Genomic DNA, 121,895 nt, shown 5'->3' with positions numbered 1-121,895 from the left:
ATTTAATATATAATTAATATTCAGTATGCAGTGCAAAAAAATACATTACATTCTTTAACTTTAATAATGATTTTGAGTGCATGAGAAAGTGGAAAGGGAAGCATAGCCCTCTTCGACAACATGGTCATGCTCATGATTAACATTATTTTTGTAATATTTTTAATATTTTTCTTAAATGTATTTCTTAATTATTGTTTATAGTAATGCCGTACTCTTGCTACAATGTGGTGTGACCATCGCTGCCTCACTCTATTGTGAATGATTGTTGTTTTGTGGTTGAATGCAACCTGTTAATAGTAAAAAAAATAGTAATAAGTAAAAAAATAAGTAATAAAAAAATGCATATTTAAGCAAATTGCACTTATTCTTGGCCTAAATTATGTATTTCATGTATAAATAAACAAAATGACTTAAAATACAAACACAAGGCAGAAGAAGCATTGGAATTGTGAATGTAGTACTCTGCATTGGCCACTAGCTGTCAGTAATTGACACCTAGACTCATCAATAAGGTTCCCAAGGGAACACATTTATTTTTTTATGTTTTATTTACCTTTTTTCATCTTCAATGAAAAGAAATGCATAGCTCTCTCTGCGAACAAGTAATGTTGGCACGACGGTGGTCGTCGAGAGTGCGACACACCAGCGTTTTAAAGCGCAAGCAGAAGACGCAGGAGTTTTCCAATGCTTACATTAGCTGTGATGCTTCCTCTGTGCTGAATTTCTTCCCCCTTAGCTAATTAGCGCTGTACCTTAAGGCAGCATCACATTGAGGCAGAGGGTCTCCACACCTAATCAATACATCAATTTATACCTCTAGGTGCTCTCTCATTAAAAACTACTTAGGGCATTAATCAAGTGAGTTTCTAATGAGCCTTGTTGGCCGTTGACAAGCAATGAGGAGCTGAAGGCCAGGAACTTGGGGATCGTACAAGTGGGAAGTTATTCCGTCTCAGATTTGTCTAAAAAAAAAAATCTACTTTAAAACTGCTCAAGCAACGAGCATATTCCTGTCAAACTGCAACCTGTTGTCTTGTTCGAATGGGAATTTTTTTCTCTTTTTATCTTCGAAAAATGACAGCCATTTTTGTAATGGTAATGGTAATGGTTTTATTTGATTTGAACATGCATCAGATTACAATTGAGTGCATCCCATAATCAGTTCACAGTTCCACATGTCTAAAAGGAGTAGGAAGAAGCAAAGCTTATTAAATCCTACCCCTCCATCTGGTACTTTTACAATCAGTAACTGTTACATTTGTTCACTTCCTGCTTTCCATAATACAGTTTAAGGTTTATATATATATATATATATATATTAAATAATGTACCTCGTACTGAAGTACGAGGTGATATGACCATACAATGACATAATAATCATTTTTTCCGTTTTATTTATTCATTTTCTTTGCAACTCTTTTAAATTCCTTCTTGTCCTTCTCCTTTGACTTTATTTCCCAAATATTGTAACTTTTTCCCCAACCAAAAACTACAACTTTACAGAGTTTTGTTTATTTCTCACAATATAAAAAAAATAATAATAAAAATAGATAAATAAATGTGAAATCATTCATTAAAAATTACATTATTTACAATTTTTAAAAAGGCGGTCGAGTGGTTAGCGCGCAGACCTCACAGCTAGGAGACCAGGGTTCAATTCCACCCTTGGCCATCTCTGTGTGGAGTTTGCATGTTCTCCCCGTGCATGCGTGGGTTTTCTCCAGGTACTCCGGTTTCCTCCCACATTCCAAAAAACATGCTAGGTTAATTAGCGACTCCAAATTGTCCATAAGTATGAATGTGAGTGTGAATGGTTGTTTGTCTATATGTGCCCTGTGATTGGCTGGCGACCAGTTCAGGGTGTACCCCGCCTATCGCCCGAAGACCGCTGGGATAGGCTCCAGCACCCCCGTGACCCTCGTGAGGAAAAAGCGGTAGAAAATGAATGAATGAACAATTTTTAAAAACATATTTACCTTTAATATTTGAACAATTATTTATCCAATAGTGCCAGTAATAATCAATTTCAATACCATTATCCAGATCTTCACCACAATGTTATGGTGAGTGGTATGAAAAACTTAGTTTGATAGAAATGTAGCGAGGGACTTGGCGGTGTTCTTGTGAGTGTCTGGCTGTGGTGCACTGACACTCCATTATTTATCACTCTTACAGCTTCTAGTAGAGGTACTTGCATCATCTGTGTGACATTCCAGCTTCTTGTAAAACCATGCAATAAAGTCATTCTTACTTCTTTTTTTTTCTTTTTCACAGTTCACCTTGTCTTTGATTCAAGTTCATGTCGGTTAGTCCACATTTGTTTTAAGAAAGGCCTTAAAAGCAGCATGTATTCATTTATGAAAGTGACATGGAGACAAGGCAGGCACTAGGACCTAGCGGGAAAATGGACACTCAAGTTGGAGCCTTTTCCTGATTGGCTGTCTCCAGCTGTCACTCAACCAGCCCGGACATCCTCACCGGTGCTTTACTGGCCAAGAGTCCGTGTTCATCTGCCGCTGAAAGTTCTTCATAATGGGAACACTCGGCACAGTAGTGGGCCAGTTTGGACCAGTCCACCCTAGTCCAGCTTGGACATCTTGAATGTCAACTTCCTGCTTATTTTGTTTATTCTTTATAGATAGCTATTCATTGTAGCTACCAAGCTAGCTAGCTTGTTATCTACTTACAGTATCGTAGCGAGCAATATCTTAGCAAGCAACCTCCTAGCTAACTATCTACGTACAGTATCTTATCTAGTACCCTCCTAGCTAGCTATCTACGTAAAGTATCTTAGCTAGTAACCTCCTAGCTAGCTATCTACGTAAAGTATCTTAGCTAGTAACATCCTACCTAGCTATCTACGTAAAGTATCTTAGCTAGTAACATCCTACCTAGCTGTCTACGTACAGTATCTTAGCTACTAACCTCCTAGCTATCTATCTACGTACAGTATCTTAGCTAGTAAAAGCCTAGCTAGCTATCTATGTAAAGTATCTCAGCTAGTAACCTCCTAGCTAGCTATCAACGTAAAGTATCTTAGCTAGTAATATCCTCGCTAGCTATCTATGTACAGTATCTTAGCTAGTAACCTAGCTATCTATCTACGTACAGTATCTTAGCTAGTAATCTCCTAGCTAGCTATCTAGGTACAGTATCTTAGCTAGTAACCTCCTAGCTAGCTATCTATGTAAAGTATCTCAGCTAGTAACCTCCTAGCTAGCTATCAACGTAAAGTATCTTAGCTAGTAATATCCTCGCTAGCTATCTATGTACAGTATCTTAGCTAGTAACCTAGCTATCTATCTACGTACAGTATCTTAGCTAGTAATCTCCTAGCTAGCTATCTAGGTACAGTATCTTAGCTAGTAACCTCCTAGCTAGCTATCTACGTACAGTATCGTAGCTAGTAACCTCCTAGCTAGCTATCTACATACAGTATCTTAGCTAGTAATATCCTCGCTAGCTATCTACGTACAGTATCTTAGCTTGTAACCTCCTAGCTAGCTATCTCCGTACAGTATCTTAGCTAGTAACCTCCTAGCTAGCTATCTCCGTACAGTATCTTAGCTAGTAACCTCCTAGCTAGCTATCTACGTACAGTATCTTAGCTAGTAACCTCCTAGCTAGTTATCTACGTACAGTATCTTAGCTAGTAACCTCCTACCTAGCTATCTAGCTACAGTATCTTAGCGAGCATACTCGTGACTAGCTATTTAGCTAGCAAGCTACTAGCCAGCCAGCTAAACTGTCAATAATTGATCTCTATACCTTTTGCTATGCCTCGCCTATTTCCGCCACCGAAAGAACAGATAAAAAGTCCAAATTATAAGATAACATTTTGAATGTATGAGATAAGAAAGTCGTAATTATGACAAAAAAGTCATAATTATCAGATAAAAAGTGATTTTTTTTCAATGTTGTTCTTGCCTTAGTATTTACACAATACATAAATAAGATCAATCAGATGACTTCAATGTTGATGTATAACGCTGATGTGTTCAAAACTAGCTAACACGCCGCTAATGCCATTTACATCCATTCTGGTCTTCAGTCATGCTAAGCTATGGTGCATGCGTAACAATCCTTTGGCCGGCAGCCCAGACTCTGGCGTTGTTTAAGAGATGGACTGTCAAGCGGTTGCTAGTCTTGCGATACGTGGTGCATGTCTCTCCAATCCATTCATCTAAGGATTTATGGCTGATTCTTATCCATTCAGGAGGCCGGGGCATCTCTAGCTTGTCAAAGCGGATAACCAATCACATCGGTTTATGCTTTGTCGCTTTATTTTTGCAATGCTAGCTAGCTAGTTATCCTATTTACAGTACATGCATAGTACTTTGCTGTACATGAGAGACAAACTGGAGTTGTGGGCATCTTTCCAGCATCCTGGGGGTGCAATAATATGCCTTGCTCCAGGGAATGCTGAGGGCCCAGTATCCTTCCAGGGCTTAATTCAAACATGTGTTGAGTCATTAGTTTGTCATGAGGGACAATTAGCCGTGCAGAAGGTGCCATGGTGGGACAGTGAGCTAGAAGTAACAGTTCCTGAGGCGTACACGCTCAATACACAAAATCTAATTCAGGGATTTATGAACGCCCTGCCACGGCCACTTGCACCCAAGCGGAGTTAAAGAAAGAAAATGCTGAGGTGGATTTTTTTTCCGTATCATATCAGAAATGCCCTTTGGACACAATCTAAAGTCTAAGCGTATCCAACACGATATTCATTCATCTCTCCCGAGCCTTCACACAACACACACATGCTAATTCACTGCACGCCATCCTGAGCTCCGAGTCCGCCATATCTGGCACTCCGCTAACCTTCACTGATACGCATCTACAGGCCAGACATCATAACGCCGCATGAGATTTTATTCAGTCTTAGGTTGAGTCATGAGTCATGAGTCTGTACCGGGCACCCTGTAATTCTTTAGCAACGTTCACAGCATAAGAAGCTGTTGCTTGCCTTGTTGCTTTTACACACTCCCATAATGCATCACGTAGCGCTTGGTTGGCTAGCCAGCTACTCTATCACACATACGGTATTATAGCGTTCATTTACCAGGGGTGTTTGTTGTTCTCCTTGGGTATGTTGGTTGGATAAACACATGCATGTATGTGTATGCTAAATATCTGACGTATTAGCTGTTGTTGACTTAATATTCATTCTTTTTCAACCGCTTTTCCTCACGAGGGTAGTAAGAAATAACTAGTAACTACATATAACTAATGACTTTTTTAAAGTAATGTGCCTAACACTGTGAATTACTCTTTTGAACGCATATTGTTTTGAGAAGCAAAACAGAGACTATGTTCTTCATCAACAAAATCCGACCAGAGTCGCGCGAGGGGTGCTGGAGCCTATCCCAGCTGTCTTCAGGCGAGAGGCGGGGTACACCCTGGACTGGTCGTCAGCCAATCACAGGGCACATATAGACAAACAACCATTCACACTCACATCCATACCTATGGACAATTTGGAGTTGCTAATTAACCTAGCATGTTTTTGGAATGTGGGAGGAAACTGGAGTACCTGGAGTGAACATGCAAACTCCACACAAAGATGCCCGAGGGTGGAATTGAACTCTGGTCTCCTAACTGTGAGGCCTGTGTGCTAACCACTATCCACTGTGCAGCCCCATACGCACATTATTAATGATAACTAACGTTAGTGACGTTAGTACCCGGAGAAAACCCACACATGCACGGGACGATGGAATCGAACTTGGGTTTCCTAGCTGTGAGGCCTCCATGGTAACCACTCGAACACCATTTAGCCTAGTCTAGCCAGTCTGGACCTCATAGAAATCCCATAGAAAACCCTTGCGACCAATCACAGGGCACATATAGACAAACAACCATTCACACTCACATTCATACCTATGGACAATTTGGAGTCGCTAATTAACCTAGCATGTTTTTGGAATGTGGGAGGAAACCGGAGTACTCGGAGAAAACCCACGCATGCACGGGGAGAACATGGAAACTCCACACAGAGATGGCAGAGGGTGGAATTGAACCCTGGTCTCCTAGCTGTGAGGTCTGCACGCTAACCACTCGACCGCCGTGCCGCCCTACCAGTCTAAATTATGTCTGATTTTCTGTTCTTATGTCTAATATGTTGGTTGATAGGAGTGTAACGGTGACTATAGGGGTGTTAGTTCATGTCTACAGGGCTCTAATTTATAGAAAATGATTGTATGGAAAAATGTTTCTAATCCTAAACCTTCATGAAAGTTGATAGCAAGACATGTTTGTTTAGATTCTTTGATGTCATCTTCATCAAATACTATTTATTGTCTTTGGGAAGTACTTGGCAAAGTCACGAGTGGATCATGAGCAGAATAGCGAACGTTCAGCTCAACAATGATCCCTTAATGTCACACAAAGACAGCAGGCGGAACACTTTGTTACAAAGCAAAACCGTAGCCGGGTTCATGTTAGACGGGGGAGGGGGGGGGGGGGGCAGCCGAAGCAGTCAATCTAAGCTAATGAAGTTGTTGATGCAGCTTTATCTTGACAAACCACCACAGCTCAGCCTCAAGAATGTCACGGGTCTTAGTTTCTCCGAGGAACGCGCCACCGAATCTTGCAAATGTCAACAGGTAAGCGCATTAAAAGGTCACGCTTCATCACCCGCGTGCACGCTGGCAGGTGCACGACGCACCCTCAAAAAATCAACACACACACACACTAGCAAAAAACACTCTTCAAGCTTCCAAAGGATGATGTTCCACTCCGGTCCTGTAGGTGGCAGTGATGCAATGTCATTGACCAGCATGACTGGAGCACAAAGATTGATCAGTAGTAGATTGTAGTAGATTGTTCGTAGTAAAGGCATATCTGTTTTTGGCAGACACACCACATAGTGGTGCCGTATGTAAACCTTGGCATGGGGGGGGTGCATCGATGGATGGAAGGGTTGTAGGGTGGATGACTTGATGGATGGATGAATGCTCAATGGGTGAATTGATGGATGGGTAGATGGATGGATGGATGCTAAATGGGTCAATTGATGGATGGTAGATGGATGGATGGATGCTAAATGGGGGAATTGATGGATGGGTAGATGGATGGATGCTAAATGGGGGAATTGATGGATGGGTAGATGGATGGATGCTAAATGGGGGAATTGATGGATGGGTAGATGGATGGATGGATGCTAAATGGGTCAATTGATGGATGGTAGATGGATGGATGGATGCTAAATGGGTGAATTGATGGATGGGAAGATGGATGCTAAATGGAGGAATTGATGGATGGGTAGATGGGTGGATGCTAAATGGGGGAATTGATGGATGGGTAGATGGATGGATGGATGCTAAATGGGTCAATTGATGAATGGGTAGATGGATGGATGGATGCTAAATGGGGGAATTGATGGATGGGTAGATGGATGGATGGATGCTAAATGGGGGAAGTGATGAATGGGTAGATGGATGGATGCTAAATGGGTGAATTGATGGATGTAGATGGATGGATGGATGCTAAATGGGGCCATTGATGGATGGGTAGATGGATGGATGCTAAATGGAGGAATTGATGGATGGGTAGATGGATGGATGGATGCTAAATGGGTAAATTGATGGATGGGTAGATGGATGGGTGGATGCCAAATGGGGGAATTGATGGATGGATGGATGCTAAATGGGGTAATTGATGAATAGGTAGATGGATGGATGCTAAATGGGTGAATTGATGGATGGGTAGATGGATGGATGGATGCTAAATGGGGGCATTGATGGATGGGTAGATGGATGGATGCTAAATGGAGGAATTGATGGGTGGGTAGATGGATGGATGCTAAATGGGTGAATTGATGGGTGGGTAGATAGATGGATGGATGGATGCTAAATGGGTGAATTGATGGATGGGTAGATAGATGGATGGATGTTAAATGGGTGAATTGATGGATGGGTAGATAGATGGATGGATGCTAAATGGGTAAATTGATGGATGGGTAGATGGATGGATGGATGCTAAATGGGTGAATTGATGGATGGGTAGATGGATGGATGGATGCTAAATGGGTAAATTGATGGATGGGTAGATGGATAGATGGATGGATGCTAAATGGGTAAATTGATGGATGGGTAGATGGATGGATGGATGCTAAATGGGTGAATTGATGGATGGGTAGATGGATGGATGGATGCTAAATGGGTGAATTGATGGATGGGTAGATGGATGGACGGATGCTAAATGGGTGAATTGATGGATGGGTAGATGATGGATGTTAAATGGGGGAATTGATGGATGGGTAGATGGATGGATGATGGATGGATGCTAAATGGGGGAATTGATGCATGGGTAGATGGATGGACGGATGCTAAATGGGGGAATTGATGGATGGGTAGATGCTAAATGAGTGAAATGAGGATAGTTAGATGGATGGATGGATGTATGGATGAATAAATGAATGATACTAAATGCATGTAGGAACAAACGTATGGACGCCACATGAATGAACTGGTGTATAAACATCATCATTCACCCTTTATGTCCTAGCTGACCTCCCCCAGGGTGAGTGAGGCGTTCCTGGTGTTTGGAAAAGATGCGTACTTCCATTTGTTCCTCGAATGCAAATCACATTGGCCCTTCAGGTCGTTGCGATCGATACGCGCACGTGAGGAAGGATTTTTTTCCCCGGGGACTCGTCAATGACAGGAGTCTATTATTCCAGCATGGAGTACTCTGAATTGCAAATCTACTTCCTGCGTGATGCCTTCCAGGACTTTGGGGAACTGTAGACCAGCCGATACCTTCCTGCTCCATTGTGTGCTATATCTGTACTATATCTGTACTATATCTGTACTATATCTGTACTATATCTGTACTATATCATCCCAATATGTTTCACTTTCACTTGTATTTTACTTTTACCGCCTTGTGTCCCCCCCCCCACCTAATATGCATTCATCAAACGTGAGGCTGTTGATTCATTCCAGCGACGGAGGAGTTTGATGCCCTGCTGATGGTTATTGAGCAGGATTTACAACGTGCACACGTTGTCAGAATGTGTCTTTGTCTGGCTGCCGTGTTTTTCCCGAAGACTCCCGGCCTTAATTTATAATGCATGCAAACGCAGCCGCCCTTAAACGAAGGTGGAATTCACACGTACAGACGAATCTTCTCCCTACGAAAAACGCTGTCTCTCTTTTTGTTCCTGTCAGGTCATTTAAGTTCATTACCCGTCGGGGGGGCCGATGCTAGCGATGTTGATGGCGATGATGATGAGGAGGAACTGCGCGACAAACAAGTCCCAGACCTGCAGTCTGCACGTCGGGGGGTTTGAATTATTGAAGTGGATCTGCAAGACCGTGACCCCCCAGGATGATGACGCATTTTTTTAAGGTGCCATTCATTCATTCATTTTCTATCACCAGCCAATCACAGGGCACATATAGACAAACAACCATTCACACTCACATTCATACCTATGGATAATTTGGAGTCGCTAATTAACCTAGCATGTTTTTGGAATGTGGGAGGAAACCGGAGTACCCGGAGAAAACCCACGCATGCACGGGGAGAACGTGCAAAATCCACACAGAGATGGCCGAGGGTGGGAATTGAACCCTGGTCTCCTAGCTGTGAGGTCTGCACGCTAACCACTAGTTTATCAACAATTTGATGTCTCTATGAAGAAGCATTGTGTTATATACAGTATACATTTGAACAGCAACATCATGCTAGGTTAGCTTGTTCGCTGAAGTGAATCAAACTCACAGCTGACCCACTCTGGGCTGCAATTTAACGTGTAGCGAAGCCTGCTTTCTATCCATGAGGAAGTTGGAAGGAGTGTTTGAGCGGCTCTTCTCCCAAAAGTGGCGCAAACAAACAAGGAAGCATGTTAGCTCGCTAGCTTCTTAGCTCGCTAGCTTTTTAGCTCACTAGCGCACTAGCTCTTGCCCGTCTCTGCGTGACACAGTTACTTTTTTGGAGAAGTAACTAGTAACTATAACTAATTACTTTTTTAAAGTAACGTGCCCAACACTGTGGATATGACACACACATAGTATTACTCTTTTGAACGCATATTGTTTTTCAATATTTACTGGTTCATTCATTTATTCCTTCATTCATTTTCTACCGCTTATTCTCACGAGGGTCGCCTATCCCAGCTGTACACCTTGGACTGGTGGCCAGCCAATCACAGGGCACATATAGACAAACAACCATTCACACTCACATTCATACCTATGGACAATTTGGAGTCGCTAATTAACCTAGCATGTTTTTGGGAGGAAACCGGAGTACCCGGAGAAAACCCACGCATGCACGGGGAGAACACGCAAACTCCACACAGAGATAGCTGAGGGTGGAATTGAACCCCGGTCTCCTAGCTGTGAGGTCTGTGCGCTAACCACTCGACCACCGTGCAGCCAGGAGAAAGCATTGTTGATTGATTATTGGCATGACAAGGATGTTTTCCACCATTATCAACCTTCTAATGGAACAACGGATCTTCGTGTCGTGCAGGGGCGTCAAACGGCAGTAGTGGAGATGTTGTGTGAGGTGTGTGTGTTAATAACTACTGTTTTCTATTACTACTATAAGTAGTATAACTACTATAATCCGACTCTTTTGTAGCATCCTGCATCTTCCCATCGTCTGAATCCAACACGCAACATTTAGGGATGGATTTACAAAAATGGACAGTGGATGCGCTCCATTTTTTTTTTAGCACCTGGAGCAACATTCCCACTAGCTACTAGCATGCCCAAAGCTATTTTCACCTCAAGAATAGGAATGGCACATCAACTCATGACTCACTACTTTTTTTTATACTTTTTATTTCTATTTTTGGTTGTTTTTTTTTTTTAAGCTATGAAGTATTTGAGCATCCTATAAAGTACTATGAGTGTGAGTGTTGATGACATGAATTGTGCTGTGGAGTGTTTTCCTTTTTCCTTGATGCTGCAACTGATTATCACACAGCAAAGCAGCGCCCTGTGTGTGTGTATGTGTGTGTTTGTGTGTGTGTGTGTGTGTGTGTGTGTGTTCAGTCAGCAATCAGCAGGCGAGTTATTTAATGGCCACGTGTCACAACAAAGCCGTGTCTGTTTGTGCACGTGTCACGATCAAGAAGAGACGCAGGAAGAAGAAAAAAGAAAGCGACATGACGACTTTGCGAGACGGTTGGAGCAGGCATTAATGGTCCTGCCTGGAATGGGGGGGCTGCCCTGCTGAGACCTTGTTACTGTCAAAATGAAGAAGAAGAAGAAGAAGCTGGAGTCTGTCACGGGGCACTGACATAAATCACCGAGTGTCACTCATGACATCCTCCTAAAGAGATAGTTTACAGCGAAACGGCGGCGAGTGTTTTGCGTGTGATTATGCAGAATGTTATTGCTGCTTTATTTTGAAGTGAATGTGCGGAAATATCAGTAATGTATGCAAATCTGTGGCTGTCAAAAGGCAAAGTGGGTGACTGACTTTGCATGACTCCTGGCACATTTTCTCAGTCCTTGCTCATGAATTTTACTTTTTTTTTTTTTACATTGGAAAAATGATTCCAAATCAATACTAGCTTGGGTAGTGCTTTTTGAATTATTTTTAAAGCAACAGTCAGGAATAACCATTAACGTTCCCAGCAGGGGCGTCACTAGGTTCTGAGGACAGAATATGAATCAAGAATATGAATGAATTCAAAAAAATCCAAAAAATCCCCAAAAAACAAACAAGAACCGGGATTTAACTTTCCCAAGTTTTCCCAGATTTAGTAGAGATACTCCATTTTTTTAGGCCACCATTAAATTTACAGTAAATGTGTAAACTCTGCAACCATTCTGTCCAGTGGACAGTGATCAATTATTAATTATTAATTAATTAGCCTATTATTATTATTATCATTATTATTATTATTCTGATTACTACTACTACTAGTAGGCTAGTGTTAGCCTGCTTATTGGATTGCTTATTAGCCTGCTTTTGCCATATTATATGAAATTTGATTTGAGATTTTTTTTGTTAAAAAAAACACAAATCTATAAAAAAGAAAAAAAATCCATTAAAAATATCAAATTATTTAGGGGGGCTTAAGAACATTTTAGGGGGACTGAAGCCAACAGAAATGAAATGAAATATAAAATAAGAAATATTAAATTTGTCAGAGATTTTTTTGTGAAAAAAAATAAAATCTATAAAAAAGAAAACAAATCTATAAAAAATATCAAATTATTTTGGGGGCTTAAGAACATTTTAGGGGGGCTGAAGCCAACAGAAATGAAATGAAATATTAAATATTAAATTTGTCAGAGATTTTTTTGTGTAAAAAAATCTGTAAAAAAGAAAAAAATCTATTAAAAAATATATCAACATATTTAGGGAGGATTAAGAACATTTTAGGGGGGCTGAAGCCAACAGAAATTAAATGAAATATGAAATATGAAATTTGTCAGAAATTTTTTGTAAAAAAAATCTATAAACAAGAAAGAAAATCTATAAAAAAATATCAAATTATTTAGGGGGGCTTAAGAACATTTTAGGGGAGATTAAGCCGACAGAAATGAAATGAAATATGAAATATGAAATTTGTGAGAGATTTTTTTGTAAAAAAAAATCAATAAAAAAGAAAAAAACAATCAATAAAAAATACCAACATATTTAGGGGGACTTAAGAACATTTTAGGGGGGCTGAAGCCAACAGAAATGAAATGAAATATTAAATATTAAATTTGTCAGAGATTTTTTTGTGTAAAAAAATCTGTAAAAAAGATAAAATGAACAAAAAAAATATCAACATATTTAGGGGGGATTAAGAACATTTTAGGGGGGCTGAAGCCAACAGAAATGAAATGAAATATGAAATATGAAATTTGTCAGAATTTTTTTGTAAAAAAATCTATACACAAGAAAGAAAATCTATAAAAAATATCAAATTATTTAGGGGGGCTTAAGAACATTTTAGGGGGGAATAAGCCACCAGAAATGAAATGAAATATGAAATATGAAATTTGTGAGAGATTTTTTTTGTAAAAAAAATCAATAAAAAAGAAAAAAACAATCAATAAAAAATACCAAATTATTTAGGGGGACTTAAGAACATTTTAGGGGGGCTGAAGTCCCCCTAAAATAGGCCTAATGATGCCACTGGTTCCCAGGCTCCCCCTAAAAAAAATCAATAAAAAGTTTTTAAAAATCAATAAAAAAAATTCAAATTATTTAACATTTATTATAAATTATTTAACATTCTTAACACCACTGATAGTAAGTCAAGTCAGGTTTATTTCTGTAGCTTTTAATCACAAAAAAGCCTCAAAGAGCTTTACAAGCAGTCAACAATAGAAAATCTTTTTGAAACTTTTTATTTCAAATGAAGTTTGGCCCAAATAAAAGTTAGACGGAGGCTACTGTGCAAAGGTTGCTCTCCAAATGACGAGCGAGGCACTTTGTTTGACACACACACAGCTTGTCGACTGGCGAGTGCTGAGAGGCATGTCTTCAACAGCCCGTAAAACAAAACGAGTTCCTGCGCTCACGTTGTGCTCTTGACATCTGCCAAACATCTGTTTGACTGTGCATGCCTTCCGGCGGCACGCTGGTCAAGCTCTGCTTTGCAAACACAAGACATTAAAAGTACATGAAGTCCGTGAGAGAAAGACTTCTGCAGAAAATAATAAAGTTCTTCACTGGAGTAGAGAAAGAGACTAGTCATTGGCCAGAAGGAAATAATCACTAATTAATTAGTGATTATTCATTCATTTTCTACCACTTTTCCTCACGAGGGTTGCGGGGGTGCTGGAGCCTATCCCAGCTGTCTTTGGGCGAGAGTTGGGGTACACCCTGGACTGGTGGCCAGCCAATCACAGGGCACATATAGACAAACAACCATTCACACTCACATTCATACCTATGTACAATTTGGAGTCGCTAATTAACCTAGCATGTTTTTGGAATATGGGAGGAAACTGGAGTACCTGGAGAAAACCCACACATGCACGGGGAGAACATGCAAACTCCACACAGAGATGGCCGAGGGTGGAATTGAACCCGGGTCTCCTAGCTGTGAGATCAAGCTGCCAAATGTGTAAATATACCAGTGTACAGTTACAGTTATGATGTTGTCACTACCAACAGCACTACATTCATCACATAGCAACTTAACACCCAAAAGGTGCACCAGATACAAACATGTATCAGGTACACCCTGGACTGGTGGCCAGCCAATCACAGGGCACATATAGACAAACAACCATTCACACTCACATTCATACCTATGGACAATTTGGAGTCGCTAATTAACCTAGCATGTTTTTGGAATGTGGGAGGAAACCGGAGTACCAGGAGAAAACCCACGCATGCACGGGGAGAACATGCAAACTCCACACAGAGATGACCGAGGGTGGAATTGAACTCGGGTCTCCTAGCTGTGAGGTCTGCGTGCTAACCACTCGACCACCGTGCTGCCATTTTCAGATTATTCATTCATTCATTTTCTGCCGCTTTTCTTCACCAGGGTCGCGGGGGTGCTGGAGCCTATCCCAGCTGTCTGGACTGGTGGCCAGCCAATCACAGGGCACATATAGACAAACAACCATTCACACTCACATTCATACCTATGGACAATTTGGAGTTTGGAATTGAACCCTGGTCTCCTAGCTGTGAGGCCTGCACGCTAACCACTCGTCCACCGTGCCGCCATTTTCAGATTATAATGAAATTAATTAATGGACAGAAGTATTTTACATTTTAATCATACTTTAATTTCCAAAAAAAATGTGTTGTATTATTAGTGCTGGCTACTGTGGAAACTTTGCCCGACTTTATGATTAGTATGTACCTCAGTGGTTCACACCGGAGCCATCCAGCTGTGAGTGGAGGCGAAGCAACGCACACTGAGAGTCTTTACTTCTTCACTCGCAGGGCTGGCTGCAGGAGAAATGAAGAATACAAACAAGATGAGGGTTGGTTTTTTTTTTCCCCACACAAACAAAGCGCAAGTCGCCCTGGCTGGCTTCTGTTCCCTTTCTCTGCCGCAGCCAACGTTTGACCTTCGCCAAATGTGTTGTGAATTTCAAAAGCCATGCTGAAGGGTTCATGAATCATCTGACGTGGTCTCGCAGAAACAATCTTTGTTTTTGTTTTGTTGGGAACATCACAACAGAATCACCTTGCATGAAAACGTTAGTAGACCGTTTCAGGGATTCTTCTTTTACATCCCAAATCTTCCCAATGATGATAGTTTATAGGTCGCATAGAATAGTATTTGTCAACATTTAAGTCATTCTAGGGCTGCACGGTGGGCGAGTGGTTAGTGCACAGACCCGAGTTCAATTCCACCCTCGGCCATCTCTGTGTGGCGTTTGCATGTTCTTCCCGTGAATGCGTGGGTTTTCTCCGGGTACTCCGGTTTCCTCCCACATTCCAAAAACATGCTAGGTTTAATGTTCCAAATATTTCTTTCTTTTTTTTGACAATTTTCCTTTTGTAATATGAATTTATTCGCAGATTTTTCTACAATATAATTTTTCCAAAAAAATCCCAAATTTGTGTCACATATGATTATTTAAAAACTAAAATAATTACAATGTATTCTTATAAAAATATTGATTTTTTTTCTTTAATATTTTAAGTCTATACTTTACTAAAATATATATATTTTTTTCTAAGGCTGCCCAGTCCCCGAGTGGTTAGCACACAGGTCTCACAGCTATAATACCCAAGTTCGATTCCACCCTCGGACATCTTTGTGTGGAGTTTGCATATTCTCTCCGGGTACTCCGGTTTCCTCCCACATTCCAAAAACATGCTAGGTTAATTAGCGACTCCAAATTGTCCATAGGTATGAATGTGAGTGTGGATGGTTGTTTGTCTATATGTGCCCTGTGATTGGCTGGCCACCAGTCCAGGGTGTACCCCGCCTCTCGCTTGAAGACAGACAGCTGGGATAGACTCCAGCATCCCCCCCGCGACCCTGGTGAGGATAAGCAGCATCGAAAATGGAGGAAGAAATGATGAAGAAACGTTAAATGACTGTACTCCATTCAGTTGGCATTGCAGCAACTTTAGCTGACTTGTTACTAAAACAACTCCTCACAGCATGTCTGCCAAAGAGATCCCCCCCCCCCCCAACCCCCAATCCCCCCCTTCCTTTGGGGCCCCGTGGGAGTTTGTGCCTGCTTGAGTCAGCATGGACGTTTTTGTGCTGACTGTGGCTCTGTGAGGCCTCGACGCCATGCACCTCCAGAGAGCAGAGGAATATCATTATGTCCACATTGAGCTGCCTGAATGGTAATGAGAGTGTGTGTGTGTGTGTGTGTGTGTTGGGGGGGCGGGGGGGGGCTTAGCAGCAATTAGCTTCCCTCCTGTGCAGCACATTGAGTGTCGGTGTCTTGAAATCATTAGATCCTGTCGGAGTACAGCTGTCCCAAAGTATTCAATCCATGTGGAACATTGGAATGAATATTTCTACTTCCGATTCCAATTCAAGCACATAGTCATGGATTCCTTGGCCGTGTGTGTTACGTGTGTTACGTGTGTTACGTGTGTTACGTGTGTTACGTGTGTTACGTGTGTTACGTGTGTTACGTGTGTTACGTGTGTTACGTGTGTTATGTGTGTTATGTGTGTTACGTAATGTTACGTAACACGTTGATAATGAACCGATGGCCTGCGTAAGTAAATACATACCGTATCGACAGGCTGGACAGAGTTTGTTATCGTCTTCTTTCCAATTGTCCAAGAGTGGATGTGGACAATAGATAGTGGGCGTAGACGACAACAACTCATTAGCATTAAAGCCACAGACACTGAAAACAGTGTCCTAAAATCACATCAAGGATGGATGATGGATGGATGGATGGATGGATGGATGGGTGGATGGGTGGATGGATGGCTGATAGATAGATAGATAGATAGATGGATGGATGGATGGATGGATGGATCGATGGATGGATGGATGGATGGATGGATGGATGGATGGATGGGTGCATGGATGGATGCATGGATGGATGCATGGATGGATGGATGGATGGATGGATGCATGGATGCATGGATGGAGGAATAGATGGATGGATGGATGGATGCATGGATGCATGAATGGATGGGTGCATGGATGGATGAATGGTTGGATGGGTGCATGGATGGATGGATGGATGCATGGATGGATGAATGGATGGATGGGTGCATGGATGGATAGTTGGATGCATGGATGCATGCATGGATGGATGGATGGGTGCATGGATGGATGGATGCATGGATGGATGAATAGATGGATGGGTGCATGGATGGATGGATGGATGGATGGATGGATGCATGGATGGATGGATGGATGGATGGATGGGTGCATGGATGGATGGATGGATGGATGGATGGATGGATGGATGCATGGATAGATGAATGGATGGATGGATGCATGGATGCATGGATGGATGGATGGATGCATGGATGGATGAATGGATGGATGGGTGCATGGATGGATGCATGGATGGATGGGTGCATGGATGCATGGATGGATGGATGGATGCATGGATGGATGAATGGGTGCAGGTTGCAGTTTTGATGTTTTCTTGAAGGTTCCACCGCAGATCGATGACAGAAACCTCGTGTCGGAGGCTGGGTGTTAAGCAGCGGTGATGTCATCTGGTTAATGAATGGCGCCACCATTGACCACGCCCATCAATACCTAAGTCTTTTATATCGGGGTTTATGAGGGGGAATACAACGCCTGCGGCTGGTGCTCATTATTTATTGAACGGAACTGAAAATGCACTTTTATTGAAACGTTATGTTTGCAGTCACCAGCCACGCACGGAACCGAATATCTTTAGTCATAAAAGCAAAGACATGAAAGTGGCATGGATAATTTAGCATGACACAGCAAGTTAATATGCGACACGGCAAAACTGACCCACAACTGAACCCACAAACACGATCCTTCATGTTACATACGGCGACATCCATTTTTTATTAACGCTAAACAACAAACCCTTTCTAGCTTTTCTAGATTTGTGCGTCCTATTAGTGGTTTTCTTTTGGGAAATAAGGCGTATTTACCACCTGATCTCAGGGCCATAACTCACTGGCAGCTTAGGTGGACATTTATTGTGGCGAGCATCTTCCCAGCAAGCACTGCAGCTCCTTTACGGATGTCAAATACTACAAATCTAACTGGCGTGGAGGAGGAGAAAACAAAAGAATTCGATATTTACGAACCTGAAGTGAGCATTTATCAACGTGTGAACATCGTTTGTTGATGTAACGCCAACCATCCACGCAGGCAGCGTATAATATTTCATATTTGAACTGTCAAAAAAGCCTAAAAGAGACATTAAACACTGGATAATCAAAATGGAACAAAGACAAGTTTATTCTATGATCGTTACTGTTTTGCTTTTATTTTATTTTATTTATTCTTGTACATTTTTGTCTCATAATTATGACTTTATTGCCACAATATTTTGACTTTATTCTCATAACAATAGAACTTTTTCCATTACCTAATTTTCCAAAAAGTCCAACTTTTATCATTTTGCTTCTATTACAACTTTTAATAAGTAGTGTCTATTTTCATTTTATTCATTTTCTACCGCTTTTTCCTCACGAGGGTCACGGGGGGGTGCTGGAGCCTATCCCAGCTGTCTTCGGGCGAGAGGCGGGGTACACCCTGGACTGGTGGCCAGCCAATCACAGGGCACATATAGACAAACAACCATTCACACTCACATTCATACCTATGGACAATTTGGAGTCGCTAATTAACCTAGCATGTTTTTGGAATGTGGGAGGAAACTGGAGTACCCGGAGAAAACCCACGCATGCACGGGGAGAACATGCAAACAAATACAGAGATGGACTAGGGTGGAATTGAACTCGGGTCTCGTAGCTGTGAGACCTGCGCGCTAACCACTCAGGGGCCGTGCAGCCTTAGAAAAATATATATATATATTTTAGTTGAGTATAGACTTAAAATATAATATATAACAATATATATTCAAGAAAAAAAATTATCGGATGTGAAACAAATTTTGTAATTTTTGGAAAATTATATTGTAGAAAAATCTGCAAATAAAGTCATAGTACAAGAGAAAATTGTCAAAGATGATTTAAAGAGAAAGAAATGTACCTCGTACTTCGGTACAAGGTACATTATTTAAAAAAAAAACATAACAAAAAAAACCTTAAATCGTATTATGGAAAGCAGGAAGTGACCAAATGTAACAGTTACTGATTGTAAAAGTACCAGATGGAGGGGTAGGATTTAATAAGCTTTGCTTCTTCCTACTCCTTTTGGACATGTGGAACTGTGAACTGATTATGTGATGCATTCAATTGTAATCTGATGCATGTTCAAATCAAATAAAACCATAAAAAATTAAAATTTACAAAAAAATGCAAAACATTCTTTTATTAAATTAAAAAAATAAAATAAAAATTATATTAGGAAAGCAGGAAGTGAACAAATGTAACAGTTACTGATTGTAAAAGTACCAGATGGAGGGGTAGGATTTAATAAGCTTTGCTTCTTCCTACTCCTTTTGGACATGTGGAACTGTGAACTGATTATGTGATGCATTCAATTGTAATCTGATGCATGTTCAAATCAAATAAAACCATAAAAATTAAAAATTTACAAAAAAATGCAAAACATTATTTTATTAAATTAAAAAAATAAAATAAAAATTATATTAGGAAAGCAGGAAGTGAACAAATGTAACAGTTACTGATTGTAAAAGTACCAGATGGAGGGGTAGGATTTAATAAGCTTTGCTTCTTCCTACTCCTTTTGGACATGTGGAACTGTGAACTGATTATGTGATGCATTCAATTGTAATCTGATGCATGTTCAAATCAAATAAAACCATTAGCAAATATTTGGAACATTAAACCTAGCATGTTTTTGGAATGTGGGAGGAAACCGGAGTACTCGGAGAAAACCCACGCATGCACAGAAAGAACAAGCAAACTCCACACAGAGATGGTTGAGGGTGGAATCGAACTCGGGTCTCCTCGCTGTGAGGCCTGCGCACTAACCACTCGTCAACCGTATATTGTTACTTTGAAATATGTAAGTATGCTACGCTTCGTATGCCGTTTGCTGTGCTTAGCATTGTTTCAGCTTTTCTATAAATGATGAAAAATGCTAATTCTAAGCAGCATGAGACAAGATGGAGTCTGACAGTGAATCATTTGAAAGGTCAGCAATGCAGAAATACTTACTGTCTATCATTATGTAATATCGCATAAAGTTATCAGCTGCTGCTGCCAGGCATCCTGAACATTTGGACATTTTTTTCTTGCTAATTATTATTATTATTATTAATATATATGTCACACTTTGATTTGTAGCTTTGATGGTTCATTATATAAACAATAACTGTTATTATTAGCCAGACCTGACCTTTTTCCCACTAGATATGATTTTGATAGTTGGCCAGTTTTTTTTATTTGTGTGTAATGTTTCATTTTACCTGTACAACAGGGGGGGGGGGGTCCTAAGTGCGGCCCGGGGCCCATTTGTGACCCCTCTGCTGTTGTTTTATTGGCCTGTAGCTAGGGATGTATGGATAATTATCGGACATCCAAGTGAAATATAGAAACAATAAATATTGGTCAACATTGGTGTCAGATTTTTGCAACTTTACAAGAATAAAGTAACAATAATAAAAGAAAAAGTCCTAATTTTACAAGAATAACATTGTAATATTATGAGGAAAAATTATGTATTTTTTTTTCTACTTATTAAAAGTTGTAATAGAAACAAAATGATTAAAGTTGCACTTTTTGGAAAATTAAGTAATGGAAAAAGTTCTATTGTTACAAGAATAAAGTCCAAATATTGTGGCAATAAAATCATATTTATGAGACAAAAATGTACAAAAATAAATAAAGTAAAATAAAAGCAAAACAGGCGGCACGGAGGTCGAGTGGTTAGCGCGCAGGTCTCACAGTTAGGAGACCAGGGTTCAATTCCACTCTCGGCCATCTCTGTGTGGTGTTTGCATGTTCTCCCCATGCATGCGTGGGTTTTCTCCGGGTACTCCGGTTTCCTCCCACATTCCAAAAAAAAACATTCTAGGTTAATTGGCGACTCCAAATTGTCCATAGGTATGAATGTGAGTGTGAATGGTTGTTTGTCTATATGTGCCCTGTGATTGGCTGGCCACCAGTCCAGGGTGTACCCCGCCTCTCACCCGAAGACAGCTGGGATAGGCTCCAGCATCCATTGCAAACCTCGTGAGGATAAGCGGTAGAATATGAATGAATGAATACCCGCACCTCCAGTACTTCATATTGTTGGTAGAAGGAGCCAGCTGTACATATGCTACAACTTAGCTTAGCATAAACTTCGCTAACATAGACACAAATATTTGCAGTTTCCTCTGGACCGCCTGAGGGACTCCAGAGGCGATACCGTCCCCACCAGAACCATCGTGCATTCTATAAAAGCAACGGTCAATGTAGCATACGTTGGTAGGCTAGCTGTGGGGTTACGGACCGCGTTGTGTTGTACCGTAAAAACGCCGTTATGGCATCAGATGGTGTAAATCAAGCGATGTGAGCACAGAGTTGTTATCCGTGTGTTCTCGGCTATAACAGCCGACCCCGGTAGCAGCATGCGGCGGCCGCACAACAACACCCGTGCCGCTGCAGCTCAGACATTCATTTGCCCCGCTTTCGCATCTGCTCAAGCCAAAAACTCGCTACGCCCCGCTGAGTTCTAAATCTTGTCGTGTCTATGATTTGGCTGCGTAAAAGAAAACAAAAGCGCGCACGTATCGTAAAAACCCTTTACTGACTGTAAGCCGCAGACTTGTTTGCTTGGGAAGATAAAACTTCCACCCGAGTTCATGAATAATAAAGACAAGCTGGTCTTTTATACAACGCGGCGAGTGAAATATAGAAGCAATAAAAACTGGACGTGAGATGATAGCGGTGGAATATTTTTGCCGCGGCCTACAAATTCATGCTGCCATGTCTTTCGATAACAATAAGAAACATATAACTAAGAAAATAAACTTCTGGGGATCACAATAGATGAAAATATGAGCCTCATACTACAAATATACAACATAAGGTGGGCAGAAATATTTCAGTAAAAAAATATAATAAAAATAACTTCATTCAGAAATAAACTAAATGAAACTTACTGTTGTTGTCATTTAAAACGATTATTTTTCTTACTAGTTATGGATCTGACTAGTTAGCTCGCAAGCTAGTAGCAAGCTCTCTATCATTGGATTGTTCTTGAACTTTTCATCTACCTACACTTTGAATATGTCAGGTAAAATATATCACAAAAATAACTTCATTCAGAAATAAACTAAATGAAACTTAATGTTGTTGTCATTTAAAATGATTTTTTTCTTACTAGTTATGGATCTGACTAGTTAGCTCGCAAGCTAGTAGCAAGCTCTCTATCATTGGATCGTTCTTGAACCTTTTATCTACCTACACTTTGAATATGTCAGATAAAATATATCTCAAAAATAACTTCATTCAGAAATAAACTAAATAAAAATTACTGTTGTCGTTATTTAAAATGATTTTTTTCTTACTAGTTATGGATCTGACTAGTTAGCTAGCAAGCTAGTAGCAAGCTCTCTATCATTGGATTGCTCTTGAACTTTTCATCTACCTACACTTTGAATATGTCAGATAAAATATATCACAAAAATACTAACTTAATTCAGAACTAAACTAAATGAAAATGACTGTTGTCGTCATTTAAAATGATTTTTTTCTTACTAGTTAGGGATCTGACTAGTTAGCTAGCAAGCTAGTAGCTAGCTCTCTATCATTGGATTGTTCTTGAACTTTTCATCTACCTACACTTTGAATATGTCAGGTAAAATATATCACAAAAATAACTTCATTCAGAAATAAACTAAATGAAACTTAATGTTGTTGTCATTTAAAATGATTTTTTTCTTACTAGTTATGGATCTGACTAGTTAGCTCGCAAGCTAGTAGCAAGCTCTCTATCATTGGATCGTTCTTGAACCTTTTATCTACCTACACTTTGAATATGTCAGGTAAAATATATCACAAAAATACTAACTTAATTCAGAACTAAACTAAATGAAAATGACTGTTGTCGTCATTTAAAATGATTTTTTTCTTACTAGTTAGGGATCTGACTAGTTAGCTAGCAAGCTAGTAGCAAGCTCTCTATCATTGGATCGTTCTTGAACCTTTTATCTACCTACTCTTTGAATATGTCAGATAAAATATATCACAAAAATAACTTCATTCAGAAATAAACTAAATAAAAATTACTGTTGTCATCATTTAAAATGATTTTTTTCTTACTAGTTATGGATCTGACTAGTTAGCTCGCAAGCTAGTAGCAAGCTCTCTATCATTGGATCGTTCTTGAACCTTTTATCTACCTACACTTTGAATATGTCAGATAAAATATATCACAAAAATACTAACTTAATTCAGAACTAAACTAAATGAAAATGACTGTTGTCGTCATTTAAAATGATTTTTTTCTTACTAGTTATGGATCTGACTAGTTAGCTCGCAAGCTAGTAGCAAGCTCTCTATCATTGGATCGTTCTTGAACTTTTCATCTACCTACACTTTGAATATGTCAGATAAAATATATGACAAAAATAACTTCATTCAGAAATAAACTAAATGAAACTTAATGTTGTTGTCATTTAAAATGATTTTTTTCTTACTAGTTATGGATCTGACTAGTTAGCTAGCAAGCTAGTAGCAAGCTCTCTATCATTGGATCGTTCTTGAACTTTTCATCTACCTACACTTTGAATATGTCAGATAAAATATATCTCAAAAATAACTTCATTCAGAAATAAACTAAATAAAAATTACTGTTGTCGTTATTTAAAATGATTTTTTTCTTACTAGTTATGGATCTGACTAGTTAGCTAGCAAGCTAGTAGCAAGCTCTCTATCATTGGATTGTTCTTGAAGTTTTCATCTACCTACACTTTGAATATGTCAGATAAAATATATCACAAAAATACTAACTTAATTCAGAACTAAACTAAATGAAAATGACTGTTGTCGTCATTTAAAATGATTTTTTTCTTACTAGTTAGGGATCTGACTAGTTAGCTAGCAAGCTAGTAGCTAGCTCTCTATCATTGGATTGTTCTTGAACTTTTCATCTACCTACACTTTGAATATGTCAGGTAAAATATATCACAAAAATAACTTAATTAAGAAATAAACTAAATAAAAATGACTGTTGTCGTCATTTAAAACGATAATTTGTCCTACCGGTTGTAGATCTGACTAGTTAGCTAGCAAGCTAGTAGAGTAGTAGGATTGCTAGTACTGTGCACACGTCTATCTTTGTATTTATGATGCTAATTAGATGCTAGTCAGTTGTGTTGCAAGTAAGACAGGCGGCCATGACGCATGGTTCTGCTGTGACGAGCTTATCTCCATATCATAATGTTTCATAATTGTTCTTCACCGAGCCGTGAAATTGATCCCAAACATTTACTCTTTTCTTGTGTCTCATCACACAGTTTGATCTCTGCTCCCCCGGAAGATGACCTTCAATGAAATTTCATTCGGAACGACCATGCGTACATGAAAGAGGTTCATGGTTTGGTAAGTGGCTTCCATGTTTTTCCACGGAATTGGACTTGATTCCATTAACCCTGACTAACCAGAATTTAAGGAAATTCATATTTTCGAGTAATATGAATACAAATTGTTCAATCGTTTATTATTTTTATACAAAATAACAACATTTGTGAATGGTTGTTTGTCTATATGTGCCCTGTGATTGGCTGGCCACCAGTCCAGGGTGTACCCCGCCTCTTGCCCAAAGACAGCTGGGGTAGGCTCCAGCACCCCGCGACCTTTGTGAGGATAAGTGGTAGAAAATGAATGAATAACAACATTTAAAAAACACCAGTCCAGGGTGTACACCCGCCTCTTGCCTGAAGACAGCTGGGATAGGCTCCAGCACCCCCCGCGACCCTCGTGAGGATAAGCGGTAGAAAATGAATGAATGAATAAATGAATGAATAACAATATTTAAAAAAAACACCAGTCCAGCGTTTACCCCGCCTCTCGCCCAAAGACAGCTGGGATAGGCTCCAGCACCCCTGCGCCCTTCGTGAGGATAAGCAGTAGAAAATGAATGAATGAATTAATAACAACCTTTAAAAAAAAGTCCAGGGTGTACCCCGCCTCTCGCCCAAAGACAGCTGGGATAGGCTCCAGCTCCCCCTGTGACCCTCGTGAGGATAAGCGGTAGAAAATGAATGAATGAATGAATAACAACATTTTAAAAAAACACCAGTCCAGGGTGTACACCCGCCTCTCGTCCAAAGACAGCTGGGATAGGCTCCAGCAGCCCCCACGACCCTCGTGAGGATAAGCGGTAGAAAATGAATGAATAAATGAATGAATAACAACATTTAAAAAAACACCAGTCCATGGTGTACACCCGCCTCTTGCCTGAAGACAGCTGGGATAGGCTCCAGCACCCCCCGCGACCCTCGTGAGGATAAGCAGCAGAAAATGAATGAATGAATAAATGAATGAATAACAATATTTAAAAAAAACACAAGTCCAGGGTGTACCCCGCCTCTTGCCCAAAGACAGCTGGGATAGGCTCCAGCACCCCCTGCGACCCTTGTGAGGATAAACGATAGAAAATGAATGAATGAATGATAACAACATTTAAAAACACACCAGTCCAGGGTGTACCTCGCCTCTTGCCCGAAGACAGCTGGGATAGGCTCCAGCACCCCTGCGACCCTTGTGAGGATAAGCGGTAGAAAATGAATGAATGAATGAATGAACATTTAAAAAAAACACCAGTCCAGGGTGTACCCCCGCCTCTCGCCCGAAAACAGCTGGGATAGGCTCCAGCATGTTAGCATGTACAGTATACCATGGACGTGACGTAGCCTTGAACTAACACCATTGCTTCTTTTTCGGAAGATTAACCAGAAGTGCGGTAGATAATGGCGGATTACTTACTCTAGCTAGCTAGCTCGCCAAGCTAGCAGGAGTTATCCAGCTAGTTAGCTAGCTACTGCTAAGCTGAGGCAGAGTGACAGCCAAGGCAAAGGGAAGAATTAAAGATGGCAGAAAAGCCCAACGGGCAAAGACTTTGATGGGTGAGCCATCAGACATGCTGGGATTGATTGCTTTAGCCTGGAGCAAAATATCCAACCGTTGTACTATTTTTCATGCTTGTGGTGGTACAGGGGCCGCATGGTGGTCTAGTGGTTTGCGTGTTGACTACATTGTCATGTAATCAGGAAGATCTGAGTTCAAATCTCTGTTAGGAGGTTGCATGTTTTTTTTCCCAGTACACACATGGGTTTTCTCCAGGTACTGGTACTGGTACTGGTACCCCCCCACATTGGAGACTGGTGTGAATGGTTGCGTGTCTGTACGTGTCAGCTGGGATAGGCTCCATTTCTTTTTTCTTCCCCGTTGGCCGTCAGCCTTAAAAGGGTACATGGTCGCCAACATGTGGCACTTGAGAGAAATGAGTAACTTCTTTTGTTATTTTTCAAATGTTTATTTCTTTAAGAACGTCAACCAATCTACATAAAAGAAGCGATGGGAGGCGGAAAACGACCTTAAATACACTTTGGCTGTTTGCGTGTCCACACAACAAAAACAAACACATTCACTCGAGAACTGTCACATGGTTTACCTGCACTGCTGCTAACAATAACAGCTAGTCCAAAAAAGTAGCTTCAGGTGGCGGGGGAGTATTCTAGGATTCTGGTTTTCTACATGGATTTATGCTGGCTCATGACGCCTCGCAGGAAGTCCTCAAAGCGGATTCCGGATTTCGTGGACTTCTTAGCGGGCTCGTGCACCGCTTTCTCAACGGTACCGGCGCGACGCAGGCGACAGTTGTAGTCAAATTCAGGGTCGCAGTCGGGGTCCGGGAAGATAATGCCACCCGTGCCGGCTGTCTGGGCTCGCATGGCTGGGGGCGCGGTGAACTTGGCACAGTTGGGGTCATACGGGTGGCAGAGGGGCTGGGTGTCGGCCTTGGCGTGAGACTCCAACGGCGTGCAGTCTTTGTCATAGTGCACATAGCAGTCATAGCCCTCCTTGGTCTTGCCGCGGATGCCCAGCTTGGAGCGGACCTGGTTGATTGATTGATTGATTGATTGATTGATTGATTGGTGGTTTTTGTTCAAAGCAGAAGCGTTAAAGACAGCAAAGCAACAACAAAATCATTCAAAAAATTTCACAAACCAACGAAGAAGAAGTAAAAATGGTTATTAGTCAAAAACAAGCAGGGCGTCAAATTCAGACCTGGTGCTCCGGGAACTGCGCCTGGGTCTTGCGTAGGGCGGCGGCAGCCGCCAGTATGCAGTACGGATCGTAGCGGGGGTCGCAAGCCAGGGGAGCGGCGACGTGTGCTGGCTGGCCCTTGGGGGCGTACTCCATCACGGGCTTAGTGAGGCTGGACAGCTTGGTGGCGGTCAGGGGGTTGCAGCCTGCATCAAAGAGGGGGTTGCAGTGCTGCTCTTGTGGCGCCCCAGAGTTGGCACTTTGGGCGGCTACGTTGCCCACACAGAAGGGGTCCACTGCGGGGTCACAGCCGGGGTAGAGGTGGTGGTAGAAACCAGCGGGGGATTTCTGCATCATTAACGGCATGCAGTAAGGGTCGTTGGGGTCACATCCGAGGGCACTGTAGGAAGGAGCGGGTCCGGTCGCAGGGCGGTAGCCGTACGCCGCCCTTAAGTGGTACTGGAGACACTCGACGTCATCATGGTTGCAGATCCTCAGCAGCTCAGATTTCTGCTCGTGGCTCAGGAAGGACTCAAGAACGGGGGCGTAGTAGTAGAACCCGCTGGGGCTTTTCATCGGCATGGGCAGTATCGGGGCGGGCGCTTTGGCCGGAGCGGGCTCGGGCTTGGGGGCGGCGGCCTTGGGTGCCAGAGGGAAGAGGCAGTAGGGGTCGATGTAGGGGTTGCACATTCTGACGGCGGCAGACTTGATGGGGGCGGGCATCACCACAGCAGCTTTGGGCTTACTGGTGGACTCTGCAATGCATTCTGGGTCGTCGGAGTCGGCGCAGGCCTTGTAGATTTCGCTCAGGTGTTTGAGGTAGTGGTTGAAGGTGGGGCCCTCCTCTGACCTGTGCTTGTTTTGCAGGTACGCCATGTAGAGACGGTCCAAATCCTCAACCTAAAAGTGATGATTTTTGAAATATTAATAATAATTAATAATATTATTATTGATAATAATGTTTTATTATGTAATTCGATTTTTTTATATGTCATGTTAAGCATATAACATAAATATGCATGTTTTAAAAAAAGCAAATGACTGCACAGTTGTGTTGGCAGTGCGCCCTCCAGTGGAAGTAAAAAATAAGGCAGGGGGGAAAAAAACAGCAAAATAAATACAATACTGAGTCTATGGTCTTATTTATGTCTCAGATGTCTTATTTTCTCCTATTATGTCTACTATATTGGGTAATAAGAGTGTGACTATCGGGGTGTTATTTCATGCTAAAATTTTTCTAATAATTACATGTCTACAGGGCTTTAATACAGTTTTTAATAAGGTTTTTTTTATGTCTCATCTGTCTTATTTTGTCTTATTATGTCTACTTTATTGGGTAATAGCAGTGTGACTATAGGGGTGTTATTTCATGCTTAAATTTCTCTAATAATTACATGTCTACAGGGCTTTAACAAGTTTTTTTAATGTCTCATATGTCTTATTTTGTCTTATTATGTCTACTATATTGGGTAATAGGAGTGTGACTATAGGGGTGTTTTTTCATGCTTAAATTTCTCTAATAATTACATGTCTACAGGGCTCTAATAAGGTTTTTTTATGTCTCATATGTCTTATTTTCTCTTATTATGTCTACTTTATTGGGTAATTTGAGTGTAAAGGTGACTATAGGGGTGTTATTTCATGTCTAGAGGGCTCTAATAAGGTTTTTTTATGTCTCATATGTCTTATTTTCTCTTATTATGTCTACTTTATTGGGTAATTTGAGTGTAAAGGTGACTATAGGGGTGTTATTTCATGTCTAGAGGGCTCTAATAAGGTTTTTTTAATGTCTCATATATCTTATTTTCTCTTATTATGTCTACTTTATTGGGTAATATGAGTGTAAAGTGACACAAAGCTTATTTTGGAGGTAGTAAACTGGTTTTCTATGTCTTGAATGTCTTACTTTCTTTGATCATATCTACTATATTGGTTAATGGTGATTATACGGGTGTTATTTCATGACAAGAGGGCTCTAATAATGTTTAAAAGTGTATTTAGGAGGTGGTAAACTGGTTTTCTATGTCTTAAATGTCTTATTTTATTTGATTATATCTACTATATTGGTTAATGGTGACTATAGGGGTGTTATTTCATGACTAGAGGGCTCTAATAATGTTTAAAAGTGTATTTAGGAGGCAGTAAACTGGTTTTCTATGTCTTAAATGTCTTATTTTATTTGATTATATCTACTATATTGGTTAATGGTGACTATAGGGGTGTTATTTCATGACTAGAGGGCTCTAATAATGTTTAAAAGTGTATTTAGGAGGCAGTAAACTGGTTTTCTATGTCTTAAGTGTCTTATTTTCTTTGATTATATCTACTATATTGGTTAGTGGTGACTGTAGGGGTGTTACTTCATGACTTGAGGGCTCTAATAATGTTTAAAAGTGTATTTAGGAGGTGGTAAACATGTTTTCTATGTCTTAAATGTCTTATTTTCTTTGATTATATCTACTATATTGGTTAATGGTGACTATAGGGGTGTTATTTCATGTCTAGAGCGCTCTAATAATGTTAAAAAGCTTATTTCAAAGGATGAGTGTATTGTAAATGTTAGAAACAACACAATGGGCCACATATAGACTGTGGGACGGACATTTCCCATCCCTGATGAAGATGTTTGTTGCTTTTCCAGACCAGATTCCCCTCAAAATAAAAGGTATGAGTAGAAAAGTAGATGTTTTGAGAGCCTTCAGGTTCCAATCGATGAGTTTCCAGAGTGCGTTGCAATTTCTGCGACTATCAGCATTTACTAGCAAACCAAAATTGGACTCACGCCCTCCTGGTTGTGGGAGTCCATGAAGTACTTGTACCAGCCCCAGAAGTCAGGAAGGCGTTTGAACTGAGGCACGGCCATGACGGGCACGTTCCTCCTGTGGCGCACCAGCTTCTTCAGGTTGGACATCACCTGGGCCTTCACATCGTCGGAGCCTGCACACACCAACACATCCTGATCAACAAGTCCTGCTAGTCTCAATGATGGCTAACGCTAGTAGCCAAACCTAGCTAAATGGTTATCATTAGCTGACAACATAACTAATGCTGCTGAGGGCAGGAAGGAAGGAGGGTGGGATGTAATGCTGGCAGTTAGCGCCCCCTAGAGCCGCCTTGTAACTGTTGCAAGCAGTCCCTTTCATCTTGTAGTAAAAAATCTAATGTATTTGATTTAATTGTGTTTATTTAATTCAATTTTACAAAATGTAATTAATTATTTAATTCACTTGGATTTTTCACACAGATTTAAAATAATTAATTTTCTTGTTAATTTTTGACATTTAATTATTTTACTTGTATTTTTTCAGATTTAAAAAATTGCTTTACTTGTATTTTGTTTTAGAGGTTTAGAGATTTAGATTTTATTGTTTTATTGACTTTACAGATTTTTTCAATTTAATTCATTATTTTGTAGTTGTACTTTTTAATAGATTTAAAAATATATATATTTAATGAAACGGTTTTCCTATTTAATACTGTAACTGTAATATTTACTTGCTTGTATTTTTTAAATTTGTAAATTTTGATTATTTCATTTACCTGAATTTTTTAAGTTTTATTTGAATTAATTACATAATTTTATTATTTTTAAATAAATGTTTAATGTATATTTTTAATAGATTATTTAATGTATTGACTGTAAATACATAAATTAAGTTTTGAGTATTAATATTTGTCAAATTACAACAATTGTTAAAATATACTGTACATTTGAAAGTTTTTTTTAGTTTTATTTGAATTAATTATCTAATTTTCTTTTTTTTACTGTTTTTATTTTTAAATATTTTTATTGTATATTTTTAAATAGACTTTTTAATGTATTGATTGTAAATACATAAATTAAGTTTTGTGTATTAATATTTGTCAAATTACAACAATTTTTAAAATATACTGTACAGTTGAAAGTTTTTTTGTTTTATTTGAATCAATTATCAAATTTTCAATTTTTTTTACTGTTTTTATTATTTTTAAATATTTTTATTATATATTTTTAAATAGAATTTTAAAGGAATTGATTGTAAATACATAAATTACGTTTTGCTTATAAATATTTGTCAAATTACAACAATTTTAAAAATATACTGTACATTTGAACGTTTTTTCATAATTTTTTTTTTCAAAAAAAAAAATCCCCATTGTGGCATCCCGGGTCCTCACCTTCCGCCTCCTTGTGTTGCTGGAGCGGGACGGCCCCCAGGAATTCTGTAAAATCCAAACAGGAGCCACATTAGCGGCAACAGGAACATTCACTGACAAGGACCAGATGTTGCTCTTGCCATCAACGTCGGGAAAAGACAAAAACGCTGAGCCCCTTCAAATAAAAAGCCCCCCCCCCGGGGGGCAGAACACGGCAGGTGCCGGGACTCTGGCGCCCCGGCCCAGGCGGCATCCTGCAAATTAACCCTGCCTCGCCTTGATTGTGCTTTTAAGCAGCATTTTTTTTTCCAGATTTCCAATACGTAGCTGTATGTTTATGAAAGTACTGGGGGCTTCCTTGACCTGTAAAAACTACAAAGCGTGCCCCCCCCACCAACTAATTACTGCTTTGCTGTAAAAGCAAAAGAAATCACAGGCGTGTTTGTGTGCATGAGATGGCCGAGGGTGGAATTGAACCCTGGTCTCCTAGCTGTGAGGTCTGCGCGCTAACCACTCACCCACCGTGCCACGTTCATTCATTCATTTTCTACCGCTTTTCCTCACAAGGGTCGCAAGGGGGGGTGCTGGAGCCTATCCCAGCTGTCTTTGGGCAAGAGGCGGGGTACACCCTGGACTGGTGGCCAGCCAATCACAGGGCACATATAGACAAACAACCATTCACACTCACATTCATACCTATGGACAATTTGGAGTCGCTAATTAACCTAGCATGTTTTGCTAGCATGTTTCATGTATGTTAGCATGTTTTTGGAATATGGGAGAAAACCGTAGTACCATAGAAACCCACACACAGATGGCCGGGGGTGGAATTGAACTCGGGTCTCCTAGGTGTGAGGTCTATGTGCTAACCACTCGTCCACCGTGCAGCCCTTAAAATGAATCAGTTCATGACTATGATGTCTTGTATTCTCTATGTTGTGATTTAAAATACTGGACTGGTGGCCAGCCAATCACAGGGCACATATAGACAAACAACCATTCACACTCACATTCATACCTATGGACAATTCGGAGTCGCTAATTAACCTAGCATGTTTTTTTTGGAATGTGGGAGGAAACCGGTGTACCCGGAGAAAACCCACGCATGCACGGGGAGAACATGCAAACTCCACACAGAGATGGCCGAGGGTGGAATTGAACTCGGGTTTCCTAGCTTTGAGGTCTATGCGCTAACCACTCGTCCACCGTGCAGCCCCTAAAATGAATCAGTTATGATTTAAAATACTGTACACTACTTTTTTTGACACAACATATATACTGGTATCAGATTGGTATCACGATACCAATACCTGAATTTCACCCAGTATCAGATCCAGTACCCTATTCGGGGGCTTTAGGATCTCCTGATCCTTTAGCGTCTACCGGGACTGTTTTTAGCCGAGAGTGAAGCTTCCGGGATGAGACTCGGCACCTCCAAATGCGAGGCCGTAGTTCTCAGTCGGAAAAGGATGTAGTGCTACCTCCGGATTGGGAATGAGATCCTGTTCCTTGTGGAGAACTTCAAGTATCTCAGGGTCTTGTTCACGAGTGAGGAAAGGTTGGAGCGTGAGGTCGACAGGCGGATCGGTAATGCGGTTACTATACCGGATCGAGATAGCTGAGCCGGAAGTTCACCCCCATCCCATCAATATTCCCAACCTCACCGCTACTTTTTACAATCATAGGCCTTTTCTGGTCATGAAATCCTACAAAAAGGGAATTTTACCTGGTAACAAAACCATGGCCAGAAGGAGTCCGGCGTGGAGGACGGTACGTGATGCCATGTTCACGTCTGCGGGTGCTTCCTGTGCAAAAGGAGCAAAATCCAGGTGTTAATCCTGTTGCTATAAATGTACTTTCAATATCAGCATCCATTGATGATAAACACTGAGAGGATTGGGGACAGGCTATTTTTAGACTTTTCAGGGATTACGGAGATGATGAGTTCGGAAACAATCAGACAGCTGAAACATGTCAAAGTGAGATTCGAACAACGGCACTGAGTCTTACCGGCTGTGGTGCTGATGTGCTGTGGATCTCCGCACTCGGGTCCCTGCACCTCTATGGGGCAGGCAGGCAGGCAGGGACACATTTTTAAGGAGCCCCCTCCCCTCGATCATTAAAAACCAAATAGACACGGCGTACGGACGGCGGGGTTGGTTCTGGTCCCTCCCATCAAGGGGAGGGCCGTCATTAGAGTCCCACATGGAGGGAGGGGGGCACTAACAAGATGGCTTTTTGTGTTTTTTTTACCACTCGACCACCGTGCAGCCCTTAAAATGAATCAGTTAATGACTATGATGTCTTGTATTCTCTATGTTATGATTTAACAGCCAATCACAGGGCACATATAGACAAACAACCATTCACACTCACATTCATACCTATGGACAATTTGGAGTCGCTAATTAACCTAGCATGTTTTTGGAACGTGGGAGGAAACCGGAGTACCATAAAATGTGTGATGTCCTGTTAGCGATCACATATTTGATCATCAAAGATTGCGTGCAGCATTTTTTATTTTCCTTCAAGCGCCGCCACGCCAAGCTGGAGTCAGTAGTGGGAGCAGACCTCCTAACGAGGAGACGCTAATGAAGCAAATAGCTGATAAAAAGTTGAGCCATGAGGGCCTGCTTGGAATGCCACGTAGCATACACTTGTCAAATAGAAGATCTTTGACTACAGTTTTTGCAGTGGGTCCTTAAATACAGTAAATTGCTGTGTTCAAATACAGGATCTTTGGCACTATTTATTTATGGGTGGGTGGATGGGTGGATTGATGGATGGATGGATGGATGGATGGATGGATGGATGGATGGATGGATGGATGGATGGATGGATGGATGGGTGGGTGGATGGATGGATGATGGATGGGTGGATGGAGGGGTGGGTGGGTGGTTCGATGGATGGATGGCTAGATGGATGGATGGGTGGATGGATGAATGGGTGGATGGATGAATGGGTGGATGGGTGGGTGGGTGGTTGGGTGGGTGGATGGATCGATGGGTGGGTGGTTAGATGGATGGATGGATGGATGGGTGGGTGGGTGGTTCGATGGATGGATGGATGGATGGATGGATGGATGGATAGATGATGGATGGATGGGTGGGTGGATGGATGGGTGGTTGGATCGATGGGTGGGTGGGTGGTTAGATGGATGGATGGATGGATGGATGGATGGATGGATGGATGGATGGATGGATGGATGGATGGATGGATGGATGGGTGGGTGGATGGATGGGTGGGTGGTTCGATGGATGGATGGATAGATGGATGGATGGGTGGATGGATGAATGGGTGGATGGATGAATGGGTGGATGGATGAATGGGTGGATGGATGGATGGGTGGGTGGGTGGTTGGATGGGTGGATGGGTGGTTAGATGGATGGATGGATGGGTGGGTGGGTGGGTGGATGGATGGAGGGGTGGGTGGGTGGTTCAATGAATGGATGGATGGATGGATGGATAGATGATGGATGGGTGGATGGATAGATGATGGATGGATGGGTGGGTGGGTGGATGGATGGATAGATGGATGGATGGATGGGTGGTTGGATTGATGGGTGGGTGGGTGGTTAGATGGATGGATGGATGGATGGATGGATGGATGGATGGATGGATGGATGGATGGGTGGGTGGTTAGATGGATGGATGGATGGATGGGCTCTTAAAAATGGCAGTACTCTTGTTATATAAAGGATTTTTGATGAGGGTTTTTTCAATCTCCGTCAAACAGCAGTGCTCTTCTCATATAGAGGATCTTCGATGAGTTTTTCTGCAAAAACAGTAGCGCGCTGCTGTGAAAGAGAGGATCTTTGACATGTTTTTTTTTTTGCAGTAGGTCCTCATAAACAGTGCTTTTGTCATGGAGATGTTTGTTTAGAGTGCTACCAGGAATTCTGAGATGAAAAAAGATATTGTTAAAAACAGTTAATCTATTTTTGGTGCCCCAGCTCCTGTCATATAGAGGATCTATGACTAGTGTTTTATGTGACAAGTCTTTAAAGACAGCCTTAAAGACACTGCTGTCAAATAGAGGATCTTTGACAAGAGTGTTCCTGTCATAGAGAGGATCTGTGACTAGAGTTTTTTTTTCTGTAGGTCTTCATAAACACCCTCAGGGATTTAAACCTGCATGGAATGATGTGAAGACACCAGATATGAAATCACCAGCTAGCTATGAACATCCATAAAGTGGCCAATGGTCACATGTCATCTCCAGCGTGTTTATACACGGTATGTATAATTACACACCTGACAGGTGTTGCTGTGCGCTCACAAACCTGCAATCCAGGCCACGGGCCTCCCCGACACACCACGGTCATACCGGCTCCAAGCGCGGATGGAAGAATCTTCGGGATCTTAAGAATTTCACGACATCTGGAGCACCGTTTGGAGGAAGTTTCAAAAGGAGGACGACTATGAAAGGAAATTGTATGTCATTAGACGTCGGCAAAATGGCAGCTTTGCTTTTCCACAAGGGAACAAAAATGTCAGTATGTGTGGGGTGGGAGGTCGGAGTAATATCATCATCATAATCCTTGTCGCTCGGAGGATCAGATGATGTCATCGTCATCAAACAGCTCCTCAAAGTCTGCAAAAACACAAACTCATGCATGAAATACTTCAATATAGGCTTAGTGCAGTATCTACCACGACTCTGAAAGGACCAAAAAGTATTATTATGTTAGTACCACGTGCTGGCTGTTCAAAGTAAAAGCATCTTGGAATGCACTTGTCGCTTCACCAGGTCAGAGGTCAACAGCGTTAAGCGTATGAACATGCAGGAACAAAATGCAACACAGCCGAGCTCTTCTTCTGTCCGCCCCCAAAAAACTGTCTCAATGATTTACTGCTCTTTACATTCATGATGTGCGGTGGGGAGCGCTCACTTTGCTTATGTTTCTCTTTCTTTCGGTTCAAAATAACTCGGAAAAGAACAAGAAAAACAACTGATTCGATTTTGGGGGTGATCCGGATCACAGCCTGGATCCGGGAATTTTTTAAAGGATTCTTTCACATTAATAGGAGAATTTTCAGCATTTGTGCACACAATGCCTCAAAAAATGGTCAGAGCACTTGTTTTGGTCACGGTAATGTTAGCATGTTGACATTGCTAGCATGCTAACACCTAGCATGATAGTGTTAAGTGTTCTTTTAATATGTTATAACATCTTATAAGTCTAGTGGTTAGTGCACAGACCTCACAGCTAGGAGACCAGGGTTCAATTCCACCCTCGGCCATCTCTGTGTGGAGTTAGCATGTTCTCCCCGTGCATGCGTGGGTTTTCTCCGGGTACTCCGGTTTTCCTCCCACATTCCAAAAACATGCTAGGTTAATTGGTGACTCCAAATTGTCCATAGGTATGAATGTGAGTGTGAATGGTTGTTTGTCTATATGTGCCCTGTGATTGGCTGGCCACCAGTCCAGGGTGTACCCCGCCTCTCGCCCGAAGACAGCTGGGATAGGCTCCAGCACCCCCCGCGACCCTCGTGAGGAAAAAGCGGTAGAAAATGAATGAATGAATGAATAACATCTTATATAAGACATTGTTATAACAACATTGGCATCTTAGTAATGCTAGCATGCTAACATTAGGATAATAGTATTTTTTGCCCATTTTCATAGGTAGACACTATTATGTTGTCTTAGCATTTCTTAGCAAGCTAATATGATTTTTTTTTTAATTTTCATGAATATAAACATACAAACATACATTTACCACTTTCATGCTAGGTGTTAACATGCTAACATCAGCATGCTAACACTTGGTAGGTGTTAGCATGCTGATGTTAGCATGCTAGCAATGTTAACATGATAACATCAGCGTGCTAACACTTGGTAGGTGTTAGCATGCTGATGTTAACATGCTAACATCAGCATGTTAACACCTACCAAGTGTTAGCACTCTGATGCATGCCAGCAATGTTGACATGCTAACATCAGCATGCTAACACCTGGCACATTAATGTTAGCATGCTAACATATTTATAGATAGATAGAATTCCTTTAGTCATTGCGCAATAACACAGCAGTGAAATTGCCAACGAAATACACTAATATAAACATATAGCATTAGTATGCTAGATGTTAGCATGCTAACATTAGCATTCTTTAAGTCATTTAAAGCCTTCCATTGTATGTTTTCATTGTCATGGAGTGTAAAAATGTAGATAAAATAAATGTAGGTCTAATATTTATGCATGTAAATACCAATATGGCGGAACTATAGCACTCGGTGGAAGAATGCACTCCGACTGCTTTTCTAGTTACATCTTGCGTCAACTTCTTCTGCAGCCCGATGAGGCAACAGGCTAGTTGGGACTAAATAACAAAGCCCAAAGTGCCACTTAAAAACTGTCATCATCATCATTTTCCCATGGAAATCTCTCAAAGAAAAACAAATGTTTGGAGCCCAAATGAAAGCTTCCAGCCTTGCCTGGTGACACAAAGTCTTGTGTTGTGTGTCATAACTGTTGAAACAATGTTTTGAAACTCCTGCAAGGCCTTAGTGTTAAAACACAAACATGTCACACTTGAATGTTTCAGATCATCAAAAAAATGGAAATATTAGTCAATGACAAACACAACAACACAAAATGCTAATGTTTTTCAATTAAACTTTTTATGATTGAGGGAGAAAAAAATCCAAAACTATATGGCCCTGTGTGGAAAAGTGATTGGAAAAGTGATATGCACCCACCCACCCCCCGCCCCCCCAATCCCCTTAAAACATAACTGACATTAATTGAGATCTATCCGCGTGTAAAAGGCTATAAAGCCATTTCTAAAACTTTGGGACTCCAGCCACCCCACAGTGAGAGCCATTATTCACAAATGGCCAAAACATGGAACAGCGGCGAACCTTCCCAGGAGTGGCTAACCAGCCAAAATCACATTCCAAAATTTTCATTGGGGGGACGTTTGCCTCTCGTAGAGCATGTGATGTCTTTCTACCTCCAGGCCATGAAAGCGCTGCTGGTACACCACAGCAGGGAATCTCTTTACCAGCCCACGGAAAACATTCCTTGTATCCTCCTCCGCCTCCTCCAAACTAGCATGATCTCTGTCCCGAGGCGTGCGCTACATCAAACACCGGATGTGCCTTGCATGAGGCTCATTTAGGATTTATGTCTTGCAGAGACCACTCAAAGAGATTTCATTCATGTAGAAATGCATGCTACTCCATTAATTGGTAAGAAAATGGTACAACATGGCAGATTCAATGCATAAATTTCCACTTCAAAGTGTTAGATAGTTGATTCTTGAACTGATTCTTCCCAACCTGGCCACACATCTCTAGCCCAAATGTGACACAAATTGTCCATTTAGTTTTGCATATTTCTCACAAAAAAAGTTTTACCATTAAAAACGTCTGCATGAACTGCCTTTTCTGTGGCAACCAGGTCCATCAGCAATCCTGTGCTTCCCCCAGCCTGTCAGACAATAAAATGTACAAGTTAGACACACCAGCATAGCGCAAAGAGCCTACATCCGATACTGTATTTTAGTCATGCACGTCAAACATACAATATTGCGCCACAAACACTATTACTTAACAAAAATATCCAACCAACCTGAACTAAAAAAAACATACAAATAAACTACTACCAACTAGCAACTGTTTCGTGCATCGCTATACAGGATATATTGGACTTTAATTTTGAAATACTCCGGAAACTATTGTGGAACGCGCATTCCTCGATAAACAAACAAGATGGCGACCGGGACAACTAAAACACAACCCTTCTTATGAGTCATAAAGTGTAGTAATAACCATCTACATTACATTATTACACTCTTCGGCGTCCATTATGGATAAAATACTCCAGCTAGTGGATGACTGTTTATAAAGCAACGCCAAACTGACTGCATGAGCCCGATGGCTAGCTAACAAGCTAATCTACCTCGTCCAAATCAACGTAAGGACCCTCTCCTTCCGGAAATAGATTACTACCAACTGTTTCGTGCATCGCTAAACTGGATGTTATGTACTTTAATTTTGAAATACTCCGGAAGCGAATGCGGCACACGCATTCTCCGATAAACAAACAAGATGGCGACCAAGACAACTAAAACACAATCCTTCTCACGAGTCATAACATGTAGTAATAGCCCTCTACTTTGCATTATTACACTCTTCGACGCCCATTATGGACAAAATACTCCAGCTAGTGGATGACTGTTAATAAAGTAACGCCAAGCTGAATGCACGAGCCTGCTGGCTAGCTAACAAGCTAATCTACCTCGTCCCCATCAACGTAAGAAACCTCTCCTTCCTGAAATAGACTACTACCAACTAGCAAACTGTTTCGTGCATCGCTAAACTGGATGTTATGTACTTTAATTTTGAAATACTCCGGAAGCGAATCTGGCACACGCATTCTCCGATAAACAAACAAGATGGCGGCCAGGACAACTAAAACACAATCTTTCTTACGAGTCATAACATGTAGTAAATCCATCTACTTTACATTATTACACTATTCGACGTCCATTATGGACAAAATACTCCAGCTAGTGGATGGCTGTTTATAAAGTAACGCCAAGCTGAATGCATGAGCTAACAGGCTAATATACCTCATCCAGATCAACGTAAGGACCCACTTTTTCCGGAAACATCTCATCCACTGCAGGCTTCATGGCGGTCGAGTTCGGCGTCATAAGTGCCACCACTATAATTTATTAAGTCATTTAGCAAAATGTCGTCAAAGATTTGAAGGAAAGACACCACGGCACCAGCCACGAGAGTTTGTTTCTTGTGGTGCCTAGTGAAAATAAACCCGACCGGAAACTCGACTGTAAGCATACATAGTTCCTCTCCAATTTACGGTAAATTCCATCCTTGTTGCATTAAAACATTAAATCTCTTGATTAAAGTAAAATGGGGACATCATATTAATCGGTATATTTTTAATTCAAAGCTTTATGCTGTAAATATGTGATTTTACAACAATATAACTTCTATATTAAGAATGGCAGTACAACTGTATATATTCAAGGTGTTAAGAGTATTTTTAAAGATAATTTTGCTCCACAGATATATAATTTGAGACATACTGTCATTTCTGCTGTTTGTAATTATAGCACTAATTTTCAGGCCTTCTTTTTCCATTGCTGGTCATCACTTTTATCACATGCATCCTGCTTGGTGGCCATCATGCGGATCACGTCAATGTTGTTGTTGGCAAACGTCTCCCTGGCTTTGTCGATGGCCGACTCCGGCAGGGTACGTGTGCGGCTCAAGATCCAAGCAAAGTCCAGGTGGAAGAGTCTCAGGACGTCAGTGCAGGAGTAGATGACGGCCATGTTTACATAATCGGTGGAGAGGATCCAGTAGGGCGAATATGGCAGCACTGTTGCATAACAAATAAAGACAAAATAATAAAAGTAAGGAAACAAAATAAGAACGTGATAAGTCTCACCATAAGAGTAGCTTATTGCAAGCTTGGCGGGATTCTTCGGATCCTCGATGACGCCATATCCTTCTATCTTCCTCAGCTCTCCTTTTCTGTGCAAGACAATTGCAAAAAAAAAATGTCCGCCCTGCAATCATGACTTTTTAAAAAAAAAATTTACACCAACGATGCAAACAGGACTCACAGTATTTCCGAGCTGACCACTCTGATGGAGTTGTCCGCCCTGAAAGTGAAGTTAGTCTCGATGCAGCGACCCTTCTCAAACTGAGTCGGCAGTCTTCCGATTTCAAACCACCTCCCCATGAACTGCGACGAAACCCAAGAAAATAACAATAATTTTAAAGTTCGGGCTAGGCTAAAGACCAAATGCTAAGTGTTAGCATGCTAGCAATATCAACATGCTAACATTAGCATGTTAACACCTAGAAATGTACTGACTAGACCAAAGTTTGGGTTGAGGTGGAATTAGGGTTTGGTGTTAGGACTAAGGTTTTGGTAAGGACTATGTTTAAGGCTAGGAGTAGGACTATGGTTAGAACTAGGGTTTGGGCTTGAGTTGGAATTGGAAGTGTTTGTTTTAGGACTAGGATTTGGGTAATGTCTAAGGATAGAACTAGGGTTTGAATAGGAATTGGGGTTGGTGTTCGGACTAGGGTTTGGGTAAAGACTAGGGTTAGAACTAGGGTTGGTTTTAAGACTAAGGTTTGGGTATGAATTAGGGTTAGGATTAGAACTAGGATTTGAGTTGGAATTAGGGTTGGTTTTAGGACTAAGGTTTGGGTATGAATTAGGGTTAGGATTAGAACTAGGATTTGAGTTGGAATTAGGGGTGGTTTTAGGACTAGGGTTAGAACTAGGGTTTGAGTTGGAATTAGGGTTAGTGTTTGGACTAGGGTTTGGGTAAAGACTAGGATTACGGTTAGAACTAGGTTTTGAGTATGAATTAGGGTTAGGATTAGAACTAGGGTTTGAGTTGGAATTAGGGGTGGTTTTAGGACGGGTTAGAACTGGGGTTTGAGTTGGAATTAGGGTTGGTGTTCGGACTAGGGTTTGGGTAAAGACTAAGGTTGCGGTTAGAACTAGGGTTTGAGTTGGAATTAGGGTTGGATTTAGGACTCAGGTTTTGGGTATGAATTAGGGTTAGGATTAGAACTAGGATTTGAGTTGGAATTAGGGTTGGATTTAGGACTCAGGTTTTGGGTATGAATTAGGGTTAGGATTAGAACTAGGATTTGAGTTGGAATTAGGGGTGGTTTTAGGACTAGGGTTAGAACTAGGGTTTGAATAGGTATTGGGTTGGTGTTTGAACTAGGGTTTGGGTAAAGACTAGGGTTACGTTAGAACTAAGGTTTGAGTTGGAATTAGGGGTGGTTTTAGGACTAGGGTTTTGGGCATGAACTTGGGTTACGGTTAGAACTAGGATTTGAGTTGGAATTAGGGGTGGTTTTAGGACTAGGGTTTGAACTGGGGTTTGAGTTGGAATTAGGGTTGGTTTTAGGACTAGGATTTGGGCATGAACTTGGGTTAGGGTTAGAACTAGGGTTTGACTTGGAATTAGGGGTGGTTTTAGTTCATCCACAATACTTTGAACATTAAAAAAAAGCTGCTCCACCTGTTTGAGGTCGAAGGAGGCCTGAACGCTTGGTTCTGGACACGCCCCCCAGTGGGGCACCTGAGCTCTGATCAGAGGGATGATGAACGCCACCAATGCGAAAGACGGCTTCATTTTCAGACTGGCCTTCAGTGCCTGTAAAACATGAATATCACTGAATATGCTAATCTGTATATTACTCTTTTGAACGCATATTGTTTTGAGAAGCAAAACGTAGACTATGTTCTTCATCAACAAAATCCGACCAGAGTCGCGGGAGGGGTGCTGGAGCCTATCCCAGCTGTCTTCTTGGGGCGAGAGGCGGGGTACATCCTGGACTGGTGGCCAGCCAATCACAGGGCACATATAGACAAACAACCATTCACACTCACATTCATACCTATGGACAATTTGGAGTCGCTAATTAACCTAGCATGTTTTTGGAATGTGGGAGGAAACCGGAGTACCCGGAGAAAACCCACGCATGCACGGGGAGAACATGCAAACTCCACACAGAGATGGCCGAGGGTGGAATTGAACCCTGGTCTCCTCGCTGTGAGGTCTGCGCGCTAACCACTCGACCAAAAAATTACATAAAAATTCAATCATTTGTAGTACTCTTATGGAGCAGCAAAATTCCAGAAAATTCTTTTAACATTTAAAACTATTAAACTAAAATTATTATTATTATAATAATTATAATACGTTTCTATAATGAATTAAATTATAAAAAAAATTGAAAAGTAGAAAATGTTTGGTAATTTACTGCAAAGGTGTACCATTTTTTTTTCTAAACCATAAACACGTCAAGGATTTCAATTAATGAATATTATTTAATTAAAATTGATAAACAATGTTTTTTAATTACATTTAATTTTTACATTTAATTATTTTTACTGAACTAAGAAATTGATTGTATTTCTTTATTATTTTGCATGTTCAATTATGAGGGAAAAAGTTTGTATAAATGACTCTATAGTACCACTAAATCCCATATTTTCCATGAAAAAATTAAAACTATGAGTATGAACATAAATAAATGAATGTTATTTAGCTGTTAAAGTGAAAAAAAATATTATTTTCTTACCTCAGAGGTAACGTCGTGATGCTGCAGAGCGCCGGGTCCGAACCACAGTGGCGCCTCAATGGCGTCATCAATGGACGTCTGTGTGCAACCCCCCTGCTTTATTTCAGACTTGAAGTCAACGATTAGCGATAATTGGAATCATGGGTGACACTTTATAAAACACCCGATTGTTCTTCTTCTCCTGCCCTAAATAGCATCTTGCTAACACGCAGCAAAACAGCATGGTCTTATCTTCTTATCTTCTTGACTTTCTGTCTCAGCATTATGATTATTTCTGCAAATCCACTTTGCATAAAGAGCTTTAATTGATTTTGCCATCGTCAGACAACCGGGAATGTAGTTTTAATCCTCCATGATGCAACTCTTTCTCACTTTTACGGAGTTTTTGATGACTTATGACAGGGGTCTCAAACATGCGGCCCGCGGGCCGAATGTGGCCCGCAGGACACTACTTTGAGGCCCCAGCCTTGATATGAAAGTTTAATGTTAGTGCGGCCCGCAAAAAAAATTATTACGTTTGATTAATGTTCATGTTAAAGGTTAAATAACTGTTAATAGTTATCCTCCCTATCCGTGTGGAAGTGGTAAGTTTTTTTTTTGCAGAACCCTCAGAGTATCTGTGGCCTGGCTTCTGCCGAGGGCAAAGCCAAGCAGTCTGGCAACACTTAATTAAAGGTAGTGGAAAAGGCTACTCATTCCCATTAAAGCAGGGGTCTCAAACACGCGGCCCGAGAGCCAAATGTGGCCCGCAGGACACTACTTTGAGGCCCCCGCCTTGATATGAAAGTTTAATGTTAGTTTGATATGGATGCTGTATGGTATCATGTACCCAGAAAAAAATGATTATGTTTGATTAATGTTCATGTTAAAGGTTAAATAACTGTTAATAGTTATCCTCCCTATCCGTGTGGAAGTGGTAAGTTTTGGGCTATTTAAGTTTAAAGGAAAATGTAGAAAAATAAAAAGTAAGATATTTGAGTACAGTGGAATGTTTTATCAGAGCTTTTATTGTAGAAAATTTGAATTTTTTTTGTTTTTAATAAATGCGTTTTTTGGGTTGTTTTTTTTTTGAAAACCTTATGCGGCCCAGTCTCACCCAGACCTGATCTCCAGTGGCCCCCCAAGTAAATTGAGTTTGAGACCCCTGACTTATGAGGTACCCGCTAATTGGGTGTTTCATCAGATGCATCCAGCAAATGAGACCAATTCCTTTTTAGACACACAAGCACCAAACTTTTATTGCGGCTTTGAATGATCTCACAACAGAAAAACACTCCTGTTGCAGCCACGGCGAGTTAAAACCCAACTCCGAAGCTCTGACATCACTTCCTGTCTGACTCCGACTCAGTTTCTGTAGCACCGGACCACATTTACATGAAGACACACAAGCATCAAACACCAAAGTGGTCATTCATGGGTTTGCAGTAAGCTGCGTCCTGATTGGTTCTGATCATCTTGTCCACTCGGACACCGATGGAGGTCAAAGTGCTGTGCAGCTCCTCCAAGGTCTCCTCAGCCAGCACAGGCCTCCTACTCAGGATCCAAACGGAGTCAAAGTGGACCACGGCGAGGTCCGTGCAGCTGTAGACCAGAGCGTAGTTGTCGTAGTCTGTCGCCAGGACCCAGTAAGGCCCAGGGGGGGAGTCTGGGTTGGGGGATGGGGGGGCATTGAGACACATGTTCAACCGAAGCTACGATATGACGTGTTTGTTTTACTTCCTGGTACGTATTTTCACCTCACCCTCAAAAAAGGACACCTGCAGCTTGGCGGGCTCCAGGGGGTCTTTGGCTGTGGCGGACCCGCTTATTGCGTTGATGCGCCCATCAGCACTTTAGACACAAAACAGAAACCATGAAAAGCCTGGAGCATTGTTTTCCTTCTAGTTTAAGTTCAGGCTAAGCTTAGGACTAGACCAAAGTTTGGGTTGAGGTGGAATTAGGGGTTTGGTGTTAGGACTAAGGTTTTGGTAAGGACTATGTTTAAGGCTAGGAGTAGGACTATGGTTAGAACTAAGGTTTGGGCTTGAGTTGGAATTGAAAGTGTTTGTTTTAGGACTAGGATTTGGGTAATGTCTAAGGATTGAACTAGAGTTTGAGTAGCAATTGGGGTTGGTGTTCGGACTAGGGTTTGGGTAAGGACTAGGGTTAGGGTTAGAACTATGGTTTGAATTTGAATTAGGGGTGGTTTTAGGACTAGGGTTAGGTATGGACTTGTTTTTGGGTTAGAACTAGGGTTTGAGTTGGAATTACGGGAATTAAGGGTTTGGGTAAGGACTTGGTTTAGTGTTAGAACTCGGGTTTGAGTAGGCATTGGGGTTGGTGTTAGGACTAGGGTTTAGGTAAGGACTAGGATTAGAGTTAGAACTAAGGTTTGAGTTGGAATTAGTGGTGGTTTTAGGACTACAGTTAGGGGTAGAACTGGGGTTTGATTTGGAATTAGGGTTGGTTTTAGGGTTAGTCTGGGGTTTGAGTCTGAATTAAGCATGGTTTTAGGACTATGGTTAGGGTTAGAACTGGGGTTTGATTTGGAATTAGGGTTGGTTTTAGGGTTAGTCTGGGGTTTGAGTCTGAATTAAGCATGGTTTTAGGACTACGGTTAGGGTTAGAACTGGGGTTTGAGTTGGAATTAGGGTTGGTTTTAGGACTAGGCCTGGGTAAGAACTTGGGTTAGGGTTAGAACTAGTGTTTGAGTTGGAATTAGGGTTGGTTTTAGGACTAGGGTTAGAACTGGGGTTTGAGTTGGAATTAGGGTTGGTTTTAGGACTAAGGTTAGAGTAAGGACTTGGGTTAGGATTAGAACTAGGGTTTGAGCAGGCATCGGGGTTGGTGTTGTGATTAGGGTTTTGGTAAGGACTAGGTTAGAGTTAAAACTAAGGTTTGAGTTGGAATTAGGGTTGGTTTTAGGACTAGAGCTTGGGTAAGAACTTGGGTTAGGGTTAGAACTAGTGTTTCAGTTGGAATTAGGGTTGGTTTTAGGACTAGGGTTAGAACTGGGGTTTGAGTTGGAATTAGGGTTGGTTTTAGGACTAGGGTTTGGGTAAGGACTTGGGTTAGGGCTAGAACTCGGGTTTGAGCAGGCATCGGGGTTGGTGTTGTGATTAGGGTTTTGGTAAGGACTAGGTTAGAGTTAGAACTAAGGTTTGAGTTGGAATTAGGGTTGGTTTTAGGACTAGGGTTTGAGTAAGGGCTTGGCTTAGGGTTAGAACTAGGGTTTGAATTTGAATTAAAGGGTGGTTTTAGGACTAGGGTTTGGGTTAGAACTGGGGTTTGAGTTGGAATTAAGAGTTGGTGCTAGGACTAGGGTTTGGGTAAGGACAAGGGTTAGAACTAAGGTTTGAGTTGGAATTAGGGCTGGTTTTAGGACTAGGGTTAGAACTGGGGTGTTGAGTTGAACATTTAGCTCTGTCATGTTTGGTGTTAGCATGCTTACATTAGCATACTAAGCATTTTTTAGTCTTTGACACTCACAGCAGCTCCCTGTTGAGGACACCAACAACTCCAAGGTTCTTCAAGCTGTAGGTGGCAGTACCACACTGCCCTTTTTGGAAGGGCTGAGGCACCCTCTGGATTTCGTACCACTTCCCCAGATACTGTCATTCAAACCCACATGCGGTGAATTCCTTCTCACATTAGCCGTCTTAAAAACAGCAAAGTCCTACTCACCCTAGCAGTGTCAAAGTCCTCCTGAACGGCGGGTTTGGGGCACCTTCCCGGCATGATGACCTGAGCGTTTGCTGCCAGGACGGACAGAAGCATCACGGAAATAACCTGCATGGCGGCCATCTTTTTTCTCCAAGCTGTACAGTAGAGATTCTGTTAGGGTTTTGGTCTAAAAAGGTAAAAACGTAGCATCGTTTTCATACTCACCTCGTAGCAGTAGTCACACTGGCCTTTGGCAAGGGGGGGTTTTATACATCAGCGGACCCTCATATTTACTAAAAAAGGCTATGTTGGGAGAGGGGGGGGGGGGCGTGGGAAATGTAGCACCTGATCACACGCATGTTGTTTTGTCACTGTCACGAAACTACCATGTTGTTTTCTAGTCATGTCACTGCTGACATGCAAAAAAAGAAAAAAAAAAACCTGGATTATTTTTGTCACACTTGCAGTATTTTATCAAATAAGATGATAACTCCCTTTTAAAAATGTTTTACTAATATAAATACTGACATTTTGCAAACGTATCATAGCTTTTATATGCATTTTTAGTGAATTATTTTATGTCATTTTTAGTTTTTTTCAGTGAATATATTATTGGGTTTGTATCCAATTAACATTTTAATTAAATTTTGTTGGTAATGGTTTTATTTGATTTGAACATGCATCAGATTACAATTGAATGCATCACATAATCAGTTCACAGTTCCACATGTCCAAAAGGAGTAGGAAGAAGCAAAGCTTATTAAATCCTACCCCTCCATCTGGTACTTTTACAATCAGTAACTGTTACATTTGTTCACTTCCTGCTTTCCTAATATAATTTAAGTTATTTTTATTTTGTTTTTTTAAATTTAATTAAAAATTTGTTTTTCGTTTTTTTGTAATTATTTTTTTTTTTGAATGGTTTTATTTGATTTGAACATGCATCAGATTACAATTGAATGCATCACATAATCAGTTCACAGTTCCACATGTCCAAAAGGAGTAGGAAGAAGCAAAGCTTATTAAATCCTACCCCTCCATCTGGTACTTTTACAATCAGTAACTGTTACATTTGTTCACTTCCTGCTTTCCTAATATAATTTAAGTTATTTTTATTTTTTTAATTTAATTAAAAAATATTTTTTCATTTTTTGTAATTATTTTTTTTTACATTTTTTTAATGGTTTTATTTGATTTGAACATGCATCAGATTACAATTGAATGCATCACATAATCAGTTCACAGTTCCACATGTCCAAAAGGAGTAGGAAGAAGCAAAGCTTATTAAATCCTACCCCTCCATCTGGTACTTTTACAATCAGTAACTGTTACATTTGTTCACTTCCTGCTTTCCTAATATAATTTAAGTTATTTTTATTTTTTTAATTTAATTAAAAAATATTTTTTCATTTTTTGTAATTATTTTTTTTAACATTTTTTTAATGGTTTTATTTGATTTGAACATGCATCAGATTACAATTGAATGCATCACATAATCAGTTCACAGTTCCACATGTCCAAAAGGAGTAGGAAGAAGCAAAGCTTATTAAATCCTACCCCTCCATCTGATACTTTTACAATCAGTAACTGTTACATTTGTTCACTTCCTGCTTTCCTAATAAAATAATAAAATTTAAGTTATTTTTATTTTATTTTTTTAATTTAATAAAAAAATAGTTTTTCATTTTTTTGTAATTAATTTTTTTTAATGTACAACAACTGTTACATTTGTTCACTTCCTGCTTTCCATAATACAGTTTAAGGTTTTTTTTGTTTGTTTTTAAATAATGTACCTCGTACCGTACATTGGTAGTGAGATATGTAATATACTTAATAAATACTGTAAATTTGATGTAATTTGACTATATTTCATAATTTTGTAATTTTTTTTTATCAAATAGATTAGCTTTTCGGCAACATTATTTCCTGAAGATTAGAAGGCGTCTAATCCAGTAAACAGGCCAGTAAGAGGAAGTGAAGAATATAAGACGCATATTATTTATTGCATTTAGAGTCAAAATATTATATTTTGGCAGAATATGGCATTTTTAGCCCAGCTAGTCAGCCATGTTTGCTTTGCATTATCTCTCCTACTGAAGCTCGCCTTTAACCAGAGATGTTCCTGAATGCACCATCGTCTTATTTGTGTCATTTCAAGGGGATTATTCATCCTAAAGAATCCGACCATTGCAGCCTCTGATGGTAATCAAGACCTAAACAAGCTTTACGGCGGGCGTAAGAGACGTAATGCTTGCACTTCAGCGGGATTAAGCCGCAGTGTCAATGCCGGGGGGGGGTGATCCGGACACCAGATTGTTGCTGTAATTAGAAGATGGACGGGGTCCGTTGTTTGTGTCTTATCGGTGAATTTATAGCCGCTCCTGCTCGTGGAGGTTAAACCTGCCGTGATCCCTTCGCCTCACTGTGACTCTATAATGCTGGCTGCAAACAAGATGGACAGAAATCCCTCATAAAAAGCTTACACAGCCCGGCAGAGACCTTAAATTAGTTGGTTTACATGACTGATTTTCAAGTCCTAATTCTCTGGGTTGCTTAAATCCAAAGTCCTTTATTAGGGGTTGTTGGTTGCTCAGATGTTTGGCTTTGCTTGGCTCCTGGATGAAAAGAAATAAGGTCATATAAATGTTACTGCTTTTAATGTACAGTCATATGCAAATTTTTGGGTACCATCATTGATAAACCATTAGGGGGTGCTGGAGCCTATCCCAGCTGTCTTCGGGCCAGAAGCGGGGTACACACTGGACTGGTGGCCAGCCAATCACAGGGCACGACCGTTTCCAGAGGCTCGGAGGGCAGGAAGCCATAGCCGCCTGAGGAGAAGACAAGAGAAACACACTGAAGCGGTGTCCTCACATTTGATGTGGAAGTGGTAAGAAAAAAATAATACAATATTCATCAATTTTCTGTGCCGCTTATCCTCACTAGAGTGGTCAGGGGTAGGTTGGAGCCAATCCCAGCTGACTTCAGGCAATAGGCGGGGTACACCCTGGAATGGTGGCCAGCCAATCACAGCGCACATATAGACAAACAACCATTCACACTCACATTCATACCTATGGACAATTTGGAGTCGCTAATTAACCTAGCATGTTTTTTGGAGGAAACCGGAGTACGGGGAGAACATGCAAACTCCACACAAAAATGGCCGAGGGTGGAATCGAACCCGGGTCTTCTAGCTGTGAGAAAGAATTATTCATGTTTCCAAAACGTAACGTTCACTTTTTCCTTCTAAACTTGACTTAAAATACATTTAAACATAAACATTTAGCTCAGTTCATGTTTGGTCTTAGCATGCTTACAATAGCATAGTAGCTTTAGCCATTTTCATAGGTAGACAGCACTATCGTGTTAGGTGTTAGCATGCTAACATTAGCATGATTATATGTTTATATTAGCATTTTTTTTCAATTTTCATAGCTAGACACCTTTCACTATAATGCGACATGTGTAAGCATGCTAACAAAAACATGTTAGCATTGTTTGCATGCTAACATTAGCATAGTAGTATTTTAGCCATTTTCATAGCTAGACACTTGTATAAAGATAGCACTATCATGTTAGGTGTTAGCATGCTAATATTAGCCTGGTTACATGCTTTATATTAGCATTTTTTCCATTTTCATAGAGAGACACCTTTCACTATAATGCAACATGTGTTAGCATGCTAACATAGCACGTTAGCATTGCTGGCATGCCAACATTAGCATAGTAGTATTTTTAGCCATTTTCATAGCTAGACACTTGTGTAAAGACAGCACTATCATGTTAAGTGTTAGCATGCTAACATTAGCACATTAGCATGGTTACATGCTTATATTAGCATTTTTTTCCATTTTCATAAAGAGACACCTTTCACTATAATGTGACATGTGTTAGCATGCTAACATAAGCCCATTAGCATTGCTGGCATGTTAACATTAGCATAGTAGCATTTTTAGCCATTTTTATAGCTAGACATTTGTATAAAGACAGCACTTTGTGTGTGCTAACATTAGCACATTAGCATGGTTACATGCTTATATGAGCATTTTTTTCAATTTTCATAGCTAAACGCCTTTCACTATAATGCGATATGTGTTAGCATGCTAACATAAGCACATTAGCATTGCTGGCACGCTAACATTAGCATAGTAGCATTTTTAGCCATTTTTATAGCTAGACATTTGTATAAAGACAGCACTTTGTGTGTGCTAACATTAGCACATTAGCATGGTTACATGCTTATATTAGCATTTTTTTCAATTTTCATAGCTAAACGCCTTTCACTATAATGCGATATGTGTTAGCATGCTAACATAAGCACGTTAGCATTGCTGGCATGCTAACATTAGCATAGTAGCATTTTTAGCCATTTTTATAGCTAGACATTTGTATAAAGACAGCACTTTGTGTGTGCTAACATTAGCACATTAGCATGGTTACATGTTTATATTAGCATTTTTTTCAATTTTCATAGCTAAACGCCTTTCACTATAATGCGATATGTGTTAGCATGCTAACATAAGCACATTAGCATTGCTGGCACGCTAACATTAGCATAGTAGCATTTTTAGCCATTTTTATAGCTAGACATTTGTATAAAGACAGCACTTTGTGTGTGCTAACATTAGCACATTAGCATGGTTACATGCTTATATTAGCATTTTTTTCAATTTTCATAGCTAAACGCCTTTCACTATAATGCGATATGTGTTAGCATGCTAACATAAGCACGTTAGCATTGCTGGCATGCTAACATTAGCATAGTAGCATTTTTAGCCATTTTTATAGCTAGACATTTGTATAAAGACAGCACTTTGTGTGTGCTAACATTAGCACATTAGCATGGTTACATGTTTATATTAGCATTTCTTTCCATTTTCATAGCTAGACACCTTTCACTATAATGCAACATGTTAGCATGCTAATGTAAGCACATCAGCTGTGAGGCCTGCATGCTAACCACTCCAACACCGTGCAGCCTGGTTAATGGGTGGATGTTTTTGACCCTCTACTTCCCCCAGACAGGTTCCCCCAAAACCTCATCGAGAAGGTTTTGCCTTTTGGTCATTCGGTCATGTGAACGTCCGCAGCAAAGATGGTCTTTTAACCCCCGAAATCCAAACGAGTCATCACACCCTGCGGTGTGAACGCAGCCCCAAAGGGGGGGTGTCCAGCCTGGCTGTAAGCGGCTGGTGAGCACAAACTGTCAGATTAGGAGGTCTGAGTCGATGATCCGGCCAATTTAGCCGGATTTCTAGCAAGTGACCACCAAGCGTGTTTGCGTCAACACATGGGCGCCCCAGTGAGCGCAAACGCCCCATCTAAGACACGCTGCCGATTCCCACCACATAAACAAGACTTTTCAGGGGGGGAATTAAGGAGCGTCCGGACGGAGGAGGTCTCGGTTATTTTGCCAGTGGAAAAGGAAGCTAAGCGTTTAGGTGTCTTAACTATGGCCTAAAGTGCTAACAAGGGATTAGTGAGGTAAACGTCCAAAGAGGTTTAGCGCCCCGCGCTTAGGAGAAGCGCTGCTGCTGCTGCTGCTGCTGCTACCTCATGGAGTAATTACACATCACTTCCCAAGGTGCGCCGAGCCAAGCGGTTGGACGGGAGATCACAGTGATGTCAGGGGCAGGGAGGGCTTACCGCCGCAGATAAGGCCCGCTAATGGAGATGAAAGCAATCGCTATTTAAAAGCTCTTTTTTAGTTAAGCAGTTAGCCCGACAGCGCGGTGGTGCGAGGCTGGAGGCTGGAGGCTCGGGTCCGAGAGACGTGTCTCTGGGATGGTCAAACTTCCGTTTTTTTCTTGAATCCTTCTCGAACGCATCGGCTCACTGACGCTTTCGAGGTGAGTCCGTTCTGTCACTTTCAGTTTTAGCGCGAAAAATAATAATAATAATAAAAGTTCTCTTTCAAATTGTAATTAATCAGACAATTATGTAAGACTAATATTTAATAAACTACTGTCAGTAATACTATACTTCTTTCATTTACCCCCAAAATAACTATGACGTTATATTAGATACTTGAGCCAAAAATGGAATCAAAACAACAAAAAATAGGCAGTTATTGCAAGTAATTGAAATTAAAATGTGGAAATATTTGTGACAAATTAAACCAGGATTTCTCCCAACCAATCAGCAAAAAAATTCAAGAAAAATATATTTGAAGTGGCGGTCATCGTTATGAAAATTTTTTTCTAAAACGTACCATTCACTTTTTCCTTCTAAACTTGACTTAAAATACTTCCGAAAAAATTATGTTATTTATTGTAACATGCAATAACAAACAAATACAAATATTTATCTGGGATTTTTTTTTTATTTTACTTGTATTGTCATTACTTCATGTGCGTCACATTGACACAACCCCCATATGGCTGTCCTTGGCTATGCCTGCCAGTAAATAGCAGCTCGCACCCCGAATTTTAACATACTACCATTTTTAGTTATTTTCATAGGTAAACACTTGAACATTTTTACATAAACATTTAGCATGTTTGTCATGTTTGGTCTTAGCATGCTTATAATAGCATAGTAGCTTTAGTCATTTTCATAGGTAGACACATGTATAAAGATAACACTATCGTGTTAGGTGTTAGCATGTTAACATTAGCACATTAGCAAGGTTACATGCTTATGTTAGCATTTTTTGCCATTTTCATAGCTAGACACCTTTCACTGTAATGCGACATGTTAGCATGCTAACATAAGCACGTTAGCATTGTTGGCATGCTAACATTAGCATAGTAGCATTTTTAGCCATTTTCATAGCTAGACACTTGTATAAAGATAACAGGCTAACATTAGCACATTAGCATGGTTGCATGCATATGAGCATGTTTTACCATTTTCATAGCTAGACACCTTTCACTGTAATGCGACATGTTAGCATGCTAACATAAGCACATTAGCATTGTTGGCATGCTAACATTAGCCTAGTAGTATTTTTAGCCATTTTCATAACTAGACACTTGCATAAAGATAGCACTATCATGTTAGGTGTTAGCATGTTAACATTAGCATAGTAGCATTTTTAGCTATTTTCATAACTAGACACTTGTATAAAGATAGCACTATCATGTTAGGTGTTAGCATGTTAACATTAGCACATTAGCATGGTTACATGCTTATATCAGCATGTTTTGCCATTTTTATAGCTAGACACCTTTCACTATAATGCGACATGTGTTAGCATGCTAACATAAGCACGTTGGCTTTGCTGGCATGTAAACATTAGCAAAGTAGCATTTTTAGCCATTTTCATAACTAGACACTTGCATAAAGATAGCACTATCATGTTGGGTGTTAGCATGTTAACATTAGCATAGTAGCATTTGTAGCCATTTTCATAGTTAGACACTTGTATAAATATAACACTACTATGTTAGGTGTTAGCATGCTAACATTAACACATTACCATTGTTACATGCTTATGTTAGCATTTCTTGCCATTTTCATAGCCAGACACCTTTCACTATAATGTGACATGTTAGCATGCTAACGTAAGCATGTTAGCATTGCTGGTATGCTAACATTAGCATAGTAGCATTTTTAGCCATTTTCATAGCTAGACACTTGTATAAAGATAGCACTATCATGTTAGGTGTTAGCATGCTAACATTAGCACATTAGCATGGTTACATGCTTATATGAGCAGTTTTTGCCATTTTCATAGCTAGACGCCTTTCACCATAATGCGACATGTTAGCATGCTAACATTAGCATAGTAGAATTTTTAGTCATTTTCATAGCTAGACACTTGTATAAACACTTTCTAGTTTTATGCTAGGATGGATTGTTAATGTAAACGTATGAGGCAGCATTTTTAGTAATGATGCATGACTGGAACCATGTGATGTTTCCAGGCCAATCAGAAAACCCAGAAATGTATATTGTAAGAATATCTCTGAAGATCTGAAGATTATGTCATGGTTAAACATGTGTTTTGCGAAGCAAATCAAGTATTCTAAAACAGCGGTTCCCGACCCTTTTTTTGACCCACAAACCGACTTGCAATGTAATGTGCCTTATTGATGATATATTGTGTAAAACAAAGACTAATAAGAGTAATAACAACAAATGAAAAGCGCTAAAGGAATACAGAACCACCTTCCACCGGTACCGGCCTGGACTTTGTATTTCTAGTTGGCTGTTTGATGTGTGTGGTATAGGTGCTAGCAGGAATTAACTAACATAACTAACTAACAATTAACTAATTAACTAACAACTAATTAACTAACATTATCAAATTTGACCTTTATGCATTCCAGCACAGTATCGGCATTTAGGGAGCAAATATGAGGTGAAAGAAATACAGTGTTGTAACCTAGATGGTGCATTTAAGGACCTTGCCACTTACTGTTTGTAGCTGTATATTATTTTATAAATGACATAAAGGCCCATATTTCCAAAAATTTACATTACATTATTGAATTTACATTATTTTTATAAGCTCAAAGGCTTCCTGCGGCCCGCTTGGTCTCCGCCCGCGGACCAATACCACAATACTAAAAAAAGAAAAGACAAATGGATTGAACGTACAATATGAAATATGCCATGTAAATCGGTGCTGCCCATTGCGTACAGGTTGTGTATCATGGAATTGTCAAGAGTGTAACTGAGAATATGCAAGGCTTTAGCGTGGGGGTGGGGGTGAGGGGGGGGGGGATTAAGGAGGGCGAGACAATGTCTGATATGACCTCCTCAAGGCTCCCGACTAAGTCGTCAGCAATTTTTCTCTTTAATTCATTCTTGTAATGGGATTAAGCAGGCAACGGTAAATCCCAGGAGTCCAATCCTTGGATGAGGAAGGAAGCTGCAGTGCAGACAAAAGGAAGGAACTCCAGGAAGACATTTTGCTTTGGAATTCTGTATGGAATTTCACATTTTGTTGTCTCTAAAATAGAACAGTCATTAGAATGGAAATGAATATTAATCATGCATTCCCACCATGACACATTAACTTGTTGATGATACTTAATATTTTATATATTTCATCATATTTGCATTTATTTTAGGTGATAATTGAAGGTGTATATGCAGGCGCCGCATAGCAGCACATAAAGCGATTGTGTCCACCACATTTATCCCCCCGAGGTGTTTTTAGGACATCCTGGGTGCTAATGGGGGCTAATAGGCTTAGCAGTCAGGGTGTATTGTCCAGGATGCTTACAGGCAAGGTTTGCTGGGGGTAAAACTCTAAACGTGCGGATTAGCGCCGACACATCCCGTTAAAGTGCTGTATTGCCACGACTTAGCTAATAGGATCCTGGGGGTGGAAGGGGCCTGGGAAGGTACGTGGAGGCGGTGGGTGGGGCGACCGGTGGGGGTGGGGGTGGGGTTGAGCGGGAGGGTCAGCAGCAGATGTAGCTGGCAGACTGTTGCAGGACTACCGGGGCGGGATTAGACACCCCAGATTAGATGGATTTCAGAGGGAATTTGAGAGACTGTCATAACACACAAGGCTGGGGGGGGGGGGGTCAGAGAAAATATGCAGTACATAAACATAATATAAGTAAATATTTACACTACACATGGGGTTAGTGAATTATTACTTTTTAATACAATTTCTGCTATCCTAATAATAATTGAAATAATAATTGACACAAATTGATAAAAATGTTGCATTTATAAGTTTTTCCCCCAATATTAAAAGTTACTATCAGGATTCAAGTGTCATATTTTTCTAATTTGTTCTACAAAAAAAAAAGAAATGGCATAATAAATGCAAAAACTAGGAAACTGCACCTTCTAGTGGCTGTAAGCAGCATCACAAAGGATATTCAAATTGCGTGTGTTTTCTCCTATATAAATGATGACATAGTAAATAAATAAACAAGGAAACTCCACCCCCTAGTGGTTGTAAGCAGCATCACAGGGGATATTCAAACTGCGTGTGTTTTCTCCTATATAAATGATGACATAGTAAATAAATAAACAAGGAAACTGCACCCCCTAGCGGTTGTAAGCAACATCACAGGGGATATTCAAACTGCGTGTGTTTTCTCCTATATAAATGATGACATAGTAAATAAATAAACAAGGAAACTGCACCCCCTAGCGGTTGTAAGCAACATCACAGGGGATATTCAAACTGCGTGTGTTTCTCCTATATAAATGATGACATAGTAAATAAATAAACCAGGAAACTACACCCTCTAGCGGCTGTGAGCAGTATGACAGGCAATGTTCAATCCGCGTCTTTTTTCTCCTTAATAAATTATGACATATCTATAACTTTACAATATTTTGGAAGCCCGGACACTTTGAACAGACTGTAAAGACTTGTAAAAACATGCATTTCCAATTTTTATGATTTTGTAAAAACAAATAATATTAATAAATAGCATTTTAAAGCACAAACATTGACTAAATGTTGATGGAGCATAACTTTCCTAAAATAAAAGTTGCTGCCCTCTAGTGGTAGATTAATGAAACTGCAGCCATTTTCACTTTCATGTTGTTATAGCATTGTTTACATAGAAAAATCAAAGGTTATATGATATTTCATGGGATGTTTGTGTTTTCTTTTGGAAGTGAAAGAATCAGCAACGTGGTGACGGTTTTTGGTTGCAAATGATGACCCCCCGCGAGCAACTCAGGAAGATGACGGCGCTGGGTGAGCAGGGCGCTCTGGACGAGAAGCACTGGTACCGGCTGGTTAATGGCGTGTCCGCAAGCGGTGAGGACGGAAGAAAGGGTGCATGGATTGCTGAATGGCTTACCATTCCGTGTCTGTGGTAGAGCTGAGGCAGAGGCAGGAGATGATGATGAGGAACCAGATGGCCATGGCGCCGCAGATCCTCGCTCAGGGTCAGCAGAGGTTACAGGGGGTGCCGGCTCAGTTTGAACCGAGATACATGGAAAGGTTTGTTTACCAAATTCCAGGGAATGAAACCTGATTTTCACACAAGTCGGCTAACCTTTTTTCCTGTTCTCGGTTCTTCAGGGACTTGGTCCCGCCTGCTGAGATGGTGGCTCCTGAAGCCAGGCAGATGCACATGGGACCTCACCTGGGCCCCCCTTTAGCGCCACATGCTAGTGTCCTTCCTGGAAGAACCTTTCCAGGAGCAGGTAAACAAAAACACTTTAGATCCTCATATAGATCTTTTTTAACCAAATAAAAAAAATGCAACTTTATTATGTTAAAATTAAAAAAAAAATTACAAAATTTTTACTACTTATAAAAATATTATAAAACAAATTATTTAAATTATAACAAATTATAAAATTATAACAAATTATAAAATTATAAAATTCTAAAATTCTAAAATTCTAAAATTCTAAAATTCTAAAATTATAAAATTATAAAATTATAAAATTATAAAATTATAAAATTATAAAATTATAAAATTATGTTTCTCATATTGCAACTATAAAAAATATTAGGTATGAATGTGAGTGTGAATGGTTGTTTGTCTATATGTGCCCTGTGATTGGCTGGTGACTATTCCAGGGTGTACCCTGCCTCTCGCCTGAAGTCAGCTGGGATAGGCTCCAGCCTACCCCAACCACCCTAGTGAGGATAAGCGGCATAGAAAATTTATGGATATTGTATTATTTTTTCTTACCACTTCCACATCAAATGTGAGGACACCGCTTCAGTGTGTGATGTTTGAGTTGTGCATTGTGTTTTCTCTTGTCTTCTCCTCAGGCGGTTATGGCTTCCTGCCCTCCGAGCCTTTAGAAACGGTTGCCCGGCGACAGGAGCTCCTTCACAAGCAAAACATGGCCAGGTGGGTACCATATCAGCATCAGACCCAGTGCTTGGGTACCCGCACCGAGCAGCCGCTGCCATGGCGGTCTCACATTCACCACAACGTCCGTCATAATGTCATAGTATCCTCAAATGGGCCTGATAATGATAGTCCACCCCTAATTTATACATTTACTGCATGCTTTGAATGGGAAACAGTACTGCATTAAGGAGGAATAGGGGGCGCCACTTCCTCGCTACATGAACGAGAAAGAGGCGGAGCCACAACCTCCCTACATATGCGCTCTGATCAAATGATTTTCCGATTGTCGTTGTGTTCAGAATGGAGATGAACGCCATCCTGCACCAGAAGGAGCTGGAGAACGCCCACCAGAAGGGTCTGATGGGCATGGAAGCCCCCATGTCCTACCCGTCTAACCCCATGGCCTTCAGGGGACGCCAGCGCATACCCGAGAGCCACGACGTCTTCGTCCACCGCCCGGCCCTCGACGACCTCCACTCCGGCAGCCTGCTGATGTCGGCTAGCCCGTACCCACCTGTGGGGACGCTGCACAGAGAGCGGGGTCGCAGGGTGGGAAGGAGGCCCGCCGCTCACAAGAGCGCCGAGCACCCGGCGGGCAACGGCAAGGGCCCTGCCGAGGACAAGAGTGTGGAGCAGAGTCCAGGGGCTGCGTCCGGCGGGGAGGAGAAAGAAGTGGATGTGAAGGGAGACACCGGGGACGAGGGGGCCACCGGAAAGGTGCATCATCATCATCAGAGCAAAGTGGACTCAGAGATGGCTGCAGGAGGCAGGAAAAACTACAAGGAGGGGGAGGCGGGGCTTCGTAAGACCTGCGTCGGCGCCACAGAGGCGTGCCAGGATGTGAGCAACAGCGGCGCCAGCGACAAGGAAGGCCAGTGCGGATCTTTCCAGGAGAAGTTCATGTACCCCCCAGCGGGAATGCCGTACATCTTCCCCGTCACTGGAAACGGCTTCCTTCCACCTGGTACGCCACCGTTCTTGTTTACTTGACTATCTATTGCCACGCCCCCCCATATCTTGACTGACCCTCAGGGCCGCCCAACCTCTTCCTGAACGGCGACGAGGTGTCGTCGGACGTGAGGAAGTGGAGCGTCAACGACGTTTACAACTTTGTTAACAGCATTCCAACGTGCTCCGAGTACGCTCAGGTGGGCATCGCTCTCTCTTTGTTTGCATCATCTTCCTGGTCACGCTCATGTGACCACCCCCGTTTACCCCCACAGACCTTTAAGGACCACATGATTGATGGCGAGACCCTGCCCTTGCTCTCCGAGGAACACCTGCTGGACACACTGGGCCTCAAGCTGGGGCCCGCACTCAAGATTCGCTCGCAGGTTCACTACAGCCGCCACCCTCACTTCAAATATTCTATAAAAAAGCATCAAATGTGCTGTGTGACGTTTAAGTGTACTCAGTGATTGACAGCATCGTCTCCAAAACGCAGGTCTCACGGCGCATGGGCAGCATGCTCTACATGATGAACCTGCCTCTCCCGGCCGCCACCCTGCAGGCCGCCCCCGACAAGCCGGGCGACCCCTCGTCTGAGACGGGTTCCCCCGTCAACTGCAACAGCGAGGAGATGATGGCCAGCCCCCGAGATGTCGACGTCCTTAAAGCCAGCGAACACCTCCAGGAGACAGACAACAATTCACCTCCTTGTGCCAGCGCTGAGGCCGTGGTGTCTGTCCAAGCGTGAACATTGGACTCTACCATCCTGGACTCTACCATCCTGGACTCTCATACGTGCTACGCTAGGGCTTTAGCAATGGAAACTCTCATCATCCACTTCATAAGCGCTTGCTGACCAAGGGAACGTTAGCGTACAAAAAGCTATTACACTGCTAGCTATTATACTGCTAGCTATTACACTACTATCTTTTATACTACTAGCTCTAACACTATTAGCTATTACTCTACTAGCTATTAGCCATTACACTATTAGCTGTTACACTAATAGCTATTACACTATTAGCTATTAACTGTTACACTAATGGCTATTACACTACTCGCTATTAGCTGTTACACTATTAGCTGTTACACTACTAGCTATTAGCTATTACACTATTAGCTATTACACTATTAGCTGTCAAACTAATAGCTATTACACTATTAGCTATTAGCTGTTACACTATTAGCTATTACACTACTAGCTATTAGCTATTACACTATTAGCTGTTACACTATTAGCGATTACACAAACAAGCTATTAGCTATTTCACTGCTAGCTATTAGCTATTACAGCTAGCTAGCTATTTCGGCTGATATTTAGGAATATCTAGTCATTTATTTATTGATTTATTTTATTTATGTTTTGGCATTTGAATGTGCTACCTTTCTAAACCGTTTGAATGGATTGTAAATAAAATGTATTTTTTTTTACATTGGAAGGCGTGATGCTCACCTAAGTGATAATAGCAGCATCGAGTGATTATTTGTTATAATACAGTGTATCATATTTCATGCTATAATGCTGGAATTAATCAAATAAAAATTGCATTGAAAATATATTTAAATAAAAGAATCTACAATGCATATTTTAATGATTTACTGATTTGATGGCACTCTCGTCTTTTTTTCAAATGTAATTATTTATTTAACTAATTTTGTCTTAAATATTATGGTACGAAAGCACTCAATATTTTTTTTAAATGTAGTTAGTTAACTGATTTTGTCTTCTATGTTATGGCACACACAAAAAAACATATTTTTTCAAATTTAGTTGACTGATTTACTCATTTATGGCACTAAAGAAAAGAAAACAAAAGAACTACGAAAAGAAAAGAAAATACGTTAGCATTCTCCCACGGTTTGAATTCGGTTATTGAGTTATTTATATAGTATTTAGTTATTCTTTTTAATATAGTAATATATCATCGACTTAAGTCATTTCTACTTACATTATTTACGGCACAAATAGAATCCCATATACTGTAGACAATACACGTGTTATTAACTGATTTTATACTTGTTTGTGGTACATTAATAACTCCCATATGGTGTATGTGAACCACAATTTTAAATAAAGTTTTTTTTTTCAAATTTGAATCAACTTATTTACGTAACTAATTGGATACGCATTCATTTACGCTTGGTGTTCCGTGTTGGAAGTCTCGCGATAACCCTGTCGCGCGAACTCGCTGGGAGAAGCTGAGCAGGAGGGATCATGGCGGAGCGCAGAAGGCAAAAGAAACGGATCCAGGTATGGAGTTTTTTTTTTTTTTTTTTTACTTGTTTTGTTGTGTTTACTTTTTTCCGGTTATGTAATCGTTGGCGGTGGCGAGGGAATGAGAACGGACGAGCCGCCGACATTTGTTGACGGCGCTGTTAAAGAGATGTAAAGCTAGCTCGGTGATGCTAACGCGGCTAACGCTAGCTTGCCGCACTGGGGAAGTACACACAGACAGGAGTGATACACATACATGGAGGGGATAACAGTAATTGATAGGCAGCTTCTTTAAACACAGTCTTCTTGTATGTAGTCTGACATACAAATATCAGCCTTGAAGACGGCTTTAGACGTTATAGACTCTTGTTAGTGACGTTTTTTCACTTAATTGCAGCCTTTGCTGCTTAGAGCCGCGTCAGCCCTCGGCAGGCGTGTTTACATAATGTGCGGCAACATGTGGCGCTTTCCACTGTTCAGCCTTTGGGACTTTAATTTGAGTGGGTCTTTTTTTCCCACGGTGTCAACTTTGAAGATGGGGAAATGACAGCAACAGGTCAGCTCACCTAAGCAACAAAAAAAGCTCTTATGACGCATTGGAGGTTGCGGGGGAAAGTAGTAAAAAAAAAAAAAAAGCCGGAGACGCTGTAATGCGCATGCGCTGCATCCTGCATGGAACTATTTCTAACATTCTGGACATGCAGGGACAGGATAGTGGACAAGTGGAATGTTGCGAGCCTAATGAGAATGGCTTGAATGTTGTGTGCAGGAGGTGAGTGACCCCACCAAGGAGGAGAAGGCGGTGGCCAAGTACCTGCGCTTCAACTGTCCTACCAAGTCCACCACCATGATAGGCCAAAGGGTGGACTACTTCACCGGTGAGGACCTGCAGACCCGCCCACATGTACACATGTCCAAAAAAAAAAAAAAAAAAGACAACAGCATCTTGTAGTGAAAGTGAAAGATGGTAGTCACTCACTCGCTGTGTGCTGTCACTCAGCCTCCAAGGCGGTGGACTGCCTGCTGGACTCCAGATGGGCCAAGGCCAAGAAAGGCGAGGAAGCGCTCTTCACCAGTAGAGACTCGGTGCTGGACTACTGCAACAGGTCAGATTCCAAGCATTGGAGACGGCGTGGAGAGCACGTCCATGCTCACTGTCTCGTTCTCTGCAGGCTCCTCAAGAAGCAGTTCTTCCACCGTGCTCTCAAAGTCATGAAGAAGAAGTCGGAGAAGGACATCAGGAAGGACAAGAAGCCCAAAGGCGACAGCGGCAAAGAGGAGGAGAAAAAGGCAAAGAAGGAGAAGAACAAGAAGAAGGAGGCGGACACCGGCGGCGAAAGCAAAAAGGACAAGAGCGTACGTTTGAAGACGCCGTCGGAGACTTCCTCTGAGCTTCTGATGTCATCACACGTCTGTGCGCTTGCAGGACGACAGCCCGGGAAGCCCCAAGAAGAAGAAGGAGGTGAAGAAGAAGTTCAAGCTGGAGCTGCATGAGGATCAGGTGTTCCTGGACGGGAACGAGGTACGTCATTCGTCGCCCAAAAGCCGCACCGAGGTTTGTCATCTCCGCAACCTTTGATGGCGTCTTCCTCAGGTGTACGTGTGGATCTACGACCCCGTTCCTTTCAAGACCTTCGCCATGGGGCTGGTCCTGGGTCAGTCTCCGGCGTGACACGTTTATTTCATGTCCTCCCTTGACCTTTAACGTGTGTCTTCACGTGTCGTTTTTGCCAGTTATTGCCGTCATCGCCGCCACGCTTTTCCCTCTCTGGCCGGCGGAAATGCGCGTGGGTGTTTACTACCTCAGCGTCGCCGCCGGATGCTTCGTGGCCAGCATTTTGCTCCTCGCTGTCGGTAAGAACATTTGGAAATGACACATTTTTACAAGCAGCTTCAACATACGGAGCCTTGTTTTTGCTGCCATCTAGTGGCCTAAAAGTGCTACTGCAGCTCTACTGCCACCGGTCACACGTTCATTATTGCTTTTTTTCCTAAATATAAACCAATTTAGAACTGGTTGAAATGGTGATGAACACCATAGAAAGCTTCACCACGTTGGGTTTTAATTAATTATGGGCTTGCTCAGTAATGCAAGCCCCATAGACTGCTGCTGTCTATGGGGCTTGCATAAACTTTTGAACTCTCCCTGTGGCTAAATGCTAATTGCTAGCATATTAGCATTTAAGCTAATTTACTCATGTCTAAAGGCAAATACACACATGGCATGATGTAGGAAGGTTATAGGACAACCTTGGCACTTTCTGAACTTGAGGCCCTCTTGCTAGGTGCTAGCATGATGACTGTTAGCATTTTAGCTAATTTACTCATTTCTAAAGGCAAATAGACACATGGCATGATGTAGGAAGGTTATAGGACAACCTTGGCACTTTCTAAACTTGAGGCCCTCTTGCTAGGTGCTAGCATGATGACTGTTAGCATGTTAGCATTTTAGCTAATTTACTCATTTCTAAAGGCAAATAGACACATGGCATGATGTGGGGACACTATGGGACTGCATCAACCTTTTAAGTACTTGAGGCTGTCTTGCTAGGTGCTAGCACGGTAGCCGTTGGCGCACCGGGCCCGAGGTTCACAGCACAGGTGGCAAGCCCATCAAAATTTCCGCGGGAATCTTCTAGTTAATTAATTAATCTTTGACGTTTAACAATGTTTTGAATGCAGCTCATCTTAAATGTAAATAGACATTATCATATGCTTCCCAAAAATATAGTGATATGTTAACATCCATATTGCCCAATCCTATTTATTACTTTCTCCCCCAAAAAGTGACTCTGAGCGAGGTCACCTAGATGTTAAAAATGTAGACAACAATACTATCTGCCCCAAAGGCTGGACGGGACAAAAAAAAAAAATTAGTGTCCAATTCGCTCAACATTCCAAAAGTTGATCAGTCAAAAATAACGTAAGATAAAACCTGATTGGACCGCGTTTGTGATATTACAAGAAAAATCCTGTTTAAAAAAAATGTAGACATATCTTCTGACTTTGTCCACAGGAGGAGCCTAAGACACTAAGAGTTAGCATCGATGTAAAAAATGTGAGTGAGTTTCTGACCGATGTTTCCGTTCCTCAGCTCGCTGCATCCTCTTCCTGTTCATCTGGCTGGTGACGGGCGGCCGCCATCACTTCTGGTTCCTCCCCAATCTGACGGCCGACGTGGGCTTCATCGACTCCTTCCGGCCGCTCTACACCCACGAGTATAAAGGCCCGCGGGGCGGCGCCAAGAAAGGCGGCAAGGACGGTGGCGGCGGCGGCGGTGGTAACGCAGCCCAGAAATCAGACAGCGATGACAAGTCCGACAGCGAGAAGAAGGACGAGGAGGAGGAGGATGAAGACGATGAAGGCAAAGAGGCGGGGCTAGAGGAGCGTAAAAGCGGCGAGGAGGGAGCGGAGCGCCACTCGGACACCGACAGCGACCGCAGGGAAGACGAAGGCTCGCAGCACAGCAACGGTAACGACTTTGAGATGATCACCAGGGAGGAACTGGACCAGCACACGGAAGAAGAGGAGGAGGAAGAAGAAGAAGAGGAGGAGGAGGGGGAAGAAGAAGAGGAGCAGGAAGTAGGGGACAGCATTGACAGTGAAGCTCAGACTGCTCAAACATAAACATCCCGTGTCACTCTCCACTTTTCCTCCTTCCCGATCCCACTCAACTTCCTCCTCACCAGACGCTGCCGCCGTCAGCGCAAAGTCTTAGACTGGACTTCCTGCCCCCCCCTTCCACCTCTGTGCTTGATCTCATCTGCGATTGACCTAAAGCGGTCTGGTTTGATTCACGTCTCCACGCGAGGTCCGAAGACTGTGACCAACGGTGGAAGTCTCCTGTCCCGCTTTTTTTCCCCCCTCGTCACGGCCTCGCATCCTGCCATCGCTTCCCAAGCGGAGCAACAACAGGGACCAAACTCATCGTGTCATTTCAAACAAGAGCAGAAAAGCTTGCTTGCTTGCGGTCGGTCGGTCGGTCAGTCTCCGATGGCGAACAGAGCGCTCCGGAGCAGCCGCCGCAACGTTTCAAGGTGCCATAAACGCTACGAATGACGTCTGGCGTCCCGACACGAGCACAGTGGAAGTTTTGGGGTCGTCCATTTAGCTCATTTTTTTCAAAGTATGAATTATTTCTATTTGGATTTTTATTACTCTAGAAAAAGAGAATTATGCATACCGTGTTTGCCAACTGCCTCCCTCCATTTCCTCTTCTTAGGAGATATTACCCATTCTTTGTTTTTATATCCCACTCTAGGAATTTTTCTTCTTAATTTATTCCACTTTTTTTTTTTCTTTCTCTCTCAATTTGTCCGGTTTATGGTTTTGTTTCTCTGGCGTCTCTCTCTCTCTCCCATGTCACACGTTGTTGGCTGTTGTACAGTTGTAGTATTTGGTGATACCATCTTCTACTTGCTCATCACACGTTTGTGCCAGTTGGGGAGGGGGGGAGGGTACCATCTTGTCTTCTAGTCGTTGAACATGGGCGTCTCCTCATGCAATACTCAAGAGTATAATTTCAATACAAATATTTGATGTCTGGAAATATCTTATTGCAATAAAAATGTAGAAAGCACTTTTTTTGGGAGGGGGGGTGTCTCTTTGGCTCTTAGTTTTATTCTAAGCACAATTACACAACATTGTTTACAAATATATAAATATGACATTAATACTACCTGCAAGGCTGTATGTACATATTATGTACACGTGAAGAGGTCGCCATGGCAACATGAATTGGAATGTGATGGGCGTCTGGCTCAGTAAGCATGTGGATTGGCATGACGGGGGGGGGGTCAGTTTTCCGTGTCCGACGAGTCAGAGGTCTCGGCGAGGCGTGCCTGCCGCTTGCGCACGTTCCAGTGCAGACACTGTGCCAGGCTCTCAAACCAGTCGTAGACCAGGTCGTGGCAGCAGATGGACGGCACCGGGTAGCACGATGTCGTGATCTTGATGCTGGCGTGGACCCCCCCCCCCAAAAAAAAAAACACAGGTTTAGCCATACCATTGTTGATTCTTAGAAGGTAACCATAAAGCGGTCCCTTGCTCCCAGCCACTCGGAGCGTGTGCCCGAATACAGTGCACCTTGCTGGGCCACAGCAGGTGGCTCCTCCCCCTCTATACTCTGCTTCTCCTGATAGTATTATGACAAATGTTCCAGTGTTTCTTATCTCCAGGTGTTCATGAACTCCACTTACGTCTCGTCGCTAGCAGATGCGGTGTGGCGAGACTATGCCACTAATGTCGTTCTTGGGCGTAACAATGTTCAGTAGAATAATAACCATGTTGCCGTAGCTTGGTTCATAAGGAAATGGAGCTTTATCGGCAGAGCAGCAGCTCCATCTAGTGGAGATGTTTGAAAAATGAAACTAGGCCTACCAGTCGCCGTGCTGGATCTCTTGCCTCTTCCTGCCGTCGAAGGACACCCAGGCGGTGTTTCTGGCGTCGGGGGACAAAGTGATCTAGGACAAAAAAGGTTTTGGTGACATTTAGCGAGACGGTAAACTCCCCTGCGGTGACGTCCCCGACACCCACCATGAGCTCCACCCCGGCGGGGACCACGATGGGCCTGAAGGACAGCGAGTGCGGACAGATGGGGGTCACCATGATGGCTGGCACGTTGGGGTGGATCATGGACGCCCCTGCCGCCGCCGCGTACGCCGTGCTGCCAGTGGGCGTGGACACGATCACGCCTGGCGTGGTCATAGAGAGAGAGCGAGAGCGTGTTAGGGCGCATGCTCAGCATCCCACTACCGTCCTTCTTTTACCGTCTCCTTGCACGGACGTGATGAGACGTCCGTCCAGGTACAAGTCCACGTTAGACAGGTAGGACGAGGGCCCACGGTCGACCACCACCTCGTTCAACACCTGCACGCACACACGGTTACGGTTACTTCACAGGAAGTAAGCTCAGCGCTTGCACCGTTTCCTGTGTTGACGTTGAATCACGACGACAAGCGGCTGAGTGAAGTCTTCCGCTTGGAGACGGCGCCCAGTCGATACAAATAATACATCATCACTCCTCCTCCGACGAACCATCCGCCCCCCCCCCCCCTCCCCGAGCGTGTCACTGCGCTGACGATGTCTGGCAGGTGCGCCCACGTCAGCAAAGGCCGTGAAAACACACGACGCTCCCCCGGGAGGAGGAGGAGGAGGAGGAGGAGGTCAGACTGACTGCGGAACAACCCGTCAGCATCTTTTGGGTCGGTGGGAGGGATGCGTGTCTCTGCAGCTGTGTGTGTGTGTGTGTGTGTGTGTGTGTGTGTGTGTGTGTGTGTGTGCGTGTCAGACAGCAGACTCCATTAAACATCCATTTGGCGTTGACTATTCTGTTGACGCCACCGTCTCCGGGACAACTGGCTCAACAGAAGCCCACAACATCGCATCCACCGCCCCCGCCCCTCGTGCTTTATTATGACTGTCGCCGCGGCAACGCTCCGGATGCTTTGCCGATTCCGATGACGTATGTACACATACTGAGAGGAGAGAAGTGCAGGCGGTGGCGTACGAGTGGAAAAAGGTCAGCTCACCTGGAGCTGCAAGGTGACCTTGCCCGCCTCGCTGCTGGTGTATCGGCGAGGGAGCACGCCGTTGTGCTCCGGCTGCTGCGAGGCCGTCCTATCCAACATCTCCTTCACCACCTTCACCTTCAGGCGGCTGCGCAGCGTGATGGCTGCGTTCCCTGGAAAGCATTGTTACATTGTTACTCGTTGCAATCCCGTCTCTGTGCACCAGAGGGAGGCTGATGTCACTGCAGCGCCTAAAATGAGTGTTTTTTTTCGCATTTAAACTTCATTCATTCATTCATTTTCTACCACTGTCTTCTTGGGGCGAGAGGCGGGGTACACCCTGGACTGGTGGCCAGCCAATCACAGGGCACATATAGACAAACAACCATTCACACTCACATTCATACTTATGGACAATTTTGAGTCGCTAATTAACCTAGCATGTTTTTGGAGGAAACAGGAGTACGGGGAGAACATGCAAACTCCACACAAAAATGGCCGAGGGTGGAATCGAACCTGCGTCTTCTAGCTGTGAGAAAGAATTATTCATGTTTCCAAAACGTAACGTTCACTTTTTCCTTCTAAACTTGACTTAAAATACATTTAAACATAAACATTTAGCTCTGTCATGCTTGGTCTTAGCATGCTTACAATTGCATCGTAGCTTTAGCCATTTTCATAGGTAGACACTTGTATAAAGACAGCACTATCATGTTAGGTGTTAGCATGCTAATATTAGCCCATTAGCATGGTTATATGCTTATATTAGCGCGCTAACCACACGACCGCCGTGCAGCCCACATTTAAACTTGTATTGGTATATGTTTGTTTATATACTTTCTGGTTGCGAGTTAGGAGCCAATCACAACAAGTTAAAATAAACAAGTCTGACTCATGGCGTCCTCTTCCATGCAACGCTAAACTCATCACACAGCAGGTTAACACAATAAATAACAGCAATCTCCAGTGAAGGCAGCACAGTACCTTCAAACACTTTGTCCACTTCTGTTTTATACGACTCAAACTTGAAGGGCGTGAGGAATCCCAGGGAGCCGAGATGGAACGCCATCACTGGAGGAACGCTGGCCTGCAAACACGCACAACACACTTGGCGTGGTTGCACAGGGCGAGCATGCTAAACCGTGAGGATGCTACCTGGAAGAGAGAGGAGGCGTAGAGCAGCGTTCCATCCCCTCCCAGACAGATGATCAGGTCAATGCAGTCAGAGATATCATCGTAACCTGGAGTCAGTACCCAAAACAAACCAACCACTGAGTCCACTGAGGCTCTACTAATGTTCAAAACCCTATTTAGAAAATGATAAACGGGTTTTCAATGTCTTATTTGATATGATTACGTCTACCATATTGAATAATAGGAGTGTAAGGGTGACTATAGGGATGTTATTTCATGTCTAGAGGTCTTGAATATGAATGATCCTCCACTAGTAGTATGCGTGTTAATGGTAATGGTTTTATTTCATTTGAACATGCATCGGATTACAATTGAATGCATCACATAATCAGTTCACAGTTCCACATGTCCAAAAGGAGTAGGAAGAAGCAAAGCTTATTAAATCCTACCCCTCCATCTGGTACTTTTACAATCAGTAACTGTTACATTTGTTCACTTCCTGCTTTCCATAATACAGTTTACGTTTTTTTTTTAAATAATGCACCTTTAATAATGGCCATACAATGACATAATGGTTACCATAGTAACTGTCAATATAGTGCTATGTATAGCACATCATGACTGGTTCAAGACTCTTCATCCTTGTATTTAGCAAACATCAACTGCTTGTATTGTTTCTTGAATTGGCTCATCGTTGTGCATTGTTTGAGGGTCTTACTCAATCCATCCCATAGTTTGATTCCAAATACTGAAATGCTATGGCTTTTTAACGTAGTCCTAGCATATAAGTGTTTTATTTAAATTTAGTTCTTCCCTGAGATCATATTTCTCCTCTCTTGTAGAGAAGTATTGGATGACATTTTTAGCTAATTGGTTATTTATAGCCTTATGCATTATTTTAGCTGTTTGAAGATGAACTATATCAGCAAGTTGAAGTATTTGTGATTTTATAAATAAGGAGTTAGTATGTTCTCTGTAGGCGGCATTATGAATTATCCTTACTGGCCTTTTTTTTGCAGTACATTTAGCGAGTTAAGATAGCTTTTATAGTTATTAGCCCATATTTCCACACAATAAGTAAGATATGGTCACATTGCCATGTGATGATTATAGTTGGGTTGTGTGACCTTGTATTTTCCGATTCCGGACACTTTGCAAGGAGGTTATGTTTTGGAGCTCCGGTGTACACAATGAAGCGTCTGCTGTGTGTAGTGTATTGGGCTTGATTCTCACCCTCTCTGAAGGTGCACAGCTGATTTCGGATGGAGCCAAAGTTCTCGTCCTCGGAGAGCGTACCGTCGTCAGCCACCCTGCGCTCCACGTACACCATCATCTGTTTCTCCTGTGACACACACACACACACATACACACATTCCTAGTGATTGCATAGCATGAGCAGGGGCCAAACATGTGCGGCGAAGATGTGACAGCATGCGTGCAGAATGCAGATGATTACACCGAGGTGTCTAGACTACTTCCTGGATTCCTTTTGCTAAATGCCATCAGATCGCTGGAAGCACATCGCGTTCTCTGGTGTGAACGCAAACAATCGGCTTATTCGTCATCAAAAAAGCTTCTGCCTACCTCGACTAGAAACCTGCAAAGCTCCTTGAACGGCTCCACCAGGCTCTCGTCTCGGATCTTCCTGATGACGAGAACGTTGACTGGAGGTTTATTCCAGGTGAGGCGCTGGCTGGCTGGATCCTGGATGTGCCTGGGACACACACACACATGTGGATCACCGCTACAAACGGAGATACTAAACATTTGGAAAGCGTCCTCTGTTGCGTTCACTGATTAACGACAACGACCATCTGATCTAAAAAGTGTTTTTACCTTACTTTCCTCTCCTCCTTGACGCGCCTACTGACTGGCATCGTTGTGCTAAAGTACCGAGCGTGCGAGGCGAGGAAAACACTGACACAAGCTAACAATGAGCGTCTGTGCTCGACGTCCTGTTCCGAGGGAACAACCAATCACGGCCTTCCTGTTAGATCTTATCTGGCGGAGTTACACAATTACTTTCTGTGTCAACGTCCAAAAACACACGCAAGGCTGTCCTCATCTGTCTCACGCCTCGCTCGCTAAAGCACAAGACCACTTAAGAAATGCTCACATGACTGAAGTGGGGTTGGGAAGAATACAGGCTTTGGGTCCAAAGTGAGTGGCTGGATACGGTCCATGAAGGAAGTGAGCTCTCCTGTGCGTGGAGGAAGAGAAGGAAGACGAGTTAAGACGCCATCGGATCACGTCCCGGGCAGCCAACCTGTGCCAGTGGCATGACCGACCAGCTGGCAGCCTGCAGAGCAAACCTCTTAGGTGAACTTTCCGCTGTGTCGCTCACTGAGCCGGACGCCTCTGAGTGCTCGCGTTGGCCCGGCAACCTGTGCTGCTCCAACTCCCGGAGCAGCTGTTCCTGACCATCCCCCCGCCGCTGCGACTTCTTGGCCTCCCGTCGTCGCCTAGGTGAGACGGACGGGCGCTCCCTGTGCTTGGAGGAGGCTTGACCCGGGCGGGCTGTCGGTCGGGACATGCTGCCGTCCGCCTCGGAGGATGAGCAGCCCGCTGAACTGTCCATACTGTGGGACAGGAAGTAAAGCGCTAACATTTCAGCATTTAAAGACAAACACAGACATCATATTTATCACTTATCATATCACTTTATATTTGCAGTCATCTGGGTGGTAAAAAAAAACTGTTTTCAGAATGTTTTTGGTGTTAAATTACTAGCATTTAAAAAAACTACACATGCCAACGAAGTGACGTCATCACAATATGTCCAATGGTTCATCGTAAAGGCTCATCGATAAGAGTGTTCGAGTTAGACATAAAAGGACACATTTGCCTCACAGGAGAATAAACATTTACTAATATACTTTTTTTAAATGATCGTTTTCCCCCAAACTACGTGAAAACGGTACAGCTCAACTGTTGACAGCTAAAGCTCCCCCCCCTAGCAAAGCTAGCAAAGCAGCTAGCGACCTAGCTAGCCGCCATTAATAATCACGAAGCAAGTGAAAGTCAGCCTTACTGCGTTAGAACGCGGTAGATAGTTATGGCGGCCCCATAACGACGCGGCCGAGATTCCGACACCGCTTTTTTTTTAAGTTTAATTGACAAGTATAAGTTGAACTGTCAAGTACCGGCGTCGGAGAAACCCCAGTGACATGTTCGCACAAACACCGCGTGACTCCCCGAAGAGGACGTGACGTCATCTAAGTGGCTCTCACTCGCTTCGCAGAATGAAATAGCGCTACTATTTATGTAGCGGTCAGATGGTGAATTACACTCTCATGTCTGGACAGCTAAATAAATAACACTAATGTAGTAAAAATGTTTAAATGGTGTACTACGACTACATACACCCACATAACACGGTCTTATCTTTTTTGAGCAAACAGTTAATGGACTCATGTACCTTCCAGAGGGGTCTTTGTCCTATGAGACGTCGCTCCAGTGTTTATTGATCACTTATCTTTGCACTCTCAGGTGACTTAACAATAACAGATGCATTCTGTAACAGTATGAATGTGTGTGTGTGTTTGTGTACACACATTGATACTATTACAGAATGCAGCTGCAAGATTACTTTAAACTATTGATGCATTTTTTTAAATTCTATTTGTATTTGTATCCTCCACAAGATGATACTTTTCACCATTAAATGAGTTCTATCAGCAGGAAAAGTTATTTTTGGATTGTGCAATATTAGATGTCCCGCCAAGTATCGCAAAATAGCATACAACGAGAAGACATGGACCTCAGGCCGAGCTCGGAAACGTGGCATTGCCGTGTTTGTAGTGCGTCCACTCGCTAACGGAGTCCAGTCAGCTTTCTTGGCACCGCCTCTGACACAGAAGATTTCAATTTAGCAGAAGACCGCACGAAAAACATTTTCTCCTCGCCTCCCATTTACTCTGCCGTGATGTCAACATTACTCACACACCGAATGACGTACCTTCTTGTCTGTCCTGAAATGCAAGACGAGGTCGTTGCCTTGTGTGTATCTGTTGGTAGGGTTACACAAAACATCACACAACAATTCCTATGTAAGCTTGTCTGGAGGGTTGGGGCCGTGGCCCAAGGAAGAATCCATGACTTCTTGGTGCAGAATTCATGCTTCCATTGATCACAGCAAAACAGCCACAGACCATCATACTACCTCCACCATATTTGACCTTTTTCTCAAATGTCAAATGGAATGGAGCACACACCTTCCAAAAAGTTTCCCCAAAAGGTCTTGGGGAACATCAAGATGTTTTTTCTAGCAAAATGGAGGCCAGCTATTTTTGTTCAGCAGTGGTTTTTGCTCAGTGTCATGAACATGAACACTGACCTTAACTGAGGCAAGTGAGTCCTGCACTTCTTTGGGTTTTGTTTCATGTTCAAATCAAATAAAACCATCAAAAAAAAATTTAATTACAAAAAATGATTTTTTTAAATTAAATAAATAAATAAATAAAAATAACTTAAATTATATTAGGAAAGCAGGAAGTGAACAAATGTAACGGTTACTGATTGTAAAAGTACCAGATGGAGGGGTAGGATTTAATAAGCTTTGCTTCTTCCTACTCCTTTTGGACATGTGGAACTGTGAAGGGGGGGGGGTCTTTTGTGACCTCTCTTGGGGTGATTTTGCTTGGCCGGCCACTCCTGAGAAGATTCACCTCTTTTCTATGTTTTGGTCATTTGTAGATAATGTCTCTCACTGTGGTTGGCTGGAGTCCCAAAGCTTTAGAAATGGCTTTATAACATTATACACATATTATTATATTTAATGGAGTGAGGAATCACTTTTTCATATTTATTCCCCTTTAATAATAAAAAGCATCATTTAAAAAATTGCATTTTATGTTATCATTTGAATGAGTTTGATGATATGAAACATTTAAGTGTAGAAAATAAGAAATCAGGAAGGTTTCAAACACTTGACTGCATTGCCGTGAAAACACCCTGTTTTACTTTGTTTTAGTTTTATTTAAGACCTAAGATAAGCTCTTTATACTTGCATTTTAAAGTGTTACTTCTATAACAAAGGTGTATTTATGACTTTTATACCTGCCTATCATGTCTATGTATGCCCAATAAAAAGTGACCATGTGGAGTTCAGCAATCAGAGACAATCAGCAGACGGCGGAGGATGGCTTAACACTACAGAACTTTACTTGAATTTCATCCAAGTTCATCGTCTATACAGGGTCTCTATTTACAAGGTCTGAAATGAAATATGGGGAAAGAAGGAAAAGAAAAGAAAAAAAAGAAAGAAAACACGACATACAACTGAGGTATTAGCCAAAAAGCATTTACAGGTATGTCATGTACTCTTAAATATTCATGATGATTGACACTTTCAGAGTTAGCAGTGTCCTCTGCATTTAAAAAACATCTTCTCTTCAATATATATATATATATATATATATATTGATATATATATATATATCACAACATGAGGTAGGAGATCAGTGTCTCGATTCATGCAAAGAACAAAAGTCTCATCACATGGTTACTGGCAATGGTCCTATACACAGACACTGCATATTCATGTTTCAGCATTTGGCTGGGAGTAAAGGGGGGGGGGGGGTGCTTTTTCAGCAAAGCCATGAATATATTTATAATATATATATTTATATATATATTTATGTATAGGAAAATGTCCTTACAAGAAGTGTATAAAGAAAGAGAGGACAAGGCATGCCACCTGCAACCAGGATAAAGCAGTGGATATGTCCGTTTAATTCCGGGGGGGTTGGGGGGGTGGACTTTGCACGCCTGTAAAAATTCTGTACAAAGCATATCCAAGTTGTTATAACACTGCAAAATGCAAACAAAAATAAAGATGCCCTGCACACTTTTCTTAGTGTATTGTGACGAGGTGCACCGCTCACGGCGTAAACAGCGGCCCCTGGTGTGTTGAAATGGTCATTGCAGTGTCAGTGGCGGGTGTAAAGGGGACAAAGAAAAGTGATATTGTTCTGTTCAATTAAGACAAAAAAAAAAAATACTCGTGAATAAAATTCAGTGGTGTCAGGAGTAGACAAACACACACACACACACACACACACACACACTTTCATCGTCATATCATCATCATCAGATCCAACAAGGATAGAAAAATTGCAGAGGTTCATCATGCGTGTCAGCCGCAGCCGCTCATTATTCTTTTCACCATTTTTGTGACCATGTGACACAAACATGAGGGGCAGCAAAACATGCAAAAAATATATATATATATTTTTGTTCCACCCTCCCCTCATAAAAGAGAACGGGAGGGGGCTTAAAAAGTGTAATTTGTCCTCTTGACGTCCACTCGGCACATTTGCAAAGAAAAGTAAAAAAAAAAAAAAAAAAAAAAAAAAAAAAAAAGCCAATTTTGCCATTTCTGGTCCAAATGTTGTAACCTTCAGAAGATTAGTCACAGAAGAGAAGTCCATATATTAATAATGCCTACTGTATTTACAAAATAACTCCATAGAAATCTTCACTGAACATGATAAATATCTTCTTTCATCATTGTTATGGTTATTGTTATTCTTCAAAGTTTTTTTTTTTTTTTTTTTTTGTCCATGAAACAAGTTTTGGCGCCTCGGTTGACGTTTTTGGAAGGAGCGAGATGGAGCACAGTGGAATGTCTTAGCAATTTGCACTTTTTTTTTTCCTCTCTCCCCCTCAACAGATGCATAAACATTTGAAAATCCAAGGACGACCCCCCCCCCTTTTTTCCTCATTTAAACCATTATTTACACACACACACGCACACACACACACACACACACACGTGGTTCTAGGGATGTCTTTAGAGGCAATAAAAAGCACTTTCCGCCTGGCAAGGTGAAAAAAAAAAAAAAAAGTCCTCGCCTCTCCGTTCAACCGCTGGCGTCCAGGCCATCCGCCCTGGCACTGCTGCCCCACCTGTCCCCTTCCTGGATGCCTCATGGGAGAGGTGGGGCAGGGGGGGGGCGGAGCGGCTAAGAGAAAAGGAGCACAGTGTTTCTTGTCTGGGAGGATAGGATGCCACAGTGTTGAGGAGGATGAGGGAGGTCTTTAGATGGCGGGGAAGAGAGGGAGTGGGGGGGGGGGTTACGCTACGTTGAGGAGGGGGTGCTCGCGTCACCATTGGCATGTTCTCATGAGGCAGTCTTTTATATACAGAGATTTCTTATAAAGAGGGAAAGGGGTTTGTCCCTTCCAGATGATGTCAGAAGAAGAAAAGCAGCACTGGTTGTGTCCATTAGAACCTATAGAACCTATAGAACCTATAGAACCTATACATTAAAAGTCATGCCAAAATAAAATATAACAAAAAGAGTCTTTAAATACTGTTTGTTGAGAGGATAGGGGGCAAATGATGGAATAATAATCATAATAATAATAATAATAATAATAATAAAGAGTTGAGGTGCACAAGAAGAAGAAGAAAGGGAGGGCGGCAGTTACTTGGGGCCAGCTGCTGGGGCCTCCGAGAAGGAGGAAGGGGAGGAGGAGGAGGAGGAGGACGGCGAATGGGCGTTCGGGGGTCCCGTAGACGGGGTGAGAGGAGGGGAGGGGCTGCCTCCCACGCCGCCGGGCTGAGCCATCTGCTGCCGGAGCTGGCCGATGGTGCGCTCCAGCTCCTCTCGCGCCTCCCGCTCCCGCCGCAGGTCCTCCTGCAGCTCCTGCCGGTCGGCCTCGGCCCGCTCCAGCCTCTGACGCAGCTCCGACAACTAGAGGGGGGGTGAACACGTGAGGATTTTAGTGGGGAACGTTCTCACATGTGATGAAGTCCAATCCCAGGAGTGATGGCATGTAGGTTGTAGCAGGAGGACCCACAAGCTCAAAAACAAGTGGGGGGGGGGGCATAACAGCACCCCCCACACCCCCCCTCCCTAACACCCCAAAACAAAGGATGATGATGTTCAGTATGTGTGGCCCAGCTTCCTAATTCAACTAATGAGGAACTAATGAGTAGTTACTGGCCAACTAATGAGCAACTAATGAGTAGAGTAGTTACGGAGGAAATAATTAGGAACTAATGAGTAGCATAGTTACTCAGGAAGTAAGGCACATACATTTAGAGTAGTTACTGAGGAACTAATGAGTAGCATAGTTACTCAGGAAGCAAGGCACGTACATTTAGAGTAGTTACTGAGGAACTAATGAGTAGCATAGTTACTCAGGAAGTCAGGCACATACATTTAGAGTAGTTACTGAGGAACTAATGAGTAGTTACTGGCCAACTAATGAGCAACTAATGAGTAGAGTAGTTACTGAGGAACTAATTAAGAACTAATGAGTAGCATAGTTACTCAGGAAGTAAGGCACATACATTTAGAGTAGTTACTGAGGAACTAATGAGTAGTTACTGGCCAGCTCATGAGCAACTAATGAGTACAGTAGTTACTGACGAACTAATTAGCAACTAATGAGTAGCATAGTTACTCAGGAAGTAAGGCACATACATTTAGAGTAGTTACTGAGGAACTAATGAGTAGCATAGTTACTCGGGAAGTCAGACACATACATTTAGAGTAGCTACTGAGGAACTAATGAGTAGCATAGTTACTCGGGAAGTCAGGCACATACATTTAGAGTAGTTACTGAGGAACTAATGAGTAGCATAGTTACTCAGGAAGTAAGGCACATACATTTAGAGTAGTTACTGAGGAACTAATGAGTAGTTACTGGCCAACTAATGAGCAACTAATGAGTAGAGTAGTTACTGAGGAACTAATTAAGCACTAATGAGTAGCATAGTTACTCAGGAAGCAAGGCACATACATTTAGAGTGGTCACTGAGGAACTAATGAGTAGTTACTGGCCAACTAATGAGTAGAGTAGTTACTGAGGAACAAATTAGCAACTAATGAGTAGCATAGTTACTCAGGAAGTAAGGCACGTACATTTAGAGTAGTTACTAAGGAACTAATGAATAGTTACTGGCCAACTAATGAGTAGAGTAGTTACTGAGGAATTAATTAAGAACTAATGAGGGGCATAGTTACTCAGGAAGTAAGGCACATACATTTAGAGTAGTTACTGAGGAACTAATGAGTAGTTACTGGCCAACTAATGAGCAACTAATGAGTAGAGTAGTTACTCAGGAACTAATGAGGAACTGATGAGTAGCATATTTACTCAGGAAGTAAGGCACATACATTTAGAGTAGTTACCGAGGAACATGTATGATGTATGTATGTAGGTGTTCCTTAGGAACGCGTTGCCGCTGCGTACCTGTGCGGTGTAGTGCGCCTCCTGCTGGCGCTGAGCGGCCGGCTCGCAGGCGCAGGCCTGCTGCCGGAGTTGCTCCAGACGCGCCTCCAGCTCCAGCTGCTCCTGGCGGGCGCGGCCGAGCTGGAGCACCTGCTCGCTGTGCACGGCCTCCAGCTCGGTGCGGAGCTCTCGCTGCTCGGCGCTCAGCTCGCGGAGTCGTGCCGCCTCGCCGCCGCGCAGCGCCTCCAGCTCCTGAAAGACATACGGGTTATATTTGTAAATGTATTATTTGGAGGTTGTTTATGTTGGTGTAGTTGGTTGGTAAAGCGAAACTTATGCTTCCAATTCCCTCCTTTTTTTAGTTGGGAACTGATATTTACCTGAACCTTACTTAGGTTCTACTGCTGATTACTAAACATACTTTCTTATGGTAGGTTCCATGTTTCTATGGCCAAATATAACACAATACTGAGTTCCTTGACCAAATGGTGTAAAATGGCCGCTACTGAAGGTTGATTCCAAAGCCGCTGCTCACCATCTCCAGCTGCAGCTGTTTGTGCAGGGTGGAGTTGAGCTTCTCCTGCTGCCTGCTGTACATTTGCATGATCTCCACCACGATCCTGTCCTTGTCGTCCTCCACCGCCGCCACGCTTCCGCCGCAGCCCGCACCCTCCCCCGTCACAGGCGGTGATGCGGGAGGCGGGGGAGCAGGAGGGGGAGGGGTGTGGGCGGCTATCTTGCCGCTCAGGCTGCTCGTCTCCATGGAAACTGCCTGGGTTTGGCATTCCCGCTCGGAGGCGGCACGTTGGGATTTGGCCTCCTCGGCGGCGGCGGCGGCCAGGGGAGGCGACGCGTGAAGGTCTGGAAAAGATGAGGGATGAAGTTAGAAAGAAAAAAAAAAGCAGCAGAGAGGAGGCGGCTGTGCCGGCGGCAGGAAGTGCCAGCCGAGTCGCTGCTGCACGTTCTCTCGCCTACGCTACGCCAAACAGAAACAAGTTAACACCTCCAATCTCGGACAGTGGAGAAAAAAAAAAAAAAAGACGCCATTCATCAATGCACCACACGGGGGGGCTGCTAATGAAGGCAGAGCCCGCCTTATTTTTATTCCCACAGCAGGAAATAGCACGTCTGGCACAGGAGAGCCTGCATTGCTAGCACCCGACACACACACACACACACACACACACACACACACACACACGTGCATCACAACAAAGTAGGAAGGACAGAAATAGCAAAATTGTGCAGACAGAGAGGAAGAAAAGCGAGAGCAGACTGCAGGGGAGGAGGTTGGAGATGCAAAGATGAGAACGGAAGGGACGGAAGGTGCCAGGGAGGATGAAACATTCCTGTCATTCACACGCATGATAATGGTATGAACACACACACACACACACACACACACACACATACACAGGAAGTGCAGAAAAGGAGGTCACTGCCACCCTGTTTGCTCATCAACAGTGAGGGTTCCCCCCTGAGTCTTGAACTGAAGGTCAGCACGTGCATGGCTGCAGGCACCCTATATGTGTGTGTGTGTGTGTGTGTGTGTGAGAGATGGACGTTTACTGTTTACAGTGAACACGTGTCTCCTCCATAAGCAAAATACGCTTGTCTCTCCCGTTCATGTCCTACAGATGCTAATGGATCTTGCTAGCTGCTGTGCATGAGTGTGTGTGTGTGTCATTTATTTACACTGAGAAATATTTCAGCATCTCATCTGCACGCGTGCGAGGTAAGAAGCCTGATAGCGAGCGCACTTAGCGTATTAATAACGAATCACGGACGTGTACTGTAGGCTCGTTTACGGCGCACCCTTTTTGACGGCGCACCCTTTTTGACGGCGCACCCTTTTTGACGGCGCACCCTTCAAAAGTGGACACCTAAAATATAACGTAAGAACATAACATACGGTCTAGTGGTTAGCGCGCAGACCTCACAGCTAGGAGACCAGGGTTCAATTCCACCCTCGGCCATCTCTGTGTGTAGTTTGCATGTTCTCCCCCCGTGCATGCGTGGGTTTTCTCCGGGTACTCCGGTTTTCCTCCCACATTCCAAAAACATGCTAGGTTAATTAGCGACTCCAAATTGTCCATAGGTATGAATGTGAGTGTGAATGGTTGTTTGTCTATATGTGCCCTGTGATTGGCTGGCCACCAGGTCCAGGGTGTACCCCGCCTCTCGCCTGAAGACAGCTGGGATAGGCTCCAGCGGTAGAAAATGAATGAATGAATGAACATAACATACAAGGAACACACGTGTGATGATAATACTGTGATACTGACCCATGGGGGGCTCGTCGTGGTGCAGCGCCCGGCGGCCGTAGTGGTGTTTGAGCAGCGCTCCCAGCATCTCCGGGCTCATCTCCGCCTCCCGTCGCAGAGACACGTTGGGAGCCACCATCTTATCGTACGTGTACAGGTAGTAGCTGGGAGACAAACAAGACCATTAGACGCTCACACGGCCCACCCCCCACAACACACACACACACACACAAACACACACTCACAATGGGTGACAGTTTTAACGGGCGTGAAATGAATCCCGTTTATTTCCTGGTTCTTAAGTTGCTGTCTGAGCGTGGTGATTGATGGACTAGACTAGAGGGTGTCTTTTGTTTTTCTTAGCCTACTCATCACCGCCAGCAATGTCACCTTTCACATACTTGTGAAGCTCATAAAGCCTTATGAGCTACGGACTATGCAGCATATATATACACACACACACACACACACACACACGTGCTGTAATTCATTCTGCATGAGCCATAAAAGCACGGCGGTGCTGAATCTGCTAAGTACAACAACAGCGGCTTGCCAAGTCTTTCAGTGGAGTTAGCAGCGTAAAAAAAAACCAAGACAAGAGAAGAAGACGGCGCAGGAATATGGATAGCTCTTATCTGCTCTTTACACCAGCACCGCCTTAAACAGACCTCCGCCTTATCACAAATGTCCAGGTGGCGCTACAAGCGAGGCAGAGACGCACTGGAGCCCTCTTCCTGCTGCCATGGAGGCACCACCCAGGACAGAGAGGAGGACACAGATCAGAGGACAGAGGAGATAGGAAAGGCAGGAGGAGACAGGATGGAGAAGAGATGAAGGGCCGGAGGACAGGACGGAAGAAAATATGGAGAGGCGAAGATAAGAGGACAGAGGAGAGTATAGACAAGAAAGTAGAGAGGAGAGATGAAAAGAAGAGGGAGGAGAGAGAATAGGAGGTAGGAGAGGAGAGGACAAAGAGCAGAGGAGACGGGATGGAGCAGAGAAGAAAGGAGAGAGGACGGAAGAGAGAGCAGAGACGAGAGGACATAGAGGAGAGAGGAGACAGGAAAGGAGAGAGGAGAGAGAATAGGAGGTAAGAGAGGAGAGCACAGAGAGCAGAGGAGACAGGATGGAGCAGAGAAGAAAGGAGAGAGGACAGAAGAGAGAGCAGAGACGAGAGGACATAGAGGAAAGGAGAGAGGAGACAGGAAAGGAGAGAGGAGAAAGGAGAGAGAATAGGAGCAAGGAGAGGAGAGAACAGAGAGCAGAGGAGAAGGGATGGAGCAGAAAAGAAAGAAGAGAGGACGGAAGAGAGAGCAGAGAGGAGAGGACATAGAGCAGAGGAGAGAGGACACAGGAAAGGAGAGAGAATAGGAGGTAGGAGAGGAGAGGGGAGAGAGGATGGAGCAGAAAAGAAAGGAGAGAGGACGGAAGAGAGAGCAAAGACGAGAGGACATAGAGCAGAGAAGAGAGGAGACAGGAAAGGAGAGAGGAGAGGTGAAAAGAAGAGGGAGGAGAGAGAATAGGAGATAGGAGAGGAGGTAGGAGAGGAGAGGACAGAGAGCAGAGGAGAGGGGAGAGAGGATGGAGCAGAAAAGAAAGGAGAGAGGACGGAAGAGAGAGCAGAGACGAGAGGACATAGAGCAGAGGAGAGAGGAGACAGGAAAGGAGAGAGGAGAGGTGAAAAGAAGAGGGAGGACAGAGAATTGGAGGTAGGAGAGGAGAGGACAGACAGCAGAGGAGAAGGGGAGAGGGGATAGAGCAGAAAAGAAAGAAGAGAGGACGGAAGAGACAGCAGAGAAGAAAAGAAGAGGGATGAGAGAGAATAGGAGGTAGCAGAGGAGAGGAAAGAGAGCAGAGGAGAAGGGATGGAGCAGAAAAGAAAGAAGAGAGGACGGAAGAGAGAGCAGAGACGAGAGGACATAGAGCAGAGGAGAGAGGAGACAGGAAAGGAGAGAGGAGAGGTGAAAAGAAGAGGGAGGAGAGAGAATAGGAGGCAGGAGAGGAGAGGAGAGGACAGAGAGCAGAGGAGACGGGATGGAGCAGAGAAGAAAGGAGCGAGGAGGCGAGAGGACATAGAGCAGAGGAGAGAAGAGACAGGAAAGGAGAGAGAAGAGGGGACAGAAAGGAGAGGAGTGGACCCACCCCCACCAACAGCAGAGGCTGACACAGGGAATTGGGTAGGGCAGCTGAGTGGGGTTGTGCACAAGCAAACCAGCCTCCACGTCTTCCCTCCAGGACAACAGGAAGCGGCTTCACGACAGAATAGCGTAAGGCCGATGTGGCTAATGGACGTGGCCCGTATTCCAGACCTGAGTGCTGCCGAGTCAGTCTTTTCAGAAGAACTCCATCAGGGGCGATCACTCGAGGGCCACATTTGAGTTCAAAAACATGCTTGCTCACGGTGCAACGCAAACAAAAGCACATCACAGACGCGCGACATAAACCAACTCAGCTAAACATAACATGTAACTTAAAACTGTTATTTACAAACACCCGCAGGGCATGCTGGGTAGTTGAGCTCAATATGAAGAATAAAACATTGGATGTTAACTTCACGGGCTGCACGGCGGTGTAGTGGTTAGCGTGCAGACCTCATAGTTAGGAGACCAGGTTCAATTCCACCCTCGGCCAGGTTAATTATCGACTCCAAATTGTCCATAGGTATGAATGTGAGTGTGAATGGTTGTTTGTCTATATGTGCCCTGTGATTGGCTGGCCACCAGTCCAGGGTGTCCCTGATACATGTTTGTATTGGGTGTTAAGTTGCTATGTGATGAATTTAGTGCTGTTGGTAGTGACGACATCTGAACTGTAACTGTACACTGGTACATATTCACATTTGGCACCTAGACCTCACAGCTAGGAGACCCGAGTTCAATTCCACCCTTGACCATCTCTGTGTGGAGTTTGCATGTTCTCCCCGTGCATGCGTGGGTTTTCTCCGGGTACTCCGGTTTCCTCCCACATTCCAAAAAACATGCTAGGTTAATTAGCGACTCCAAATTGTCCATAGGTATGAATGTGAGTGTGAATGGTTGTTTGTCTATATGTGCCCTGTGATTGGCTGGCCACCAGTCCAGGGTGTACCCCACCTCCCTCGACCCAAAATGAATAAATGTTAACTCCACCTTGTTTACTTCTTTCATCAACCCCTCCACATTTTGCAATTAAGCACAAACATTGGGAGAGTATCTCCAGCTACCCAGCATGCCTTGAGGCAGGATTGAACGCTTGCGGCAGTATCGGTCTCTAGGTTGGGAAAAAAACTGCTTTGAGGTCTGTTTATGCTTAGGTTGACTTGAGACCGAAGAGGATTATATACAGGCCTAAAGATGTTGAACGGTGCAGTACCTGGGGTGAACCAGGGTGGGGGGCCCCGGCTCCTCCTTGATGTCCAAGAAAAGGCGGTTGTACGCTGCAGCCGGCGGAGACGCTTTATCCTGTGGAGGAGAAAAAGGAACGGTTTGGAGGGGAGTCTCTTTGAAGACAGCTTGGAACAGGAGAATTACCACAGAGGTAGGATTATTAAGGTGCTCAGATTGGGGGGGGGGTGGAGGAGTATAAGATGCTAACATGGCCCATACATGCAGGAGTGGATGTGGATTGGGGGGGGGGGTCTGCATGTTTGTCTGAAGAAAAATGGGAGGTGACGGCGGGGCGGGGGTGATGACGGAAAAGGGGAGAAGAGATGGGGTGCCCAGCGACTGACCTTTCTCGTGGGCTCCACGTCGGCCAGCTTGCTGCCAGGGGAGCAGAGGTCCGTGGAGGGTTTGCGCGACTGAATCTCCTCCTCGTCCTCGGCCGCCTTCTGAAACAACAAAAAGCGACACACCAAGGTCAAACAGGCGGCCATGCTGATGGAAGCGCGGGAAAGAAAAGTAGGAAAAGCGGAGATGCGAATGACATTTCAATCAGAAGGGGTCCTGCACAAACGATGCGCCAGCGACGGCGTCGCGAGAAAGCACCGAATAAAAGACAAGCGGCGTTGGAAGCGGGCCTCCACGTACATAGCCTTCCATCCATGATGTTGCCACTGTGACTCATTGGTAAACATGGCGCACAGCTGGGAGGATGCGCTACCAACTCCTGATCAAACATAGTGGAAAATGCCACGTAAATGTGCACTCTTCCTTTAAGGAGGTTCTAAGTAGAGCTTCAAAATGCCAAAAGAAGAAATGGGAGTGAGAGAAAAAAAAATCAAATTATTACTAAGAATCATTAAATGTAAAAGCACAGCCTTTAAAGGGCAAAATATGTTGGCATAAAATGTGTATTGAATGTGATTTAATGTCAGGTATTGATGTTTGGATGGCAAAGGCAACACAGCTTTCTCTCTTTGAAGGAGGTGGGATTGTTGACTACATAAGCCAAAAAAACATCCTGAGGCTCACCGAAAAAAAGCCCAGTGGTAGACCCAAAAAATGAGCCGGAGGGATCCCATTGGCTGTCCATCAACTACATACTAACTCCTTATTTCTAAAATCACAAATACTTCAACTTGCTGATATAGTTCATCTTCAAACAGCTACAAATAATGCATAAGGCTAAAAATAACCAATTAGCTAAAAATGTCATCCAATATGATCTCAGGGAAGAAGTACATTTAAATAAAACACTTCTATGCTAGGACTACGTTAAAAAGCCATAGCATTTCAGTATGTGGAATCAAACTATGGAATGGATTGAGTAAGGAAATCAAACAATGCACAACGATGAGCCAATTCAAGAAACAATACAAGCAGTTGATGTTTGCTAAATACAAGGATGAAGAGTCTTGAACCAGTCATGATGTGCTATATATATCACTATATTGACACTTACTATGGTACCCATTATGTCGTACGAGGTACATTATTTAAAAAAACAAACAAAAAAATCTTAAACTGTATTATGGAAAGCAGGAAGTGAACAAATGTACTAACAGTTACTGATTGTAAAAGTACCAGATGGAGGGGTAGGATTTAATAAGCTTTGCTTCTTCCTACTCCTTTTGGACATGTGGAACTGTGAACTGATTATGTGATGCATTCAATTGTAATCTGATGCAAGTTCAAATCAAATAAAACCAAAAAAAAAAAAATTGCAAAAAAATGAAAAAAAATATTTTATTAAATTAAAAAAAATAAAAAAAATAACTTAAACTATATTAGGAAAGCAGGAAGTGAACAAATGTAACAGTTACTGATTGTAAAAAGTACCAGATGGAGGGGTAGGATTTAATAAGCTTTGCTTCTTCCTACTCCTTTTGGACATGTGGAACTGTGAACTGATTATGTGATGCATTCAATTGTAATCTGATGCATGTTCAAATGAAATAAAACCATTACCATTACCATTACCATCAAGACACGGGACCATCCTAGACCCAAAAGAAGGTCGGAAGTGGTGCCGAGTGCAATCCCATAACCATCAGAGTAGAAAACAGCTCTTCCAAAGGAACAACGTCACTGGCAGGTCGAGAAGATGGTTTCTCCACCATCATCATCCTTCAATGGAAAAACAGAGCTTTGGGTCGTGCAGGGGCGTCAAACGGCAAAAGCTATGTGGAGATGTTGTTGTGATTTGACAAAGGACTTCTTCCAGATGAATAAGATGACTCTTTTGGACCATCCAGTGGGTTTGGGCTTTTTTCTTTTTTTTTTTTAGCTGACTAAACATTTTGTGTCTCAGTCCCATTTCTACTTTTTGCATTTTGAAGCTCTACTGCTTTATAATTCATCATGTCAGACTGTCAGTCTGTGAGTGCTCAGTAAATAGCAGCCTCTCTCATCACATGGAGCAAGAGGCCAGGAGCTGATGCATGTGTGACACAGACTGGGACGGGGAGGTGTGGGGGGTGGGTGGGGTGCTTTGACCCGGGTGACACTATTTTCAAAAACAAAACAAAACTGGAAGACATAAGACACCGGAGGAACAAGACTTTCTAGTATTTCCGCCGTGCAAACAGCTCTAGCTGGAGGGGGTGCAGGGGGTGCGGGGAGGGGGACAAGAGACCGAGACCCAGAGGAGGAAGAAGGAGAGCTGGTAGAAAGCATCAATAATTGACTCAGACGCCATCTATTTATCCACACGCGTACACACGGTGAATAATACAAGACGACAGCCATTGATGGGCTCCACTGAAGGGATTCCTCGGCGCTAAGAACAATACGAGGAAATGAGCCTGTCAAGCAGGTAGCAGCCACCTGACGTGAGAGCTAACGGCTAATCCCCAAACGGCTTTATTCAGCAGATTAAGGCACCGGGGACACAGATTATTCATCCTCAATTACTCCATGTGTTCTCATTTTACATGTCGTTTTGGATATCAGCTGTAGGGATTGGCAGACATACTCTTAGCTGACATTGTTAGCTCTCCTAATGACACATTAACAACAACATAAACAAGCTAAACTAGCAGCTACATAGATATATGCACATTTGGTTTTTTTTTTCGTTTTTTTTAACTCATTGGATGAACATATTCTGTCAAAGAGTTAGTTACGGCAGCTACGTATTGTCTGCTGCGATTTTAGTGTTTAATAGTGTAATGGTAATGGTTTTATTTCATTTGAACATGCATCAGATTACAATTGAATGCATCACATAATCAGTTCACAGTTCCACATGTCCAAAAGGAGTAGGAAGAAGCAAAGCTTATTAAATCCTACCCCTCCATCTGGTACTTTTACAATCAGTAACCGTTTTATATTTGTTCACTTCCTGCTTTCCTAATATAATTTCAGTTATTTTTATTTTTTTTTTAATGTAATAAAAAAAATTTTTTTCATTTTTTTTATACTTATATTAAAACAAAATTTTTATGGTTTTATTTCATTTGAACATGCATCAGATTACAATTGAATGCATCACATAATCAGTTGACAGTTCCACATGTCCAAAAGGAGTAGGAAGAAGCAAAGTTTATTAAATCCTACCCCTCCATCTGGTACTTTTACAATCAGTAGCTGTTACATTTGTTCACTTCCTGCTTTCCATAATACAGTTTTTTTTAAATAATGTACCTCGTACCAAAGTAGGAGGTGATATGAGCATCCAATGCCATAATGGGTACCATAGTAACCATCAATATAGTGATATATATAGCACATCATGACTGGTTCAAGACTCTTCATCCTTGTATTTAGCAAACATCAACTGCTTGTATTGTTTCTTGAATTGGCTCATCGTTGTGCATTGTTTGATTTCCGTACTCAATCCATTCCATAGTTTGATTCCATATACTGAAATGCTATGGCTTTTTAACGTAGTCCTAGCATATAAGTGTTTTCAAATTTAGTTTACTCATGACTTTATTGTTTTTGTTGCCGTAGCGACCCGTAAAGCAAGTGCGCAGCTATGGATGTTCATCTCCTTGGAGCCACCATGCCCAATTCCGTATCAAATCCAGTCTATATCTATATGAACCATATGCTTGTTTATATATATATATATATCATGCCTACAAGAAAAATCGATATTTTAAAAGTATCGATATAACACCCAGCCCTAGGTGCAGTGTGGTCATGTTTCCAGGTGTTGCCTATGCAAGTCCATCTTTTAGCGAAGTCAGAGTAAATAAAGTGAGGCTGGCGCCGGGCCTGTGCACACGCCTGAGGGATGTATGGCTAAATACGCCTCCGAATGTTTAACGGCTGCATGACATGTACACGTGGAACTCGGCTCAACATTTATTGATATTTAGCAGACAATATGGATATGATGAAGTAACACTAGTGTGTGTGTGTGTGTGTGTGTGTGTGTGTGTGTTATGTTATGGCTGAATGAATATGTGTTTACACATGTAACAGCCTGGAGCCATATGCACAGCCAGGTGTGTGTGTGTGTGTGTGTGTGTGTGTAGAGCGAGGGGGCTCGTCTGCTTGCACATGCTTGTGATTTACCCCCCTCCCCACTGCAGCACTTATGGGGGGGGGGGGGGGGGGTGGAGCGACTTCAGTCAGGTGACAGGCCAAGGCAGTTAGGGGGAGGGAGGGAGATTGAAGGAAAAGGCAGCCATAAAGCCACTGCAGTGGTGCGTGCGTGGAAACCAAGCGGGTCTTCTCTTCTGCAGCACATCGAGGTTGACTCTGGTGTGTGTGTGTTTTTTGTGTGAGTGTTTGTGTGTGTGTTGTTTTCCTCCAGTCAAAGTGACATTAACAACAGGTCATCCGGCGGTCTTTCATTTGCTTGACCCCCGCCCCTTGACAGCAGATGTTCTGCAGATGAGACAACTGACAGCTCATTAAAAGGCGCATGGCAGTGTGTGTGTGTGTGTGTATGCGCTCGTCCAATCACGTGCAGGTTGGAAGGACAGCGGGGCCGACCCCTAGCATGTTTTTTTCCCAAAGGCCACTTGAAGGTTAAAGCGGGTTTAAAATGTCGTACATTCAGGGTACGTTTACACGACAAACATTTGTTTTGCAACTTTCGCCGAAAGGCTTGGATACAAACCTCGTTCTGTTGCCATTGTTAGTGGGCGTGTCACAAACCGCTGCAGCCGTCCAATCAAAAAGGGACAAGATTTCTTATTCAGCCTGGTGGACGCTTGGCCATTTTGCCGGGCTCTATATATCGCCGTGTGCGCACACAAGTCGGTTCATTCATTCATTTTCTACCGCTTTTTTGACACAAGGGTCGCAGGGGTGCTGGAGCCTATCCCAGCTGTCTTCAGTCGAGAGGCGGGGTACACCCTGGACTGGTCGCCAGCCAATCACAGGGCACATATAGACAAACAACCATTCACACTCACATTCATACCTATGGACAATTTGGAGTCGCTAATTAACCTAGCATGTTTTTGGAATGTGGGAGGAAACCGAAGTACCCGGAGAACATGCAAACTCCACACAGAGATGGCCGAGGGTGGGATTGAACCCTGGTCTCCTAGCTGTGAGGTCTGCGCGCTAACCACTAGACCACCGTGCCGCCCACAAGTCGGTTCCAAATGTGAAAATTGTAAATAGTGTTATATTTGTAAATAATGTAAAACAAGTCATTTTTGTGTTGTTGGTGTCGGTACATTTGTTTACATATTTGAGTTGTCAAAGTTATTCTTGAAAAGCTGCTTTTCTCCCTTTTTTAGTTGGGAACACATATTTCCCCGAAACATACCAATGTTCCACTGCCGATTACTAAAGAGCACAAAAAGGTAGAAACAAACTTTTTTTTCTGTCGAAACACGGGAGTCTATTCTTGCTTTTGGTAGCTTCCATGTTGATATAGCTATAGAACAACATGTTCTGTGTGCCTTAAAAGATCAGTCAGAATCCTCAAAAATGGCCGCTACTCAAGGCGTTGTCTTGAGTGCCGAGACCAAGTCCGAGCGTGATGTTAGGAGACGAGATCACATGGAAAATAAATGCATCCAGACTGACATATGCCACACCCGTGATGTTGCCTTTGTGTGTATATACAGCATGTATACATGCCAGGTCTTATATTCATGTACCGTATATGAGCATGCTTGGCTAATGGCTGCTTGGGTGATTCTAGTTTACCTGAGAGTTGACAGCTTCCACGCCCACCACCCACTATCCCACACACACACAAACATTCCCCTGCTCATTATTCTTGTAGGCCAGTGCAGGCATAGTGATGAGTATGAGTATACCTCAACGCAACTGTCTTTTTTCCTTCCTCGCTATACCCATCGTTGTCTCTTATTAAAAGTGGACCCATGATGCTTTTCCACTGTTCTGACCTATAAATGTGGTTAGAATGTTGTATTCTGGTGTTAAAGCATGCCAAAGGTTCAAGATCATGAGCTTTGTGCATTTGGAAGCGAGTCCTGTAGGTTATTGTGTGTAGCGGCTCTACATAACGACCTGAAAATGGACACAACAGGTCCCCTTTAACAAAGACGGTGTTGGGAATGGATTTGGATTAAACTTTCAGGACTTGTCTGACATGGGATAAGGAAGAACTGGTTACATTTTGGGAGTAATCCAAAAGTTTAAATTTTCCCAAAATTCACCCACTAATTATTACCTGTTTCTATTACGCATTTCAATGATAAGCATTGCTAGTATGCTAACATTAACATAAGCATTTTTAGTTATTGTCATGGGTAGACACATACATAAACACTACGCACTATCGTGCTAGAATGTAAATGCTAACATTGCTATCATGTAGGTCAGTGTTTTTCAACCTTTTTTGAGCCATATTTGCACATTTACACATTTGGCACCAAGACCTCACACCTTGGAGACCAGGGTTCAATTCCATCCTCGGTCATCTCTGTGTGGAGTTTGCATGTTCTCCCCGTGCATGCGTGGGTTTTCTCCGGGTACTCCGGTTTCCTCCCACATTCCAAAAACATGCTAGGTTAATTAGCGACTCCAAATTGTCCATAGGTATGAATGTGAGTGTGAATGGTTGTTTGTCTATATGTGCCCTGTGATTGGCTGGCGAACGGGTCCAGGGTGTACGCCGCCTCTCGCCCGAAGACAGCTGGGATAGGCTCCAGCACCCCCTGCGACCCTCGTGAGGAAAAGCGGTAGAAAATGAATGAATGAATTCTGATATGTTATGGAGCAGGGCTGCACGGCGGTCGAGTGGATAGCACGCAGGCCTCACAGCTAAGAGACCCAAGTTCAATTCCATTCTAGGCCATCTCTGTGTGGAGTTTGCATGTTCTCCCTGTGCATGCGTGGTACTCCGGTTTCCTCCCACATTCCAAAAACATGCTAGGTTAATTAGCGACTCCAAATTGTCCATAGGTATGAATGTGAGTGTGAATGGTTGTTTGTCTATATGTGCCCTGTGATTGGCTGGCGAACGGGTCCAGGGTGTACGCCGCCTCTCGCCCGAAGACAGTCGGGATAGGCTCCAGCACCCCCCGTGAGGAAAAGCGGTAGAAAATGAATGAATGAATGTAGCTGCTCTACACAAAAACCTGAAAATGGGCACAATAGGCCCCCTTTAACAAAGACGGTGTAGTCCTAATGTGCCTAACTAATGAAGCCCATCTCTCATCTGGCCTTGTTTGTGCACATGTGGATGCCCCCCTCCGCCCCCCTCCGCCCCACACAAACCCAGCCAGCCCTTCATCAGGCTGAACCTGGCCTTGTGACAACGTGGATTAGCATTCCACACACTGGCTCGGCTGAACTCTGCCCTGTTGTTCCTAATCACCAGCAGTCTGCCGAACACACACACACACACCCACACACACACACACACACACACACACAGGGCGGCAGCTCGATGAAACATACTGCCCTAGACAGACTCCACCATGTGAACGTTCACGGTGACCCATTTTCCACAGCCTGGGCATATTCCCCAGACCATGAGCGCACGTGACGCTTCGACAGCAGACGCGTTACTGGAGCACAAAGACCTTGTTTGTGCGTCCGTGTGGGCTAAGTGCCGTGTTAAATACTACAACTACAACAACAAGCAACCACCTGGGTTGCGGAACGACATCCTCGTTTGTTGTGTGCAGTTTTTTGCTGTTCTGCCATTTTGGATTAAAGTTGAAAAGGAACTATGGGGCTGCCATTCCAAACCAATTCAGACTGGATCTACGACACTGGCCACTAGCAAGACAGACATGATGAACATTCATTATATATATGTTATATTATATGTTATATTATATTATTTTTAATGTTACGGCCAAGATTGACGTGGCTGGTGTAGTGACACTTTGCCAGACCACAACGGCTAGCTACTAGCAACAGGCAGCCATGGGCTGCTATGTTTTTGTTCGGGGCGAGGTGTGAAATCAACACAGGAAGGAAGTTCCCAAAACAGTTCAAGTATGATGATTATGATTATTATTATTATTATTATAATGATTATCATGAATGTACCCGTAACCCTTTCCAGGCAGAATAGGTGCGTCCCAGTACATACATTAATCAGCTGCCTCTTATATGTTTAGAACGCACATATGTCATACCATTCAGAAGCCAGAAACGTAACCACTTCCACACTGGATTTTCCTCACTATGATGTGGGACATGCAATGGCTGACATCATGATGTTATGGAAGCTAATGTTTTGTGTCATTCCTGCCCCCTAGTGGGGCACTGGCTACTACATATTCATTCATTCATTTCTGAAAAACCGCCATATAGCGATAGAGAGAATTGAAGTGTGATTTTGGGGGGGTGGGGGTGGCTGTGGAATGTGTGAACATGGCCCACGGTGAAGACCACTATTTTCAGACGTGGGTAAACGGCATATGAGATGACAAGGGTTGGGAAGGTGGGTGTGTGCGTGTGTGTGTGTGGGGGGGGGGGGGGGGGCACTGCTGTACTACACCAGCAGAGTCTGGCAAAGCCCACATGAAGCATTTAGTGTTTCCTCGCAGCCAAGCTGCACAGGAAGTGTTGGATTGCACCTCCGCTTCATTCATGAATTTCACAGAAATGTCACAGGCGCCAGATACAAGAGGGTCTCTCTTTTTGGGGGGGGGGGGCGGGGGAGTTGGTGGTTTGCTTTCTCTCTCTCTATATCAGATCCATGAGTACCGTTTGTGACACCGTGCCGCACAGAGAGCAAACAAGAAGCGAGGTCAAGCCCCCCCCCTCACGTGGACACGCCAGATGACTGTGGTCTCAGTGTATGTACATGTATGTGCATGTGCAAACACGGTTACTCCCTGCTGAATGCATCATGTATATATATATATATAAGCTGTATGTAGAACACACATCCAAAGAGCGATGAAGCGGAAAGGAAGGGTACGTGTGTGTGTGTGTGTGTGTGTATGCCATGTCGCTCATCATACTCTACATCAGGGGTCTCAAACAAGCGGCCCCCGCCTTGATCCCCTCCAGAGCTAAACAGGTTGAATTGGCTGAATCTCCTATTCCCGAAGGTGAATAGAAGCTAGCAGGGTTAGCATGTGTGGTTGTGTGTGTGTGTGTATATTTTCAACACATTGTATTTTATGGCTTTAATGTAAGGTGGGTCGTACAGTTCGGAGGGGGAAAAAAAAAATGAAGCATGTAGCTCGTCTTGCTAGCCGTACATACACATTCTCCGCACACGCAACACATCTTCAAAATATGCCTGCGTAAACAAAAAAAATAGGTATTTGGTAGTGAATTAGTTGACGCGGGAAACACTTAATATAGCAACATCGCTAAACCGTCAACACGGATGCCTTCCATGTATGAGGTGTGTTATGAAACAAAACCGGTGATCGCAGGGTGCTTGAAAGCTGCGTCAGTCAAACGAGACGGCGACTTTCAAGGGGTGGCACTGACGGTTTATAACGGTCACGGTTTGACCTCGGAGCAGATTATTTCCATTATGTAGAAAGGGGAATGTTTTGTTTTTCAAGTTAAAGAATGATTAGCAGCTCATTGAGATAACGGTTTATAGCCAGGATAGCTTGCACGTGCTGTTGCTGTGCAGTATAGAAATGAAACAGTAACTGGCTCGTAACACACACACACACACACACACACACACACACACACACACATACATAAATCTTATCTCAGGCACAATAAAACACAGCACAGGCCTTCAGCTTCACCTTTCATCTATGGGGGGGGGCATGACCGTATCATTGCAAATGTGAAGGCTAGAAGACAGTAGATCATAAGAGCGTAACCGTGACGTTCGTAACTGACAGGTAAGGCAGTACAACACCCGACGACGCTCCTTTTTAGCCTTTGTGCTTTTACTTGTGCGCTCTGTTCCAGACAAAAACTTTATAAAAAAAAAAAAAAAAAAAAAAAAAAGAAGAGGAAGAGTCGGCCGCAGAGATGCGGTCACGCCCTGTCTGTTTCCACCACATCCTGCTATGCTTCGCTCTGGCGGCCGTGTCCAGACGGCGACTTGTAGAAAAATACACACTTCCTGGCATAGCGGCGGCCAAGTTTCGTCTTTTACGCCGCTAAAAGCCGAGCAATATGTAATATGTCATTTAGGCGTCACACGCCGCATCACAAGGACGATGGGAGCTGCCAAACTAGTCAGACACACCGCCGGCACAATCAACACTTTGGAGGCCATATTACAGGAAATGATATGGCATTATGATCTTCGAGAGTGAAGTAAATATTGTTCATGGTGGACATGAAGCGAATAGAAACACATTCCGATCAGTAGTGAAGCTCTGATACATAAACCTGCCATCTGTCTGCTCTGTGCTTTATAAATGAACCACCTTGCCCCCCCCCCTACCATCACACATACACACACACACACACACACACACACACACAGCAGAGGTCTTAATCCAATAAGCCATTTATCCACGGACTGGGAGCGGCACTTTGTTTCAGCAGCCAAATCAATAACGGCCCACGAGGGAGGCTGGCAATAAAGTGGGGCGTTTAGAGGAATAGACTTTTTGGGGAAGGGGCGGGGGGGGGGGGTCCGCTCATTAACACAGCAAATCTGTGAAATGAGATGTGAGGAATGTTTTTTTTTTTTTTTAAATATATATTTCACCGTCTGTCGTTTCCAATATGTCTTCCTTGTAGTCCGGCAATATGAAGTATGAACATGGGTCATTGTTGCCTTGCCCACGACCATGCTCACTCATATTTCAACAACAATATTTCAACTCATATTTTCAAACACTAAAAACAGTTGCACGTGTGACATGGGACGACTTCTTCAAAAAAAATATTTTTAATATTCCAATATAGGACAATTTTTCTTCCAATTTTCATGAATGCACTTATACAAACATATTGTGAAACACTTATTGTGCTATTATTCTAGTTGTTGCCATGCTAATGTTAGCCTTCCCGGTACATTGCGCTCGGATACTAGCATACAACCTTAGCATACTGCTGTTTATTTTGCTATTTTCATGGTTGACCACAGTAACACCACTATCGTGCTAGGTGCTAGCATAACGTTTTTATCCATTTTCACAGGTATCATTATAGGGGTTAGTATGCTAACATTAGCATGTTACCACTTCTAGCATGCTAACATGCGCATACTAGCATTTTTTTCAGGAATATAAACTTGAGCAGATAGCGCTATCATGCTAGGTGTTAGCATGCTAACCTATTTATACAAAAAAATTTAGCATTTTCAGAGGTAGGCACTTACTATATGAAGATGTATCGCTATTATGCTAGGTGTTAGCATGCTAACAAGTGTTTTTTTTTTTTTTCTAGTTATTAGTTTTTTTCTAGTTATTGTAAATTTCGTGATGTGTGACCCAAAATGTGTAGGCATGACCAGGACCCGGATAACAGACCATAAGGAATACCGGACTGAGTAGTAAAAATGCAGCCATGGACAAGAACTCCCAAGTCTTTGCTTTGTATCCAAACCAAATATTGTGTACAATATTTGTTCCTCCATCTTTCAGTACACAAGAGCCAGTCACACACACACACACACACATAAATAGATAAGGGTAGGTTCATTCCCGAGCAGCTTTGGCTTCAAGCCTCGGGCACATTTTTGCGCCACATGGGCACTCTTGTCTAGACACCCATCACATGCACATCACACACACACACACACACACACACGTCCCTCTGTGCAGCAGTCAGCCATTTTACAATGCACGCTGTCACCGCAGCCTTGTTATTCCCAGCCTGGCCGAGGGAACGGATGGTGTGAAGCTGCTATCTAGTAAAGGGTTAAATGTCTCATGATACAAAAGTGCAACCCAACGCGTGGCGTAGTCTAGACATGTATCACAGCTTGGGCATCCGATGATTGTTATTATTAAACAACTGAATAATTAATAGCTGTGGCCAAACATTGCCAAGATCATCCGGCAGCAGACATGACCTAATACTTCCTGTTTGTCCTTTTATTAACAGGAAGCTTTCTTTTAGCATTATTGGCCAATATTGGGAGAACTGAGTCAACATTCATTCATTTTCTACCGCTTTTCGTCACAAGGGTCGCGGGGGTGCTGGAGCCTATCCCAGGTGTCTTCGGTCGCCAGCCAATCACAGGGCACATATAGACAAACAACCATTCACACTCACATTCATACCTATGGACAATTTGGAGTCGCTAATTAACCTAGCATGCTTTTTGGAATGTGGGAGGAAACCGGAGTACCCGGAGAAAACCCACGCATGCACGGGGAGAACATGCAAACTCCACACAGAGATGGCCGAGGGTGGAATTGAACCCTCGTCTCCTAGCTGTGAGGTCTGTGCGCTAACCACTCGACCGCAAGTCCCAACATTCATTCATTTTCTACCGCTTTTTCCTCACGAGGGTCGTGGGGGTGCTGGGGCCTATCCCAGCTGTCTTTGGACTAGAGGCGGGGTACACCCTGGACTGGTGGCCAGCCAATCACAGGGCACATATAGACAAACAACCATTCACACTCACATTCATACCTATGGACAATTTGGAGTCGCTAATTAACCTAGCATGTTTTTGGAATGTGGGAGGAAACCGGAGTACCCGGAAAAAAACGAGGGTGGAATTGAACCCTGGTCTCCTAGCTGTGAGGTCTGCGCGCTAACCACTCGACCACCGTGCCGCCGGTCGACATACAGCATTACAAAAAAAAATGCTGATATTGTGGGCAGATTCTAACCAAGGTTCCACCGTATTGGGGGGGGGGGGGAATCTATATGAGGTAATATCATATATCACAATTTATTCGCTATTCTTAAGAGTACTACTTAATTTTTCTCTTTTCAGTGTACTAATATTTCCTAGCATGTGCACATTCACCGAGACCTGGAGTGAGTGAAGAATGTTTCTTTTAATTAAAAAAAAAAAAAAAACCAACGTGCATCTGATGGACTGTGGCGGCGGCAGCAGCATGTTTGCTCCAGTTTCCTTCCCCCGGGTCGCCCGCAGCGTTAATTAGCAAAGCTGTCGGGGGCTCACCTGTGTGACTCAACCAGGCCAGTACACATACACACGTACACACATAGTACACGCACACGTAAACAGGCAGGCCATCAAACATCAACAGCGTAAGAGGATGATGACGCAGAGCAAGACAGACACACTTCACGCTCCCAGGAGGACACACATCGACTGAGAAAGGAGGCCAGTGGGCCCCCTTGTCTTGTCTGTGAATGACTGTGCTCCTCTCGTAGGAGCTTCATTTGGGCCAATCTGGCCCGGCAGCGTCTGGAGAACCGCAAGCGTCTGGAGGCGCAAATAGAGCAGGAAGGATACTAGCATACAACCTTAGCAGATTGTCGTTTGTTTTTGCTATTTTCATGGTTGACCACATTAACACCACTATCATGCTAGGTGCTAGCATAACGTTTTTATCCATTTTCACAGGTAGACAGTGTCATTATAGGTGTTAGCATGCTAACATTAGCATGTTACCGCTTCTAGCATGCTAACATGCACGTACTACCATTTTTTTCAGGAATATGAACTCGAGCAGATAGCGCTATCATGCTAGGTGTTAGCATGCTAACATTAGCATGTTACCACTTCTAGCATGCTAACATGCGCATACTACCATTTTTTTCAGGAATATGAACTCGAGCAGATAGCGCTATCATGCTAGATGTTAGCATGCTAACCTATTTATACAAACAATTTTAGCATTTTCAGAGGTAGGCACTTATATTTGGGTTGAGGAGGGAAGGAAGAGACGGCGCCTGGAGACGAGCAAGAGAGAGACGAGCGTTGCTAAGCAGACTGAAAGCAGCAGTGTGGAGGAGAGTGTGGGTGGGTGGTGGTGGGGCGGTGGTGACACACAAAATGGAGACACTGGCGGGGGCCCTCTGTGTGTACGTGCAATAAATTACTCACGTTCGGGGCTTTGGACCACGCCGCCTTCGATAGTGGGCGCTTTTAATATCATCATGCAAAGGCGTCCTCGCCGCCGAGCGCTCGTGTATCGATCGGCTGTTTGTTTACGCAAGAGGCGGCGAGGAGGAGGAGGAGTGCGGCGGTGAATGCCAATGCTCGCCTTTCTTGACAGCCGGAGGAAGATGGAAGCGGAACCATGCTACAAAGAGGAATACCTGGCCTAAAGTGCCTGGGGGAGGAGGGGGGGTAAAAGGATTCAACGTATGGGCTCCAAGTCCAAGTGGAACGTTCTACGGGGAGCGCCGCTCTCATCCATATTACATGCAGGCTTGTTCGAATCCTCCGCGTGGCTTTGCTGTACGCCAACACCCCCTCAGATCCCCACCCCAAGGCGGGCCCTGTCGTTCTGTCACGCACAAAATCCACTGCTGCAAACCCATCAGTGACAAAGTAAAACCTCATCCTAAAAACCAAACCTAGCATTGGCGGACCGTTCTTGATAACGAAATTTTGCTGTCCATAATTATACTACAAATGATCAATGGTCAATTATTGATATTATGAATACTTTTGAGGCATAAAGCTTAGACCACAGTCTCTGTGTCTCGGTGGATGGAAGAGCGTAACATAGTAAAAATAGTCGACCCTATCTTGTCATGTGACACCCCTAGCCGCACAATAGCATGTCAAACCTGTGTTAACTAGCGACCTTTACGTTACAAACCTATTGTAACACACATAGGGCTTTTTAAAAAGCGCATGCAGAGGTAGATGAAGCTGCTGGATATTTCAAGAGTACCAGATTTGTCCCGCCGAAGACCAGGTCGCCCATGCAACCGCCCTTGACCGCCACCCAACACACAATGCACCGGACTCTTAAACAGCTGGCCTGGGAACGCCTTGGAGTCCTCCCGAGGACTGGAGCTGGACGAGGTGGCCGGGGACCGGGAAGTCTGGGCTTCACTACTAAGACTGCTGCCCCCGAAACCCGGATAAGCGGAGGAAAATGGGTGGAAAAATGGATGAAGGCTGTTGCCTACAGCCGGTATGAAGTATACGTTACTATCATGGAATCGGATGCTACCGTGAGCCAAACTGGACTTGAGCACATATTGGACGCCTATTTCCTGTTTTATAAACCATCAAAAAAAGGAGGGTTGCCACCTTAAATATTTCAAGCCGACAGTCAGCGGTGACTCATTTGGTAGAATGTCGTTACGTTTGAGTCAGAGCAGTAAAGGCAACACACCTGGGCGAAGGATCAAACATGAAATAATAAAAAAAAAAAGCGCGAGACCAGGCGGGATGATGATGATGATGATGATGCATCCTTGTCCCGTGCTCTGTCATGATGATGGGTGCCAGACATGCTGCGTGGTGGCGGTCGGGTTGGGTTGGGGGGGGGATGTGACTCACGCAGGCTCGGAAAAGGAAGTGTACGGCGACGGGCGTCTGTCAATGATTGGTGTGGATAGGATGTGGACTGTGGAGTGTGTCCTCATCTTTGTGCTTCTGTGGATTATTAGTGTTTGTGGTCTTCCTAACAAGGGTGGGGGTCTTATCATGGCCTCCATGTTCCTTTGCACAGGATGACACAGATGCTCCTAACAGGCTGTGATTCAGCCCAATTATTCGGACGGCCATGATGAGTGGAATGTGTGACACAACAAAGTGCACGTTTTCACAGGAACCGCCACATTTACTGTTAGAAGGGCTGACGTCAAGTTTGTTGAGCCGCCATTTTTGGATGAAAGTTTGCGCTTTGAGGACAATGTTGCTTCTTCTGAGTCAAAAACTACCATTTTATAATAATATATATCATTATAATACAGCATTTTTTTTTAATATGTCATCTTCCATGATGTAACGTTGCGGAATTGGCGTTTATGACATGTATTTTCCTCACAGGCAATCCAAACTGTCTGTTAAACGTCTGCAGCATTTCTTGAGACAACTTTTCAAGAGAAGAATTTCTTTCTGAGAATGCACACCATTTTGTGCACTTCTATTTGTGTTTGACTGGCGGGATGAAAACTCCCCCCCTCCCCAAAGATATCGGCCCCTTCACATTGCGGGCTGTGTCATTTGGCGCTACCTTGCATTGCTCCTATGCAAGCGGCGTGGCGCGGCGCGGCACCCCCCGCTAGAGACAATGGGATTGTTTGTATGACTGCCGAGAGGTTTCACTCTGTTCTCGGTTGTTCTACGAAGCATCTAGATCAGGGGTTTCAAACTCAATTTACTTGGGGGGCCACTGGAGCTCGGGTCAAGGTGAGACTGGGCCGGTTCAGGTTTTCAAAAAAAAAACCCCAAAAAAAAACGCATTTATTAAAAACAAAAATTTTTTTAGAAACTTTGCTTTGGTTCCAATTTTCTACAATAAAAGCTCTGATAAAACATTCCACTGTTCTCAAATATCTTACTTTTTATTTTTCTACACAAAATAAGATGAAAAATCAATCAATCAGTAATAAATAAATAAATATAATAATAATAAAACGGCAAATAATAAAAACTTAAGAAACCACATATAGTTGGTGGGTAGACAAATTATTTTTTTCAGATTAAAATGAACAAAGCATTATTAGAGCCCTGTAGACATGACAAAACACGACTATAGTCACATTTATACTCTTTTTATTTACAACATATTGCGCAACTGCAGGGTCTTGAGACACATGCTAACTCGCAAACTCGAGAGCTTGCGACCTAAACGGTAGCCTTCAAGTTATTTCCTTCAAAATTAAATAGCCAAAAACTTACCACTTCCACACGGATAGGGAGGATAACTATTAACAGTTATTTAACCTTTAACATGAACATTAATCAAACGTAATATTTTTTTCTGGGTACATGATACCATACAGCATCCATATCAAACTAACATTAAACTATCATATCAAGGCGGGGGCCACAAACTAGTGTCCCGCGGCCGCGTGTTTGAGACCCCTGATCTAGATGCTGTACCAATGCACAGAGTGAACCCTCTTCCTGTCTGTCTGGAGGCGAGTGATGAAGAAAACAGACACAGATATGTTGAAGCAAGTCAAAATGATAGCTAATTTATTGCGTGATTAATTTATGTACTTCCATAATTTTTTCTGAAGAAGAAATCTTGTCATGTTTTAATCTTGCAACACCCCTAATACACATCATGATACACCACTAAGCTGGAGTGGGACTTGACTAAATATGCAAGGATGCTAACGTGCTTCCAGCACAAAACACGGCATATGAAGGTTTACTATTGGTCCATAAACGGCACGTGGAGGTCAACAACCTACAGGATGGTATGTTTCTGAGGATGGAGAAGAGGAGCGTCGGAGGAGGATCCGGAGGGAAAGATGGCTCTATTTACAGAATGTAGATGAGCCGGTCGCGGACCCCCCGAAGGGAAATGAAGCAAGAAGACTTATGTTTGCATGTATGCGTGTTGCGTGCTCCCAGAGAAACATCAGGGAGACAGATGAGTCCCATGAGCGGCGTTCACCGCAGGTGGAAGCAACGCCGGCGTAAACACATCAAGCATTCCAGGCAGCGACTGAAAGAAGTAGCTTGTTTTTTGCCTTCGCTAGCTTTACAGTCGCGGCTGAGATAAGGATTTACAGGCGGCGGAAGGGAAGGAGGAGGAGGAGGGATGCCAATGGAGCAAAGGTGAAGCTGCAAAAGAGAGCAAGTGTCCATCAAAGCTTTCATTCAAGGTCAAAACCGAGGATAAGTTCAACCTTTTTTAATCCACGGCACGTTTTTTTACATTGGAAAAATCTTGTGGCACACACCACTAACCAAAAATGTTACAAAATGTCACCATGACCTCACATGTGTATCAATAAGTCTATCGGAGGAACAAGCTAGGTGTTGCCACACGGACCAATATTACATTGCTATGCCAGTCTTTACACCACAGACACTCCACAGTAGCCACGTTTTTACATGACCAGTTTTTCGTCTTTCCGAATGACCTTTCGGGAAAAACAATGGTATCCATAGAAAGGAATATTCCAATCTCTTGTCTACATGCGCCGTGAAAATCCAACAGAATAGTCAATAGGGCATGCCCAGTAAAACGTAAACATCAACATCACGTCATACCGGCTTCCCTGAGTTATTCTTTCACTTGTTGGAATAACTCCGTATTGCCAGTTTTTCGTCTGTCCAGTCTTGAAATTTAGTTTGAATCAAAAACAAACTTTGCTTAATCCAGTGCCGATTGCTGGCCTCCATTTTTAAAAGTGAAGAACGTCTGGATCTGCGTGTTTTACGTCATATCTGAGCATGCGCTGAAAGAACGCACCCGGGATAAAATTTATACAGGAAAAGATCAAATTCAATCTTGCTAATATTTTATAATTAAACTCATGACATGTTTTATATAAATATTTATTTTTTAATAAAAAAATAAATAAATAATAGCATGGCATTTTTTGCAATTTTTGTGGGTAGACACTTAGCACTATTTTTTGTGTCTACCCATGAAAATAGAGCATGCTAGCAATGCTAACACCTAGCATGATAGCGGTAAGTGCTTATATATGTGGCTACCCATGAAGATAAGAGCATGATAGCAATGCTAATATGTTAGCTGTAGCATGCTAACACATAGCATAGTATTGTCTGCCTACTGTATGAAAATGGACAAAAAATGCCACAATGCTAATATTAGCATACTAGTGCCTACCATGATAGCGCTATCATGCTAGGTGTAGTTGTTGACATGTTTTACATAGATATATTTTATTTTTTTTAATAAAACTGAATAAAGTATAGAAGGGTTTAGATCAGGGGTGGGCAAACTACGGCCCGGGGGCCACATCCGGCCCGCCAAGTGTTTGAATACGGCCCACCCAATCTTTCCAAAGTATTTCATTTAAACTCAACATACAACCTGGCATCATGGCCTGAGCCAACCTTTTGATGGTTTTATCAATTTCGTTTTTTGACATGGTCTGTTGTTTACAAAGTGCTCCTGAAAAAAGGGACACAAGCACATAATAATAATAATAATTATTATTATTATTATTATTATTATTAGATTATTATAATTATTATTAGAACTATTATGATTATTATAATTATTATATTAATGCTAATTATGATATTAATTATATATAATATTATTGTTATATTTGCATATTTTACATAATAATAATATAATTATTATTTTAATTTTATCGTAATTATTATAATTTTTTTTATTTTTAAAATATTTAAAATATAAAATAATAAATAATAGCAGATTGCATGACAATTTTACAGATACAATAGTACCAGGTGGACTGTGTAAAATATATAGTCTGCCCCCCCCCCGTAAATTTTGTCATATCAATGCGGACCGCGAGTCAAAAAGTTTGCCCACCCCTGGTTTAGATTCATAATGCATACGAAAGCTGCTTGCCAACCGCTAATAAACAACAGAAGAAGAAAAACCCCACGAAGAAGAACGCAGTCCGTTTGAGCGGGTACAAGATACCTCAATCGGATTGGTTAAAGGAATATAGAGCAAATAAACCAAATGCAATTGGAATATTTGGGTCCATGTATACTATTGACATAATGGCTATTGACATAGTTATGCAAATGATGATTCATAAATGTTAATTCTAAAAAAGTGATATTGGATAATTCCTCACGGCACACCTGACGAGTTTCTCAAGGTACACTAGTGTGCCGCGGCACAGTGGTTGAAAATCATAGAAAATGGATGGAGGAATAAGCGCAGCGATGTGGCAGAACCTTCTCCCTCCATTCTCGTTGCCGTTTGCAACATGCATAATTGATGGGTGTGGTGGCAAAGCTTCTTGTCTTGTGGACGACTTTGATACCTTCCGCTCGTCTCCCTGTCTGGGAGACGAAGTGGGGGGGGGGGGGTGGGGGGGGGTGTGAAGTTCCTATGTGCTGCGTGGACATGTGTGCGTGCGCCTATGGAAAAGTCTCTGGTCTCTGCATTTCTATCTTCATTAATCAGCGCTGCCGCCCGGGGGGGAAGTCGACACACACACACACACACATGAGGAGTCTTTCAAATGCAAACGCTTTCGTTCCTGATGAAACACAACCTGCTCTTCCGTCTCCCAGGGAGACCAGACAGCGGACGGTTAATGTTCTTGTCAACAAATCGATTAATTAATACCGAGACGCGCCTCATTATTCCCGGTTGAGTCCAAGACAAACAGGGAGAGAAGCTCGGGATGCCGTCTTTGAAGTCTGCGCCAATGAAAACGACACTTCTTTTCTAAGCTCGGCGGTATGGCGAACACGCACGGAGACTATTTTAAAAACCTGCGGGACATCTCGGCCGGGAGGCGCTTCACCACTTTTGTTTAGTCTGTGGGACCGCGCCGGAGGCTCCGCTCTCTCTGGACGGAATCCTGACATTATTGTCTTCCCTTGGGGGGGGCGAGCAGAGGAAGCGGTGGCTAAAGGCCAGGGTGGTCTTCAAACTGTGGTAGCTGTTGGTCATTTAAGGAAGGGGGGAGTGTAAATTGTAGTATCTGACATGATGTGCAGCTCGCTGGGGGTGGCTAAAGTCTCCAGGTCAGTTCAGAGGATTCATTCATTCATTTTCACCAGCCAATCACAGGGCACATACAGACAAACAACCATTCACACTCACATTCATACCTATGGACAATTTGGAGTTGCTAATTAACCTAGCATGTTTTTTGGAATGTGGGAGGAAACTGGAGTACCCGGAGAAAACCCACGCATGCACGGGGAGAACATGCAAACTCCACACAGAGATGGCCGAGGGTGGACTTGAACCCTGGTCTCCTAGCTGTGAGGTCTGCACGCTAACCACTCGACCGCTGTGTCGCCCGCAAGTCCCAACATTCATTCATTTTCTACAGCTTTTTCCTCACGAGGGTCGCGGGGGTGCTGGAGCCTATCCCAGCTGTCTTTGGGCAAGAGGCGGGGTACACCCTGGACTGGTGGCCAGCCAATCACAGGGCACATATAGACAAACAACCATTCACACTCACATTCATACCTATGGACAATTTGGAGTCGCTAATTAACCTAGCATGTTTTTTGGAATGTGGGAGGAAACCGGAGTACGCGGAGAAAACCCACACATGCACGGGGAGAACGTGCAAACTCCACATAGAGATGGCCGAGGGTGGAATTGAACCCTGGTCTCCTAGGTGTTGAGGTCTGCGCGCTAACCACACGACCGCTGATTCGCTTATTTCACCGTCAACCTAAAAGGGATTGCGCCTCGGACAGATCGTCCAATAATCATGCAGAAGCCGAGCGTCCGAGCGACATCCGTCCAGGTTGGCGCAGTGGAAGAACGGGAAGGAAGTGGTGTCAGTGACTTGTAATTAATAGCTTGATTCTGAATAAAAGATGACAATATTCTAGCACACATCTCGTCAAGATGGCCGCGGTGGCGCCAATGAATGGATGAATGAACGTTGCGCTTCCTGCTCTCATTGTGAGCTGGTGCAAAACTAATCCGGGCAACTGGCGCTCCTCCAGTGGGCTGCATGGTGCTGACCTGATGGTGACATGCCAGAGGGGGCCCCCCTCTGGCTCAGTTCCCCCGTTTCGACCCTGCAGGGCCCCCTCGCCCCCCAATCCAGGCCTTTACAAGAGCGGGCAGACACAGGCCGGGCTTGTTGTTTTCACGGGCAAGGCAGGGCAGGGGCGGGGCGCGGCGGGGCGGGCTCGTTCCCCACCAAACGACATGCAGATTACGTGCGATCAAAGAAGCTGCTGTGTGTGCTGCATAAATGGATAATTGTTCTTCGTGAAAATGCAAAAAAAAAAAAAAAAAAGTACGTACACGGTCAGGCCGGTCGGCCTGTGATTGGCCGACGGAGGGGGGCTGATCCAGGCTGGTTGAGTGGCGGTTCAGCTCCCCTCTCGGGAGGTTAATTTTCAATCTAGAAAAGAGGAGCCGGGGGCTTTTGCTTCATGGACCCCCCCACCCCCCCCGCCTGTGTTTTGACCACACTCATGTCTGGCAGGCAAAGCAGGAGGTAGCGCTGAGGTTAACTTGATTTGTTGCACAAGTCTCAACATGGAAAGTTACGCAATGGTAACAGCGTCAACACACACACACACACCACTGAGGCTCTTCTTTTTTTTTTTTTCCACCCCTCCGTTTCCTCTCCCGGCCCACTTCCTTTTCTATTCATGCGTCCATGTCGCCCCGGCGACTCGCCACATCCATCAAGGTCGGCGACCCGATCGATAGCCAGAGGCTTTTCCCTCTCATCGGCCTCGCAGAACCACAGCAACGGTCCCTACTGCTTATGTAACCATCGACGTATCGGCTCATTCGCCTTCCTGTCGGCTGATTGGGGCCTGGGGAGGAGGGGGGCGGTATTGACTAGTTAGAGAATGACAACTGATATGTCTGGGTTAGATGATGAACCAGTCAAATAGCGGCGTAGATGGACGTCGAGCGATTAGCACCAGGAGATGTGTGGGGTGGGGTTGGGAGGGGGGGGGGGTATTTGAGGCAGCAGACAGCCCGTGTGCAGCTGCGTCAGTGCGCAGTCATGAAGTCACCGTGTTCCAAATAGCACACGGGGAGATTGCAGCTGTCTGCCGTCTGTGCCGCAGCCACTCTGTCAGGCGGCCCCAGACAGAGGAGGGCTGTTCTCGCTGTCTGACACTTCTGACTCTCAGCCAGCCTGAAAAACAAGATCCGGCCAAAACAAGGAGCAGCAAAAAATAAAAAATAAAAACGCAGTTATGCCGTGATGGCTGCAAAACAACTAGTAGGTCAGTGAATCCAAAGTGGAAAAAAAAAAATTCTAAATTAAATCTTTCATGGACCATTCGTAATGAAAATGTAGCACTCTTGTGATTAAGGGTGCAGGCAAGTCCCGACATTTCCTGCCAAATTTGACATAAAACTTGCTGAAATGTAGACTTAAGACCAGGGTAGGTTGAATTGCAAGGTTTATAGTGCGCGTTCATTGCTTCATGCACACTTGCACACTGCCGCTGTCTTCACGTTTTCATCACGCCAGACCTCGTCATACACCCCTACTACTAGGCCTGGCACCATTGCAGATAAATCCAACAATAGAAACACGATAATTACGACTAATTCATTCATTCATTTTCTACCGCTTTTCCTCGCAAGGGTCGCGCGGGGGTGCTGGAGCCTATCCCAGCTGTCTTTGGGCGAGAGGCGGGGTACACACTGGACTGCCAGCCAATCACAGGGCACATATAGACAAACAACCATTCACACTCACATTCATACCTATGGACAATTTGGAGTCGCTAATTAACCTAGCATGTTTTTGGAATGTGGGAGGAAACCGGAGTACCCGGAGAAAACCCACGCATGCACGGGGAGAACATGCAAACTCCACACAGAGATGGTCCGAGAGTGGAATTGAACCCTGGTCTCCTAGCTGTGAGGTCTAGGTGCCAAATGTGTAAATGTGCAAATATACCAGTGTACAGTGACAGTTATCATGTCGTCACTAGCAACAGCACTAAATTCATCACATAGCAACTTAACACCCAAAAGGTGCACCTGATACAAACATGTATCAGGTACACCCTGGACTGGTGGCCAGCCAATCACAGGGCACATATAGGCAAACAACCATTCACACTCACATTCATACCTATGGACAATTTGGAGTCGCTAATTAACCTAGCATGTTTTTGGAATGTGGGAGGAAACCGGAGTACCCGGAGAAAACCCACGCATGCACGGGGAGAACATGCAAACTCCACACACAGAGATGGCCGAGGGTGGAATTGAACCCTGGTCTCCTAGCTGTGAGGTCTGCGCGCTAACCACTTGACCGCTGTGTCACCCGCAAGTCCCAACATTCATTCATTCATTTTCTACCGTTTTTTCCTCACGAGTGTCGCGGGGGTGCTGGAGTCTCTTGGGCAAGAGGCGGGGTACACCCTGGACTGGTGGCCAGCCAATCACAGGGCACATATAGACAAACAACCATTCACACTCACATTCATACCACAAAATTCCCCACACAAAACTGCCATATATGATTATTATTTTTATAATATCTGGGAAATTTTAATATTTATGACAATATAATAAAAATTAGTGTATATAAAAAATAATGTTTTTTATGTACAGAATGCATGTATACATAGGTGTCTATTTTTTTACGTATTATTTCATTTCATTTGTATTCTTATTAATAGCATTATATATCAAGAAAATATTTTTTAATTTTGTGAATGTATATTTTTATTGTACTTTTTATTTTAAATCATTGTAGCAAAGTCATTTGTGTTTGACAATAAAGTTAAAATATTCACAAAATTCCCACACAAAACTGCCATTTATGATTATTATTTTTATAATATCTGGGAATTTTTTTATATTTATGACAATATATAATAAAAGCTAGTGTATGTAAGAAATGATGTTTTTTTTTAATCATCAGGAGACTTTTAGCTTGTATCTGTTTTTTGTTTTCCTTCTAGTATGCACCCCCCCCCCCCCTTCAGGTTGAGCTGACAGTGTGTTTTGCGGGCGTCATAAAACAAAGCCGCCATCATGAGGGCAACACAAAGTGACAGAGCAAATAAGTTTGAGGACGTGTGTCACTGGTTGCGCCTGCCCAGACAGCGACTTATTTACACAGCAGGGATCAGGCTGGTGCCTGGGGGGGGGGGGGTGTTTATACAGCCTAGTTACGTTTTTTTTTACTGCACTTTCTTAAAAGCCAATACTCCACAGACGGGGAAGATCACGTCTAGAAAGATCTCCTTGGTTTGGTCTGGTTGAAAAATAAACAAAAGTACACAGTGACAGAGTGCAGGCCAAGCGAAGGGGAAACACAAACCAAAACCCAAAACGCTTCCCTGCCTAAAAAAGTATCTTGCCGGCGTTCCGACTAACATCCACTGGGATGTGGAAAGTATGAGTCACCACGACCACGAATGTCGGAGGCGGCTGGAGTCTGGAGGATGTTCAGGTTGAGAGACACGTCCGTCTGCCTCACTTCCTGTTCAGTCAAACGCGCGCTTTCATCACACATACACACCGTCGGCAAAACCTGAACGTGAAAACAGAACATGGCCACATCTGTGGCACAAGTGGCGAGACTGTGGCGCTCCAGGGATGCTGCTGAGGTGTGAGACGGCGATGTGTTACACGGTTCAGCCACCGGTGGGGCAGCGCCCCGTGTCTCACACAACAACAAAATACCACAACCAAAGCAGACGGTCGGCTACACCTTTGTATGTGCCGCTTAATCTTTCCTCTTGAAAGCGAAACCAAAAACGAACAACGTCGTGTGGGTAGGTAGCTATGTTTGACATCGCTCTCTGAACGTTTATGACAAATACCCACACGTTCATCGAGATACAAAACAGAAAGACTCGAAATTATCCACAAAGTCAAAACCCACAACACATCCACGTGTGTAATTAAGATATTTAATCAATAGCCACGTTTACATGAGGAATTTTTCTCTTTCCGAATGACCTTTCCCAAAGCAATGGTATACATCAGGGGTCTCAAACACGCGGTCCACAAAAGTTTGAGGCCCCCGCCTTGATATGAAAGTTTAATGTTAGTTTGATATGGATGCTGTATGGTATCATGTACCCAGAAAAAAATATTACGTTTGATTAATGTTCATGTTAAAGGTTAAATAACTGTTAATAGTTATCCTCCCTACCCGTGTGGAAGTGGTAAGTTTTTGGCTATTTAAGTTTAAAAGGAAATAACTTGAAGGCTACCGTTTAGGTCGCTAGCTCTCTAGTTTGCGAGTTAGCATGTGTCTCAAGACCCTGCAGTTGCGCAATATGTTGTAAATAAAAAGAGTATAAATGTGACTATAGTCGTGTTTTGTCATGTCTACAGGGCTCTAATAATGCTTTGTTCATTTTAATCTGAAAAAAAGAATTTGTCTACCCACCAACTATATGTGGTTTCTTAGGTTTTTATTATTTGCCGTTTTATTGTTATTATTATATTTATTTATTTATTACTGATTGATTTTCTTTATTCTTGATTTGTTTATTTTTCATCTTATTTTGTGTAGAAAAATAAAAATTAAGATATTTGAAAACAGTGGAATGTTTTATCAGTCTGACAACTTTCCGATTGAGCGGATACAAGATACCTCAATCGGATTGGGGAAAGGAATATTCCACTCCTGGGAATCCGCTTATATATTCATTCGGATTGGCACTTTTTTTTCGGAATGAGGTGTATACAAAGGTTACATTCTTTCCAATTCAGCAAATAACCCGAATGGAATTGGAATATTTAGGTCCATGTAAACGTGGCTAATGTGACATTCCTGATATTAATTCCTGACAGGCGCCGCCTTGCGCAATGAAAAGAACCAGAATGACTTGAAATAATCCACAAAGTCAAAAGACATGCCAGGTTCATAAAGACATGCAGTCTTTTTTTTGGTACGGTCCAAGCGCCCCAGTGCCGGTTTGGCTACCATATAAAAGACATGGTACTCTGTGGCGGTCCCAAAAAAACATGGTACTCTCATTCCTCGTTTATAAAATGGTTTTGCATTGTACAACTAGAATTATGTGTTATAAAAAGTATTTTTGGTCATATTTTTTTAATGCCCGTAAGGGATTTATTGTAATTCTTCCTTTGGAAGAGAAGCGAGTAATGAAAACGGAGGTAGAACGATATTATTGATCATATATATATTGGCCTTTTGTTCAGTGACATTCCCACTGACCTCCGGGTGACCCGTGGGGACAAATGATGCACTTCCCCTTCAGCTGTGGCCAGCTGGCCTAAACCGGTCTGACCAGACAGATGTCCCCACCTGTGTCTCAGACCTCCAGCAAATAAAACACACAAGGCTAGGTCAACACTGGTTTAAGAAAACACAACCGGCGTGACATCATCGAGTCTCGCGGATCAAGACGTGAGTGACACAAGGAGAAAGGGGCTTGGCGACTAGAGCGGGATGACGACTGATCCGCCATTGCATTGCATTGTAAACGAGCGAGTCGGGAGTTGGACTTACTTTGTCGAGCGACCTCTTGAGCTGGTAGTGGAACTTCTCTTTGACCTCATCCAGCAGCTGCTTGAGCTTGGCCTCCTCGGGCGAGCCCTGGTACTTCCTGGCCAGCTGCAGGTAGCAGGGCCACTTGGCCGAGTCAAAGCCCCAGTGGCAGGTCCTCTTATCGGGCGACTTGTGCGAGTGCATGACGAACTTCTGCGGCGAAAAGAGCAAGTGGCACTCCACGCACTGGACGCAGGGCGCCTCGGGCTGGGTGTAGAACTGGGGCACGAAGAGGCCCTGGCACTTCCCCAGGCACTGGTGCTCCACCTGGAAGCCGGCCTCCGTTTCCTTCAACAGGCCCTGCGTGGACAGCTTGCCGCTGAAGTCGGCGGGCAGGGCGGCCCCGGGGCGAAGCAGAGCGTTGCACAGCCGCTGCGCGTCGGTCAGCGTGATGAGGCCGCAGGACGGCGCGTTGAAGGGCAGGATGCCGAGCACCTTGAGGATGTGCAGCTGCTCGGCGTCGCAGCGGGAGCAGTACACGTAGAGCTCGTCGCACACGGTGTTGATCTGCTGCAGCGAGAAGTCGCGCAGCACCGAGTTGAGCACCTGGGGCAAACACAGGCGCTTCTCGCCCCCCACCACAAAGCAGGAGATGGACTCGCCCTCGAGGAGCGAGTGGGTGAGCTCGGTGGAGCTGTCGCAGGGAACCAGCAAGGGGCCGCCTCCCAGGACGGGCGGGGAGGGCAGCGGGGGCATGCCAGCGTGGGAATGCTCGTGGCCGGTGCGTGCTGAAAAGGCAGCCGGGCCCCCCAGGGAGCTCTGGCTGCTCAGAGTGAACTGGGCCAGCGTGTGCTTGAGCCCCGGGCTCAGGTCCAAGGCTTTAGCCGAGGACGCCGCTTGCAGGTCGGCGTCGTGGTGCGGCTCCTCGACGTGCTCCCGCTTCACCTTGGCGGTCTTGTGGAAGGAATCCAGGTTGCGGCGTTTCAGGTTGATCTCGGCCATCACTCGCTTCTTGATGGGCGCGTCCTCCAGCCGTTCCCGGTACAGACGCTTCATGCCACCCTTGAAGGAGGTCAAGTCTTTGAAGGAGCTTTTCAAGCTGGTTTGGGTGCTGGCCATGTCTGTGTTATTGTTCCTGTCTGCTGGCTGGGTGGATAAGTGTAACACTCCCGAGTCCTCTTGTTGATCTTTTTAAACCACGCTGATTCTCGGCTGCTCCCGCGCATGCATGGTGAAACTCCGCGGCTCTTTTTCCCTCTTTCGATCCACTTCCTGTTGATAAAACAGGAAATAAGAAAGCTGAATGACAGCGGAATAAACAAACTTATCAAAGAGCATGAAACAGCCCATAAAGGAATTAAATGTTTTACTGCTCCATTGGTGAGGGAGGGGGGGCATTGAAGAGGTCAATGGCTGTTTGCATGCACCACTAAACCACTAAGCCAAATGGTCATTAACATAGTTCACACAAACAAGGCTCCTCCGGCCCCTTGTCATTGAACCCGAGAATGGGGTGCGTGGGGGGTTCCAGTGAGAATTTCAACAAGCCAAACCTGTCGACCAGACAACCAGGATCACAGCAGCAGCCACCCTGCCCCTGTGCTGGAGCGGCCATTACAGTGTTAATGATGTGAGCCCCCCCCCCAAAAAACAAAAAAAAAACCATACCGGGCCTCTCAGCCCAGCGCCGCTTACCCCATGCTGGCTCCATCAAGCCTTCACAGAAGAACCCCCCCTCCCTCCCAACACACACCTCTAAAATTACCCCCCCCCCCTCATTACAGCTTGATGTGTGGATGTTTTCATGTAGGTAAAACACCACTTAGCCTCATTTCCAAATGTGCTTAACACCAACTTCCCATGAAAACATTCCTACGCGGGCCAAACCAAATGATGCAAACACGAAAAACGCTGTAAAAAAAACCAACTGCACTTGAAATGCTGCACAAGAAGCCAAGCTAACAGGAAGTTAGCCACTTATCAGTCCTTAAACTACACTTTTCTTTGTTTTTTTTTTTACACTTGGCAATGATATTGTCCAATAGCTACTGTTAGCATAGCATAGTCTGGCTCCTGCGGTCGCCTAACAAAACTTGGATTTTTGTTCAATTTGACACACTTTTTTTAAACAACCGAATCACATCGTTAACAGTAATGAAGCTCAAATTAAGTTTTGAATATGCAAAATTTTTCCCATTTGCATTTGTTTGTAGTGTAGCAGTGTTTCCATTATTGCAACATTTGTTTTATGCTGTTTGGTAGCTTTAATAGCCCCCCATCGGCCACCGTACATTTCGCACGTCCGGCAGCAGAGGCTGTGGGCAGATATGTGCATGCCTTTGCACATTTTCACTGAGCTCCCCCCCCCCCCCCTCTCCGCGACTGGCGCACTGCCGTTGCTGCTTCTGCGCAAAAGCAGCGACCTTGATTCCGCAGCAGGAGGCTAGCGTTTGCGGGGTTGTTTTCATGTGGGGGAAAAAAAGGCAACCCCCCCCCCCCCCTCCACAGTGGACCACAACATGTATGTCACACGGTGAGCGTTGCAGGAGCGAAACCGGCAAGAAACACTGGAGCTTGATAACTCCCACGTCCCGGTGTCCGTTTTGCTGCTGCAAGGACGCCGCATATGAAAGCTTGAAAGCTCCACCAACAACCCCCCCCCCCCACCCTCCTTCACCCCCCCCCGTCCAGTCTGTGAACTGTACCTCCTCCTCTTCCTCGCAACTGCACTGGTATGCAGACAGCGCCGATAATGACATTCACTGTCTACACTCCCAGTCTGCTGGGTCAGTGGGAGGGAGGGAGGAGGCACCACTCACCCCGCAAACAACCGCCGAGGTCCGGACTACCAGGCTGTCGTACTCCGGTCACACCGCCGCAACTGCTACGGTTAAAAGGAATGTGAATTACGCGCGACGTATAATGGAAATGAATTAAAAACAACGTTAAATACGCAAACGACGTGTGATAAAGTGAAAATAAAACAAGTACGACCGGGTCGCTTGTTAGCATATTAGCTAAGCTAGCTTAACCCCCGGTATACTCGTAATGCGGGCTTAAAAACCAAGCAAAGTGGGTTATAAAGCAGCAGCCCAAAACACGTTGTTGCTGTGAAAATGTAAAATAATAATATTACATAAGAAGAAAATCTGTCTCGCTTGCCAACAACAAACAAGTGTATCACACCGACCACAGCGGGTCATCCTACCCCGGCTAGAGAGCGACATGGTCGGCTACACCGCGCTAGGTTCGCCGCCCCCCCGACTTCGGTCGTCAAACAAATCACTGCGTTTTTAAAACGAGTCAAATCGTCTATCGTGTCCACAAACATGCATAAATACACGATAATATTCGGGTTAACACTTGCCTCGTCCGCTGTCGTCGTCCTCCTCCTCCTGACTGGCCGGGGGTCTTCTCCGTACTGGAGCCTGGCTGCCTGCCTGGCGGAGCGTCAACAAGATGCCGCTGGAGTGCTACACTACAGCCCTGTGACGTCACGCCGCATCGGGGCTTAAGAGGCGGAGACGTCATCCGCCTGACGGAAACTGTGCGGGGGTGTCTCTGCTGTCTGCCTGTCTGTCTCTCTGTCTGTCTGTCCACCTGTCCCTGTGTGTCTAATAAAGACGCATTTCCTCTGCATTCCCAACAGGACACACTTGGATGGAATCTTGTGGCAGCAGAGGACACATTTAAATCTTGAGAGGTCATTTCACCCCCCAAAACTCCTATGTATAGTATATAGATCTATATAGGTAAAATGAACAAATAAGATTTTTATAGAGAATAATTCTAATTTTACAAGCAGGCACATATATATCTGGGTGTAAGCATGCTAACATAAGAATACTAACATTTTTATCCATTTTAATAGCTACACCCTTTAATAATGAGCACTATTATGCTACATGTTCGCATGCTAACATTAGCATAGTAGCATTTTAAAAAAAATTCATGGGCAGACACATACATCACACATGTCGATATCATGCTGGGTGTTTTTTTTAAAATCAATTTTCAGAGGACACTATCATGCTAGCTGTTAGCATTCTAACATTAGCATAGTAGCATTTTATCCATTTTCATTCTGGGTGTAAGCATACTAACATTTGTAGCCATTTTAGTAACATTGCGATATCATGCTGGGTGTTTTTTTTTAAATAAATTTTCAGAGGTAGACACTTAGCACTATCATGCTAGCTGTTAGCATGCTAACATTAGCATAGTAATATTTTATCCATTTTCATTCTGGGTGTAAGCATACTAACATTTTTAGCCATTTTAATAGCTAGACCCTTTAATAATAAGCACTATTATGCTACATGTTTGCATGCTAACATTAGCATAGTAGCATTAAAAAAAATAATGGCCAGACATACATCACACAATGCGATATCATGCTAGTTGTTTTTTTTTTAAATTAATTTTCATAGGTAGACACTTAGCACTATCATGCTAGCTGTTAGCATCCTAACATTAGCATAGTAGCATTTTATCCATTTTCATTCTGGGTGTAAGCATGCTAACATAAGCATACTAACATTTTTAGCCATTTTAATAGCTAGATCCTTTAATAATGAGCACTATTATGCTACAAGTTTGCATGCTAACATTAGCATAGCATAGATTAAAAAATGTGTCATGGGCAGACATATATCAAACATTGCGATATTATGCTGTTTTTTTTTTCAATTTTTCAGAGGTAGACACTTAGCACTATCATGTTAGCTGTTAGCATGCTAACATTAGCATAGTAGCATTTTATCTATTTTCCTTTCATTTTCTCGACACGCATAAACACCACTGTTATGCTAGGTGTGAGAATGCTAACATTAGCATGTTAGCATTGCTGGCATACTACCGCTATCAATGTAAATATGACGATAAAATAAATGTAGGACTGATGTTTGGTGTAATCCACAATATGGGGCGAACTATGGCGGCTTGGCGGGGGTCTGCACTTTCTGAGTCCTTTTCTAGTTTGTGGAGTTATATGCACCAAAATGGTCCTATCTGGCAATGTTCAAGAATTCTTTGACCCCAAAATCTAATCAGTTTTTCCATATCCCATACGACAATTCCTGAAAATTTCAACTAAATCCATTCAGAACTTTTCCAGTTATTTGGAACACAAACAGATAAATGCCAGCCAAAACATACCTCCTTGGCAGACGCGAAAATAGGTATGACGTGAAAAATGCTAGGAAAAAGTGTGGCGCGATTGTATTTCCTGTGAGAAAGTCACTAGACACTAGAAAAAAAAAAGATGTCTGACACACGTTGGTGCAGACGGAGATAAGGGTGAAGGTCCGGAATGGAGTGTAAACATTGAGTGTAGAATTCCTTTCCTGCAGCAGGGCTGTTTTGCCGCGTCTGATGTGACAGCAAGGTCAGCAGTTGCATTATGAGAGCAGATGTGAGTACACCTCCCCGTCCAGCCCCCCCTCCCCCGACAACAACAGGAGGGGACATTGATTTCCCTGTAATAACATCACTCCCAAGTGCTGCGGGGGCCACTAAATTCATCTGCTATGTGCAATAATGCCACCCGGTGCCGATGTGTTGATTAGAGAACGAGAAGAGGAAAAATGAAGAATGAGGCGATGTGTTGTTATGGGACTGTCAGGACGAGCAGCGTGTTGATAAGACTCTCCATTAGCTGTCTAACGGTTATTGGACTCAGTGCTAAGTGGACCCTGGAGGAGGGGGGGTTCTATCGTCTTCATACCCCCACTTTGAAATCAATGTATTGAAATAAGTCACACGGCTCCTTCCTCTTTGTGTGTAATTTGAGGTAACGATGCTTGATGACCGCATCATCCATACCTAGCGTGCAGCTTCCATGCCTCCATCAACTCATTGGGAGGCCTGCGTTGAGCAGGAAGAAAGATGTCAAACGCACACAGGAGTTTAAGGAGTCATCTTGCAAGAGTTCAGGTCTGGGAGCAGCAAAAAGAGATGATATTGTGTGTGACGTCACCACAAAAAAGGGGCATCAGACAGGGCAAAACGGAGAAGCTTGATGCTATTTGTTTATATTCTAATCGTATTAAATGCTATAAGCACTATAATGTGTTTTAAAAATACAAAATATTTCATCATTTTAGAATATATTTTGTACATTTTAGTTATTGTAATCTTATAAATACCAGCAATCTTATAAATGTTACATGTTAGTAGCATAAATGTTACATTGCTACATTATATCGTATCACTACGTTACATTATGTTACACTACATTACACTGTTACACTATGCTACATTACATTGCGTTATTACAGTACACTGTTACGTTACATTACATTATGTCACATTACACTGTTACATTACATGTTACACCACGTTACATTACAGTGCGCTGTTATGGTACACTATTACGTTGCACAACATTATGTTACACTACATTACCCTGTTACTCTACGTTATGTTACGTTACACTACGTGTCATCACGTGACACTATGTTGCACTACGTTACATTATATTACATGGTGTTACACTGCATTACATTACACTGTTACACTATGCTACATTACATTGTGTTATTATGGTACAGTTAAGTTACATTACATTATGTCACATTACACTGTTACATTACATGTTACACCACGTTACCTTACATTGCGCTATTATGGTACACTATTACGTTGCACAACATTATGTTACACTACATTACCCTGTTACTCTACGTTATGTTACGTTACACTACGTGTCATCACGTTACACTATGTTGCACTATGTTACATTATATTACATGGTGTTACACTGCATTACATTACACTGTTACACTATACTACATTACATTGCGTTATTACAGTACACTGTTACGTTACATTACATTATGTCACATTACACTGTTACATTACATGTTACACCACGTTACATTACAGTGCGCTATTATGGTACACTATTACGTTGCACAACATTATGTTACACTACATTACCCTGTTACTCTACGTTATGTTACGTTACACTACGTGTCATCACGTTACACTATGTTGCACTATGTTACATTATATTACATGGTGTTACACTGCATTACATTACACTGTTACACTATGCTACATTACATTGTGTTATTATGGTACAGTTAAGTTACATTACATTATGTCACATTACACTGTTACGTTACATTACATGTTACACCATGTTACATTACATTGCGCTATTATGGTACACTGTTGGGTTACACTACATTATGTTACACTACATTACCCTGTTACTCTACGTTATGTTACGTTACACTACATGACATCACGTTACACTATGTTGCACTACGTTACATTACACTGTCACACCATGTTACGTTACATTATGTTGCACCACGCTGCATTACATTGCGTTGTTATTACGGTACACTGTTACATTACATTACATTATGTTACACTTCACTATTACATTACCTTAAATTACACTGTTACTCTACGTTATGTTACATGTTACACTATGTGACATCACGTTACACTATGTTACATTACACTGTCACACTACATTACACTGTCACGCCATGTTACATTACATAATGTTACACCATGTTACATTACATTAGATTGTTACACTACGTTACATTAGACATTACATTAGATGATGTTACACCATGTTACATTACATTATGTACACTATGTTACATTAAATTGTTACACTACATGACATTAAATTACATTACGTTACACTGTTACACCACATGACAAACTACATTACGTTACACTGTTACATTACATTACTTTGTTACAGTTACATTACATTGTTACACTACATTACATTATGTTACACTACGTTACGTTCAATTATATTATACTATGTTAGACACTATGTAGACATTGTTAGACTCGGTTACACTACATGACATTAAACATGACAGCCGCTATAACCAAACACGTTTACATGGGAGGAGAAGGGGCACTCCGTCCTTTAAAGCCCGACTTCCATACGTTAGCAAACAAGTCACCGCTATCAACATATTTAAAGGCACGCAGCGCTCCGGCGGTAAAGCGTTCCAGTGAAGTACGGCAGCACCGAATGTCAAGTATGCCTGAAGATGATTAGACTATTATTAGACTCACTTTAGTAGCACACTTGGAGCTCCGAGTAAAACACCTTGACTTGCAGTGTGCGTTTGAGTGTGTGTTTTATAAAGGGGACGCCGTCTTCTAGCGCCTAATGAGTCCCTTTGGGGAGGGAATAAAACACCCAACAAGATAATAGCAATTAAAACGGGATGTTTTTTTCCCTCCATTTTACATCACTAATTATACAAGTTGAACGTCTTCCACAGGGTGATGGGGCGACACCCCAGGGTGGTTGGGTTTCATCGTGGGGGTGCTTGGAAACAATGTCAAACAAGCCATGTGGCAATTATGCAGCATTTATTGGACTCACCTGGGAGTGCCGACAACGCTTCGATGGCATGTTTAATACCCCCCCCCTCCCCGTCCACCATTGCAGCACGCCAATCAATGCTTTTTATTATTTGTGGCACATCATTTTCCGTGACCTCCGTAGCTTTTTCACCCCTCAGCATTGATGTGTGTGTGTGTGGGGGGGGGGGGGGGGGGGGGGGGGGCTCCAGTTTCATAGCTAGACACACATGCTTATAAATAATAAGCTATATATATTAACACACACACATGTACACATGTATATATGTATATATATATATATATATATATATATATATAAAGACCACTATTATGCTAAATATTAGCATGCTAACATTAGCATACTAGCAATTTATCAATTTTCTCATATATACACACACATACACACATACACACATATATGTATATATATATATATACACATATATATACACATACACACATATATATAAAGACCACTATTATGCTACATATTAGCATGCTAACATTAGCATACTAGCAATTTATCAATTTTCATGGGCAGACACATATGTACAGTATCACATTGCGGGATCATGCTAGGTGTTAGCATGTCAATGCTAGCACATTAGTCTTGCTAGCATGCTAAAATTAGCATAGTAGAATTTTTATCCACTGTCATGGGCAGACACAGGCTGTTTAAGTTATTAATTTTTTTTTTTTTTTTTTTACAATCAAAATACTTATGCTTGATTTTCTCAGCTTTGCACCGAAATGTTGATTTTTAAGGGCTGGACTGAGGCAAAACAACCCATTTTTGTGTTGTTTATGTTTGCATGGTTTAGATATTTGAGCTGCCACAATAAACAACAAATATTATTGTCAAAGTGAAAGTTATGCTTGAAATGTATAATTTCACAAAAAGCTGTTTTTTTTTTTTTTAGTGAGGAACAGATATTTTCCTGAAACTTATGAATGTTCTGCTGCTGATAAATAAAGGATGCAAAAAGGTTTCTGGTGAAAGTTTACACTTTCTTTTGGCAGCTTCGATGTTTATATAGCCTTTCTCCCTTTTTTTTAGTCAGGAACAGATATTTTCCTGAAACTTATGAATGTTCTGCTGCTGATTAATAAAGGATGCAAAAAGGTTTCTGGTGAAAGTTTACACTTTCTTTTGGCAGCTTCGATGTTTATATAGCCATAGTAGATAATCTGTGTTCCCTGAAAAATCAGTGCAAACAGCCGCTACTCAAGGGCTTGTCTTTTGAAAAAAAATGTCTTGGATTGAATGAGTTCACCATTTTGGGGGGGATAATTCTTTAGCTTATATTGGGCAAGAAAATGCAATAATCATTCTAAAAAAAAATACATGACCTTGGCAAAATAATAATAATAATAAACAACTGAACCCTTTTTTTAATTTATTTTTTTTAGCTTAGTCAAGAAAATGCAGCCAAAATATTACTGTCTATTATACTTTGGTTTAATTAATTAGAATCTGAATGGCATATTTTTGGAATAAATAGAAGTAATGCGGTGTTATTGCTCCCAGGAGATCCACTGATGCATCAAAATACCTATAAATCGTGTTATTTAAAAAAAAAAAAAAAGTGACAGAAATAATGACTTTGTTTTTACCACAAGGAGAAATCAAATGTTTATTTGACAGTTTTTCTTTTGCACACTAATAATAAAATGTCCTCCAGGCGGTGGTCAACGCCATAAGGTCATATTTAGTACTCAGTATGGCCATTCCAAAATAAAAAAAGTCCTAAGAATAAGAATAAGTAACAGACCGATGAATGTGCTCGGTTGGCTTTGTGTCCTTTCATTTAGCGGGAAAATGAAAACGAAAGCCGCGAT

The 121,895-nt window shown here is 42.9% G+C and overlaps 7 protein-coding genes and 1 long non-coding RNA gene across 16 annotated transcripts; 2 read left to right on the top strand and 6 right to left on the bottom strand.

Annotated features, from left to right (window-relative positions):
* Nucleotides 1–26,440: 26,440 nt before the first annotated feature.
* On the bottom strand, nt 26,441–40,105 carry LOC131126518 (COP9 signalosome complex subunit 9). Of its 5 annotated transcripts, none has more exons than XM_078791361.1 (8): nt 39,926–40,105; nt 38,709–38,781; nt 35,628–35,938; nt 33,071–33,149; nt 31,366–31,410; nt 29,990–30,144; nt 27,229–28,107; nt 26,441–27,056 (listed from the first exon to the last, which is right to left on the bottom strand). In XM_078791361.1, the coding sequence occupies exons 3-8, from the start codon at nt 35,667–35,669 to the stop codon at nt 26,691–26,693; spliced, it is 1,566 nt and encodes a 521-aa protein (XP_078647487.1). In that variant the 5' UTR covers nt 35,670–35,938; nt 38,709–38,781; nt 39,926–40,105; the 3' UTR covers nt 26,441–26,690. The 5 variants fall into 5 exon arrangements, with proteins under 5 accessions (XP_078647487.1, XP_078647488.1, XP_078647489.1 ...); XM_078791362.1 differs by having other exon boundaries at nt 35,628–35,763; XM_078791363.1 differs by lacking the exon at nt 39,926–40,105 and adding an exon at nt 38,865–39,143 and having other exon boundaries at nt 35,628–35,763.
* Nucleotides 40,106–40,228: 123 nt separating this feature from the next.
* On the bottom strand, nt 40,229–43,587 carry apoda.1 (apolipoprotein Da, duplicate 1). Its single transcript, XM_058069164.2, has 5 exons — nt 43,443–43,587; nt 42,377–42,511; nt 40,949–41,070; nt 40,771–40,856; nt 40,229–40,701 (listed from the first exon to the last, which is right to left on the bottom strand). The coding sequence occupies exons 2-5, from the start codon at nt 42,488–42,490 to the stop codon at nt 40,442–40,444; spliced, it is 582 nt and encodes a 193-aa protein (XP_057925147.2). The 5' UTR covers nt 42,491–42,511; nt 43,443–43,587; the 3' UTR covers nt 40,229–40,441.
* Nucleotides 43,588–44,659: 1,072 nt separating this feature from the next.
* On the bottom strand, nt 44,660–47,380 carry apoda.2 (apolipoprotein Da, duplicate 2). The gene is made up of 5 exons (XM_058069163.2): nt 47,310–47,380; nt 47,106–47,239; nt 46,911–47,032; nt 45,184–45,272; nt 44,660–45,087 (listed from the first exon to the last, which is right to left on the bottom strand). Exons 2-5 carry the CDS (start codon nt 47,223–47,225, stop codon nt 44,834–44,836), a joined length of 585 nt encoding a protein of 194 aa, XP_057925146.2. The 5' UTR covers nt 47,226–47,239; nt 47,310–47,380; the 3' UTR covers nt 44,660–44,833.
* Nucleotides 47,381–48,733: 1,353 nt separating this feature from the next.
* LOC131126529 (uncharacterized) lies at nt 48,734–63,342 on the bottom strand. Of its 2 annotated transcripts, none has more exons than XR_013627505.1 (4): nt 62,967–63,342; nt 57,815–58,149; nt 49,773–49,915; nt 48,734–49,699 (listed from the first exon to the last, which is right to left on the bottom strand). It is a non-coding gene; the product is annotated as an uncharacterized LOC131126529 (long non-coding RNA). The 2 variants fall into 2 exon arrangements; XR_013627506.1 differs by lacking the exon at nt 62,967–63,342 and adding an exon at nt 58,661–58,736.
* On the top strand, nt 52,662–60,844 carry samd7 (sterile alpha motif domain containing 7). The gene is made up of 9 exons (XM_058069145.2): nt 52,662–52,936; nt 57,627–57,771; nt 57,834–57,957; nt 58,039–58,163; nt 58,744–58,825; nt 59,128–59,792; nt 59,861–59,976; nt 60,052–60,162; nt 60,273–60,844. Exons 2-9 carry the CDS (start codon nt 57,666–57,668, stop codon nt 60,522–60,524), a joined length of 1,581 nt encoding a protein of 526 aa, XP_057925128.2. The 5' UTR covers nt 52,662–52,936; nt 57,627–57,665; the 3' UTR covers nt 60,525–60,844.
* On the top strand, nt 61,938–66,585 carry sec62 (SEC62 homolog, preprotein translocation factor). The gene is made up of 8 exons (XM_058069154.2): nt 61,938–62,027; nt 62,761–62,869; nt 62,992–63,097; nt 63,164–63,347; nt 63,418–63,513; nt 63,586–63,646; nt 63,726–63,845; nt 65,086–66,585. The coding sequence occupies exons 1-8, from the start codon at nt 61,992–61,994 to the stop codon at nt 65,616–65,618; spliced, it is 1,245 nt and encodes a 414-aa protein (XP_057925137.2). The 5' UTR covers nt 61,938–61,991; the 3' UTR covers nt 65,619–66,585.
* On the bottom strand, nt 64,780–72,820 carry nadkb (NAD kinase b). Of its 4 annotated transcripts, XR_013627504.1 has the most exons (13): nt 72,778–72,820; nt 71,947–72,213; nt 71,751–71,834; nt 71,219–71,348; nt 70,868–70,976; nt 69,656–69,741; nt 69,485–69,587; nt 68,522–68,673; nt 67,760–67,859; nt 67,527–67,684; nt 67,371–67,453; nt 66,671–66,947; nt 64,780–65,495 (listed from the first exon to the last, which is right to left on the bottom strand). XR_013627504.1 is itself a non-coding variant. In XM_058069152.2 (12 exons), exons 2-12 carry the CDS (start codon nt 72,210–72,212, stop codon nt 66,788–66,790), a joined length of 1,431 nt encoding a protein of 476 aa, XP_057925135.2. In that variant the 5' UTR covers nt 72,213; nt 72,666–72,820; the 3' UTR covers nt 64,780–66,787. The 4 variants fall into 4 exon arrangements, 3 of the variants coding, with proteins under 3 accessions (XP_057925135.2, XP_057925132.2, XP_057925136.2); XM_058069152.2 differs by having other exon boundaries at nt 64,780–66,947; nt 72,666–72,820; XM_058069149.2 differs by having other exon boundaries at nt 64,780–66,947.
* Nucleotides 72,821–74,775: 1,955 nt separating this feature from the next.
* On the bottom strand, nt 74,776–115,492 carry skila (SKI-like proto-oncogene a). Its single transcript, XM_078791360.1, has 8 exons — nt 115,065–115,492; nt 111,723–112,969; nt 84,794–84,892; nt 84,436–84,524; nt 81,106–81,248; nt 79,356–79,681; nt 78,842–79,072; nt 74,776–77,334 (listed from the first exon to the last, which is right to left on the bottom strand). The coding sequence occupies exons 2-8, from the start codon at nt 112,818–112,820 to the stop codon at nt 77,065–77,067; spliced, it is 2,256 nt and encodes a 751-aa protein (XP_078647486.1). The 5' UTR covers nt 112,821–112,969; nt 115,065–115,492; the 3' UTR covers nt 74,776–77,064.
* Between the last annotated feature and the right edge of the window lie 6,403 nt (nt 115,493–121,895).

Source organism: Doryrhamphus excisus, linkage group LG6 (genome assembly GCF_037039965.1).
Source record: "Doryrhamphus excisus strain RoL-2023G ecotype Guam linkage group LG6, RoL_Dexc_Guam_v1.1, whole genome shotgun sequence".
NCBI lineage: Eukaryota > Metazoa > Chordata > Actinopteri > Syngnathiformes > Syngnathidae > Doryrhamphus > Doryrhamphus excisus.
This window is presented reverse-complemented; position numbering and strand designations above follow the sequence as displayed.

Coding starts and splice junctions, on each gene's coding strand:
- nadkb (XM_058069149.2), bottom strand. CDS start 72,803: ATGTCACTGGGGTTTCTCCGACGCCG. Junction 67,860..68,521: donor AGGTCACCTTGCAGCTCCAG/GTGAGCTGACCT, acceptor GTGTGCGTGCAG/GTGTTGAACGAGGTGGTGGT. Junction 67,685..67,759: donor CACGTCCGTGCAAGGAGACG/GTAAAAGAAGGA, acceptor TGACCACGCCAG/GCGTGATCGTGTCCACGCCC.
- skila (XM_078791360.1), bottom strand. CDS start 112,820: ATGGCCAGCACCCAAACCAGCTTGAAAAGCTCCTTCAAAGACTTGACC. Junction 79,073..79,355: donor AACAGCTGCAGCTGGAGATG/GTGAGCAGCGGC, acceptor TATGTCTTTCAG/GAGCTGGAGGCGCTGCGCGG. Junction 77,335..78,841: donor AGGCGCACTACACCGCACAG/GTACGCAGCGGC, acceptor CCCCCCCTCTAG/TTGTCGGAGCTGCGTCAGAG.
- sec62 (XM_058069154.2), top strand. CDS start 61,992: ATGGCGGAGCGCAGAAGGCAAAAGAAACGGATCCAG. Junction 63,098..63,163: donor GTGCTGGACTACTGCAACAG/GTCAGATTCCAA, acceptor CGTTCTCTGCAG/GCTCCTCAAGAAGCAGTTCT. Junction 63,348..63,417: donor AAAGCAAAAAGGACAAGAGC/GTACGTTTGAAG, acceptor GTGCGCTTGCAG/GACGACAGCCCGGGAAGCCC.
- LOC131126518 (XM_078791361.1), bottom strand. CDS start 35,669: ATGACCGTGGTGTGTCGGGGAGGCCCGTGGCCTGGATTGCAG. Junction 33,150..35,627: donor GCCCGTGGCCTGGATTGCAG/GTTTGTGAGCGC, acceptor CCTTTTGCACAG/GAAGCACCCGCAGACGTGAA. Junction 28,108..29,989: donor ACTCCCACAACCAGGAGGGC/GTGAGTCCAATT, acceptor CATCACTTTTAG/GTTGAGGATTTGGACCGTCT.
- apoda.2 (XM_058069163.2), bottom strand. CDS start 47,225: ATGGCCGCCATGCAGGTTATTTCCGTGATGCTTCTGTCCGTCCTGGCA. Junction 47,033..47,105: donor AGGACTTTGACACTGCTAGG/GTGAGTAGGACT, acceptor TTTGAATGACAG/TATCTGGGGAAGTGGTACGA. Junction 45,273..46,910: donor GTCCTCAACAGGGAGCTGCT/GTGAGTGTCAAA, acceptor TTGTGTCTAAAG/TGCTGATGGGCGCATCAACG.
- samd7 (XM_058069145.2), top strand. CDS start 57,666: ATGATGACCCCCCGCGAGCAACTCAGGAAGATGACGGCGCTGGGTGAG. Junction 59,977..60,051: donor CGTGCTCCGAGTACGCTCAG/GTGGGCATCGCT, acceptor TTACCCCCACAG/ACCTTTAAGGACCACATGAT. Junction 60,163..60,272: donor CACTCAAGATTCGCTCGCAG/GTTCACTACAGC, acceptor TCCAAAACGCAG/GTCTCACGGCGCATGGGCAG.
- apoda.1 (XM_058069164.2), bottom strand. CDS start 42,490: ATGAAGCCGTCTTTCGCATTGGTGGCGTTCATCATCCCTCTGATCAGA. Junction 41,071..42,376: donor CCTCCTTCGACCTCAAACAG/GTGGAGCAGCTT, acceptor GTTTCGTCGCAG/TTCATGGGGAGGTGGTTTGA. Junction 40,702..40,770: donor TGCAATAAGCTACTCTTATG/GTGAGACTTATC, acceptor GTTATGCAACAG/TGCTGCCATATTCGCCCTAC.